This window comes from Emys orbicularis, chromosome 9, assembly GCF_028017835.1.
Source record: "Emys orbicularis isolate rEmyOrb1 chromosome 9, rEmyOrb1.hap1, whole genome shotgun sequence".
Lineage (NCBI taxonomy): Eukaryota > Metazoa > Chordata > Testudines > Emydidae > Emys > Emys orbicularis.
This window is the reverse complement of record NC_088691.1, coordinates 50,333,670-50,455,565: the sequence shown is the minus strand read 5'-3', so window position 1 is coordinate 50,455,565 and position 121,896 is coordinate 50,333,670. Positions and strand designations below refer to the sequence as shown.

Sequence of the window (121,896 nt, the reverse complement as noted above, 5' to 3'; positions counted from 1 at the left end):
CTGGTTTGCAGGTCAGTTTACTTTTCCTTAAGCCAAAGGGTGGCAGTGGCAATAGAAAGAGAGTGACCCATTTTGTTTGTGCCTCATCTGGAGGTTCAAGTCTGTGTAGCTGCTTCAGAATGATGTCAGGGCCTTGAAGCTGAGAAATATGCACAGTTCAAAGGGAGATTTTTCCTTGGCTAACTGCTTTAAGATCATGAGATCTCATCTACTCCCGGGGCTTCAGCTTCTATTTAAAAAATAACCAAAAATCTACCCCTTGACTCAATCTCTTCCCTTCCACTTCCCATTCAAATTGTCTTTATAAAACTGATCTTTCACTCTAATCCCATCCTCATCTAAAGGTTAAAGGGAGACCTTGCTATATCAGACAGGGTTAGAGGTAGAGGGTGGAGCAGGTCGTGAGAGCTGGAGAAGTGGAGAATGATGGAGTAATGCTTTGGTTGAATGATATCCAGGAATTTTTTGTTAAAGAAAACAGCAAGCCTCTGTGCAGAGAGGGATGGGGAAGGTTGTGCTGGGAAGATGATGTAGGTGGTATTTTTGAAAAGTGCCTAAGTAACTTGGGAACACAAGTCCCACTGACTTTCGGTGGGATCTTTGCTACTAAGTCATTTAAAGTGCTTTTTAAAAATCCCATTAATGAGGAGAGAGGATCAGAGGTAGAGAAGGAAAAGTAAACTTATTGAGAAAGGAAGAGAGCAGAATTGAGAAAAGAATAAAGGGAAGCAAGGCAGAGCAGTTGTAGACATTTCTTTAAAAGTCTTCATCAATATGAGAACAGGAACAGAGCTAAGCAACTTTGTTCTTCTGAAACTCTCCCCTCTAAAGGGAGGGGTCCAAGAGGAGACCCTGTGCTAATTACTGTTGCCAACACTAGATTATATTTTAAGTCTCACAGTATCTGGTGTTTTCTTTTTTAAAGCCATAGCTTGTGGGCTCCTGTGATTGTGAGAATCTCAGCTTACTTTTCATTAATTAAAATAAATAAATAAAATAAATCTGCTAACCCTTATGGTTGCAAAAGAAGGCTTGAAAATGTGACTCCTAAAAGCGCAAAAAGTTATTTTCAAGTCAGTTTCATGACTTTTGGGGTGCTTGACTCATGCTTTTTAAAAACTTGGTTGGCAGTCACATTAGCTTGCTGGATTAAACCCTGTATTGGAGCCCCCTGCCTGCACCCCGCACCCCTCCTGCACCCTGCCCTGAGTACCCTCCTGCACCCCAACCCCCTTCCCTGAGCCCCCTCATACATCCCACACCCCTCCTCTGCCCCAATCCCTTGTCCTGAGCCCCTTCCTGCACACTGCACTCCCTCCCACACCCCAACCCCCTGCCCGGCCCTGCATACAATTTTCCCATCCAGATGTGGCCCTCGGCCCAAAAAGTTTGCCCACCCCTGCCATAGCACCTGCATTCATTGATTAAATACACTTCAGAAGTCATCCTTAAATGATAGTACAGTATTCAAAATTCTGCTATCTTGAATGTCCTCTACCTTGAATGCCTTATGGGCCAAAAGGTTAATCTGAGTGTGACTCTGAATTAGTTTTATTTTCATTTGAAAACTAATTAACAAGACAAAACTATTTCAGTTTATTTTAAAAATGTGTATTTCTAGAATTGGTGCATGTACAGATTACTTAATACGAAGATCTTTCCATCTCAGGGATAACCTGGAGTTGGTTCTGTATTAAAAAAAAAAAAAAGGATCTTCATTAATGTTAAAGCATTTGTTCTCAAGGCTGTCTGTGAGCAAGATGGCCATTCAGTTCTAACTCTCCTGGTGGCCTGCTGCCAAATTGAATTAAAAGACAACTAAAAACATATAAAATACTTTCCAATTGTTACTACTCAAAGTAAACAATTACAGTAGTTGGCACAGGGCTCTTATAGGAGTGTACATGGAAAGTGAATCCTGATTCAGGATTCCAGGAGGAATTGCCTCCAGGTCTGCACTGAAGCATAGCACTCTAGGTACCTGCCTAAAGCCCTAGTTCCTGGAATCCTGAATCAGAGCAGGCTGCGCAGCGGGGACACAAGGACAGTGAAGAAATTTGGCAGCATGTGACCTCCAGAAGAAGAAAGAGGAGCGTCCATGTACCAGCAATGCAGATACAGGTGAGCAACCATTTTCATGTTCTCTCCACAGGTACTAATTTGGAGAGTGGACTAGGTGATACGTCTGAGGGAAGGGAGCAGAAGGAGACTCCACCAATTGGAAGGCATGAGATGCAATGTCCTAGGGATGGGGGTTCCGCGACCACCGCTCCCAAGAGAAGGAGGCAGGTGGTGGTGGTGGTTGGGTACTCCCTCCTCAGGGGGATTGAGTCATCTATCCGCTGTCCTGACCGGGAAAACCGAGAAGTGTGCCCCTTGCTAGGAGCTAGGACTCATGATGTGACGGAGAGACTGCCGAGACTCATCAAGCCCTCGGATCGCTACCCCTTCCAGCTTCTCCACGTGGGCACCAATGATACTGCCAAGAATGACCTTGAGCGGATCACTGCAGACTATGTGGCTCTGGGAAGAAGGATAAAGGAGTTTGAGGTGCAAGTGGTGTTCTCGTCCATCGTCCCTGTGGAAGGAAAAGGCCCGGGTAGAGACCGTCAAATCGTGGAAGTCAACGAATGGCTACACAGGTGGTGTTGGAAAGAAGGCTTTGGATTCTTTGACCATGGGATGGTGTTCCAAGAAGGAGGAATGCTAGACAGAGATGAGCTCCACCTAACGAAGAGAGAGACGAGCATCTTCGCAGGCAGGATGGTTAACCTAGTGAGGAGGGCTTTAAACTAGGCTCAGCAGGGGAAGGAGACCAAAGCCCTGAGTAAGTGGGGAAGTGGGATGCCGGGAGGAAGCATGAGCAGAAGAGCGCAAGAGGGGAGGACTCCTGTCTCATACTGAGAAAGCAGGATGATCAGCGAGTTATCTTAAGTGCCTATACACAAATGCAAGAAGCCTGGGAAAACAAGCAGGGAGAACTGGAAGTCCTGGCACAGTCAAGGAATTATGATGTGATTGGAATAACAGAGACTTGGTGAGATAACTCACATGACTGGAGTACTGTCATGGATGGATATAAACTGTTCAGGAAGGACAGGCAGGGCAGGAAAGGAGGAGTTGCATTATATGTAAGAGAGGCATATGACTGCTCAGAGCTCCAGTATGAAACTGCAGAAAAACCTGAGAGTCTCTGGATTAAGTTTAGAAGTGTGAGCAACAAGAGTGATATTGTTGTGGGAGTCTGCTATAGACCACCAGACCAGGGGGATGAGGTGGACGAGGCTTTCTTCCGGCAACTAACAGAAGTTACTAGATCACAGTCCCTGGTTCTCATGGGAGACTTTAATCACCCCAATATCTGCTGGGTGAGCAATACAGCGGTGCACAGAAAATCCAGGAAGTTTTTGTTAAGTGTAGGGGACAATTTCCTGGTGCAAGTGCTGGAGGAACCACCTAGTGGCAGAGCTCTTCTTGACCTGCTGCTCACAAACCGGGAAGAATTAGTAGGGAAGCAAAAGTGGATGGGAACCTGGGAGGCCGTGACCATGAGATGGTCGAGTTCAGGATCCTGACACAAGGAAGAAAGGAGAGCAGCAGAATACGGACCCTGGACTTCAGAAAAGCAGACTTTGACTCCCTCAGGGAACTGATGGGGCAGGATCCCCTGGGAGAATAACATGAGGGGGAAAGGAGTCCAAGAGAGTTGGCTGTATTTTAAAGAATCCTTATTGAGGTTGCAGGAACAAACCATCCGATGTGTAGAAAGAATAGTAAATATGGCAGGCAACCAGCTTGGCTTAACAGTGAAATCCTTGCTGGTCTTAAACACAAAAAAGAAGCTTACAAGAAGTGGAAGATTGGACAAATGACCAGGGAGGAGTATACAAATATTGCTCAGGCATGCAGGAGTGAAATCAGGAAGGCCAAATCACACTTGGAGTTGCAGCTAGCAAGAGATGTTAAGAGTAACAAGAAGGGTTTCTTCAGGTATATTAGCAACAAGAAGGTGGTCAAGGAAAGTGTGGGCCCCTTACTGAATGAGGGAGGCAACCTAGTGACAGAGGATGTGGAAAAAGCTAATGTACTCAATGCTTTTTTTTTTTGCCTCTGTCTTCACGAACAAGGTCAGCTCCCAGACTACTGCACTGGGCAGCACAGCATGGGGAGGAGGTGACCAGCCCTCTGTGGAGAAAGAAGTGGTTCGGGGCTATTTAGAAAAGCTGGACGAGCACAAATCCATGGGGCCGGATGCGCTGCATCCGAGGGTGCTAAAGGAGTTGACGGATGTGATTGCAGAGCCATTGGCCATTATCTTTGAAAACTCATGGCGATCGGGGGAGGTACCGGATGGCTGGAAAAAGGCTAATGTAGTGCCCATCTTTTAAAAAAGGGAAGGAGGAGGATCCAGGGAACTACAGGCCAGTCAGCCTCACCTCAGTCCCTGGAAAAATCATGGAGCAGGTCCTCAAGGAATCAATTCTGAAGCATTTAGAGGAGAGGAAAGTGATCAGGAACAGTCAGCATGGATTCACCAAGGGCAAGTCATGCCTGACTAACCTAATTGCCTTCTATGAGGAGATAACTGGCCCTGTGGATGAGGGGAAAGCAGTGGACGTGTTATTCCTTGACTTTAGCAAAGCTTTTGATATGGTCTCCCACAGTATTCTTGCCGGCAAGTTAAAGTAGTATGGGCTGGATGAATGGACTATAAGGTAGATAGAAAGCTGGCTAGATTGTCGGGCTCAACGGGTAGTGATCAATGGCTCCATGTCTAGTTGGCAACCGGTATGAAGCGGAGTGCCCCAAGGGTCAGTCCTGGGGCCGGTTTTGTTCAATATCTTCACTAATGATCTGGAGGATGGCGTGGACTGCACCCTCAGCAAGTTTGCAGATGATAGTAAACTGGGAGGAGTGGTAGATATGCTGGAGGGTAGGGATAGGATACAGGGGGACCTAGACAATTTGGAGGATTAGGCAAAAAGAAATCTGATGAGGTTCAACAAGGACAAGTGCAGTGTCTTGCACTTAGGATGGAAGAATCCCATGCACTGCTACAGACTAGGGACCAAATGGCTAGGCAGCAGTTCTGCAGAAAAAGACCTAGGGGTTACAAGTGGATGAGAAGCTGGATATGAGTTAAGTGTGCCCTTGTTGCCAAGAAGGCTAACAGCATTTTGGGCTGTATAAGTAGGGGCATTGCCAGCAGATCGAGGGACGTGATCATTCCCCTCTGTTCGACATTGGTGAGGCATCATCTGGAGTACTGTGTCCAGTTTTGGGCCCCACACTACAAGAAGGATGTGGAAAAATTGGGACGAGTCCAGCGGAGGTCATTGAAAATTATTAGGGGGCTGGAGCACATGACTTATGAGGAGAGACTGAGGGAACTGGGATTGTTTTAGTCTGCAGAAGAGAAGAATGAGGGGGGATTTGATAGCTGCTTTCAACTACCTGAAAAGGGGTTCCAAAGAGGATGGATCTAGACTGTTCTCAGTGGTACCAGATGACAGAACAAGGAGTAAAGGTCTCAAGTTGCAGTAGGGGAAGTTTAGGTTGGATATTAGGAAAAACTATTTCACTAGGAGGGTGGTGAAGCACTGGAATGGGTTACCTAGGGAGGTGGTGGAATCTCCTTCCTTAGAGATTTTTAAGGTCAGTCTTGACAAAGCTCTGGCTGGGATGATTTAGTTGGGGATTGGTCCTGCTTTGAGTAGGGGGTTGGACTAGATGACCTTCTGAGGTTCCTTCCAACCCTGATATTCTATGATTTTATGATTTAATCCGGTGATGAATCTCAAGTTTAATTTTAAAAAAAAATCATAGAATCATAGGACTGGAAGGGACCTCAGGAGGTCATTTAGTCCAGTCCCCTGCACGCACGGCAGGACTAAGTATTATCTAGACCATTCCTGACAGGTGTTTGTCTAACCTTCTCTTAAAAATCTCCAATGATGGAGATTCCATAACGTCACTAGGCAATTTATTCCAGTGCTTAACTTAATGATGGGTTTAGATTTCATGGCTGTTTAAAAAAATATTTTAAAAAACACTTCAAACCATGACCTGGACATCCCATATGCAATGATGTGTGCCTGAGTCTACCCAGGCAGCCTTGAGCAACCACTCTGAGGTGTGAACTGTTCTGAGAGTAACCAACATAAGAATGGCCATACTGGGTCAGACCAATGGTTCATAAAGCCTAGTCTGCTGTCTTCCGACTATCATAGAATCATAGAATTCGAAGGGACCTCGAGAGGTCATCTAGTCCAGTCCCCTGCATTCAAGGCAGGACTAAGTATTATGGTTGGTGTCAGATGCTTCAGAGGGAATGAACAGAACACAGCAGCTATCAAGTGATCCATTCATTGTCATCCAGTCCCAGCTTCTGTCAATCAAAGGTTTAGGGACACTCAAAGCATGGGGTTGCACCCCGACCATCTTGGCTAATAGCCATTGATGGACCTATCCTCCATTAACTTATCTAACTCTTTTTTTGAACCCAGTTATACTTTATGCCTTCACAACATAGAATCCTAGAACTGAGAGGGACCTTGAGAGGTCATCTAGTCCAGTCCCCTGCACCCAAGGCAGGACTAAGTATTATCTAGACTGGGGTGGGCAAATTTTTTGGCCCGAGGGCCACACCGAGGTTGCGCAACTGTATGGAGGGCCGGTTAGGGAAGGCTGTGCCTCCCCAAACAGCCTGGCCCCCATCCCCTATCCACCCCCTCCCACTTCCCACCCCCTGACTGCCCCCCTCAGAACCTCCAACCCATCCAACCCCCTGTGCTCCTTGTCCCCTGACCACCCCCTATCCAACCGCCTTGCTCCCCGACCCCTATCCACATCACTGCCCCCTGACAGCCCCCATGGGACTCCCACCCCCTATCCAACTGCCCTCTGCTCCTCATCCCCTGACCACCCCCTCCCGGGACCCCCTGCCTCTAACTGCCCCCGGGGATCCCACCCCCTTATCCAACCCTCCCTGTCCCCTGACTGCCCTCCGACCCCTATCCACATCCCCGCCCCCTGACAGGTCCCCTGGGACTCCCACTCCCAACCCTCCCTGTTCCCCATCCACTGACCGCCCCACCAGAATCTCCGCCCCATCCAACAGCCCCCTCCTCCCTGACTGCCCACCAGGACCTCCGCTCCCTTCCCCAACCCCCCGCTCCCTACCCCCTTACCAGCAGGAGGAGCTCGCAGCCACGACACCCGGCCAGAGCCAACTGCGCTCCCCATGCTGCCCAGTGGGAGCGGCGGGCCAAAGTGCGGCCCGTGCAGCGGCGTGACTGTGGGGGAGAGGGGACAGCGGGGGAGGGGCCGGGGACTAGGCTCCCTGTCCGGGAGCTCAGGGGCCAGGCAAGATGGTCCCGCGGGCCGTAGTTTGCCCACGTCTGATCTAGACAATCCCTGACAGGTGTTTGTCTAACCTGCTCTTAAAAATCCCCAATGATGGAGATTCCACAACCTCCCTAGGCAATTTATTCCAGTGCTTAACCACTCTTTGACAGTTAGGAAGTTTTTCCCAATGTCCAACCTAAACCCTCCCTTGCTACAATTTAAGCCCATTGTTTCTTATCCTATCCTCAGAGGTTAAGAAGAACAATTTTTCTCCCTCCTCCTTGTAACAACCTTTTATGTACTTGAAAACTGTTATGTCCCCTCTCAGTCTTCTCTTCTCCAGATTAAACAAACCCAATTTTTTTCAATCTTCCCTCATAGATCATATTTTCTAGACCTTTAATAATTTTTGTTGCTCTTCTCTGGACTTTCTCCAATTTGTCCACATCTTTCCTGAAATGTGACACCCAGAACTGGACACAATACTCCAGTTGAGGCCTAATTAGCGCGGAGTAGAGCAGAAGAATTACTTCTCGTGTCTTGCTTACAATACTCCTGCTAATACATCCCAAAATGATATTTGCTTTTTTTGCAACAGCGTTACACTGTTGACTCATATTTAGCTTGTGATCCACGATGACCCCCACATCCCTTTCCGCAATACTCCTTCCTAGGCAGTCATTTCCCATTTTGTATGTATGCAATTGATTGTTCCTTCCTAAGTGGAGTACTTTGCATTTGTCCTTATTGAATTTCATCCTATTTACTTCAGACCATTTCTCCAGTTTGTTCAGATCATTTTGAATTTTAATCCCATCTTCCAAAGCACTTGCAACCCCTCCCAGCTTGGTATCCTCCCCAAACTTTATAAGTGTACTCTCTATGCCATTATCTAAATCATTGATGAAGATATTGAACAGAACCGGACCCAGAACCGATCCCTATGGGACCCACTCGATATGCCCTTCCAGCCTGACTGTGAACCACTGATAACTACTCTTTGGGAACGATTTTCCAGCCAGTTATGCACCCACCTTATAGTAGCTCCAGCTAGGTTGCATTTCCCTAGTTTGTTTATGAGAAGGTCATATGAGACAGTATCAAAAGCCTTAGTAAAGTCAAGATATACCACATCTACTGCTTCCCCCCTATCCACAAGGCTTGTTACCCTGTCAAAGAAAGCTATCAGGTTGGTTTGACACAATTTGTTCTTGACAAATGCATGCTGACTGTTATTTATCACTGTATTATCTTCTAGGTGTTTGCAAATTGATTGCTTAATTATTTGCTCCATTATCTTTCCGGCTACAGAAGTTAAGCTGACTGGTCTGTAATTCCCTGGGTTGTCCTTATTTCCCTTTTTATAGATGGGCACTATATTTGCCCTTTTCCAATTTTCCCATCCTCCATGACTTTTCAAAGTTAAGTGCTAATGGCTCAGATATCTCCTCAGTCAGCTCCTTGAGTATTCTAGGATGCATAACATCAGGCCCTGCTGATTTGAAGACATCTAACTTGTCTAAGTAATTTTTGACTTGCTCTTCCCCTATTTTAGACTCTGATCCTACCTCATTTTCACTGGCATTCACAATGTTAGATGTCCAATTGCCACCAACCTTCTTGGTGAAAACCGAAACAAGTTATTTAGCACCTCTGCCATTTCCACATTTTCTGTTATTGTCTTTCCCCCCTCACTGAGTAATGGGCCTACTATGTCCTTGGTCTTCCTCTTGCTTCTAATGTATTTGTAGAATGTTTTCTTGTTTCCTTTTATGTCCCTAGCTAGTTTGATCTCATTTTGTGCCTTAGCTTTTCTAATTTTGTCCCTACATACTTGTGTTATTTATTTATATTCATCCTTTGTAATTTGACCGAGTTTCCACTTTTTGTAGGACTCTTTTTTGAGGTTTAGATCACTGAAGATCTCCTGGTTAAGCCACGGTGGTCTCTTGCCATACTTCCTATCTTTCCGATAGGAAAGTGGGAAGGTAGTGGGAAGATACTTCCTATCTTTCCTATGCAGGTAGGCAAGCAGAACTTCAGAGTCTCAATGCGTGGATGAGACGATGGTGTAGAGAGGAGGGGTTTAGATTTATTAGAACTGGGGAAACTTTTGGGATGGGGGAGCCTATACAGGAAGGATGGGCTCCACCTAAACCAAAGTGGATCCAGACTGCTGGCACTTAACATTAAAAAGGTTGCTGAGCAGTTTTTAAACTAAGAGATGGGTGAAAGCCGATTGCTGCAGCGGAGCACGTGGATCGGACAGAGACTTCTCTTAGAGGAGAATCTATTGATAGAGATTCTCTAGGTTTTAATCAGGAGGAGAGGATGGAAGAGGATAAAGTATGGGCCAGATCAGACAAGAAACATTCACATAAGAATCTGACACATCAGAAAAGGGCAGACAAATAAACAGTGACAAGTTTTGAAAGTGCTTGTACACAAATGCTAGAAGTCTATATAATAAGATGGGTGAACTAGAGTGCCTCGTGTTAGAGGATATTGATATAATAGACATCACAGAAACCTGGTGGAGTGGGGACAATCAATGGGACACAATCATTCCGGGGTACAAAATATATCGGAAGGACAGAACAGGTCGTGCGGGGGAGGGAGGGACAATCGAGATACAAAAGGAGCACTTAAAGACGATAGTCATTGCGGAGAAACTAAATGAATTCTTTGCTTCAGTCTTCACGGCTAAGGATGTTAGGGAGATTCCCAAACCTGAGCCGTCCTTTGTAGGTGACAAATCTGAGGAATTGTCACAGATTGAAGTGTCACTAGAGGAGGTTTTGGAATTAATTGATAAACTTAACAATAACAAGTCACCGGGACCAGATGGCATTCACCCAGGAGTTCTGAAAGAACTCAAATGTGAAATTGCGGAACTATTAACTATGGTTTGTAACCTGTCCTTTAAATCAGCTTCTGTACCCAATGACTGACTGGAAGATAGCTAATGTAATGCCAGTATTTAAAAAGGGCTCTAGAGGTGATCCCGGCAATTACAGACCGGTAAGTCTAACGTCAGTACCGGGCAAATTAGTTGAAACAATAGTAAAGAATAAAATTGTCAGACACATAGAAGAACATAAATTATTGGGCAAAAGTCAACATGGTTTCTGTAAAGGGAAATCATGTCTTACTAATCTATTAGAATTCTTTGAAGGGGTCAACAAACATGTGGACAAGGGGGAATCCAGTGGACATAGTGTACTTAGATTTCCAGAAAGCCTTTGACAAGGTCCCTCACAAAAGGCTCTTACTTAAATTAAGCTGTCTTAATTTAACAAGATAAGAGGGAAGATCCTTTTATAAATTGAGAACTGGTTAAAAGCCAGGGAACAAAGGGTAGGAATAAATGGTAAATTTTCAGAATGGAGAGGAATAACTAGTGGTGTTCCGCAAGGGTCAGTCCTAGGACCAATCCTATTCAACTTATTAATAAATGATCTGGAGAAAGGGGTAAAAAGTGAGGTGGCAAAGTTTGCAGATGATACTAAACTGCTCAAGATAGTTAAGACCAAAGCAGACGGTGAAGAACTTCAAAAAGATCTCACAAATCTAAGTGATTGGGCAACAAAATGGCAAATGAAATTTAATGTGGATAAATGTAAAGTAATGCACGTTGGAAAAAATAACCCCAACTATACATACAATATGATGGGGGCTAATTTAGCTACAACGAATCAGGAGAAAGATCTTGGAGTCATCACGGATAATTCTCTGAAGACATCATGCAGTGTGCAGAGGCGGTCAAAAAAGCAAACAGGATGTTAGGAGTCATTAAAAAGGGGATAGTGGTGTGGAGAAAGTGAATAAGGAAAAGTTATTTACTTGTTCCAATAATATAAGAACTAGGGGCCACCAAATGAAATTAATGGGCAGTGGGTTTAAAACAAAAGGAAGTCTTCACACAGCACACAGTCAACCTGTGGAACTCCTTGCCAGAGGAGGTTGTGAAGGCTAGGACTATAATAGGGTTTAAAAGAGAACTAGATAAATTCATGAAGGTTAAGTCCATTAATGGCTATTAGCCAGGATGGATAAGGAATGGTGTCCCTAGCCTCTGTTTATCAGAGGGTGGAGATGGATGGCAGGAGAGAGATCACTTGATTATTACCTGTTAGGTTCACTCCCTCTGAGACACCTGGCATTGGTCACTGTCAGTAGACAGGATACTGGGCTGGGTGGACCTTTGGTCTGACCCAGTATGGCCGTTCTTATGTGGGATAGTTTGCTCTTTTGCCCTTAATAATGTTTCTTTGAAAAACTGCCAACTGTCTTCAATTGTTTTTCCCCTTAGACTTGCTTCCCATGGGATTTTACCTACCAACTCCCTGAGTTTGCTAAAGTCTGCCTTCTTGAAATCCATTGTCTTTATTGTGCTGTTCTCTCTCCTACCATTTCTTAGAATCATGAACTCTACCATTTCATGATCACGTTCACCCAAGTTGCCTTCCACTTTCAAATTCTCAACTAGTTCTTTCCTATTTGTCAAAATCAAATCTAGAATATCCCCTGGCAATGAGTTCCACAGGTTGACTGTGCATTGTGTGAAGAAGTACTTCCTTATGTTTGTTTTAAACCTGCTGCCTATTAATTTCATAGGGTATCCTGGGGTTCTTGTGTTATGTGAAGGAATACATAACACTCCCTTATTCACTTTCTCCAACCCATTCATGATTTTATAGACCTCTATCATATCCTTCCTTAATCATTTCATTTCTAAGCTGAACAGTCCCAGTCTTTTAAATCTCTCTTCATATGAAAGCTGTTCTAGATCCCTAATCGTTTTGTTGCCCTCTGTACTTTCTCCAATTCTAATATATATATATATATATATATATATATATATATATATATATATATATATATATATATATATATATATTTTGAGATGGGGCAAGCAGAACTGTTGGTGTACCATGGATTTATATAGTGGCATTACATTTTATCTGTTTCCTAATGGTTCTTAACATTGTTAGCGTTTTTTGACTGCCGCTGCACATTTTGAGTGGATGTTTTCAGAGAGCTATCCATGATGACTCCAAGATCTTTTTCTTGAGTGTTAACAGCTAATTTTGATACCGGTATCTTGCCTGTATATTGGGATTATGTTTTCAATGTGCGTTACTTTGCATTTATCAACATTTAATTTCCTCTGCCATTTTCTTGCTTACTCACCCCATTTTGTGAGATCCCTTTGTAACTCATCGCAGTCAGCTTTGGACTTTACTATCTTGAATATTTTTGTATCATCTGCAAACTTTGCCACCCCAGTGTTTATTCCCTTTTCCTGATAATTTTTGAATATGTTGAACAGCACAGGTCCCACTACAAATCCTTGGGAAACCCCACTATTTACCCGTTCACTGTGTAAACTGACAATTTAATTCCTATCTTTTAACCAATTACTGAGTCATGAGAGGACCTTCCCTCTTATCCCATGACTGCTTACTTTGCTTAAGAGCCTTTGGTGTGGGATCATGTCAAAGGCTTTCTGAATGTCCAAGTACACTATATCAACTGAATCACCCTTGTCCACATGCTTGTTGACCCTCTCAAAGAATTCTAATAGATTGGTAAGGTATGATTTCCCTTTACAAAAACCATGTTGACTCTTCCCCATCATTGCTAGGAAAATTGTGGAATCCCCATCCTTTGAAGTTTTTAAGAACAAGTTAGACAAACACCTGTCAGGGATGGTCTAGGTAAACTTGGTCCTTCCTCATCACAGGGACATGTACGAGATGACCTCTTGAGGTCCCTTCCATCCGTCTCTATAATATTATGTTAATCTATGTGTCTGATAATTCTGTTCTTTACTATAGCTTAAACCAATTTGCCTGGTACTGAAGTAAGGCTTACTGGCCTGTCACTGCCAGGATTGCTTCTGGAGCCTTCTTTAAAAATCACTGTTACGTTAGCTATCCTTGAGTCATATGGTACAGAGGCTGATTTAAGGAATAGGTTACATACAATAGGTAGTAGTTCTGCAATTTCATTTTTGAGTTCCTTCAGAACTCTTAGGTGAATACCATGTGATCCTGCTTTTTCTCAATTTGTTACAAAACCTCCTCTATTGACACCTCAATCTAAGAGAGTGCCTCAGATTTGTCACCTAAAAAGAATGGCTTAGGTGTGGGAATCTCCCTTACATCCTCTGCAGTGAAGACTCATGCAAAGAATTCATTTAGCTTCTCTGCAACAGTCTTGTCTTCCTTGAGTGGTCCTTGAATACCTTGATCATCTAGTGGACCCAGATTGTTTGGTAGGCTTCCCACTTCTAATGTACTTGATTATTTTATTTTTTGCTGTTTGTGTCTTTTGCTATTTGCTCTTCACATTCTTTTTTGACCTGCCTAATTACACTTTTACATTTGCCAAAGTTTATGCTCCTTTCTATTTTCTGCAGCAGGATTTGACTTCCAATTTTTAAAGGATGCCTGTTTGCCTTTAACCACCTCTTTAGTCTGCTGATTAGCCAGCGTAGCAATTTTTTGGTCCTATTTTTTATTATTTTAAGTATACGTTTAGTTTGAACCTCCACTGTGGCATTTAAGTCTGTTCCATGCAGCTTGCAGGCATTTCATTTTTGTGACTGTTCCTTTTAATTTCCGTTTAACTAGCTTCCTCATTTTTGGTAAGTTCCTCTCTTTGAAGTTAAAAAATGCTACTGGCGTGGGTTTCTTTGGTATTTTTTTCCCTACCCTTTTTAATGATGCTAAAATTTAATTACAGTGTGGTCTCTGTGACATCTACTTGCATCTACAGGAAGCATCGGAGAAGTCTGAATTACCCCATTCATATGCCTGGTGTGTTGACAGAATGCTTACTGGCACTGGACTTCCCACCGTTACTGCAGGGGAGTGGTGGGGTGGTTGAAGCCCAACTACTGCCTTCCTAGCACCAGACTCAGTATGGGCGTGGCGTGGCATGAGCAGCCTGCTCACAGAACGGTGGTGATAGATCCCCTCTGGGTAGCTCTAGTATAGCTGGTCAGCTTCTAGCCATCATGCCACCACTTCTCATTAATATATAATGCGTTGCATGATACATGCTGCTTTTCATAAAGCCCCTGCTCTTGGAGTCATGGGAACAGGAGAGATCGTTTAAAAAAAAAAAAAGCATTTTCTAGCCTGCCTCGTTGCATGAAGAAAGGGTGCCTAGCTGGTGCAGTCACAAAGGGCTCAGCCCCTGCTGGCCCACTTAAAGAACCACATGTTATTTCTTTAAAAAACCCTCCTGATTTTCTAGCTAATCTTATGAGGGCAGCAGCCTGACTCCTGACTTTTTAGTGCCTGTCCCAAGGAGGGACATGGCAGCAGCAGGGGCTGTCAGTGCCTGGGCCTTGGTGGAGGGGGCAGGGCTAGGGCCCTCACTTTGGTCCTAGGCACCGCCCAGCGCTGGGGGGAGGGGACAGTAGCATCCCGCCCCTGAGGGGGCGGGGAAGTGGGTGGAGCAACCGCGGTCCCCAATAAAGCTTGACATTGAAATTGAAAGCGCCTCCCTGGTGGCGAGCGAGGGGAAGGGGCGTTCGGTCGGGCGGCTGGCTGGCTATGCGCCTGCGCACAGCAGCCGGGCAGGTGGCTGGTGTGTTGTTGTTCGGCGGCGGTGGCGGCGGCAAGATGGCGGCGCACGGGGGCTCTGTGGCCTCCTCGGCGCTCAAAGGGTTAATTCAGCAGTTCACCGCCATCACGGGTGAGACGCACGGAAGCCGGGGGTGTGGGCCACCGGGGCCCCGCGGGGGAGCTGTGCACGTCCTGTAGCCCCAGTATCGGGGGAGCGGTGCAGGGGCAGCACCGGCGGGCTGGGCCCCGCTGCTCTAGTCCAGCTCCGAGCGTAGGCGGCCTGGGCCAGCGGCGGCTTCCGGCCGGGGGGCGCGGGCTGTGCCCGGCGGATCGGCGCTGGCACGGAGGCTCCTGGCTGAGGGGATGTGGGGTTCCCCATCCTCCCGAAGGCAGGCCAGGCCAGGGGCTGCCTCGTTTCTCTGTGACCTTCGGGGGGCGGCCCCGGCCCTGCTCTCCCGGCAAAGTCCCTGCCCAAGAAAGGGCGCTCAGGCATCCCACCGGGCAGGCGAGCCGCCGCCCGGCCTGTGTCTGCGGCACAGAGCCCGGGAGCCGGGTGGGCGGGCGGACATGCGGGAGGGGACAGGCTGCCGGGGAGCTGGGGGTCTGGCAAGGAATCACTGTTTGCTGTACGGGTGACACTCCAACGCTGTCAGATGCTCTTCTTTTTCCTCCATCGCCAGGACAGGTGCTCCTTGTACTCAACAGAGACCACAAGATGCATCAGTCTTCCTCCTCCTGCTTCCCCCAGTGTAACTGAAGTTCTGTATGCTTGAGTAATTAGTGGGCAGCAGATTCTGGTGTAACATGATCTGTGGAAGTAATCTATTAGTGCATTGAAATGATGATCCGTTTTGTCGGTATATATTTCCCCACCGTTCTTACAAATGGCACTGGATTGCTCCCAATGAAAATTCTTTGTTTGGTTTATCTTGAGCACTTGATACAACTTGTGCATAGTCTGTTTCATTATAGCTTCCTCTATTTGTGTGCCTTCACACCACAACAGAGGAGGGAAGGGTTTTAAAAGATAGGAAAATATGGCTGTCAAACTATAAAATCGTCAGAGTGACTTGGTGAGTGCAATAAGTGGAACTACTAAGTTTCTTGTTATAACTAATTATTAAAAGGGATACAACCTGGAATTTAGTCAGGTATGATTGGCTCAAAATCTAGGTTAACGATATTGGAGATGTTAAGTAGCTAGTAAACTAACAGGGATACACGTTAGCCTGTACCCTGGGGAATTCTTAGTAAGTCAGTTCTTTGTAAATCGCAAATAGTTGTTTTTAATCCTCTCAGAGAGAGTACAATATCTTATGGCTCTGCTGGGCCCCACTAATGAAGAATGAGAAGAAAGTCGTTTAGTATATTTCTGCTGTAGGAAACCGAGAACTGACTTTTTTTTGTTGCTCACCAAGAAGAGTGGCTGTAAGAAATTGGAAAAAATACACACAAGAGCTACAATGAAACTAGATGACTTTTTGGTTCACATTTCAGTGTTTGCAGTGCTCATTTCAAGGCAGATGCAACATTAAATATTTTGTAAAGAAAGTAAAGCTGGTTTTAGAGCATTTATTAATTGTAGAACATTAGTGCAGACACACTGGTTCTAGACCAGAGGTTCTCAGGACAAATTTTTTGGTGGCGTCAGAGTGCGGCCACCAACCCTTACTGGTGGTCGCTCTCACACTTTTTCTTAAAATACTTAATTATCTTTAGGAAAAACAAATAAATATGCACATATACGTGTCCAAATCATTGTAATTTATTTATTGCTAGCTAGTAAGTCTGCTGTGAAAAGTGATACTTGTATGTTTGTTAATATCACTTTTCACAGCAGCCTTACTTAGCCCTCCCAAGCCTAGGGACAAATTAAGCCCTGGATGGGGGATCAGGGAGGCAGTGTGGGGCTGGAGCCTGAAGCCCCGTGGCCAGAGCCCGAAGCCCCGCATCCGGAGTCTGGGGCCTGCTGCTGCACAGCTGGAGCCTGGGGATGGAGCCTGAAGCCCCTTGGCTGGACCCTGCGGCCCCGCCACCCCAGGGCTGAAGTCCAAAGCCTGAGCCCCATCGCCCCTGGGAAGGTGGGGAACTCACCGGCTGCCTGGTCCTCCCGCATTGTGACCCAGATATCTCCAGAAGAGTCAGGACCCAACCCTGCTGGCAGCCCCAGCAGCCAACACCAAGGCGGTGCATCGAGGCGCAACAGGGAGAGGGAAGGGGCCGCTACTTTGCCTCCTCCCCCCCAATCACAGCCCAGGAGACTGTGGCTGCAAGAAAAGCCCCTGGTGGCCTCGTGCGGCTATGGTGGCCGCATTTGAGAAATGCTGTTCTAGACAACTTTTGTCTTCTACAAGCAATGATAGGTTTTGAATAGCAGAGACCTGAAAATGGCAACGTCCTTGCAGCTGCGAGTGACTGCACATAACTATATGGGAGTTGTAGGATGATGTGGTCATTTCAAAGTGTAAAAATGTTTGAGCATTGCTGATATAACGGCAATAAAATGTAATGGGCATTTTTATAACAAATTGTGATTACAGTTTAAAGAAATTAGACGTCGTTTCCATACTTTTACCTAATTATCTCTGATAACTAGTTTGCTTTTGTATTTATTCACCATTTTAATTAAGGCCTCAAAATAGAGTTGACTTCTATCAAGATTGTTGCTACTTCTCTTGGCAAATTGTCTTTGGAAAGTTGCTCTGTCAGACAAGCTGACATTGTCTGTGACTTAATGTAATAGCATAGGTCATTCAAAGTCACTTTATCCCAGTGGTTCTCAAACTTTTGTATTGGTGACCCCTTTCACATAGCAAACCTCTGAGTGTACCCCCTTTATACATTTAAAACACTTTTTAAATATATTTAACACCATTATAAATACTGGAGGCAAAGCAGGGTTTGGGGTGGAGGCTGACAGCTCGTAACCTCCTATGTAATAACTTCCTGACCCTCTGAGGGGGTCCCAAGCCCCAGTTTGAGAACCCCTGCTTTATCCAGACATTTTCCAGCCCTTGAAGTGTTTCATTTGCTGGCTGGGCTGTTCTGACTAGAGCTTCCCAGGAAATCTAGTGTTGCCAAATATAGGTTGAGTGACTAAGATAAAATGGGTTTAGGCCAAGGTGGCTTAATTTACTACAACTCTAATTTTATACAATATAATCTTCTTTTCGTTGTTGGATGGTATTTGGACACTTAAACTAATCATGAGTACAAAAGCTACCCCCAAGGCTAACTCCATTGAATTCTGCCTCTGTAACTCACTAACTGCCTTCACCTACAGTGACCTGAAGAAGAGCTCTGTGTAATCTTGAAAGCTTCTCTCTTTCACCAACAGAAGTTGGTCCAATAAAAGCTAGTACCTCACTCAATTTGTCTCTCTAATATCCTGGTACTAACATGACTATGACAACACTGTCCCTCTGTGGGATGGAGAACTCACACTTGTGCTCTGATAGGTAGACTGTTAGGGAAAATAAATTCCCCAGATGACAGTGCTCTATGGCATTACTAACTTTGGGATACTCGGCCTGGAGGGGAAAGGTCTTTTGATGTAGAGAAGGAGGTGGTACTGCGAGTCAATGTTGTTACTCGTATCCATGAACAGTAATGGATACGGTAAGACACTGAGACTGGGAACCGTTTTAATAAATGGACATGTATCAACATGTAAACAAACCTTCCTCCATTCCTTCTTTCTGCCAGTTGTTATGCTCATCTTCTCTGGACTGAGCATCTGCTAGTTCTCTTTTGCTCACTCTGTATCTTGGTCAGATGATAAATAAAGTAAGGAACATGGCCTTTCTGCTATAAATATCCATCATACACTGGCTGAAACAGTTATACCTCGGTGGATAAAAATCAATGATTTTTTTTTAAAACCAAAAAAATTGGATTTTTTTGATAAAATGCTTTTTGAGGAAAAATGTGATCTAAAGATAGATGCATTATAGCTCAAAGATATTTCATCATGGAATAGGGATTATAAATTCTAATTCTATAGTATGAGACAATAGATTCATGTAATGTTTAAGAAGTTTTGTATATGAGTTCCAATAGTTCATGGATTAGGGACCCAATCTTATGAGGTTCCAAGGGCTTCTGTATAGATTATTTAGGTTAATCTTTCTGTCTATCCAATGGGACTCAGTGCTCAGTCTAGAAGATACCATCAGAGATGCTTAGTTTTGCGGTTCTCAAACTGTGGATTTGTGTCTCCAGAGATAACATGCTTGTTTACAGCAAAAATGTTTTAAAATAAATAAACAGAGGTGAGAAATAATAGACCTCAACCCTATTGTCCCTCTGCAAATTTGTGTACACAGAGTCAATCCCTTACCTCTCTCTAAAAGTGCAAAGTTTCAAAAAGTTCAATGAATAGAAGATTGTTGGGGGCGGAATAGATCTGGACAAGGAGAAGAAGTCTGGAGATAAATGTGAGAAGGGAGGGACGGGCAGTAGAAACAAAAGTGAAACTGTTTGAGCAGCATATTCCAGAAGTCTTGAGGTCTTTCTGAGTGTAACCTTCATTGATTTGAGATCTACCATACCATTCTCTCACTAGAAGGGAAAACCTATAATGGCAGCAGGCCATAAAAGAGACCCAGTTTGGGAATATTTTAATGAAGTTCCTCTACCTGTGGGTAAGACAGGCATGCCTGCAAAATGCAAACAGTGCAACAAAGAAATGCAAGGCCTGGTTGCCCAAATGAAACAACATCACAGGAAGTGTTCCTTCTCAGGAGGTAGCTGCGTTGAAGATGATGAAAGCAACGTATCTGAACACGCAGGATCTTCAGGTTGGTCAACTTTTTTATTTCATACTTCTTTCTTAAGGATTGCCTGTCTTCCTTCTGGACTATTCTTGAATTTTCATGTTTGAGCAGAAAATATAGTTGTTACTCTGTGGTACTATCATTTTAGATACAGTTGTGATAAAAAAATAAATAGCTGAAATAGGCAGATCTTCCTTTTACAATTTCACCTTTAAAGTAGTACTGAGTGTCAGTGAATGGAATGAGTAATACTAAATGAGCAGTATGGTAATAATAATTAAATAACTTCATTGACTTATTTTGTTTAGGAGAATTCATCCTCAACATACAGGATTCTGAAGACTATCCACCTTCAAGATCACCACCATTTTCTATAGTTTCAGAGTTATATGCCAATGATAGCGTTTCAGTCACACCATGTATGTCACGTAGCCACAGTATATCACCTGTAGCAAAAAGAAAAAAAAAACTCCAATATCCAGAAACAACCATAGATAAGTTTGTGATAAGAACCAGCAGATTACAAAAAGAGGTAATTGATGAAAAAATTGCCCGGTTTGTTTATGCAACAAACTCTCCTTTCCGTATGATTGAGAACCCACACTTCATTGACATGGTTCAGTCATTAAGACCAGGATAGAGTCCACCCAACAGAACAGATGTCACAGGCAAATTGCTGGATAAAGTTTACGAAAGAGAAATTTAGCAGTGTGCAAAAGGTCTAGAGGGTGAAATTGTTAACTTGAGTCTTGATGGGTGGAGCAATGTCCACGATGATCCTGTTGTATGTGCTTGTGTGACAACAGAAGAAGGGAATGACTTCTTTACAGAAACAACTGATACATCAGGAAATGCACACACAGAAGAATATTTACAAGTAGCTGTAAAAGCTATAAGAAACTGTAGAAAAAAAATTCAAATGTCTAGTACGCAGCTTGGTCACAGACAATGCTGCAAATGTATCCAAGATTAGAAGAAGTTATTTAGAAGAGAGTGAAGAGAGTCCCAAGCTAATAACATATGGTTGCAGTGCTCATTTGATGCACCTCCTAGCCAAAGACTTCAGTGTTCCAGAAATAAAGGCTAATGTTGAAATTGCAAAATACTTCCGTAACAGCCACTTTGCAGCAGCTGCTCTGAAAAAAGTGGGAGGAACCAAGTTAACTCTCCCACAAGACACGGGATGGAACTCAGTAGTGGACTATTTTGAGCACTATATCAAGAACTGGCCTAATCTGATGACAGTTTGTGAACAAAATCATGAAAAAATAGATGGCACTGTCACAGCTAAAGTTCTCAACATTGGGCTTAAGAGAAATGTTGAACACATGCTGAGTACCCTGAAGCCTATTTCTGTAACCTTGAACAAAATGCAGGGAAATAGCTGTTCTATTGCTGATGCTGTTGACATTTGGAAGGAACTGAGTGAGATCTTAAAAAGAGAAATATGCAATGACAGAGTTAAATCACAAGCCTTAAAAAAAAAAACCTAATGGGACAAGCACTATCTCCAGCTTATTTTCTTGCAAATATTCACAACACTTGGTACCAGGGTCAAACCTTAACTGTTGAAGAAGAGGAGTTGGCTATGACATGGACATCCAGCAATCATCCCTCCGTAATGCCAACTATAATAAACTTCAGTGCTAAGGGTGAGCCATTCAAGAAATATATGTTTGATGATGTGAGCTGGTGGAAGTCACTTAAGCACTTGGATTCAGAGACTGTTGAAGTGATAATCTAACTTTTAAGAGCAGTAGCTTCTTCTGCCGGTGTAGAAAGAATATTTTCTTCCTTTTGACTAATTCATTCCAAATTGAGAAATCGTTTGGGACCTGAAAAAGCAGGAAAACTTGTTTTTCTTTTCCAGATTATGAACAAACAGGAAAATTAAGATGAAGATGACTGAGTTAGCTGCAGAATCCAATATTTTAAGTTTCTCATGTTGAGCTGGCTGTGACATAGTCGATTTTTTTTTAAATATATTTCATTTAACTATTTTAGTTAGAAACAATTTTAACAAAAACAAACCTGATTTTAAAAAACTTGAATGTTTAACTACATTCAAAAATTCATATGATTGTTTTGTTAAAAATATTATATTTGCTGTTGAAGAAAAAATCCAGAATACATAACATTGTTAAATAAAACAATTTAAATGTCTGTCTGGTGATGTTCTCCTCCTAATACAGCATGGCAAGAAAATCCTCCAAATATTAATGATTAACCTGTTGAATTGGAGATAATTCACCTCCCAATGACTTCATAAATATCTGCTTCAATTACCTTTGGTAAATGAAATAACCAAAGGGGGGGGGGGGAGGGGGATAGCTCAGTGGTTTGAGCATTGGCCTGCTTAAACCCAGGGTTGTGAGCTCAATCCTTGAGGGGGCCACTTAGGGATCTGGGGGAAATCAGTACTTGGTCCTGCTAGTGAAGGCAGGGGGCTGGACTCGATGACCTTTCAAGGTCCCTTTGAGTTCTAGGAGATAGGACATCTCCATTAATTTATAATTTATTTATAAACAATAATTCATTTTCTGATATAGCTGTAAAACTAATCTGAAAAGTTTTCAAAATAAATCACTTTAAAAATGTATAGTGTAGGTTTCATTTTTAGAAGATACACGTCTATCTCTGAGTTGTGAAGAATATGTATTAAGGTTATAACAACCAAAGAATGCACTTTTATGTAGAAATCCATGATTAAATCGAGTCCACCCTGCGTTATACTCCTTGCTGATTTAATATTGAGTTTTTCATAGGGTGATGAGAAGTTGATAGTTAATTTTGTGTATAACCCAACATCTTTCTGGATCATTGCACCTTCTTCATGTTTTGAATTTTGTGTTGGGCAAAGGTCTGAGACCTATTAAAAAAACAAAAAACATTAAATGGCTACTGCTAAACTTTTTTCTTTTTTTAAGGAAGGAGATAGGATTGAAGGAGAGCCACATTTCCATCTCCTTTTCCCCCCCCTCCCAGGCAAGATGTGTACATTAGTGTTTCTTGTAATGGTTTCTAAACTATAAATGCAAAGCAAGTGACAGGCATATAAGTTGTGCATTCTTACTAATTACTAATTCTTTGAAAGAGCAATCTTGCCTGTCAGCTATTCCCAGCACCTCTTTGATCAGGGTCTTGATACTATTTTCTGAGACCTTTTTTTGTCTTTGGTATTCTAGGTGCCAGTGAAAGTGTGGGGAAACATATGCTTGAAGCATGCAACAATAATCTAGAGATGGCTGTCACTATGTTTCTGGATGGTGGAGGCATAGCAGAGGAGCCCAGCACCAGTTCAGCAGCAGTGTCAACTGTCCGACCAGATACCGAGTATGTGCCTGTGTGAATGTATCCATATGAATGAATAACCTGTGTTGAAAAGTGGTAGGATGGAAAGGTGGGAAAGTTTTGGCATCAAGGCATTTTGCTGTTGCATTGTTCATTTCTCTCATAACCTGCTGTCACTCCCTGTTACTATGTAGTTCTTTAATTATCTTGTCCACTTTTCCACTCCTCTGGTAGGGCCATTCTAGTAAAACTTTTATCTGGTAGTAATGGTCTTGTGGCTAAAACACAGGACTGAGTTTTAAGAGACCTGGGGTTTGTTTCTCGTTTTGACTTGGGAATATTACCAGTTCTCACTGCTGGTGTTAAAATAGTGCCTAGAGGTCAGCACCTTGTTGGTGTTCTACAAACATATAGCAAAGAGATGGTCCCCTGGCCTGAAAATTGTACTATGACTCAATTTCCTCATCTGTAAGTTTTGGATAACATTTGCATACCTAACAGGGATATTGGTTACAAGTCATGCTAGCTAAATGCTGCTTTCAGGGGACACAGAAGCTGGGTCTTGCACGATAGATATGTACGTGGTGGTAATGACAGTTACTTTCACCTCCACGTCACTGCTTTGAACTTGGTCTAAATTGGATTAGTTGTGACTAAAAGGTAATTAGGTTTTTGGTCTTCAAGAAATGAGTTAGTGGTCTCTGTCCGGTTTCTAGGGGGCTTGTGTCCTACCATAAAATCCACAGCAGCATTTGGCATTAATTGGTGCCTGTGTTGTGCATGAAAGGCCAGGGTGTGAATAATTATGAAGAGTATATTACACGCTCATATGTAGAGTTGGTCACTGAAAGGCATGAGTGAGATGCATTTGGGCATTGTAGGAAAGTTTGCAGTGCTGCTTCCTTTGCTCTACCTGTTCTGTGGATAAATAGATAACTTTGACCCTGGAAACAATCTTACTAAACTTTCTGTCTAAATTCAGGTTAATTATAAAGGTGAAAGTGCCAGAAAAGGGTGTACTTGAGGTTAAAACAGCTGGAGTGGTGCCAACAGTCCTAGCTGATGCTAAATTCTGTACCTTTCTGCCATTTGCCTTTGATGGGTACTGAAGCTAAAAGTCTATATTTGTCAGTATGGAGGCCTTGTTTCTATGCAGATTCTTTGTGAATCAGTGACTTTTATACCACTATAAGTTAAAACCTATAAGTGCTTTTATTGGAATAAATTTGATACCTTGGCTCCATTCAGGAGCCAGCCAGTCCATCTCCTAAACTTCAAACACAGTGCCTAGAAGACTGTGAAGAGATTGGTAAAACAAATAAAACATTTCTCTCTGCGTTATGTAGGGTTGTAGGCTCTAGTCTGTGACACCTTCTATGCCACCCTTTATGCATGGAACCTCTTATGTGTCAAAGAACCTCTCTCAATTCAGGCTTTTTAAACATTCATGTCCTCTGTGGAGCCTTTGAGCCACCTGAAATGATAAAATAATTAAAAATTTGTACAACATCCTTACTTCACCTAGGTATCATGCGTCTGTACTTTTGTCTGTATCATTTAAGCTGCAAGATCCTTGGGCAGGAACTGGTGTTCTTTGTTTATACAGTGCCCAGCACATCCCTCAGTAAATAACAAGTTATTTTTTTTCTACTCTGGTAGGGATGAAGTACGAGCACCAATTCCACAAAAGCAGGAAATTTTGGTAGAGCCGGAGCCCTTGTTTGGAGGTAAGATTTGTTTGTGTTTTTGTTTATGTTGCTTCTGGCCTGGGTGAGTGACAAAAGAAAAATCATAACTGACTGAGGGGTTGTCTACACATACCTACAGTGGTGCACCACTCTAGGTACTCCACCTGCTTGAGAGGCAGTGGCTATGTTGATGTGAGAAGCTCTCCCCCCACCCCCAGTCAGCGCAGCGCTGTCTATACCAGGAGTTCGTTCAGTATAAATGCATTGCTCAGAGGATGTGGATTTTCCATACCCCTGAGCGGTGTAGTTATACCAACATAAGTCTGGAGTTTAAACCAAGCCTGAGAAATTGAATCCCATCACTGCTTCTTGCTGCTGGTTTCTACAATAAATCTATAGCCGTAGGATGTGATTGCACACTTTGAAATACCTCTGTGCAGTTGGAAGTACGGTTTCTCAAAGGAGACATAGGTAGTAAATCATGCATCACTGGGAGTGCAGTTTGCTTCATGTGCCATTTAAAGTGGGTGCTGCCTCATAAGTTATGCTAAAATACTCCTGTTTATTGGCTGAGTACAGTCATCCAGAAACAGAACTGGAAGATACTTCTCCCACATTAGAGATGCTCAAAGTGGTAGTATTGAAGGACAGAATGATTGGTGAAGATTCAAGAGGGCTAGAGCTACAAAGGAGATAGGAGGATTAGAAATGAAGTCAGAAGTATATGAAGGGTAAAGACAAACTATTAATGAAATGTTAAAGAAAAATATTTGATTATTTTAGTTCTGCTTTGTTTTGAATTTCTTGAATGATCTGAACCTACCTACCTGCTGAAGAAATATTATTGGGGAGGCTTAGAAAGTAGGAGGTTTCTGAGAACGGGGGTGGTTCCTGGGCGTTCTACAGGCAATATGCAGTGGGCATTGTTGTGTAATGCACCAAGGCCCTAGTAATTGGACACTTGGCACAGTGCAAAGTAAGGATACCGTGTGAATTTGTTTTAGATGGTAATAGTAGCTTTTCCCATTTGTTACTGCTATCCGTATTTTACTCTCATTTTCTCCTTTGGAGAATAAACTGAAGTTTTGAAATGCACCTTGTAGTTTTTATTTTCTGTTTGCTTTAAGTATAAGATTGCTTTATTATCTTTTGCTTTTGAAATGTTGCCTTCCTCCCCTCCCCTTATTTAAAGTGAAGGGCTAATGAGAAGATCACTTTCCTGCTAGTTAAAATATTGATCTTCTAAGAAGAGGTGGCTATTTATGATAATCCCTGGGAACCCCAATAAAGGTTCAGACTCCCATTGCGCTAGGCACTGTACAGACATGTAAGGAAGGACCGTCTTTGTCCTAGAGAACTCAGTCTAGGGGGGAGGGATAGCTCAGTGGTTTGAGCGTTGGCCTGCTAAACCCAGGGTTGTGAGTTCAATCCTTGAGGGGGCCACTTAGGGATCTGGGGCAAAATCAGTACTTGGTCCTGCTAGTGAAGGCAGGGGGCTGGACTCGATGACCTTTCAAGGTCCCTTCCAGTTCTAGGAGATAGGATATCTCCATTAATTATTAATTATTATACGGATATTTGGATTTGAATGTTGTCTGGTTGTTTTTTGCATGGAACTCTCTTGAGAATGAGATACTTAAATAATTGTCTGAAACAGACGATAACACCAATCCATAGCCAACTATTAAATTACATTCCAAAGAAACACAAAAATATAGGACAGTGTTTTCAGACTGGCATGCCTAATCTCAGGTTCCTAAAGCCATACATAAATACCTAACTACAGGCGGGTGATTTTCACAACTGCTGAGCACTTGTAGCACCTATTGATTTGTGTGAGATTTATGGGTGCTCAGTACTTAACTCCTGAAGTTCATATTGAAGCACCCAAGTCTGAAAATTTTTGATTATAATGTACAAAGCAGATCACTTGGAGTCAAAAATATAATACCTTTTTTCATAGTTATTAGAGATGAAAATTACTCCTGGGGGAATTGTGCGCTACTGCGTGTGTGCAGAATTCATGTCCCCCGCAGATTTCTTTGCTTCCCCGCAGAAAATGACGGGGAAGCAAAGGGAAGCCACAAGAGCTGTCATGCGCCCCTCCCCAGCAGTGCGGGCACATCGTTTCGGGCGCCCGGAGCAGCCGGCAGAGAGGTAAATCACTGTAGAGGAGACTCCACAGCCAGTGGCTCCTACCCTGCGCCTGTCTTAGCTGCTCGTCCCTGGTGGGTGGGGGGGGTGGGGGAGGAGAAGGACGATGGGACCTCCTTTCCCTGCATGGAGTGGCCTGGTCCAGATCAGACCCACCCCTAGAAACCTCCCAGGCTCTAGGGAGCTCTGCACTCCCCCAGGCCCACCCTGCTTCCTGCCCCCATTGCTCCTCAGCCACAGGGCGAGGGGGTCACTGTATGGGGAACTGCTCCTCCCCACTTTGCCCAACCCCTGTGCATCCAGATCTCCACCAAGCCCTTCCCCCCTGCATCCAGTTCCCCACTCCTGCACCCAGACCACCCTCCACACCTGAACCCCCACCCAACCATGCCTTATCCAGAGCCCCCTGCACCTGGACCCTCACCAAGAACTTCCCCCTGCATCCAGACCCCCACTCCTGCACTCAGACTAACCTCTACTGAGGCCCCCTGCACTTGAGCCCCACCCCCCTTGCACCTGGACCACCCCAGGAAGCCCCTGCACCTAGACCTCCACTCCACTGAGCCCCAGCCAGCTGCACCTGGACCTCCACCTCATCAAGCCCCCAGCACCTAGCCCCCCCGCCAAGCCCCATTTCCCCCCACATCCAGACCCCCTTGTGCCCCAGTCACCTGCACCTGAACCCCTTGCAGAGTCCCATTCCCCTGCATCTGGAACCCCCCAATGAGCCCCTGAGCATTCAGATTCTCCCCCTCCCCCCCACAAGACACCTGCACCCAGATTGCCCCACACAGAACCCTCTCACCCAACATCTGGATCCCCCCACACTAAGCACCTCCATTCTTGGATCCTGCTGGGCTGAGCCTGCTTGTCCCACACCTAGACTTGGGGCTAGGGCTGGGTGTGTGAGACTCTGTCCCTCTCGCTTACTGTCTTGGTGCACTGGCATGGAAGGGTAGGGCCCCGGGGTGTTTCTGGGGCAGGCCTGGCCCTCATGCTGTGTCAGGGTCAGGTGCAGCTTCACCACCGAGTTCTTGTCCTGGGGTGTCGGGGGGGCCTTCAGTGTGATCTCGCACCTCCATGCAGCCAGTGGCCTGTGCTCCCCACTGCCATGCTGTAACCTTCAAGTTTATTTATTGACAAAATATGCAGAATTTTGCAGAATTTTAATTTTTTGGTGCAGAATTCCCTCAGGAGTAGGCAGTGCCCATTAGTTCAACCAGTCTCCCTGCAAATGGATTTTTTTTAAAACAGGCTTTATGTTTAATTTGTATGGTGGCCTCTTTCCATTTACTTTGTGTTTGAACATCTCCTGTAACTGAATTACTTTGAAAATACTGTCTTAATTGTTAAAAATGACCATTCCTAGGCAGACAAAAATTTGTAATAAATCGCTCTATGGTGTCTTGTCTTATGGCCCCATCAGGAGTACTTTGGAGCAGCAGCTATAGATAGTAATGCCAGGTGACTTCAGCCCAGCCCTTTATCCTGGTATTAGACGTCTGTGTGAGTTAATTGCCCAGACAGAGAATTGGAACAGTATCTCTCCCCCCTCCTTTTGTGCCCAGAGGCAACTGCATAGAGCTCCTTGAGGGGGGTTTACTTGGGGATAGGGTACTAGCAAGATTCCTCCTTTAGAATCCAGGTATTGCCCACCCCACCCAACAGCCAAGAAGATGATGTGAGTGAGAGGCCTGACAGAACTAAATTGGAGAACTCTGGGAGTAGCTGCCTTCCTAGAGGATTTTCCATTATTACTTCTCCAGGACATATAGTTATTTTCTAAAGTGGGTCCCTGTTTTATGTTTTGGGTTCAGTGTGGTAAGAATTATTTAATTTAAATACTATATTGGGCAGCATGGCAGAAAAGCAATGAGGATGGGTATGTACAAGCATATCAGAAATGGGAGGCCCAGCATTTTACCTGCTTTCATCAGCAACCTGGATTTGCTTTGAGGAAAGACTTACTCTTGGGGGCATATCCTAAAGTAAAATGTGGTGATACTTAGATCTGTTGTTTTGGTTTCCCCCAACCCTTCCCCAGTGACCTTACTCCTCCTTATATGTATGCTTTGGGTCTTCAAGCTTTTTGCATCACAAATTTGTGGTATGCCATCATTCAAAAGTAATTCTTTGACAATCTAGCTTTTAAATTACATCTGAGATATATTTTTATTTTTATTTTTTTTAAAGCTCCTAAACGACGCAGACCTGCCCGTTCAATATTTGATGGTTTTCGGGATTTTCAAACAGAAACCAGTAAGTATCTGTGGTTCATTATGGTAGGGTTTCTAGTTTGTTGTGTAACTTTGTGGTGTGGAATGAACAGAGTTATCTGCTATTGGCCATGATCATTGGTTGCAGTCATCAAACAATTTTTAATTTTAAATGAGATTGGAATTTCCTATGCAGTAGGCAATATTCTATTCTAAAACTACTTTATTAATCTTTAATTGTAGTGGTGCCATTACTACTTTTATAATTAAAGATATGTCTATTTATTAACTACAGCTGTCTCCCCACAGATACTAGTGTCACAGTGAGGACTGCTTTTATAATCATTGCAATTTTAAATAGTTGTGAGGTGATTATGTTGAAAATGCCAAGTCATGGAAATATGAATCTTGTCAGATACTATTGGATCTTGTTGTGACCCTGATGCATACTTCCAATCTTCTAAATAAAAATAAAACAAAAAAACCTGTGTGTGCTCTGTGGCAGTACTGGACAGATGAGTAAAGTACTTGCCATACCAGAACGGACTTTGATAACCCAATTTTAATTCTTCAAAAGCATTTTTTCCCCCTTGGTGGTGGGGGATGGAAAGGTGGGGAGAGAACTCAAGAATCTTAGGGGAATTAAAGCTCTGATTCACTAATCTGGTCTTTTGTGTGGCCACTGTTGCTGTGTGCGCGCTCTTATTAATCTTCAGATTAGTCCTGGGTTTTGCTTGGCAGCACAGAAAGTTCTCAGTGAATTTGTTTAGCCATTTACCATTGCATCCGCCCACCCATGTGCAAAATCTCCAAATGACAAAAGTAATAGAGAAACTCTTCTAAATCATAAAATTTCAAAAAATGACTCCTTTGGCAGCTGTGACAAATGCAGCCTTAATAACTTTTATTGTTATTAATCATTTGTATTACCGTAGTGCCTAAGAGCCCTAGTCATGGACCAGGACCCCTTTGTGCAAGGCACTGTACAAACACTGAACAAAAAGCTGACTATCTTCTACTGGCATCACTCAAAGAGTCTGAGTCAGACTCTTCAGTAATAATCAACCTATTTAAAGGTAGTGTCATTGGCTTCTCTGTGAATAACCTATACCTACTGCACAACCACATTTTTTGACTCCGACGCATGGTCTCAGACAGTGTGCTTTAAATTATTTGAACAAAAGACATACTGACTGAGGAGTATGTCAGTATGTTAAAGTTTAGTAATGTACTGGGAAGTGGTAGATTTAAACAATACAGTAGAATTTAAGGTTTAATTACTCTGTTTCCACAAAGAAAGACGTTCCAAAATGTTTTTGACACATCCTTACAGTAATCCAAAGTGGAATGGCCCACATTGGTGCATAAAAAGTGGAGTCTACAGCTCCGTGATCACCAGCATGGGTCAGATAGGTGGAACACGTGACCTTTTGTCTGTTATTATGGTGTGTGTTACTAAAAGTGATTAATATTGCAGCCAGTGTTTAATTCTTTCATATCACTATACTAAATGTCTGAGAATCTGGAAGCATTCCACCATGTCAACTGTAGCTCTTGAAGAAGGGTATATGATCCAGTTACACATTCATCTCTTATCTAACTTTATAAAATTCAATAAAAATACACCAAAAGCTTTTTCACCTAAATGAAAGCTGGAAACTTAATAGTTAAAGTCTGACACTAATCTAGCCTTTAATGTTTGCAGACATGTTTCCAGGGGTTGCAAAATAGTGATATTTACAGGTACAGGAGGCTTCTATACTCTGGTCCACTGCACACTTGCTTGTGTCCAGTGGAGAGTTGGCTGACCACATGGCCCTGGCTCCCCATTTCCAACTGCTAAACTGCATAAAATACTCTGTGCATTTGCTTTTTTAGGTAAGCAATTGCTGTAATTCCCCCAAAGATTTCATATGATCACAGATGGGCATGCAAGGTGGCCTCATAATCATGAATGGGAGAGGTGGTATCCACAGGACACTGTTTTTCAAGGTGTGGTATAGACTATAGAAAGAGTTTGAGAACCTCTGACCTATAAGAGGTTGCAATAACTAAGTCTATCAGTGAAAGGATTTAATGTTAAATGTGAGTTTCAAAGAATATTCTATTTATGTGAAGAAATATCTGATTCTGTCAAAGGGGTCCTTTGATGTTTGTGAAGGTGAGGGAACAGGTGAAAGATCAAACTAGAAATATTTTTGGATGTAGGTCAATATTTGAAAAACAGGAGCCTAAATTTAGACTACTAAATCCATATTTGGGCACCAGAATAAGTTGCCTGATTTTTCACAATCAGATCCTACTAATGTGTACATTTTACAAATCAAAATATATTTAAATAAATGAGAGTTCAGCGTTCAGCACTTCAGAAAATCAGAGCACTTAGTTGCCTTGTTATGGATTTAGAACCTCGACTTTAGGATCCTGTCTTCAAATTAAATCATGGCCTGTGCACTTTGTAACCTTGTAAAATTATTTCAACCAGGTGAATTTGTATGTAGGGAATAGGGATGAAGGCAGCGTAATGCACTGTTGTGAGTATTTTGTCTAATTCAACTCCTGTTCCTCCCGGGGCTGTATAGTTCGACAAGAGCAGGAGCTGCGGAATGGAGGTGCAATAGATAAGAAACTCACTACCCTTGCAGACCTCTTCAGGCCTCCCATCGATCTGATGCACAAAGGCAGCTTTGAAACGGTAGGTTTCTGTCTTTCAATAAGACTACCTATGTGTTAATTGGGCATAGCTTGTAAGCCCTACATCAGCATGCATGTCCAAATTGATTTATAGCATAGTCGTACAATAAATTACAAGAAAACAAATAGTCTGCTTCTAAATATTGGCAGCTAGCACTTGCATGTGATAGTAATTTTATGAGTTATATAGTACTGATCTTAGCAAGTAGTGACTGATTTCTAAAAAGGGTGGGCTTGTTATCCACTGTTCTCTTCCCTGGCCCACTCTTTCTTTTTTTTTTTTTTTTTTTCCCTTTTAAATGTGAAGTTGAGCAGATGTCACTGATGAAAGATTTCAGTGCGTGAGTGAAGCTGACTAGGATGGAAGAATCCTAGTTATTTAAATTCAGGAAAGGTGCTGTGGCTAAAGGTTTTCTGTACAGGTACTCTGGGTACAGGATTTCTGTGCAGAAGCATGGTGGTGAGGGAAATACTATTCCACAGATCAAGTAGTATGATGATGATCATCATCAATATTGTCCTCGCTCTTCCCTTTCTAAGGAATTCCAGAGCATTGTAATTGCCTGGTTCTCCTGTCTCTCAGATCACTATTTCATCACCAATGTTCCTCAGTGCTCTTCTCTTCTCCCTGGATGCACTGAACCCTTTAGAGGGGATGAGATAGCACAAGGACAGGTCTCTAACTGCTTCCAAGTCTACACCTCCACTCACTTGTGACCTCTGCCTCTTTGTTCAGTTTTACAATTGTGACTGCATCTGGCATCTCACCCTGATGTCCCAACAACTCAATTGTAATGTGGCAAAGACTAGATGGTAAGCTTATTGGGGCAGGGACCATCTATTTTGTTCTGTTTGTACAGCTGATCCATGACTAGGGGTACTAGAGGAAGTTATTTTTCCACCATCCCCAAAACACTTTCCTGTCCATCAGTTAACCGCTATCCTCACTTCCATGTTCTTTGTCATCTTTGCTCTTTTATGCTACTCCTATGCCTGGGACAGCCTCCTTCCTCTTGTATACCTGGTAACGACACAGTTTTCTAGACCCTCCTCAAAACTCACTTCTAGCTAACTACAACTCAGGCACAACTAGCTAACCCCCCCTCCATGTACCTAACTAGATGATACATTTATGAAATCTAGTAAACCTAATGTGACAGTTCTAATGGTCATAAGCTAAAGTTTTTGCCTCCAGAAATATCTAAGATTAAATGTTTCAGACTACTTACACCCTCGGATCTTGGTATTATCTTATTTAAATAAATATTTAGATCATTTGTTCCTGTATTAGATTCTAAATTCCTCAGGGGAGGGGCCATAGCTTATTTTATAGATAGGGCTACTCACATCTGTGACATTTACACAAAAGATAGCAGGAGTGGCAGTATCCACTCTAGTTAAGGTTGCATGAGCATTTCTATTCGATCCCTTATTTTCAATCATTCAGATTTTTGTAGCTCATTTCTTTGGGCTGAAATTTTCTAGTTTTCATCTGCAACTTAAGTCAACTTACGCACTTCTTAATGTTTTTTGAGGTTTTCTGTCATGACGAGTTGTCATTTTTGTGTGTGTGGGGCGGGGTGGGGGGGGAGTAAGCTTTTCCAACTATTTAAAATAAATAAATAAATACAATTTAAAAAATTGCAACTTTTTGCACCAGCCATTCCCCCACCCCCGGTCTAAACTGTTATGGGTAGAAAATTCAATTTTGGCATTGGAAGTAGCTTTTGTTGAGGGAAAAATGCCTTTGAATGTTCCAGTGAGTATTGATTTGTCTTCGATCAAGTTATGACCCATTCTTCCTGTGATCAGTACACTTTACGTAGGGTTTATTGCTATCTGCATGTGGCTAACTTGGCTGTATTGTGAAGGTGTACATAGCTTGAGGCAAGGATTCTGTTAGAGCCCTGATTTAGTCCTGTAGGCCAATGGTTCTCAACCAGTGGTATGCATACCTCTGGGGGTATGCAGAGGTCTTTCAGGGGGTAATCAACTCATCTAGATTTTTGCTTAGTTTTACCACAGCCTACATAAAAAGCACTAGTGAAGTTAGTGCAAACTAAAATTTCATACAGACAATGACTTGTTCATACTGCTCTGTATACTATACACTGAAATGTAAGTATAATATTTATATTCCAATTGATTTATTTTATAATTATATAAAAATGAGAAGGTAAACAATTTTTCAGTAATAGTGTTCTGTGACACTTTTGTATTTTTGTCTGCTTTTGTAAGGAAGTCATTTTTAAGTGAGGTGAAATTTGAAGTATGCAAGACAAATCAGACTCCTGAAAAGGGGTATAGTAGTCTGGAAAGGTTGAGAACCATTGTTGTAGACTTTTTAAAGTAATAGGGGGAGTTGCTGTACACTAACACCTAAAGGTTTGCAGGAGAGGGCTCTCTGCAACTCCTCATGTTTGTGGAAAAGAGCTCCTCAGTAAACAGGAGGGGGATTCATTCTTGCAGATCTCCAGAGGTCCATGGCACAGAAGGTATTACTAACAACAATATGTTACAGTCTTAAACAGCTTGAAACCACCCCCACCTTTCTTTTTAAATAACTAGGAAATTCCACACACACCATAAGCCTGTGTTGAAAGCATTAAGATTGCATGTTTAAAAACTGAAGTGTCACTGAAACTGTAGAAAGTGTGTTGTGTTTTGAGAAACAGTATGTGAGCAATTAGTCTGTCATTGCATGCCATATGCACAAGGAGGCAGAATTGAGATTGCTCATACATTCTCTACCATATTCAGTCTTGCAACTAATCTTTTTCCTTAATGTAGACTTCAGTATGGAACAAAAAATTAAAATGGAGTTGAGCCCATGTACTAAACCACTGCGACACTAAATATTGTCTTTGTACATGGATCCGATTAGCGTAATGAAATAGAGGAGAGGTGAAATGAGGCACTTTATGATAGGAGTTACTGTAGAGTACTTGAAGACGAGGGAAATATGCATGAAGAGTGTGAAGATGGGAATTGGGAGGCGATTCAGGGACAGATCAGTGGGTTGGAAATGATAAGTGGAGAGCTTAGTCATGGTTAAAAGGAGCGTTGAGTTCTTGCTGGATAGCTCTTGAGAAGATCGTAAGTGAACACTTGGTTTCATCCTACTCCCAAAAGAACACTTTTGTATGTCACAGGCCTGTCCTCTTCACCACACCCACAAGCATTGTAGGTGTAATTAGCAGCATCTACTCAGGATACACATGAAGCTGGCATAGCTAGGAATCTGGTGGTCAGGATTCAGGTGCATTCTTAGATGTTTGTAAGCAACTAGCCATGTGGCACCTGGTTCTAAACTTTTAATGAGTAAAACGTTTATTTGAACATTAAAAGTGTTCTGCTTCTTTGAAAAGCGTAATAAAAATTATGTTGTAGAGATCAGTGTTGTTTCTGTGTCCATACTGTTAGTTTTCAGGTTAAAAAGATGTCTTCCAACTATCAGTTTTGCTCTAAATCAAGTTTGGGTTTGTTTATCCTCACATGTAATAAAGGTTCTGACGGCCAAATTAGGCTATCCTTTAATCTTGTACAATCCCCATTAGTCAGTGAGTTTGTATTGGTGTAACTTAATTAGTAAAATACTTATGAATTTCTGTTTCTAACAACAAAAAATACACAGCTATAGGGCTGTGTGGTATAAATGGAACACCAAATATGACCAGCTGTTTGTACCAACCAGTTCAGACTCCTCCTGTTTTACTCTACCACATACGCGCAAGTGAACTCTGAGAAGATGCTGTCTTTTAAAATGTGCAAAAAAAATGTTTTTTGGTCACATTCTCATATATATTGGACAGGCAGCATGGTCCAGTAGATAGGTCCCCAGACAGGGATCAGGAGACTGGGGATTCTATTTCTGGCTCTACCACTGACTTGCTGTGACCTTGGACAAGTCTGTGCCTCTATTTCCTTTCCCTTGTGTGTCTAAACTGCAAGCTCTTTGAAACGGACAGTCTGTGTGTTTGTATAGCACCTGGCACAGTGGGGTTCCAATAAATAAATAAACTTGATATTAGTTCTAGTTAGTTCAGTAATACAGAAGGAGTCATTCAGAAATATTCATCACATTATCAAAGTAAATTGTGACTGCTATTGAACCAAGTCAAGTTTTTGTAGAAAATTCAGGTACTGCAAGTCATTTCTGGGAGTCCAGTGCTTGTCTAATGCTGTAAACTCAATTTTTATTATAAATAAAGGTAGTGGCAAGAGTCTTACTACTTGAAAGGTCACGGTATGAAATCTGATCAGTTTTAAAAATAAGTTTAAAGTAATTCTGGCATTACACCTGCCCTGAAGCACTCCCCCTCTTTTTCCCTCTCCTCCCTTCCCCCCCCACCCTCCCCATCAATCTCTATAGACTTGTTTTTGTCAATATATTGTATGGGTTTTTCTTGTTCACAAACTTTTAAAGGGGAAAGTGACTATTTTTGGGTGGGAGGGGAGTGAAACTGACTACACAAAACGCTGGCAAATACACATAAAAGTAAAAAAATTAGACTTTTTCCCACTGTGTCTTTTTTCTTTTTTTTAATAGTAATTTAGGCATATGTAACGAGTAGGAGAGAAACTGTGCAGACAGAATGGAATTCTTAGTCAGTGTCCCTGTAATCCAGTAGAGTTGAGGGTCAGAGCACAGGACTGGGACCAGGGCTCTTGGGTCTAAATATACATTCTGATATGGATTTCCTCCTGAGCCTTGGGCAAGTCATTATTCCAAAAATTAGACATCCAAATCTATACTTAAGTATTTAAATAAAAGGCTTGTCTCCTTTGGAGCTGGTGAGCATATTGAAAAATCAGGCCACTTACTTAGATTCCCCTTCTGTTAAATAGGTGCCCAAGGAGTGTTGTAAGGATTAACTAATGAATGAGAAGCATTTTAAAGATAAGTTGCATATTCACATAATAAGCACTTTAGTAGAGTACTGGCATATCCTATGTGCACCTAATTCCTGTATGATGTCCTTTCAAGTGAATGGAAAATTAGGCCACAATTGGTCTGTCAACTGGCCATGCAGAAATCTTATTACCTAGGTGTTTAATGTGAGGTCCTGTGTACAGTAAGTAAACTTGAACCAGCTTTCCTTAACATATACAGGTCCTAACTGAATTGTCAATTAAATGAAGTATTAGCATTGGAATGGTAATATTGAGGTTTTAAATTTACAATTCACTGACACGAGTGGGTAGACAAGACAAGAAACTTCATTCTAAAAGTTAAAGCTTAGGTTCTGAAGAAAACAGTAAAATCTGGTGAAATACCCTAAACCTTTTAATTTGCCCCCTCCCCCCCATGAGTAATGCAGTTAGTGCAAACTCATGTAAGTAAATCCTCTTTCTTTCTTTTCTTTTCTTTTTTTTTTTTTTTTTTAAGGAAAGTTCATCACTATTTCCAATCTATCCTGGAGATGTGAGCATTCCTACTTTTGATAAAGCCCTCTTTTTTTCAACAGGTTTGACAATTCAGCGATCAGAATTACATTCTTGATCAAACTCCTACCATTAACTTGCAACCAACCAATCAGACAATGCCAGCTTTGTGACTCAAACCAGTAAGATCTCTTCCTGCGACTTCAAACCCTCCCATTCCTCCCCCACCCCCCGCCACTTGCAGTCTGAATGAGCATCAGAAAATGACTCCTGATTTGGCAGTCACACCAAAATTAAGTTTAACAACATAAAATCTAGAAAAAATGAATAGTGGGGAAAAAGGGGCTGTTGTATAAATACAAGTCCCCAGTCAGTAGCTTTAGCCTATTTACACAGAAAAAGGGTCCACAAATTTTCCTTTTGAGTAACCAGGTCTTTCCTCTGCTATCAGATGTGACTCACTTCACTCTGTTTTCTCTGAACAAATGGTTAATTCAGATTTTTTTCCATTTTCAGTCTTTTGCTTCTCAAGTTGCTTCCTCTCCCTATCCTCCTGGGCTTGGCTTGTTGAACTCAGTTAACCAAAGTGCGATTTTTTTATTTTTAATTTTTTTTATTTTTATATTTTTTAAATACATTTAGGCAACTTGAACTGCAGTTAAGCAGGTCTTCTAGCCCTGCCCTCTGTTTGTCAGGTGTTTGAGGATGACTTTTGCTAGTTCTGATCATCCTTTCTACTGTAAAGGGGTTTTGGTGAAGCCTGGTGCACAAATCGAACCCATCATTGCTGGCGTCGTTTCTGTCTAGCCTTTTGTTTTTAAATAATGTATTCTTTCTGTCTGCTTGAAGGCCAAAGAGTGTGGTCAGATGCAGAATAAATGGCTCATGATTAACATCCAGAATGTGCAGGACTTTGCATGTCAGTGTCTCAACCGTGACGTCTGGAGCAATGAGGCTGTGAAGAACATTATTCGGGAGCATTTCATTTTTTGGCAGGTGAGAGGCTAATAGAGATACGTTGACGGTAGAAATTGATGGGAGTGAGGCAACAAAAACAAGCCTCTTGTAGTTATAAACAAAACAAAACCCAGTGCTCTCTAAGAACTGCCAAGAAAGATTGAATTGTGGATTTAATCTCACATTACCGAAATGAGTGTATATTAAAACAATTTTAAAAAACAGGTGTTCAGAACTAGCCTTTTTGGGTCTATGACCTTTCTACGCTAACAAAATCCACTTACTAATGTTTGGACAAGTTAATGGGAATTGTGTACATACAAAGTGTAGAGTATATGGTAAAATAAAGACACATTTTGTTCAGTTTTGAGGCATTAACTTTTTTCAAATTTGGTGTTCTGTAGGTATACCATGACAGTGAGGAAGGACAGAGATACATACAGTTTTATAAACTGGCAGATTTCCCTTATGTCTCCATTCTGGACCCCAGGACAGGTAAGATTAAGGACAGTACATATGATCTTCAGACAGACTGCTGAGTGTAACCTGGAATGTTTAGTTCTGCTTGTTTTTGGCAGTGCTAGTTAATATGGATTAAAACATGTAAATTATTTTGTAACATTCTAAATGTCTGTATACAAACAGCAATATTTTCTGAGAGGCACTGAAGCCGTTAAAGATTATGTGGACTAAGAATCTAACAAAAGAACTAAATGAATAAAAATCCGAGTTCTGCACAAATTTTGCGTAGTGATACTTGATTTCAGTTTAGCTTGCTAGCTTCATCTGTCCATTTGGAAAACAAAATTGGTAACACTTTTTGGCCAAATCATGAACTGGCTTTGAAGTGCCCTTTAAAGGGCCAATTTAAACCATGTTATAAACAAACATTTCTTTACTTGTGGTATTAAAAACACCTTAGACCGTTAAAGGTGAAATAATTTTAAAAATCTGTTCACTCACTAGTGGTGCTCTTTGTTTACTATTTTCATTTCTCTCTGCTTGAATAATGCAAATCTGAAGTCAGTTATTTACTTTAGGGTCTTAGTCTGCAAACTGACCTGAAGAAGAGCTCTGTATTGCTCGAAAGCTTGCCAATTTCACCAACAGAAGTTGGTCCAATAAAAAATACTCTCACCCACCTTGTCTCTTTAATATCCTGGGACCAGCACTGCTACAACAACACTGCAAATCAAAAGTTAATGTCATAGTAGCATGTTAGGCACTACCAGGAGGCTCAGAAACGATTATTTTAGTCACATCTTAATTTTAAATATCAGTGCAATATTTGGCTTTGACCCTTTTTTGGAATGCTGGACAAAATGAATCTACTGTGGTGTGGTTTTTTTAAGGTCCCCAAGGAATCTTCTGATTCTCTTCCCCTCCCCCCAAACCATTACTGGTCCTCAATTTCCTCATACTGAATTATTGGTTTCTGTAATGACTGCTGACCTGAGATTTCTTACTGCTAGATAACCATAAAAGAATCTGCATTACTGAAACTCAGGCTCGGATAATCCTCCTGATTTTTATGTATGAAGGTTATACATATAACTAAGGTTCTAACAGTAACTTTTCTCTAGTGCTCCTTCCAAAGGGATTGAATTGCAGTTTACTTAGGAGTCTTTATTCCTGGTGGGCTGCAGCCCTTTGAGAATTCCAAACCTCGCTATTCTGTTTAGAACTAGTCACTTAGTATGTGGCTATAGGAAAACCAGGTTCTGATATCTACTCCCTTCCTTCACTGGCCTTTTCATTGCAAGCTTAAGAAAGACCTTGCAGTTGTATTAGGGTTGTTCCATTTAACCTTTTGTTATATAAAATTAAGCCTTAGTTACTTTTGCTTCTCCAGCCTTGTAATCTTCCCCATTTATTCTTTTTTTAAGGTAGACAACAAATAAACGTATATTGTAATGAGTTAAGTTTATGGAAAGAAACCTCACAGATTGGGATGTCAGATCCATCCAGGCAAAAGATTGAGTTAGTCACGTTGAAGAAATCTTAACTATGAATTTATTGTCTAAAAACTTGAATTTTAACATTCCATTCATTGTGTGTTGGTATGCATACATTCTTGCATATAGGAAAGAAGCCATTACTTCTGTTCTGATGAGCACTTTAAACGGAGACAGGCTTGTACCTCTAGCTTGGTGGGGCCATGAATGAGGGTCTTTAGAAGATGTGAAAGCTCTGGAGAAAAGAACACTGCTTACCTTTAGTATAAAAAAGGTGTAGGGGCCTCCATAAATCCACCCTTGCTTCCTCACCGCTTCATCAGTTTTGCAGAACAAAAATGGACCTTTATAAAAACTAATAAGTATTATGTGCTTTAAGATAAATTTGTTTTATGCTCCTAGTTGCTAAGCAAAAATCTCTTGAGGGTCCCCTCAGTGAAATGAGGTCCAATGTTCCTGTGTGTTCCGTAGGCCAGAAATTAGTGGAGTGGCACCAACTGGATGTAACTTCTTTCTTGGACCAAGTGACTGGTTTCCTGGGTGAGCATGGGCAACTGGATGGACATTCTACCAGCCCTCCCCAAAAATGTTCCCGCTCTGTAAGTATAAGGCCTTGTGGGTAGGGGGAGGGAAAGAGAAAAACAGCACATTTGTGTCTGGTCCAGTAGAACCTCTCATCCCACTGCATGGGAAATGCAAATAGACTTGTGTGAACTAACAAGTGAGTAAAAGCACAAAACATGCAGATAATGCATCAGAGAAAGTACTTTCTCTCCTTTTTGATCAGTAGTTTTGTTTTGTTCGCTACTACATAATCTGTAGTATTTGTTACAAATGTAATGGCCATAGTAATATGAGCTTTGCTATTAAAATTGCTGGGTAGAAATGAGAGGTTTGTTGGATGTGAATTATGAGGTGTAAATATTAGAAAGGGTGCACTATAATTTAAATGTTGTTTATTTGATTGATGTTATGGGGGTGGGGAATTCTTCTCTGTAGTTGGGTTTTCAACCATCTGTGGTATCTCTAACCTCTCGACCCCACACCTCCAAATAAAATAAGAACTAAGTGGTAGGGTTGGTGTCTTGGAAGGACGGACTGAAAGTAAAGGTGAGAGGAAAGTACAGGTACTTGGCACTAGTGCTTGTTCTCCTGCCACCTGGTTCACTTGTACAGGTTTCTAGAATACAATAATCCTAAAAGGAAGCTTTTTAAAAATACTCATTGTGATTTTAATGTCATGCAAAATGACTTTCAGTAAACTACTACAAATTTCAGTACTGGAGTTAATCCATGAAAAGTGTAGAATGCATAATTTCCTATTTAGATTAGTTAATCTCAATAGAATTGCCTCTTTCAAAATGATGACGCTTCTGTCGCTCTTTACACAATTGTTTTTCCTGCTAATTGTACCCCAGACCTGGATTCTTACAGTTTCCAGAGGTTTTTTTGTGAGCAAATAAACTAAAACCCAAGCACCTTGCTGTAACTTGTGCAATAGTGAGTGATTCTTCAATATAAACTAAGCCCTGGTGAAATTTGCAAAAAACAAATTGAAGGGGTTGCAAGCAGAGGACAGAACCAAATTACTGAGTGATCTGGAAAGGCTAGGTCATCAACTAAAGAAAATTTGGGACTAGAACTGTCACCTCCTGAGCCCTGGGAGAGGGAGAGATTCATCCAGCAGCTGCACAGATCACATTAAAAGAGTGGTCCCCACAATGTGGGGCACAGCTCCTTAAGGGGGTGCAGAGGAATGTTCGTGGGAGGGGGCGCGTTAGGCCAGCCCCCACAGGGGCTGGGGAGGGAGCAATACCTACCTCCTTTCTACCCCCTGGCTGCAGCCCTGTGTGCGGCTGCAGCCCTGTGTGCAACTGCAGACCCACCCTGGGCCACCAGCTAGTACCTGCCGGCCCGGCTGCAGCTCTGGCCCCATCCTCAGCCCCCTTACCTCCGCACCTCTCCCTCCCCCAAGAACCCTGGCCGCGGCTCCCGACTGTGCCTCCTGGGGGGTGGGAGGCAGCAGGGATAAGGGAGAGTGCTACATGAAAAGTTTGGAACCACCACATTAAAGGGAGCTTATTACGACTTGCCTCTTTATTATAGACCTTTTAGTACTTTTCCATGCAGACAAATACTGTAGCTGCCATATGGAAATCAAGACTGGACAGTTGAAAGAGCGCAGGTGATCCACCAAATTATAAAGGTTTGGGAATGATTGAAATAGACAGTACTCCATGATCAGCATTGCTTCAGAGAATATAGTGGAGTTGGGGAAGGGGAGATGTCAATTGTGGAGAATTTACGTATTTCTCAAAAAGGAGAAATACTTACGGGCTTTAAAATTGTAGAACAGCTGGCTGCCACACCATTTAATCATTACACACCTATCAGGTGTCACCTGAGAACCCTTTGTTAAAGTCCTCTAATTCCTGTTTAAAACATTTTGCTTAGTTGTTTGTTTGTTTTTTTCATTTCTGTGTTATGGCTATATCAAACAGGAGAGCCTCATTGATGCTAGTGAGGATAGTCAGATGGAAGCTGCCATCAGGGCCTCCCTGCAGGAGACGCATTTTGATTCCTCCCAGGTCAAACAGGACAGCCGATCAGATGAGGAGTCTGAATCTGAGCTTTTCTCTGGAAGTGAGGAATTTATTTCTGTTTGTGGCTCTGATGATGATGATGATGAGTCCGAGAATCCTGCCAAGTCTAGGAAGTCTCCACACAAGGACTTAGGGTGTAGGAAAGAGGAGAGCCGGAGGCCTCTGCCTGAGCCCCCCACAAGGACTGAACCTGGAACAACATCAAACCATCGAGTAGTGTCCTGCATTGATGCTGGGATACTAGAGGAATCAGCTGACAAGCCTGACAGTGCAGTGGAGGGATTGGATGTGAATGGTGAGCTTTTCCCCTTTAATCGTAACTTAATTTTTTTTAAAAAAGCTTTGCAACAGCCTTTTTATATCATCAAGCATGTTTAAGTCCTAATTTTAAGAACACTTTTTCTGTCTTTATCCTTATTTAAAGTTTGCCATTTGGATACATCCCTCTGCTTTCAGCAGCATGAAATGACGTCACAAATCCCAAGAACCTGTTAATCACTGAACTGTAATCTGAGTTTCTGTTGTTCTGAGGGCCCATCTATATTAGAGAAATTGGCATTCGTGTAATGTAGATGTGTGTAGTGAGGCTCGCACCAGTGAGGTATGCTGCACAAATGTAAGTCCATTTTGCACTTATGCAGCAAATCTGCACTCGTGTGGTTGTATCGGTGCACATTTTCCTAGTGTAGATAGACCTCAAAAGTTCCTTTCCCTCCTCCCCCCCTGCTTTCTCTGCTGGTTGGCAGTAGGAGTACAGCAGTTTTCCACGAGACAGTGCAGCAGTGTACAAGTAGAGAGTGCACTAAAGAGAGGGGAATGGTATTCACATCAGTTTGGCATGCAAATAGTTATGATGTCAGCAGAGGGCTGCACCTTAATTCCCTTTGCTGTGGTTTCCCTGTGGAGATGGGGGGGGGGGGCGGGGGGGGGGGCGGTATCAGTCACTGGTTTTAACTTAATCAAAATCCCTGTTTTCTTTATTTTTTTTATTTTTAAAAATACATATAACAGAAGTTCATCTTCATGGACCAAGCTTTGCAGCTCACCTTTAAGACTTTTTTTGTTAATTTCCACACTAATCCTCTTTTCCCATAGAGTGAAGTACACCATTTAAATGTACAATAAAGCTCAATTCAGATGCCCTGTTGTTAACCTGTAGCAACTTACTTTACACTAGGACCGAAGGCACAGCTGATGCTAAGGTATCCAGATGGAAAGAGGGAACAAATTTCACTTCCTGAACAAGCTAAACTTCTGGTAAGTGAAGCTAATCGGAGATCCTTGTTTGAATGGAAGAGAGCTGAAACTAGATAATACTTTTTTGTGATGGCACTATGAAATTAGATTTAACCAAATATGAAAGTGATTGCTATACATATGGAGGGGCTTGTTCTGTCAGACTATGAGGCTTTTTCCTTGCTATATAACTATCTTCCCACATTACTCCTGAGGGCATTCTGTGCCAAAAAAATAAAAATTCTGTACCAAAAAAATTATGCGCACAATATTTTAAAATTCTGCAAAAAATTTTTGTCAAATAAATGTGGTTGCTCCAGCATGGCATTGGGGAGCACAGGGCACTGGCTGTACAGAGGTGAGAGATCACTGTGCAGCTCCCCCTGGGACACAGACTCAGCAGTGAGGCTGCACCCAATCCTGACACAGTGTAAAGACCGGGCCTGCCCCAGATACACCCCAGAGTCCTGCCCCTCTATGACAGGTTCACCAGGTGTGGGCAGGCAGGCTCAGCAAGGCAGGATCCAAGTATGGAGGGGCTTAGTGGGGGGCGGGGATCCAGGTGTGGGTTGAGAGGGTTCTGTGTGAGGCAATCTGAGTGCGGGCAGCTCAGTGGGGGATCTGGGTGCAGGGGGGATCTGGATGCACAGGGGCTTGTTGAGGGATTCTGGATGCAACGGTAATGGGACTCTGCAGGGATGTCCAGGTGAAGGTGGTTGGGGCTCAGCGGGGGGGGGATAGAGCTCAGCAGGGGGGTCTGGGTGTTGGGGGGCTCAGTGGGAGGTCCAGATGCAGCTGGTTGGGGCTTGGTGGGGTGGGGATCTAGGTGTGGATGGCTTGTCAGGGTTGTTCAGGTGCAGGGGGAATGGGGCTCATTGGGGGTGGGGGGGTTCTGAGTGGATGGGGGGGTGAGGTTTGGCTGGAGGGTCTGCATATGAGGGCAACTGGATGCACAGGGGTTGCGGGAGCAGCTCCCTGTACAGGGATCCCTGCAGCTGAGGAGCAATGGTTGCAGGAAGAAAGGGGGCGGGGGAGTGTGCAGAGCTTCCTTCAACTGGGGGATAAATCCGGGGGTGGGTCTGACCTGTCCCCAGATGCCATGCAAGGGATGAGGAAGTCCTGCCCTCCCCAGCCCAGCCGGAGCTAGCAGTTGAGCCCGGCGCAGGGTAGGAGCCACCAGCCGGGACTTCCACCTTCCGCCTCTTGCCTCACAGTGACTTACCTCTCTGGCGGCTGCCCTGGGCCCCTTGAAACATACTGCTGGGGAGGGTCGCAGGACAACTGTTGTGGCTTCCATGTCAGAAAGTCATTTTTCTGCGGGGAAGCAAAGAAATCTGCAGGGGACATAAATTTTGTGCATGCACAGTAGTGCAGAATCCCCCCCAGAAGTACCACATGCAGACACTGCTGGTGGTTCTTTGTTCTCACTGCCACTTCCAGTCCCTATACAGGCTCCCCAGAGTCTTCCCTGGTCCTAATGCTGCTTGCTTCTTTCATACGGTAACCCTTTCTAATTAAATACCTTTTCATCTTAGCAATTTAACGCATTTTACAAACGTTGTCTCATCTTACTCCAGCATTTTAGGTATTCTTTATTTTATAGTGAGCGAAACTGAGAGAAGTTGAGAGAAATTAAGTGACTTGCCCTTTGTGATAGACAGGAATAGAATACAAAACTTCTGATGCTTGGGTCCTCTTCTCTAATTTTGACTCCATATTTCCACAGCTCCCCTCTGGACATAGATAATAGAACTTTCCCCATAGTGGGATCCCCCTAACATGGGAATTTTTTGTCAACACAGTTCCTGGTGCTTTTCTGCACTGTTCCTCAGAACTGTTTACTATAGTAGAAAGGTGGTCATCTGGTAGCAATAGCATAACTCTCCCAAGTTTGAAGGCTTACTATGTTAAAAGCACTATTATACTACTAGCAACCAGGCTTGCTCATAAAGAGGGGTATGACCAGCAGTGACCCTGCAAACTGAGTAGACATAAAAGCCCTTTCTGGAATTCTCTGATGTCCTTTTGTAATAGTACAAAACTTCAGAGAGCGTTTGCTCAACTCTAGGAAGAATTGGAGGAAGATTGCTATTTATCATGCATCATTTAGCTGATACACTCTTTTAGTATGGGAGCAAGGCATGGACCTTATACTCTTATCAGGAAAAGAGGCTCAACAGCTTTCATGTGTGTTGCCTTCGTCGAATTTTTGGAATTTCCTGGAGGGACAGAGTCACCAACATTGAATTGCTCAAGTGGGCCAGTATACCCAGCCTGCAAACACTCCTCAAACAGAGACACCTTTGCTGGCTTGGGCATATGTGCTGAATGAATGATGGGCGCATCCCAAAGGATATTCTCTATGGCAAACTGGCAGCTGGAAAAAGACCCAAAGGATGCCCAAAATTGCGTTTCAAGGATGTGTACAAGCGAAACCTCAAAGAAATGGACATGGCTGTGGATAACTGCGAAGATCACACTCATAACTGCAGCCTTTGGAAACGAGCTTAACAAAGGTCTCCAGAGTTATGAGAAAAAGCAGTTCAGCTTAGCAGAGGAGAAAAGAGCTCACAGAAAGCAGAGCCCAAAGGGTTGAAACACCACCTTTAAATGTGTCAGATGCAGCAAAGATTCTCTCTTGATTGGGTCTCTTCAGCCACAGTCACGGCTGCCATAAAAATCATTACCGAGGACAGTGGTGTTGGCACAGACTGTTTCCACACTGGCGACTTATCAGGCAGCAGTGGATTTGCTGTGCCTTTCTGTTCCTGACTCTCCCCTTACTCAGGAACAGTCAACTATGGTAGCTTCCTTTTTCGGTGTCTTCATCATCACCCAGACTGGTTGCAGACTTCTCATTATTGTCTGCATCATTGTCCATACCACATCATATCCCAAGGGCAGAGTTTGTCTGCTTCCTTCTCAGTACAGAGAGGTTAACCGGCACCCATACTATCTTTGGTACTGACAACGATTGCAGTGCTGTCTATATCTGGAGGTCCGGTACCAGCTTCAACTTCAGTACCAACATCTGTTTATGCACTGCGTACGAGTGCAATCACCCATCACTACTTGAAGTGCCAGCTCATGTGCTGCTGTTGGTTCCAGTGATGCCTATATATTGGGCTTTGGATGTGACTGGCTCCGCCTAGAATTGCTCCTCCATTACCTTCAGACTACTTGGAAAGTTCTTCAAGATCAAGTTTGGAGACCTCTCCCACTCCTTCACCTTTGTATTACTGCTCTCAAAGCTTGTTGAGACATCCTGGGGTATCGCTCCTGCACTATGGATAAAGACTTTTGGCCTAGTTCCTAATGGCCACCAATGCCATACCCCAATCCACAGTGGCCTCCTTGGAACCCCTGGGAGGTTCCTCAGTTTGTGAGGTCCTGATCCACAGCTCAGTCCAGGACAGGGTCGCCTGTCCCCTGGTAATCTCCCTGCCTGAGCTGTTTGTGAAGCAGTCACAGACTGAGGGGCTCTCTGAGTTGGTTCAGCTTGAGCCCTTGTTACAGACACGTGTTGCCACAGAGATTTCACTGGTTCTGCTAGTGTCCTCTTGCTTGTTATCAGATGACATTGCAGTGCCAGATTCTTCATCTCCGGTGCCTGAGGATTTAAAATCCTATCAAGATCTATTGAGACAAATGGTTTTGACGGGTATTCAGACTGAGTTTAAGGAGAAAATGCATAAGTCAGTGGATATTCATTCCTCAGCTCCAGGAAGAATGTTTCATTTATAGGGAGAGTCAGTCTTGGAACTACAAAGTCTCTGTGGACTACCTCAGCATCCTTAAAACCTACTGTGAAGTGTACTGATAAAAGGCGGTATGTCCCCCCAGGTAGGGTTTTGAGTGTTTTTTTCCCCCTCACATCTAGCCCATAATTCCATTGTTGTGATGGTGGCAAATGAAAGACTGTGTCAGAGGAGGTATAAATCCACACCAAAAGACGACAGTCTAAAAGGTTAGATTTGATGGGGAGAAAAATTTATTCAACCTCTTCATTACAAGATATGACTTAGAAAATTGCAACACTATGTCCAAGTTTACAGATGAGTTGCCAGAATCCTCCAAGGAAGAATTGAAGGCATTCATTGCCCAAGGCTGTTTGGTGGCAAAGACTTTCTTGCAGTCGGCACTGAATGTAGCAGACCCTTTGTCCAGACTGTCCTCAGCTGTAATGATACCTCATGGCTGCAAAATTATGGCATAGCTCCTGACGTCCAACGCAGCATAGAGGCCCATTTTCTAAGAAAACTGGTGAGACTTTACATTCATTTAAGGATTCTCATGCTACTTTGCAGTCATTGGGAGATTTGTACCCTGGCCACAAAGAGGTGTCATTCTGGAGGTCACCAGCAATATCATTCATAGCAGTGCTTCCAACAGTCATCCTACCCTGCTAGGCAGCAAGAGTTCCCCAAAAAGGAACGTAAATCACAGAGGAGTCCAATTTTAATCAGTCAGCCCACTCTCTGCTAGTTTCAGGCAGGGAGCCTAATTGACTTGCATATCGAGAGTGGCATTCCAGTTATGACATTCTCACCATATCCCTTGAATTCAGGGACAGGCTGTCTCACTTCTGCAGTCCTTGGGAAACCACTACTGAGTCCTACGCACTGGGGGATCAGGTTATGCCATCCAACTTATGTTCATTTCCCATTCCTACCTCCCTACCCCATCCCTTTTCAGGGACATCTCTCACAAGTCCAGACTCTGTGCGCTTTGGGAGCTATAGAGGAAGTTCCTCCTTCAGCATTGGCAAGAGGAATTCTATTTCCTGATCTTCAAATCTAAGGGAGGGCTGAGATCTATTCTCAATCTTCTAAGTCTCAACAAACTAATGAGATTCTGCATGGTAACCCTAGCTACAATCCCTTCCTACATTGAGAGCAATATACCAAGTAATTGTGATCCACTCTTCAGGCTGCCTACTTCCATGTGGCAATTTTCCCAGCCCACAGGAAGTTTGAGATTTGTACTGGCAGGTCGTCATCATCAATTCACAGTGCTCCCTTTGAGGCTGAAGATAGGCCAAAACATGACTCCTCTACCACGTCCAGTTCACCCGTCATCTTTTTGATCAGCTAGGTCTGATTTTGAACAAAGGGAAGTCAACATTAATGCCAGCACAAACAATAGAGTTTATTGGGGCCTTGCTTGACTGTACGAATTTGAAGGCTTTCCTGATGATTGAGAGACTTCAGGTAATTTGTCATCCATCTATGCCTCCAGGCTCACCCTTCAACTAGAATCCGCATATGCTTGAGATTGCTAGGGTATATGGCAGTGTGCACTTTCATCGTTCAGCACATGAAATTGCATCGTCATCCTTTTCAAGCCTGGTTGAAATTAGTCTATCTCCGAATTGTCAGTTGATGGACAGCTTCATAAGGATGCTACCAAAGATCCTGGACTCCCTAGAGTTGTGGAGAAATCAGATCAATGTTTGCCAGGGTGTTCCCTTTGCCCACCCTTCTCCAACCAGGACTACAGTCACTGATGCATCCACAATGGGCTGGGGAGCCCATCTAGGGACATTAAAAGTTTAGGGGGTGGGGACCGAACAGGAAGCTTCTCTTCATATCAACGTTTCGGAATTTTGAGCCATTTAAAGTGAATGCCAGTCCTTTCAGACTGAGATCACGTGCACAGCTGTTCACATACTTACCAGTAATACTACCACAATGTATTATGTGAACAAGCAGGGGGAACTCACTTCAACCAGCTTTGCCAGGAAGGGAATTCTTTTTGGCACTCTTGCATCAAGGAGGGAAAACTGAGAGGTCTGCTGCTTGCCAGGAGCTAGGATTCACGATGTGACAGAGAGACTGCCGAGACTCATCAAGCCCTCGGAGCGCTACCCCTTCCAGCTTCTCCACGTGGGCACCAATGATACTGCCAAGAATGACCTTGAGCGGATCACTGCAGACTATGTGGCTTTGGGAAGAAGGATAAAGGAGTTTGAGGCGCAAGTGGTGTTCTCGTCCATCCTCCCTGTGCAAGGCCTGGGTAGAGACTGTCGAATCGTGGAAGTCAACGAATGGCTAGGCAGGTGGTGTCGGAGAGAAGGCTTTGGATTCTTTGACCATGGGATGGTGTTCAAGAAAGAGGAATGCTAGACAGAGATGAGCGCCACCTAACGAAGAGAGAGACGAGCATCTTCGCAGGCAGGATGGTTAACCTAGTGAGGAGGGCTTTAAACTAGGTTCACCGGGAGAAGGAGACCAAAGCCCTGAGATAAGTGGGGAAATGGGATACCGGGAGGAAGCACGAGCAGAAGAGTGCAAGAGGGGAGGACTCCTGTCTCATACTGAGAAAGCGGGATGATCAGTGAGTTATATTAAGTGGCTATACACAAATGCAAGAAGCCTGGGAAACAAGCAGGGAGAACTGGAAGTCCTGGCACAGTCAAGGAACTATGATGTGATTGGAATAACAGAGACTTGGTGGGATAACTCACATGACTGGAGTACTGTCATGGATGGATATAAACTGTTCAGGAAGGACAGGCAAGGCCGAAAAGGTGGGGGAGTTGCATTGTATGTAAGAGAGCAGTATGACTGCTCAGAGCTCCGGTATGAAACTGTAGAAAAACCTGAGAGCCTCTGGATTAAGTTTAGAAGTGTGAGCAACAAGGGTGATGTCGTGGTGGGAGTCTGCTATGGGCCACCAGACCAGGGGGATGAGGTGGACGAGGCTTTCTTCCGGCAACTAACAAAAGTTACTAGATCACAGGCCCTGGTTCTCATGGGAGACTTTAATCACCCCAATATCTGCTGGGAGAGCAATATAGTGGGGCACAGACAATCCAGGAAGTTTTTGTTAAGTGTAGGGGACAATTTCCTGGTGCAAGTGCTGGAGGAACTAACTAGTGGCAGAGCTCTTCTTGACCTGCTGCTCACAAACCGAGAAGAATTAGTAGGGGAAGCAAAAGTGGATGGGAACCTGGGAGGCAGTGACCATGAGATGGTCGAGTTCAGGATCCTGACACAAGGAAGAAAGGAGAGCAGCAGAATACGGACCCTGGACTTCAGAAAAGCAGACTTTGACTCCCTCAGGGAACTGATGGGCAGGATCCCCTGGGAGAACAACATGAGGGGGAAAGGAGTCCAGGAGAGCTGGCTGTATTTTAAAGAATCCTTATTGAGGTTGCAGGAACAAACCATCCTGATGTGTAGAAAGAATAGTAAATATGGCAGGCGACCAGCTTGGCTTAATAGTGAAATCCTTGCTGATCTTAAACATAAAAAAGATGCTTACAAGAAGTGGAAGACTGGACAAATGACCAGGGAGGAGTATAAAAATATTGCTCAGGCATGCAGGAGTGAAATCAGGAAGGCCAAATCACACTTGGAGTTGCAGCTAGCAAGAGATGTTAAAAGTAACAAGAAGGGTTTCTTCAGGTTTGTTAGCAACAAGAAGAAAGTCAAGGAAAGTGTGGGCCCCTTACTGAACGAGGGAGGCAACCTATTGACAGAAGATGTGGAAAAAGCTAATGTACTCAATGCTTTTTTTTTTTGCCTCTGTCTTCACGAACAAGGTCAGCTCCCAGACTGCTGCACTGGGCAGTACAGCATGGGGAGGAGGTGACCAGCCCTCTGTGGAGAAAGAAGTGGTTCGGGACTATTTAGAAAAGCTGGACGAGCACAAATCCATTGGGCCGAATGCGCTGTATTGGAGGGTGCTAAAGGAGTTGGCAGATGTGATCGCAGAGCCGTTGGCCATTATCTTTGAAAACTCATGGCGATCCGGGGAGGTCCCGGATGACTGGAAAAAGGCTAATGTAGTGCCCATCTTTAAAAAAGGGGAGGAGGAGGATCCGGGGAACTACAGGCCAGTCAACCTCTCCTCAGTCCCTGGAAAAATCATGGAGCAGATCCTCAAGGAATCAATTCTGAAGCACTTAGAGGAGAGGAAAGTGATCTGGATCAGTCAGCATGGATTCACCAAGGGCAAGTTATGCCTGACTAACCTAATTGCCTTCTATGAGGAGATAACTGGCTCTGTGGATGAGGGGAGAGCAGTGGATGTGTTATTCCTTGACTTTAGCAAAGCTTTTGATACGGTCTCCCCCAGTATTCTTGCCGGCAAGTTAAAGTAGTATGGGCTGGATGAATGGACTATAAGGTGGATAGAAAGCTGGCTAGATCGTCGGACTCACCGAGTAGTGATCAATGGCTCCATGTCTAGTTGGTAGCCTGTATCAAGCGGAGTGCCCCAAGGGTCAGTCCTGGGGCCGGTTTTGTTCAATATCTTCACTAATGATCTGGAGGATGATGTGGACTGCAGTCTCAGCAAGTTTGCAGATGACACTAAACTGGGAGGAGTGGTAGATATTCTGGAGGGTAGGGATAGGATATAGAGAGACCTAGACAAATTAGAGGATTGGGCCAAAAGAAACCTGATGAGATTCAACAAGGACAAGTGCAGAGTCCTGCATTTAGTACGGAAGAATCCCATGCACTGCTACAGACTAAGGACCGAATGGCTAGGCAGCAGTTCTGTAGAAAGGGACCTAGGGGTTACAGTGGACGAGAAGCTGGATATGAGTCGACAGTATGCCCTTGTTGCCAAAAAGGCTAACAGCGTTTTGGGCTGTATAAGTAGGGGCATTGCCAGCAGATCGAGGGAAGTGATCATTCCCCTCTATTCGACATTGGTGAGGCATCATCTGGAGTACTGTGTCCAGTTTTGGGCCCCACACTACAAGAAGGATGTGGAAAAATTGGAGAGAGTCCAGCGGAGGGCAACAAAAATGATTAGGAGGCTGGAACACATGACTTATGAGGAGAGGCTGAGGGAACTGGGATTGTTTAGTCTACAGAAGAGAAGAATGAGGGGGGATTTGATAGCTGCTTTCAACTACCTGAAAAGGGGTTCCAAAGAGGATGCTTCTAGACTGTTCCCAGTGGTTCCAGATGACAGAACAAGGAGTAATGGTCTCAAGTTGCAGTGGGGGAGGTTTAGGTTGGATATTATGAAAAACTTTTTCACTGGGAGGGTGGTGAAGCACTGGAATGGGTTACCTAGGGAGGTGGTGGAATCTCCTTCCTTAGAGGTTTTTAAGGTCAGGCTTGACAAAGCCCTGGCTGGGATGATTTAGTTGGGGATTGATCCTGCTTTGAGCAGGGGGTTGGACTATATGACCTCCCGAGGTCCCTTCCAACCCTGATATTCTATGATTAGCCTCACAGTGGCACACTTACCCCATGCTCAGAATCAGTTAGCCAACCACCTCAGCAAAGTTTTCTTCCAGAATCATGAATGGTCCCTGAAGAACAAGGTGTTCAGAGATTGTGGTATTCAGCAATTGACCTGTTTTGCAACAAAGGACGAAAAGAAATGCAGTCAGTTTTGGTTTGGAGCAGGGCTCAGTCTGAGCTCTTTAACCAATGCCTTCCATGTGGGCTGGGGACGGGAGATGATGTATGCTTTCCCCCTGTTCCTGCTAATTCCTCAATTTATCCTCAAACTGAAGTTGGATCATGTCACATTGATACTGTCTTAGCCAAACTGGTGTGATGAGTGTTGGTTCTTGGACCTTTTTCTGTTCAACCTTCCAGACCTTTTCACCTTCTCCCAAACCTTCTGACACAATATCACAGTCAGTCAGATTTGGCATCCAGCGCTGATCAGTCTACATCTCTTGGCAAGATCTCTTCCCAGATCTTGAACCAAGACGACTGCTGCATCCTGGCCTCCACCCAATGTCTGTCAAAACCTGGTGGTCCAAGAAGCTAGTAGTACTATAGCCTCAGCCTAGACACTACCCACGAGAACCCTAATTGGAAGATCACCCAGCTCCACCAATTGGTCCAACCACACTATTTCAGGCCAAAGGAGGCACAGGAAGTCTGTCTGAGCAATAAGGTGATTTCCTGTTATGGCTGCATTGGACCCTGCTTGTGCCTGTCTCTTTCACCTAACCCTGTTCCTGATTCCTGCTCTGCTCCTGGCTCCTGCCTTACCTCTCTCTTCACATCTGTTCCCACCATACTCCTGTTCTGTGCTTGATCCTTGTGTCTCCTCCAGTTCCTGCCTCACCTCCAATCAGTTACCAGTCCTGGCTCCAACCCCAGCCTCTGACTTGTGACCTTGACTCTGGCTTGCCCCTTGGCTCTGGTGATTGGAAGTTGACTCTGGTGCTGACCCTTGGCTTCATTCCCCACCCTGGACATCTGCTCTGCCCACTAGCCATGTCTCCTGCTATGACTACTAGGCTGGACCACCTACATCCCATTCCATAACACATAGATGAGGAGGAAGAATAATGCTCAGAAGCAGTGCAGTAGAAAGCTCTCTGCAACGAGTACATATTTGGCCAAGTAGAAGTGTTTTTCAGTTTGGTCTCTAGCTCGAGGAATCTGGCCAAGGCCAGCACTCATTCATGACTCCTTGGATTATCTGTTGCATTTTAAGTCCTCAGGTCTGTCTCTAAGTTCGTTCAGGGGTCCACTTAGTGGCTATCTCGGTGTTCCACCTGCCAAGACAAAATTGACTTCCTTTGGATAACTGCCCTGTGGCTAGATTTTTTTTTTTTTTTTTTAAAGGTGGTGGTGGTGATCTCTTCCTTCCTGATAAATAGCACTATTGTGAGACCATAATTCAGTGCTGGCTGCCCTCACAGGACATCCATCTGAGCCCTTGACAACCTGTTCTCTGTCCATTCTTTCACAAAAGACAGGTTTTCTCATGGCAGGACCTCTGTACATACAGTTTTTCAAGAATAAGTTGGCCCTAAGGACACGTAAGAAATGTTTGTCTAAAGTGATTTCAGTTTCACCTTAACAAACTATGTACTCGCCTGTAGTTTTTCCTAAACAGCCCTTGAATACAGAGGAACAGCACCTTTAAAGATTGGATGTGAGATTGTTTGGCATTCTATTTGGAAAGGACTAAACCATTGTTCACCTTGGCTCTTTGTGTCTTATGCGGATTGGGTGAAGGGTCAGGTGGTTTCTGTGCAGACGATCTGCAGATGGATTACTTCTTACATTACGGCAGCATATGGAGTAGCTCAGTCTATCCCTCCACAAAAACTGGTAGCTCATTTGACAAGGGCCCAAGCGGCTTCAGTTGCATTCCTCAGCGTTTCTACGTTGGACATGTGCAGAGCAGCTACCTGGTCTTCAGTGCAGCTATTGCGACTGCATCTAGATCAGATGCAAACTTTGGAAAGGCAGTCCTGTGGTCATTCTTTAGGTAGATGCTGAGCCCCACCTCCTTCAGTTACTGCTTGTAAATCACCTGAGTGGAATACACGTTTGCAACCACTCAAAGAAATAAAAACAGCTACTTACCTGTTCTATAACTGTTGTTCTTTGAGATGTGAGTAGAGATGTGTATTCCACGACCTACCCTCCATCCCCTCTGCATCAGAGTCTTTAGCCTTGGGATTCCAGTGGGAGAGATCTGATGAGGGTGAGGTTGGTGCTGCCCTTATATAGGCATAGGAAGGTGACTGGGCCAAAGGGCATGGAATATATGTCTGCATCCACATCTCGAAGAACAACAGTTACAGTACAGGTAAGGAACCTTCTTTTGCATGTACAGCCTTAAATATACCCTTTGTGCATATGAATTCTGGTAGTCTGTGATTAATAACTCTTCCCCTGATTACAATAAAATATATAGTTAAAAAACAAATTCTACCACCTTGGCTAAGGTCCTTTGAACCTTCTGAAGGCTATTGTCACTTACACCTGTGGCGAGTTCCCTCTGGGGTGCCACCTGCAACTGAGGTACCACTGAGCCCCCCTGACCCACCAGCCTGGGCTCCCTATCACACTGTGCTGCTGTGATAAGTTGCCAAGCTCTCCAAGCTTGCTCTTTCACCAGCATACACATAGGTAGGGACATACCGAGCTGCAGTACTTACAGGCTGCTGTGATCAGCTCTGCATGGGGAGGTTACAGCTAAGGAACTGCCCAGCTGCTCAAAAGCACACCACCCTTTGGAGTGTAAACCCAAAATTATACTGCCTTGCACTGGCCAGAGATCTGTACAGCGTAAGCTCATGAAATTCGCCCCCTCCCTCAATGTGGAGAGGAAATATGCAACAGCTTTCTGCTCCAAGTTATAACTCCCACACACTGTTTTTGCTTTATCACAAACCACATTTATTAACTACAGAAAGAAAGATTTTAAGTGATTATAAGGGATAGCAAATAGATCAAAGCAGATTACCTAGCAAATAAACAAAAACGCAGTGTACTAAAGAAGTAGCGAATTCTCACCCTAAATTATTATTTAAGCCAGCTGCAGGCTCTTAAGGGGCAAGCTGCACTTGCTTGAAGCTTAAAACCCCGGGTACTGCGTTCATAGGTTAGAAATCCCTCTAGCCTGGGTCCTGCACTTCCCCCACCCCCAGTTCAGTACATTTTACTATACAGTTGGCTGTGCAGATGTGCAGCCTTACTTAGTGGCACACTTAATGTGTACTGCAAAATGTGCTGATCCTTATGCAGTTGTCGAGCACTTTCAGTCAAATCAGAGCCAGGTTCCAAAGACCGTTCTCCATGATGGCTATTTCCATGCTGAATTGTTTTTTACCCTCCATGGTTTGTTAGTGTTGTCCAAAACAGTCATAAGAATTGTTTATAATGACGAAAAATTGCATTTTGAAGTTAAAATAGAGACGGTAATTAATGGCAGTTGCCATTACACTAACATTGAATGTGTTGAAAACTCAGACTATTCAGCCTTTAATTTTTACCAGTCTGGATGTTGCTTCATTGCACACCATTGTTCACAGAATATGCTTGCACTCTCAATACTGCCCTATTATATATTCCCTAGATAGATGGGGGCGGGGGGAAACCAGAAGCATATGTTGTGTTGGCTCCACTTAAAGGATTGACTCATACTTATCTTCCCGTTTTCCATGTCTTTTTCCTTCTTTCACTCTTTCGGGTTCAAACAGGCAAAGAAAACAGTGTTAATGTTCTTTCATAGTAGCATTTCCTGTGAATGCCTGCTTTGAGGGCAGTAATGTACAATAAATAGCTCAGTTTCACACTCTGCAGGTAACATTGTTCTATGCAGGAACACAGCACTGCTTTTCATCTATGGCTGTCAGATTTTGTTGTCTAGAAAATGTCTATTGCCTACCAAGTGGCTTGAGGTGTACGGACAGGGCTGGCCTTAAAATGTTCAGGGAGGTGTGAACAGCAAACTTAACTGATTGATTTTTAAATAAAAGCGGATGTAGAAGAATTTCCTTTTTCTCTCCTGTTCTTGAAAAGTGGCATTTGCTTTCCTATTATCCTTTCCCCCCTGCCCCGTTTCTGTTTGCTATGTTGTTGCTTCCTTCTTGCACCCCTTTTAACTATCTCCTGTATTCCTTTCTCTCCACAGTCCACTTTTCCACACACGGTGGTTCTACACATGGTTTTTCCTTTCCCCTCCTCTCCTGACATGGGCATTCATCCACCCTTCCTGACACATTGCTGCTGTTTGACTGGTTGAGCTGGATATCTCTTCTTCCTCACACATTTTTTCCCCTCTTTTCCTCCTCAAAAAAACCGCAATGTTGCCATTCTAGGGAGAGAAGCAAAGGAGCTAATGAGGGCAGTTTACAAAGAAATATATATTTTGAGAAAAAGAAAAAGATTAAATTGTAGGTAAAATATGATGAACTCAATATGGTCCTGTTCAAGTAACATAGAAGAGTCACTTGTTTCACAGAGGATCATTTAACTCTTTCTAGTGGCGACTACTAATAAACAACCAAGGGGCTTCTACCTTTGGATATTTTAGGATTCTCTTGCAGGTGCCATTTTGTCTTAATGTGTAGTCCAATATCCAGCTTGCTTGCATTAATATGCTAATATCTATTTCTCTTCTGTTAAAGTATTCATTAGCTAGGAACCATTTGGTTTAATAGTGTCCAGTATTGCAGTCATGGGAGCTATAGGAATGTGTACATAATACAACTCCTTTATTACCTAACTTCTCACTCAATGCCCTTTTATCCATGATCGCAAACGTGAATATTTCAAAGAAAAAGTTGTCTCTGTACTTGATTCTGATGCAAATCAATACTTTTCTGCCTTTTTCTTCAGGCTCTCGTGAAGCATGTCCAGTCAAAAGGATACCCTAATGAACGTTTTGAACTTCTCACCAACTTCCCTCGAAGGAAGCTTTCTCACCTGGACTATGACATCACATTGCAGGAGGCTGGCCTGTGCCCTCAAGAGACTGTCTTTGTGCAGGAAAGGAATTAGCACCATGGCCTGAGCTCTCCCAGCCTCCCTCCCCTCCTCCTCTTTGCCTGTGATACCAACGCACTAAATATGCAGCTGGGCTCATGGGATCACCGAGCTGAAATCAGGCAGGCAGGCATTTGCCACATCTCCCTCTTCCTCCTTTCTCCTAGTCTTGTGACCAAATGAAAATGCTAAAATATGAGCTTTCCCAGTTTTGGGCTTGGAAAAATCATGCTCTAATTGTGGAGGAACATGCCTCCTACAACTGCACATCCCTTTCTCAGAATAAAAGGGTAGTCTGTGCATCCAACATGCTGGGGTTAGGGATGGCCATAACAAACAGATATTTCTCACCGCTACCCCTAAAAAAAAAAAATCTATTTTGTTAATATATTTTATTTTTATTGAGAAATACCATGTGGCTAGGCACTGAGTTGTCTCCCTACACAGAGAAATTGTAATTTGCAGTAGAGTTTTTCTTGGTTTTGGTTTTCTACACAAAAGGTCTCCATTAACCTTACAGCCATGTGAGGATCCCTTTTCATGTCCTTTGCAGAATACTGATTTGCTGGAAGGATGTGGTGTGAGCTATGTTTAACAATTCAGGCTGGGCTTGGTAGATTACACATGCATATTTTCCCCTCTTTTCCTGCTGATGAGCTGACATCTTGTTTTAAGTGAGGGTTGACCTGCCAGGGGATTTGGCAAATATTTAGCATGCCTGATACGGGAATTGGATGCTTGGTCTGGAGCTGAAACCTCCTGTTTTCATAGTTAGAACTTACCTCCAGAATCTATTCTCTTATTCCAAAATGTGGCCTCTTTGTTGTCAGGACTTTATTGGTGGTGGGATATTGTAAGAATATCAAACTTTCCGTAAAACTTTTGCCATCGTACAACTTAAAAACTAATTTGATTCTTTGTTTCCTAGGTAATTCACTTTCTTGGGGCAATAGGGCTTTCACAAAGCAGTCTGGCTATAAGATAAGAAAAGTAGGTTCTAGTGCTGAGGTTCCTTTTATTATAAATTATATATATTAAAAAAAAAAAAACCACCTGTCATTGATGGACATCCCACTAATTTAGAATGGTCATTTTATTGGCTCACATCATCAGGGTGACTTGAACTCTCTGGGCTATTTGAGAGCCTGTTATCCCACTTCCCAATTAGAACTGCAGTGAAATATATAGAATTGTATCTGTAACAAAAGTTTTATGAGTTGTGTAAAGTAACAGTAACTAACTTGTGTCAGTATGATTTGGGCTTTATATCTCTCAAAGCTATAAAAACTGTCAGTGTAAGCCATACATACATTATGACTAAGGAATCAGTTAACCAAACATACAATGCAACGTACAGTGCAGCCAAGTAGCTTTTTGCACCATGTACTCTCCTTTGTCCCCAGATACTTTACCCTGAGTCTGAGCCCAACCGTGTTCAAGGATTTACAGAAGACTGCAGTGAGACAAAACCATTTCATTGCTAACTCATCCTTTTACAGACACTAGTACTGATGCAGGGTGTTCTTTTGTAACTGATAGTTTGTGTTAGCATATTCTGCATTTGTGGAGGAAAACAAGCTGCTTCACGTTGGACATAAAAATATAGGGTTAAATTGAGAATCAGACAAAACTGGCAGTTTGTATAGTGTGAAAGATTAGCCCCGCCCCCCAATGCCAATGGGCTTCATTGTGTTTGTCAGGAAATCTTATTTCCTGGCATCAGTGTCAAAGAAAAGAATTAATGCTGGCAATAACTATTTCCAAGCCAGAAAAGAACCCTCTTAGTGGATGGCTAGGAATATAATGTGGGATAAAACTTTTCAAGATACTTTGCCTTTAATTTCACTCCAGGCTGCATTCCTACATTAAAGGATGTTACATGGGAAATCATGGCAATGACCCAGTTTATTCCTTATGGGTCTTTGCAAGCTAACACTCCTTTGCCCTTAAAACTGAGAGTTCTTATATATAATTATACAATTGTATAAATATTTATACAAGTATATTTATATAATGCTTTATGAATGGATGATTTGACTAAAAGCACTCACATTGCTACCACTTTTTGAGTTCTGCTCCAGGATACAAAAGCCAGTTCTGATCTCCATTCCCTGTCCAGTAGTTGAGTCACATCAGAGGTGACTTGTTGAGACTCTAAAGTGCTAACTGATCATTGCCACATTGTTCTCAAAGGGGATTATTCCTCCACTATACTGACCTGAGAAAGAGAACTGCAACAATCAAAGAGAAAGGGAGTGCACTGGTGGTTGTGGGTGAAGGGAAAATGGTGCTTCTTAAATGGAGGATCCTCTGAACCACAAAATACACAATTCAGACTTGGCTGTGTAGGGAGAGGTGTAGCGGTAGTCTGTATCATTTAGTTCTAAATGCTTTCCTGGGCTTCCAAGGGCTAATTGAAATGATTAACTCTGACACTTGTGTGCATGAATCTGTTTGCACCTTCCCAACTGGTGAATGTCTGAAGAATCTGAGGTTTAAGAACACCAAGACTTAGTATCTAGCATTTCTCCATGGGCTATTCCTTGTCCACTAAATTGATTACGCCTGCAAGTTTCTGTGGCTCTCCCTCATGTCCCTTTATGTACATGGGAGTGAGGGCCTTAGCAGTCCCACTAACTCTTGTGCTAAATTATTTTTGTTTGGTTTGGGGGGGGGAGGGGATGCTGATTGTTCAAAGTAATTTTCTGATTGGGTAGTTGGTCCTTTTTGACGACATACACTCTGTTATGATTTCCCTGAATAATTCTGTACACACTTTACATTGAATGGATGGAGGGGAACTTCTCTTCCCAAACCCCATTCTTAATTAAATGGTGACTTGAGCTGCAAGGCAGCCAAAAGCCATAAAAGCGCCTTTTTATTTTCTCTCCCTGCTCAGTTGCAAGGAGCTGGACTCTCTTATACTGGCCATCTTGCATTACAAATCTGAATTTGGAGTCCTGAACCAGCTTTTAATTCAGCTTTAAGTTATGTTAAAAGCTGCCCACCCACCTCTCAAGCAGTCTGGTCTGGCAGGGAAGCAACAATTATACTTTGAAAAGAAGCCACTCATGCTTTTTAGTGGTGGAGGTATGAAAAGAAAATCTGCCTCTTATCCAGTCTGGCAGTGGTGCTCAGCCCTAGATTTTTAGCATAATGTAAGCTGAATTGGGAGCCTGCAGCTTGCTCCCAGTTTGTTTTTAGGCAAATGACAATTTTAAAAAGAGTCCAGATGTTGGACAGGGAGGGAGGTGAGGGATTTCACTTGTCAACTGCCTTTTCCTTCTACTCCATCCCCTGGCCCAACTGTACTTTAACTACTGCGTGATGAATTTCTATACACTTTCATATTCCTCCAGTGATCACTAAACTGCCATTTAATCTCCCAAACTTATTTTCATGATTTTAAGCAAGTTGAAAGTAGCCATTGGCCAGAAACTGATGAAGAAAGGCAGCTCAGCTCACTGAGTTGGAGATCTGAAGAGACAAGATGTCAAAACTCCAGGGAACCTTAAAGGGAGGAAAATATAACAATAAATATATCCATAACATACTACTTTCTCTTGTGCTGTGAACAATAGTAGAAAGGTATTTGGTGGATTAAACCCCATTCCCCAAAGAAACTGGCTTCTAATGTTTTTTGGTTTGGGTTTTTTTGAGGACGCTCACAGTGGCATGGGTCCTCCATTTTAAGTATCAGTAGCCGAGGTGGTGATCACTTATTGTACCAGTGCACACCCATTGAGAATTTTTCCTCTTAGAAAAGCGAGCTAGCTGCCTGACTTAAATACACAGAAGGTTCAAATATATGAAATACTTCCTGCACTATGGCTATTTCCAGTTACTTCATTTAACACTGAGTAGGTCCTGGCAATTGTGGGCTGAATAGCTGACTGGTCATGGACTAAAACATGATCTTTGTGCCAGGCCCTCGTAGCTTGTCTCTTCCCAAGAAGCGGTTAGTGCTTGTTCTGGTTGGGTCCTTTATCTTTCAGTTCTCTGCATCTCTTCCAAAGTCCCAAGTTCCCCCATATACACATCTGTCTTTTTAAGACCCCCATTGCAAACATCAACTACATAGTATGGCTAAAGCATTGTAGTTCGGACTCTCAAGAGTCAGTCATAACTGTAATTGGCCAGAGAGGCTCCTGTTAAGAGAAATCTTCTCTCCTCAGTCTGAACCTTAATGCATTGCCTCTGACAGTCCTAGTCTTTGAAGGCTAGAGGAGTGAGACTGGGAATCTAACCTGGGATCTACATAGAACAGAGCATTGACTGGCAGGAATGTAAGCTAGCCTGGTCAGAGGTTTTTTTTGTATTGCTACAGAAGGTGCCGTGTAAACAAAAACTTTGTCAAATTGTTTCATGACACTGAGGCTGAGATGCACATTACTTTGGAGTGGGCTGGGGAAAGGTCTCATGTTAGTTGCAAGGGAAGGTGGTGATCTAAGGGGCTAGCAAAACAAATGTTTGGAAGTGGACTTGATGTGTAGCTTCATGCAGGACCCTTAACCTAAATGACTGGGTTGTTTGGTCTCACTAATGAGTGCTACTTTGTTGGGTTGGTCATGAGGAGTACTAGGGAATAGAAGTGTGTTTATAGAATGGGAGTCCGTATCTTTGGCAGATATGGGAGGGAATAGCCATCTCCATCCTCTCAGATTAATAATATTTCAAACTCTTATGTTTTGAGTTGTAGTTCCTTTTTTTTTAAAAGGAGCAATTTGTCCCACATGTTCCATTTGTTTTGTTTTGCTCTCCAACTCTGTTAATGCCTTGAAAATTAATCATGAGTATTGCAGTTAATCATGACTAGGAGTTGACGTGTACAGTAGCTTCATAAACATCAGTTCAAGAGAACATTGATTTAAAGGATGATGATATTGGTTCATCCCTACTGAGGAGGAATTTGAGATGCGTGACTCCCAGGATACTGGGAGCCTTGGCCCTCTTATAGTCGTCTCCTCCACTCCTGTGTAGAGCGAGCGATCACCACTGTGCTAGGTTTCCAAACACAGCATATAATAAAGCAAGCTGACCGAAAGCTTCAACCTTGCAACACACTCTGCCCAGAGGCAGTGAGGGCCTGAGCATAAGCCACTGGGAGTTTTTCCACTGACTTCAGTGAGCTTTGAATTAGGACCTAAAAGATTGGTATTGTACACTCACATCCTAAGCTTTGTGTCTGGAAGCACATTGCACTCCCTGGTAAATCACCAAACGTGCTCGTACTCTTTCTTTTTGAAATTGTCTAATAGCCTTGTAATTACAGGCTTTTACAGTCTTATTTTTAAAGTGTTATTAAATTATAGTGACACAATATAGTGTTACAAAGGGTGTCAGAGTTATCAGGAGTTGTTTAAACAGCATTTCCTTAGCTGTGCTACATCAAAGCTTTTCAAAAAGAACCAAATCTGCTAGTCTGTTAGTACAGTAGAGTGAAAAACTTTAGGGAGTGGGGGATGGAATCCATTGCTAACCAGTGTGGATAGTTGAATAGAAATTTAGGTGCCTGTAATTTGTTAGTATTAGTATTGTAAATACACTCAATTGCATATAATTCTGCCTTTTTCATCTGAGATACAGTAATGCATACAAACCTCTACTTCTGCTATCATGGTTTATGCAGTTGCTAGAAACCATTTGATGAAATACAGCTTTGCCTCAGACACTGGTGCACAATTTTAAAAACTAGCAGATGTAACGAAACCCTCACTGTCTTTCTGTTTCAGTAGACTTACCCACATAGTCGTGCAGACTGCAGTTAAAATGGGATTTATAGACTGAAAGGAACAGCTCATCTCAATGTTCCATATTCTCCTTGTTACTTCCCCATAATATTTATGCATTTTACAGAAGTTTGAATGAGCTACATAACTGACAGCACTAAGTACTCAGTCTGCTCAGAATACAGCTTTGTTTTAAGAGTATAATTGACATCCTGAAATCTTTTTTTTTTTTTTTTTTTTTTTTTTTTTTAAACCCAGCTTGCCCTTCAATAGCAATATTGGCCTTGCATGTCCGACAATACTCATTTTTGTTATCAAACCAAACAGATTAAATATACCAACAGTTGGGTGCTAGTACAGTATAACTACCTTTCACCTTTTCTGTTCTGAGTGTTTGATCTGTAGAGCTCAAACAGAACTGCATATGTAGCTATGTGGTACAGCCCAGTGGATTCCCAGTTGAGTGGTATATGACCTTCACAATCAGTACTGTACATGACTAATTAGTGACAGTGATGATTAGAATGTAACTTTTGGGGTAAGAAGTCTGTTTCTCCATTTGTTGTGTTTGCTCTTCCCAACTGGAGTGCTGGGTCCACTAGCACTGAAGGACCATAAAGATTCGATCTACAAATCATCATTTTTCTAGGAGGAAAATAAGGCACCACGTGAGAGAACTCATTGGTCTTCTATCCTTATTCCAAATGCCAAACAGTGTAAAGATGAATACAAATCGACAAATGATTAATGCTATTCATGTATTGAGGTTAGCTGAAAATTTGTTACAGAGACTTTTCTGGGTGAAACTGGATGTATCCTTTGAGACGTCCCTTTAGCAGTTATCCTTGTAGTGGCTTTGTGGACTAGCTACTAGCTGTTTTCCCCCCCACACACACACACTCTTCTTGCCTAATTCAGCAGTTCTGCTTGAATCAGTTTACAGTCATTTTAGGGTTTTTTTTTTCCCACCCTTTCTTTTACCAAGCTAATAGTTAACACAGTGATGCAGTCCAGGGCATGGAGATGTATGGACATGCTTTGGCTATATTAAGTATAAATACTGACAGCTTTCAGTCGCGTGAAGGATAGGTAGGCATGCCTTTGTCATGCTGTGTTAACATTTCTGATTATGCTATTTTTTAAAAAGCAATCTTCCCCTATTATGTAAAGGCTAGAATGTTCTTTTTAATCAAATAACTCAAAATTGGGTAAAGTATTGACCCATATAAATGTGCCAGACACCTACCTGAGTTGGAATTTTCATTAATTTCCAGCTTCTAACTAGTTCCTCTGCAAATTAATCAGAACAGGTTTTGACAACTGCTGTTGAAATCTGTGTACATTACTGCCACAGGCATTCTAAAAGAATTATTTTACAAGGATTTTCCCTTGTATGCCAGAAAAGTGGTCGATTTTATTCCAGCTCAGTTATGATCTGCTGTTTGCTTTTTGAACCTGTGAGGTTAATAGACGCAGCCTTGTGTCATACAGGAGAATTTTATTTGAATCTCTTAATAGTTAGCTGTGAGATCATTTACAATGTCTATCCAGTCCCAATAAAAATGGCCGTACTGGCATTTTATTGAAGAATGCAGCACTTAGTGTCACTGCCTTATGCCTTAAATTGCCTCCGTTTTGTCATCTACCATTATGCAAAAATACATTACTAATAATTAGTAATTCTGGACTCGGTCACTGTCAGTTGTCGTCATTTCCACCAGTACACCTTCAGTACAGAAGAGAGTAATAATCCTGTATCTTATAATTGTTTAAAGGTATAGTATAAACCTAGATGAAGGAGGGGGATGAGGTGCTATTTTATAGAACAGCTTTAATTGACAAAAATCTGAGTCAAACTCAACTGAGTCTGAGAAGTGTGGTGTCTAACCAGGCACATTGTGCACTCTGATACAATATGTTGTTTGTTTATGGGGTTGGCTCCTCCAGTTGATAAACGTAGCTTTTAACTGTGCAAAATTGTGACTTTGCCTGTCATTTTGTACAGCAGCAATTTTCTTTAATTATGATGCAACTAAGTGGGAGGAGGAGAAGTCTTTTGGAAGATTTCAGCTCACTGTGCTGGGAGGGACCAAACTCAAGGAAACCCCTCTAATCTATATAAACAACTGCTGCATTTTTTTATAAATATATGTAAATGTCCTATTGTAATATTTGATCCTGGAAATAAAACAAACTGTTTTCAGTAGCTTCATCTTTTGTTTTTTAGTGGGAACGGTCATGACCCTAGGCCATGTGTGGAGCTCCTGCATTTTCATCAGTTGACAGATGCCTACCTGGCCACTGCTCTTTCAGCCACTCTTTTCCTAAGTGCACTCAGAAGGCTAGGAATGCCCTCCTAAAGTTATTTTGTCTGGAGCACAGAAGGAAGACCTCATCCCACATGGGGAGGGATGATATAGCTCAGGCTGCTTCTTCGAGTGATGTCCCTGTCGGTGCTCCACTTCAGGTGTTGGTGCATCCCTGCACCTTTGATCAGAGAATTTCAGCAGCAGTGCCTGTCCGGATTGTGTATGCATGGTCCCATTTTGCAGCGCCGTTGGCGCCTCATCTAGCGCATGCACGACCTAACCCCCTCAGTTCCTTCTCAACCATTCTCTGCCTGAGATGGAGCTCCCAGCAGTGTCACAAAATTAGCTCATTTAGCATTAAAATAGTTTTAGCTTAGTAGTTCAGTTACTTACCTCCTTTTCCTGTTTTTCTTAATTTAAAAAAAAAAAAATTATTTCAATAGACTAGTTAAGCTCACCCCTGGAGTGAACAGACATCTTTCTAGTTACGCCTGGTTCACCGGGCTTTAAGTGATGTCTTTCATGCCAGGACGCCATGCTGTTGTCGGACGGACAGACAGACACACTGAGTCAGCTGCTTGAGTGAGTCGCACATCCCTCAAAAATGCGCTCACTACAGCTACCTAAAGGCTTGAGCTAGGAGGTACAGGGATCTGTGCCTCAAGCTTATTTTAATGGAGAAGTCTCTGCAACCGGCTTCAGACCCCAGCCAGCAGACTCCCGCTGGACAAAGATCCCTGGAGACCTCACCTTCCCAGAGGAAGACTCATTCCTCTAAAAAATCAACAAGGAAATAAGCAGCAACTTCTCCTCAGAGAGACCTGACCAAAAAGAAACTATCTCCGGCTCAGTCTCTCTCCTCAGTAATGATCGCACCATGGCTGAGTACCTATGAGGCACCAGGATCCTCCGGTACCGCCTGCACAATGGCCTCTGCCAATCCCCAGCCCTCCGGTGCTGACTCGAGGCAAAGGCAAGCCTACCTCCTCTGCCATGACACCATTGACACTGCTTAAGGCAGTGGCATTGAGATCTCCAACACAGGCTACGGCATCACCGCCGGCTCCGCCAGCCTCGTTGACGCCATCGGCACCAAAAACTTTATGGACAAAGTCATCGGCACTGTCCACTGCGATGCCACAACTATTGGCACCGAAGAAGTCCGTGCCGAAACCACTGCGCCACTTCCTTCATCATTAGTATCGTTAACGCTGGACTCATCACCTTTCGGCACCGACATCTCTCCAGTGCACACGGTACCAGAACAACCCATATCACCACTACCCCTTCCAATTTCCAGCGAGGAGGAAGAGGATCAAAAAGAGGATGTCTTTTCTTCACACCATTCCTCTCCTGTCCAACCGGCACCAACATCTGGATCTCTACGATCAAGGTCATACAGGACATACAGCTGTGGTATGGTCACCCATGCCGTTCCCCACACAATGGCCCTATTGGGATCCTTGGGCTGCCTAGAGAAGGCATTACAGCAGGCTGCCCAACCCCAATAGGGAGGGGATTAGATCACCACCACCACCATCAGTGCTTGCAGTGTCAGAGTCCCCTGAGGAGACAGTTGAAGAGAGGGAGGAGATCCTAAAACAAGACACCACACCACCTAAATTCCCTCTAAAATGTGCAGCGGCACAGCAGGCTATCAAGGGCCATGCAGGTGAGTAGAGGTGCCTCTCCCCTGGTCCTGGACTGCTGCGGTGTGAGAGGGCTGGGGGGAGTTGGTTCTCTCTCTCCCTCCTCCCCTGCCGGAGCATTGGGCAGCCTGCAACCCAAATCCCTCATCCCCGGCCCCACCCCACAGCCCACACCCCCACCTCAGAGCCCTCACCCCCCTGCACCCCAACCCCCTTCCACACTCTGAACCCCTTGGCCTCACCACTGCCACACATCACCTCCATATTGGTGCACATTACAAAATTCATTCTGCACATGGATGTAAAATATTAGAGGGAATATTGCTGCTGATGACTTGACGCAATTTAAAGAACTCATTAAGTGTGTGGCGGAAGGCCTAGAGATCCTTCTTGAGGAGGTACCAGAATCCCAATACAGACTATTGGACATCCTGCAAACCTCCTCGGCCACGAAAATAGTGCTTCCAATCAATGACGTACTAATGGAACCAGCCAAGAACATTTGGCAGACCCTGGCAACAATACCACCCAACTGCAAGAGGGCTGATTTAAAAAAAAAAAGTGCCCTCCAAAGGCATGGACTTCCTACTTTCCCATCCTACACAAGACTCCCTTGTTGTGGAGGCCATCAATCAATGTGGTAGGCACTCAGTACAGATCCACTCCCCATGATAAAGAGTGGAGGCGATTGGACTTTTTTGGACGCAAGGTCTACTCAGCAATGCTGCAATTTTTGGGTGACCAAATATGCGGCATTACTAGCTAAATACAACCACGGCAACTTCTCCAAGCTTATGGACTTTATTAACGACATCCCAGAAGACGAGATCAATTTAAATCTATTGTGACTGAAGGTCAGCTTGTAGCTCTGCAAACGTCTTAGACAGTGGTGAGATCTACAGCCACCACGGTTGTCATGCACCGCACATCTTGGCTCCACTCTTCAGGTTTTTCCAGGGAGATGCAATCCATGGTGGAGGAAGCATAGAAACATAGAATATCAGGGTTGGAAGGGACCTCAGGAGGTCATCTAGTCCAACCCCCTGCTAAAAGCAGGACCAATCCCCAACTAAATCATCCCAGCCAGGGCTTTGTCAAGCCTGACCTTAAAAACCTCTAAGGAAGGAGATTCTACCACCTCCCTAGATAACCCATTCCAGTTCTTCACCACCCTCCTAGTGAAAAAGATTTTCCTAATATCCAACCTAAACCTCCCCCACTGCAATTAGAGACCATTACTCCTTGTTCTGTCATCTGGTACCACTGAGAACAGTCTAGATCCATCCTCTTTGGAACCCCCTTTCAGGTAGTTGAAAGCAGCTATCAAATCCCCCCTCATTCTTCTCTTCTGTAGACTAAATAATCCCAGTTCCCTCAGCCTCTCCTCATAAATCATGTGCTCCAACCCCCTAATCATTTTTGTTGTCCTCTGGTGGACTCTTTCCAATTTTTCCACATCCTTCTTGTAGTGTGGGGCCCAAAACTGAACACAGTACTCCAGATGAGGCCTCACCAAAGCCGAATAGAGGGGAATGATCACATCCCTCGATCTGCTGGCAATGCTCCTACTTATACTGCCCAAAATGCCATTAGACTTCTTGGCAACAAGGGCACACTGTTGACTCATATCCAGCTTCTCGTCCACTGTAACCCCTAGGTCCTTTTCTGCAGAACTGCTGCCTAGCCCCTCGGTCCCTAGTCTGTAGCAGTGCATGGGATTCTTCTGTCCTAAGTGAAGGACTCTGCACTTGTCCTTGTTGAACCTCATCAGATTTCTTTTGGCCCAATCCTCTAATTTGTCTAGCTCCCTCTGTATCCTATCCCTATCCTCCAGCAGTAAACCATCTTCTACACCTCAGTGCCATGGAACAAGTCCCTCTACAACACAGGGGGAAGGGTTTCTTCTCCCATTATTTCTTAACCCAAAAGAAAAAGGAGTATGGATATCCATACTAGATCTCAGAAACCTCAACAAATTTGTGAGGGTCCAACGGTTCAGGATGGTCAGACTAGTAATGATAATACCATTCCTGGAAAAAGGGGACTGGTTTTCAACCCTCGACCTTCAAGATGTCTATTTTCACATAACAATACATCACGCTCTCAGGAGGTTCTTCCTGTTTACTCTGGGAACTGATCATTACCAATGCAAGTCCTGCCTTTCAGCCTTAATTCAACACCGTGAGTTTTCTCCAAATTTCTCGCAGTAGTAGTGGTATACCTGCGCAGTAAGGGGTAATAATATTCCCCTATCTGGACGACTGTTTATTAAAAGCTCCCACTCAGACAGATGCCATCTGTTACTCACAGGACGTTTGCCCTTTTCCAGAGTCTGGGATTACAGATAAATGCACAAAAATCAACTCTAAATCCTGTACAGTAGTTGGACTTCATCGGGACCCATCTCAACTCCCTGGAAGCCAAAGCATCTTTACCAACAAAAAGGTTTTACTATGACCAAGCTCATCTCTTCAGTAATGAACAGTCCACACCTATCGGCAGTTACCTGTCTCCAAATTTTAGGACACATGGCTGCTACCACATTCATGGTACGACATGTGTGTCTCGACATGCATTGCCTTCAACCTCATACACACGTACCTCACAAACACAGCCTAAACAGATGCCTTACGATGCCAATCAAAGTCAGACTCTCTACATTGGTGGATAGAACCCAACAATGTGTGCAAGGGGAGAGGGTTCCTTTCACTCAGGACCCACCCTCAATGATACAACCGATGCATCCTTGATTTGTCTGGGGAGCCCATCTGTAACATCACACAATTCAGGACAAGTGGTCTCCTCCATAGTTACACATAAATCTATTAGAACTCTGTGCAGTCCACAACACGTGCCTCCACTTCCTACCATTGATAAAGAATGAGACAATATGAGTGATGACAGATAACTTTGCTTGCATGTTTTATGTAAATTGACAGGGAGGAGCCTGATCCCACTCCCTATGCACCAAAGCCATGAAACTGTGGAATTGGTGTATTCAACACAATATCAACATCTCAGCCTCCTGCCTTCCAGGCTGCCAGAACACTACAACGGACACACTGAGTAGGGAATTTTCTCATGATCATGAATGGCAACTGAATGACGTGATCCTGCAAAACATATTTTAACAATGGGGACACCCATCGTATCAACCTCTTTGCGACATCACAAAGCTACAAATGCCGACAGTTCTGCTTGAAAGCAGGTCTTGGACCCCTTTGCAAATGGTAAGCGTCACTTCTATATGCATTCCCACTAGGGCTGTCAGTTAATCACAGTTAACTCACGCGATTTAACTAAAAAAAATTAATTGTTCTTAAAAAAATTAATTGCATTTAATCACAGTTTTAATCGCACTGTTAAGCAATAGAATACCAATTGAAATTTATAAAATATTTTTGGATGTTTTTCTACATTTTCAAATAAATTAATTTCAGTTACAACACAGAAAACAGTGTGCAGTGCTCACTTTATATTTTTTATTACAAATATTTACACTGTAAAAATTATAAACAAAGAAACAGTATTTTTCAGTGCATCTCATACAAGTACTGTAGTGCAAACTCTTGCAACTTACAGATGTAGATTATTTGTTTGTTTTGTTTTTGAGTGCAGTTATATAACTATGTGAAACTTTAGAGCCTACAAGTACACTCAGTCCTACTTCTTGTTCAGCCAAACAAATTTGTTTACATTTGCAGGAGATAATGCTTCTTGTTTACAGTGTCACCTGAAAGTGAGAACAGGTGTTCATGTGGCACTATTGTAGCCAGCGTAGCATGATATTTACATGCCAGAAGTGCTAAAGAGTCATACGTCCTTTCATGCTTCAGCCACCCTTCCAGAGGGCGTGTCCATGCTGATGGGTGGGTTCTGCTTGATAACGATCCAAAGCAGTGCGGACTGATGCATGTTCATTTTCATCATCTGAGTCAGATGCCACCAGCAGAAAATTGATTTTCTTTTTTGGTGCTTCAGGTTCTGTAGTTTTCACATTGGAGTGTTGCTCTTTTGAGACTTCTGAAAGCATGCTCCACACCTCATCCGTCTCAAATTTTGGAAGGCACTTCAGATTCTTAAACCTTGGGTCGAGTGCTGTAGCTATCTTTAGAAATCTCACATTGGTACCTTCTTTGTGTTTTGTCAGATCTGCAGTGAAAGTGTTCTTAAAATGAACAACAGATACTGGGTCATCATCCGAGACGGCTATAACATGAAATATATGGCAGAATGCAGGTAAAACAGAGCAGGAGAGACACAATTCTTTCCCAAGGAGTTCAGTCACATATTTAATTAACGCATTATTTTTTTAATAAGAGTCATCAGCATGGAAGCATGTCCTCTGGAATGGTGGGTGATGCATGAAGGGGCATACAAATGTTTAGCATATGTGGAACATAAATACTTTGCAACGCCAGCGACAAAAGTGCCATGAAAACACCTGTTCTCACTTTCAGGTGACATTGTAAATAAGAAGTGGGCAGCATTATCTCCTACAAATGTAAACAAACTTATTTGGCCGAACAAGAAGTAGGACTGAGTGGATTTGTAGGCTCTAAAGTTTTACATTGTTTTATTTTTGAGTGCTGTTATTTTTTGTGCATAATTCTACATAATAATAATAAATAATAAATCTGCACTTGTATTAGGTGAATTGAAAAATACTATTTTGTTTTTTACAGTGCAAATATTTGTAATTAAAAATAAATATACAAGGAGTACTGTACACTTTGTATTGTGTTGTAATTGAAATCCATACATTTGAAAATGTAGAAAACATCCAAAATATTTAAATAAATGGTATTCTATTGTTTAACAGCGTGATTTTAATTGCAATTCATTTTTTTAATTTCTTGATAGCCTTAGTTCCCACCGATACCATTATTGAGGATAATTCACAAAATATGTATTGCCAAACCGAAAGACATACTGATAGCCCCAATATGGCCCAGAGAGATTTTGTATTCTTACCTCATGCACATGGCGCTATGTGCACCACGCACTCTTCTACTTCAACCAGACTTTCTAGCTCAGAACAATGGACAGGTTCACTACCCCAACTTGGAAAGACTCCACCTGAAAGCGTGACTCTTACATAGTTCCATCATCATGAGCTAGCCTGTGCAGAACAAGTTAAACACATATCACTGAACAGCAGAAGGTCAACCATTCGTAATACCTACCTACAGAAATGGAAGAGGTTCTACTTATGATGCCAAAACAGCCACATTCCTGCAGTTTTGGCACCTTTGCCCTTGATATTGGATTACATCTTGGAACTAAGAGAGTTCAAATTATCCATTAGTTCTCTCAAAGTACATCTAGCGGCTATTACCATCTTCCACTATAAGATTGACAGCGCATCAATATTCGTGCACCCAATTAACAAACACTTTCTTACGAGCATTCAGAATGTTTATCCCAAAATATATGCACGTATGCAACCATGGGACTTGAACCTGCTATTGCAGTGCCTCACACAAGCCCCATTTGAAGCCTGAGTAACATGCTTCCTGGTACACCTTTCAATGATGGTAGCATTCTCAATGGCCATTATGTTGGCCCTCCACATGGGTGAGTTAAGGGCCCTCATGGCACACCTACCTTATACCATTTTTTTTCAAAGACAAGGTCATGTTAAGACAGTGGTCCCCAAACTTTGCACGGTGGAGCCCTCACACACACTCCGGAGCCAGGAGTGGGGCTATGGCTCCCATGGGGGTGGGGGAAACATGGAAAGGGGTAAGGAGGCTGAGGCTGGGCGCCGGTCTGGGACCGGAAACAGAGCTGTGGCCAGGTGCGGAGCCGAGGCTGGGGATGCGGCCTGCCACGGGGCCATGGCTGGGTTTGTGGCCAGAGCAGAGCTGGGAGCAGAGTGGGGCTGGCCTGGGCCTCACCATGTCCCCTAGGGGGCCGTGCCCTACAGTTTAGGGACCTCTGCCTTAAGTCCACATCCAGAATTTATACGCAAGATAGCCTCTTTCTTCCTTCCACATAAATCAGCCAATCCATCTCCCTGCATTCTTTCTCAAACCGCACAGGAGCACACAGGCCTCCATACTACATACTCTGAACATCCGACGTGCCCTAGCATTCTACCTCAACAGAATTAAGCCATTCAGAAGATCTGCGAGACTCTTAGTCTCTACTACATAACATTCTAAAGGATCTGCTTATCTCAACACAGAGACTTATCAAAATGGATCTCGTGGTGCATTCACCTCTGTTACCAACAAAAGAACCTGCAACCCCCATCGGGCATCAGAACTCATTCTACCAGATATATAGCAACTTCAGGAGCATTTCTGAACAATGTACCACTTATAGACATATGTAGAGCTGCCACCTGGTCTCTGAACATACATTCACAAAACACTATGCAATAGCCCAGAGCTCTGGTTCAGATTCACTGCTAGGTCTAGTAGTGTTATCTTCACTTGCTCATGAAACACTGAAGCCCCTTCCCTCCAAAGTGGGGCAGTGATCTACAGTCACCTGAAGCGGAGCACCCATAGGGACAGCACTCGAAGAAGAAGAGAAGGTTACTCCCTGTGCAATAACTGAAGTTCTTTGAGAGGTGTGTCCTTGTGGGTGCTCCACTACTCCCTCTCCTCCCCTCTACGTCGGAGTTCAATTTCTGGACTCTACGATAGAGAAGGAACTGAGGGGATTGGGTCGTGTGTGCGCTAGATGAGGCGCCAACGGTGCCATGAGACAAGGACCAGGCATGGGCAACCTGGACGGGCACTGCTGCTGAAATTTTCCAATCAAAAGCGCAGGGACACACCAACACCTGAAGTGGAGCACCCGCAGGGACACACATCTTGAAGAACCTCAGGTACTTCACAGGCTGAGTAAACTTATCTCAGTCCTCTCTCCATTCTGTGTCAGCTAGGGCCCCAGCCAGCCATATTTCTGCACCGAACTCCACAGCTCCAGAGTTGTCAACTTTGATCCACTTGTTGACCTCTTCCAGAAGAAATAGGCAGGAGCGTCGCTCCAGAGAAGAGACATGGATCCCCTCTCCAGAACCCTCAGACCTGAGCTACATGAGGCCACACGTGTCTCAAGCTCTGCAGCCAATAGCCTAAGATGGGCCCTCGGCACCTCAGTGCCAGTTATGAAAAGACTGCCTGCAGTACCAGCTCAGCCCACTTTTTCTCCAGCACTCTGCCTCAGTACCTAGCACGTCTCTGATGTCTCTTTTGGTGCCTAGAGCCCATATGGCACCAAGTGCCCTAGGTGTGGGCCTGATACAACAGTGCTAACCCGTGTGAATAAAAATTTGACTTTTGTGAAGAAAAAAATGGAACTTACAATTTAAATTTAAATATATATTTTTTTAAATAAAACTTTAAAATTAAATCTGAATTTAATACAAAATGTTAAGGCCTAAATTTATAATCTCTTACAACATTTAAGTTAAAAAATGTCTGCTCTACTCAGGAGCTTCTCTCAGAAACTTTTGAGTTTAAAGACTGCTTTTCTATATAAAGAAAGAATCAGGGGAAAAACATCTACCTTTCAAGGTCAAACTTTATCAGCATCCTACAATAGGTCATGTGCTATATTAAGGGCTTGTATTGTTTAATAAAAAAGAAATTGTATATGTGATTTTGCATGTTTAATTAAATTCCTCTTATTATCCTAATGCAGCTTGACACAAAGCATGAGCAAAAAGTCAATAGAAAATAGGCAGCATATTCACCATTTTCTAACATATTAGAAATGTAGAATTAATCTGAAAAGATTGAGCTATGTAATTGCCTAAACAAATGTACACTCCAACTATATACCTTCCTAAGTAGCAAAAAGATATACCAAATCTAGTGTAAATGCTCTATTTAGTTGTAAATCAACATGCTTTAATGGTTATATCAACCAATGAGAGTGCACCTGCCTTTAGAAAACAATTAAAATCTCTGATTTAAATTGAGGCTTTCCATGTGATTTTAAATAATTTAAATCGCTGATTTAAATCATCCACCGTAGTGCTAACTATAACTTTGGTCACCAAAAGCATGGTACCCCTCATACAGTGGTAGCGATGTTAGTACTGGTGACTTCCCCAACCCATGTAGAAGGGGAGCAGGCACGCCTTAGCACACAGGAAAGGGTAGCCCAGAGGCCATTCTTTGGGCAGGAGAAGGCATGGGTCTTGCAGGGATCAGGCCCCCTCATCTCCTTATGCTGATCAGTTATGGCCCCAGTGGGCACCCTGGGGTATGCAGTCATATGCCCACCAGCCAACATCCTTTTGCTCCCCTTCCCCTCCACCCCGCCTTCTAGAGTTAGATTCCCTTCCCCTAAGAGGTAGAATACAGGTCAGTTAATGCAATCACAAATCAAAGAGCGACAGAAGGAGCATGAGGAGAGGTGCAATGGGCAGAAACAATTGATCCTGGTGGCAATTTTGTCATCCTCTCCTGATCAGGCAGTCAATCCCTGTCTCATCCAACAGATAACTTTAAGATGTTCCAAGACCTGATGAAATGTGTGGCCAAAGCCCTTGACCTCCTGCTGGAAGCACTGGAAGAGAAGTCACCCCAGCTGCTAGACATGTTGTGCATCCTTCCATGCCTAGTAGACTCACTATGTCCACTGACAAGGATTGTTAGAGCCTGTAAAGGACTTGTGGCCGACTCCAGCATCTATATGTACCACTTCTAAAAGGGCAGATAGTACAAAGTTTTTCCCAATGGCTTCTAGTACTTTCATTTGCGTCTGGTTCCAGGCTCATTCATTGTAGCAGTTGTTCAGGAAAGATCCAAGCAGCAAGGGCCCCTTAACACAACGTTAAGGGAAAAGGACTATAAGAGGCTGGATCTGTTTGGCAGAAAAATGTATTCCTGTGCCAGTGTCCAAATATGCATTTGTGGAAAACCTGGACTGGGATCACCATATGCTAGTGGGTCTGACAGAGTGTCAGCAAAAGATATTGCATGCAATTCCAGTCCTATCTCCACCACAACCACCTTCCCTAGCCCTCTTCAGGGACCCCTCTTACAAGATATGATTGAAGCCAGAAGTGGACTTGCTCTGAGATGCAAGAGAAGTGGAGCAGATGCCCTTAGAGTTCAGGGGCAGTGGAGTTATACCATTATCTTCTGATCTCAAAGAAGGAAGTGGGTTGGTGTCCCATTCTGGACCTTCAGTGTCTCAACAGATGTATCCATTGTTTCAAGTTCAGAATAGTGACTCTAGCCTCCATTATTCCCTCATTAGATCCGTAAGACTAGTTTGTGGCTCTTGACCTTCAAGATGCCTATTTTCAGGCATCTATTCATCCAGCCTGTAGGAAATACTTCACATTCCTAGCAGAAAAATCTCACTGCCAATACAGGGCTCTGGCCTTCGGCCTTCCCACAGCACTGAGGGTGTTCACCAAGTGCTTGGCAGTCGTGGTAGCTCATCTAAAGAAACAAGGAATTCAGGTGTACCCATGCTGATAACCGGCTGACTTAACGAAGATCACACCAATAGGTGACAGAGTAGCAGCCGTGTTAGTCTGTATCCGCAAAAAGAACAGGAGTACTTGTGGCACCTTAGAGACTAACAAATTTATTAGAGCATAAGCTTTTGTGGGCTACAGCCCACTTCTTCGGTATGCATCCGAAGAAGTGGGCTGTAGCCCACGAAAGCTTATGCTCTAATAAATTTGTTAGTCTCTAAGGTGCCACAAGTACTCCTGTTCTTTTTACCAATAGGTGAGTAACCTTAGTGCTCTTTGCCTCACCAGGCCTCAAAATCATCAGAGAAAAATTCACCTTACTCTGATTCAAAGCAGAGTTAATAGGAACAGGCTTGCATTCCAGGTCAGCAAGACCTTACCTTCCTCAAGAAATTCCAAACTGAACCTCGTCAACTAACTCCAAGCGCACCCAAATATATCAGTAAGCATATGCTTCAGACTTCTGGGATACATGGCTTCATGCACCGGTGTCATGCAGTTTTCCAGACTTTGTATCTAGCCAGCAGTCACCACATGCACACGTTGCTCATGGTCCCGCAAGAAGTCCTCTGCTGGTTAAACTGGTGGGAAAGCCACAGTTCATGTGTGCAAGGAAGTACTCGTCTCTGCACTACTGCCTACCAAGACTCTTGTGACAGATGTCTTCATTCAGGGAAGGGGGGGTTCCTCTAGATCACCTTCAAACTCAGGGCCTATGGTCTCCTCAAGAAGCTCAAAGAACGAGGAGTACTTGTGACACCTTAGAGACTAACAAATTTATTTGGGCATAAGCTTTCGTGGGCTAAAACCCACTTCATCGGATGCATGCAGTGGAAAATACAGTAGGAAGATATATATACACAGAGAACATGAAAAAATGGATGTTGCCATACCAGCTATAAGGAGACTAATCAATTAAGGTGGGCTATTATCAGCAGGAGAAAAAAAACTCTTGTAGTGATAATCAGGATGGCCCATTTCCAACAGTTGACAAGAAGGTGTGAGTAACAGTAGGGGGGAAAATTAGCATGGGGCAATAGTTTTACTTTGTGTAATGACCCATCCACTCCCAGTCTTTATTCAAGCCTAATTTAATGGTGTCCAGTTTGCAAATTAATTCCAATTCAGCAGTTTCTCGTTGGAGTCTGTTTTTGAAGGTTTTTTTTGTTGGAGTATTGTGACTTTTAGGTCTGTAATTGAGTGACCAGGGAGGTTGAAGTGTTCTCCGACTGGTTTTTGAATGTTATAATTCTTGATGTCTGATTTGTGTCCATTTATTCTTTTGCATAGAGACTGTCTGGTTTGGCCAATGTACATGGCAGAGGGGCATTGCTGGCACGTGATGGCATATATCACATTAGTAGATGTGCAGGTGAATGAGTCCCTGATGGTGTGGCTGATGTGGTTGGGTCCTCTGATGGTGTCGCTAGAGTGGATTTGGGGACAGAGTAGGCAACGAGATCTGTTATAGGGATTGGTTCCTGGGTTAGTGTTTTTGTTGTGTGGTGTGTGGTTGCTGGTGATTGCTGCTTTGTCTCCAGGGATCCACAATCCAAGTGCTGCTGGACAACACCAGAACTGTGTCTTAACCTGCCTCTTCCTTGTCTGCATATCTCCCTGCTTTCAGGAGGCCATTTGCCTCTGGACTTGGCATCCATCACCCAGGTCACGCTGCTGGCCCTCCATCTTCCAGGCATTTAGAACTCACTAGCAGCTCATCTCAGCAGGCAGTTCTCAGACAACCACAAGTGGTCAATTAAGGATCTAGTGTTGCAGGGCATCTTTTGCAAGGGATTTATCCATCCATAGACCTATTTGCCACAGACCAGAATAACAAATACCAAGTGTTCTGTTCCAGAGGGGTTCCAGTCCAGACTCCCTGTTGAAGGCTTTCTCATCCCCTGGGCATCAGGACTGATGTATGCCTTCCCCATAATAGAGGGTCCTGAGAAAACTGAGGCAAGATACATTAATAGATCCTGCAACAGCCCTTGCATGGGGTAGACAGTTCTGGTATTCAGATCTGGTGAACCTCTTAGTGCAGCTCCCCCAGTACCTTACCGGCTGTCTAACAGCCTCACAGTACAATGGTCAAATATACAACCAGGCTCAGCATAATTACAGTTGACAGCCTTGGATGCTGGTTGGATGATATCCACCAGAAGAAGCTGGTCATCTGAAGTTCAGAACATTTTGCTCCAAATCAGGAAAGACTCAGCTAGAATATAAAGCAAAGTGATCATTTGGGCAAGCAATCCCATCATGCTGAGCATGTAGGCAGGGTGGATGTGCCCATGCAAACAAGATCAGTTCCTGAAGTCCTCTTCCACAGCTCATCACTAGATGTCAGGGGAGAGCTCATTCAGACTCTGCTTGCACTTACTTACATTCCCTCAATAAACAGGGACAAATATATTCATCATTGTAGTTGATTGACTTGTACATTAAAGGCAGTGTTAAAAAAATCTCAGCTACTTCCACCAGCTTTTTGTTCTGTTGAGTGTTGACAGGCCATGGAGTTGACTACCTGTCAGGCAACAACTCTGCTATGCTGTCCTTAGAGCATCATTTAGCTGGGTGTCAGTAATACAATGTGTCAGCATAGAATCAGGGAAAGTGACAAATAGCATCCGCACCAGGCCTGGCCCAACCAAAGCAAAAGCTTGTCTTGGAGGGTTCCCCTGTTTTGCACTAGTATTTCACTATAGAAGCCATAGAGATTTGCCAAAGGAGCCTCAGAGGCAACTTCTGCTGTCTCCAAGGCTTAATTCCTACTACTATCTTAAAATCAGCATTCCCTTGCCCACCCAGTGTCCTATAACTTCACCACATAGATCAGTCTTCTAGCTACACCAAAACAATACTAAAGACAATCCATCTCAGAAATTGGAATGTTCATCTCCACCTTTCCGAGCTGGAAAACAGCATGAATCTGCAATATTTCCTGTCTAGCTTTCCTGTCTCAGTCTCAAGTACTGACTGAGTAAAAATACCTCTTGGTTGATGGTGGGGTTTTTTTTTTTTCTTCCTCCCAGTATCTAGGTCAAAAAAAAAAAAAAAGTACAGAGTCATGTGAGGACCTCTTTAGAAATTACAAAATGTTTTCGAAGGTGGGTTGTTGTTTTGTGTGTGCTCATCTAACCTGACTCCCTTAGCCTTAAAATTAGGTTAAAGTTCACTGTTCTCGATTAGCTAAATTTGAGTATGAAAACTTAAGTAAGGTTAGTACTTTGTGAAAGATACCATGTTGAGAGCTCTTGAAAACAAAATCCTACCTGTGTCTCCAGTGGAGCTATTGCCTATGCAGTTTTCTCCATGCAGCCCCATCCGTGTCCCTCTGCCTGGCAGGACCAGCTATCATGGGATCACATATTTGTCTTTATGATCTTTCTGCTGAGCCTGTTAATAAGGGTGACAGTTATGATGATGCTGTTGTTTTTTAAAGGGGATATGTCTCCTCCAGGAAGTGGACACAAACCTCTAAATCACTTCACTTTGAACTAATGATTTAGGGCTGACCCAGGCTGAAGTTGAACTGGTGACCTAGTAATGAAAGACTCCATGGTGTGTTACCAATCCTTTAGCTGTCCATCCACTCCCTTCCTAAATTCTAACTCGCCATGCAACTTCATCAAAACCCAGTGTGTTTGGGAAAGCCAACCCCAGCAGGAGAGGTGAGAGAAACCTAAAAGCACTGGTTATAATTAGAGCTGACTGGAGGATGACAGTTCCATTTCGCAGCAACTTCTGAGGTTTTGAAATTTGTTTTTGTGTGAGTGTCTGTCATGTGTTCTATAGATTGGTGGGTAGGGTGCTGGCCTCCCTGCTGTGCCTGATTCAGTGCAGAGCTTTTCATCACAGATCACTCCAAATTGAGCAGAGCAGGACTCGAACCTAGATTTTTCACATCCTATAGCATGTCTATATCAGACCCAAACACCTATGTGACAAAAGCTTTGTGGAACCCAGGACACCTCCATGAAACGTTTTGGCTCTGGTTCAAAACTGCATTCCTCACCAAACTCATTTCAGTGACAGTGTTCTCATCAGGTCTCGCTATAACAGGCCCATGGAAAATTCTGTCTCCTGCCAAAGATGGACAAAGGGTTTCTGAAGGCCACAAGGGATTATTATGATCATCTAGCTTGCCCTGCATAGCACAAGCCATGGCACGCCCACACCTAGAACACAGTGAGCAGAGCTGGTTGCCCCATCTCAAAAAAAAAAAACTAGAAATGAAAAAGGTACAGAAAAGGGCAACAAAAATTAAGGGGCTGGAACAACTTTCATATGAGGGGAGATTAAAAAGACAGGGACTGTTCATCTTAGAAAAGAGATGAGGGGGAGGGATATAATAGAGGTCTATAAAATCATGAATGGAGTGGAGCAGTGAATAATAAAGTGTTATTTACCCCTTCTCATAACACAAGAACCCCAGGACTCCCAGGGGTGAAAGTAAGTTAAAGGACTTAACGGTACACTGGAGTCCTGAGCAGGGGCGTGGCCTCAACCAGAAGAGGCGGGGCCTTTAAATCAAGATCACCCCCAATCTATCAGCTGCAGAGGCGGCTGGGAGCCCCAGGGCTCTGGCCACCACTGCCGCAGAGGAGCTCCGGGCCCGTTAAATCGCCACCCGAGCCCTGCTGCTGGATCCCCAGCTTCCCGAGACTGGTGATTTAAAAGACCTGGGGCTCCCCGCAGCAGCTGGAGTCCCGGGCCCTTTAAATCACTGCCGGAGCCCTGCCGCCGCTACCCCAGGGCTCCAGCAGCGGGGCTTGGGAGGCAATTTAAAGGGCCCTGGGCTCCGGCCGCTGCAGGGAGCCCTGGGCCCTTTAAATCGCCAGCCTGGGGAAGCCGGTCCGGTACGGTGTACCAGCTCTTGCCGTACTGGCTTACTTTCACCTCTGAGGACACCCTATCAAATTAATAGGCAGCAGGTTTAAAATAAACAAAAGGAAGTATTTCTTCACACAACACACAGTCAACCTGTGGAATTTGTTGCCAGGGGATGTTGTGATGGCCAAAACTATAACTGGGTTAAAAAAAGAGTTAGATATGGACATATCCTCCAGCAACTTTAATGGCTACTAGCCAAGATGGTCAGGGACACAATCCCATGCTCTGGGTGTCCCTAAGCCTCTGACTACGAGAAGCTAGGACTGTACGACATGGAATGGATCACTCAATTGCCCTGTTTTGTTCATGTCTTCTGAAGTGCCTGGCACTGACCACTGTCAGAAGACCGGATACTGGGCTAGATGGACCATTGATCTGACCTAGTCTGGCTGTTAGGTTCCCTTACAGCAGATTAAGCCCATTACTGTTTGTCCTACCTTCAAAGGACATGGAGAGCAGTTGATCACTGTCCTCTCTATTTAAAAGAATAAATAGACACAAATCAGACATCAGGAATGGTAACATACAAAAGCCGGTAGGAGAACACTTCAATCTCCTTGGACATTCTATAATAGATTTAAAAGTAGCCATCCTTCAACAACAAAATTTCAAAAACAGACTTCAAAGAGAAACTGCGGAGCTACAATTCATTTGCAAATTTAACACCATTAATTTGGGCTTGAATCAGGGACTGGGAGTGACTGGCACACTACAAAAGCAATTTTCCCTCTCTTGGTATTGACACCTCCTCATCAGTTATTGGGAGTGGACCACATCCACCCTGATTGAATTCGCCCTGTCAACACTGGTTCTCCACTTGTAAGGTGACTCTCTTCTCTTCATTTGTCAGTATATTTATGCCTGCATCTGTAATTTTCATTCCATGCATCTGAAGAAGTGGGTTTTTTTCTCATGAAAGCTTATACCCAAATAAATCTGTTAGTCTTTAAGGTGCCACCGGACTCCTAATTGTTTTTGTGGATACTGACTAACATGGCTACCCCTCGGATACTTGTCTTCTTTATAATGGCCCTTAACACATTTTAAGACTGTTATCAGGTCCCTCCTAAGTCTTCTTTTCTCAAGACTGAACCTGCCCAGTTTTTTTAACCTTTCCTCACAGGTCAGGTTTTCGAAACCTTTGATCATTTTTGTTGCTCTCCTCGACTCTCTCCAGTTTATTTACATTTCCTAAAGTATGGTGCCCAGAATTGGACATAGCACTCTAGCTAAGGCCTCATCAGTGCCACATAGAGCAGGACAATTAGTGACAATTACACCTCTGTTAATACACCCCAGGATGATGTATTTTTTTGCAACTGCATCACATTTTGACTTGTATTCAATTTATAATCCACCATAACCCCAGAGCCTTTTCAGCAGTGCTGTTGCCTAGCCAATTATTCACCATTTTGTAGTTGTACATTTTGATTTTTCCTTCCTAAGTGAAGTACTTCATACTTGTCTTTATTGAATTTCATTTTGTTGATTTCAGACCAGTTCTCCAATGTGTCAAGCTCATTTTAAATTCTTATCCTGTCCTTCAAAGTGCTTATAACCCCTCCCAACTTGGTGTCATCTGCAGACTTTATAAGCATACTGTCCCCTTCATTATCCATGTCATTAATGAGAATATTGAATCATACCAGACCCTGGTGTGATCCCACTAGAGCCAGCCTCCCAGTTTGAAAGCAAACCATTATTTTTCAACCAGTTGTGCACCCAGCTTATAGTAATTTAATCTAGATCACTTTCCCCTGATTTGCATACGAGAATGTCACGTGGGACTGTGTTAAAAACCTTATTAAAATCAAAATATATCATGGCTGCAGATTCCACCCATCCATCATGGTAGTAACTCTGTCAAAGAAGGAAATTTGGTTGGTTTGACATGCTTTGTTCTTGACAAATCCATGTTGGTTATTCCTTGTAACCTTTTACCCACTAGGTGCTTACAAATTAATAATTTATTCCAGTATCTTTCCATGTATCAAAATTAGGTTGTTGGTCTCCAGTTCCCTTCCTCCCACCCCTTTTAAAAGGCTGGTTCTGTGTTTGCCCTTATCCAGTCCTCTGGGACCCCCTCACCTATTCTTCATGAGTTCTTGAAGATAATCACTAATGGTTCCAAGATAGCTTCAGCTAGTTCCTTGAGTACCCTAGGGTGAATTTCATCAGGCCATACCAACTTGAATCCATCTAATTATTCTTTAACCTATTCTTTCCCTATTTTGGCTTGTGTTCCTTCTCTCTTGTTTTGACTATTAATTGTATTAAGTATTTGGCCACACAACCTTTTTTGTGAAGACTGAAGCAAAATAATCATTAAATGCCACAGTCTTCTTGGTGTCATCCGTTATTACCTCTCCTTCCTCACTAAGTAGAGGACCTACGCTTTCTTTTGGCTTTCTCTTGCTCCTAAAGTATTATAGAACGTCTTTCTGTTGACCTATGTCCCTTGCTAGGTGTAAATCATTTCAACTCTGTGGAGCACAGCATTTAGATTGTGCTGTGACAAAGCTACACTGAAGTGTCTTGATACAAATAGGTGGTCATGGCATCTGACTTCTGTCCCCATGCTGGTGATATATTAACCTCTGCCGAAAGGTATGCAGATTTCCTAGATTAAGTGACCACCAGCTTTTCAGCAGCTATTATACAACACTCAAGCTATGTTAACAGTGGAGAGAAAAAATGAATGAAAACATCTTGCCAGATCTGAGTCATTTGTACAGGGTCATTGTTATGATCCTCACCACTAGTAATTGTATATTGAGCTATTCATCCAGACTGATTATATTGGTGCTTTCACAACTGGAATTGATGTGAAACGTGAACGTTTCACCTCTTATTCAGAAAGATGTTGCCCTCCCATATAGTTTTAAAAATACTTTGCTGTATCCCTAAATGAGGGAGGGTAAGAATACTACAGACTTGTGAAGAAAAACTATTTCTGATGTTTCATACTGTGTGGTTTGCTTTGAGCCACAGCTGATCAGACCATTGGTGTAGCAATGCAGGCTGCTCACGCTGGTTTGACGTATCAAGGACACAAGATGAAGTTGCAACACTTTTCCAGTGGAAAAAAAACACTTCCTCTTCCTTCTGTAAAAAGAAACTCCTCGTGTTACTCTCCTTTGTCAGCTGTTTCAATACCATGAATTTCTTAAGGGAATGTTTCTTTGGTGCTGTCACCTGCCTTCTCAAGGTTAAGCTAATCACTAGGTTGAGCTGAGTAAGTCCTGCTATCCGAGAATAAACGGATATTTCCATGTTAACTCCAGCTAAAGGGGCATCAAAGTCCTGCCTCAGCTGACCAGGAGCACGAAGGTGGGTGCAGGTGCTGAACAGGCTCAGGACCCCAGTTTTGCATGGGGCGGGGGCATAGCTTGGGATCCTTCTTTGCCTGGCTGAAGGGAAAAAGAGTAGAGGCTCGGTTCTCTCAGGTCACCTCTCTGTGTTGCCCAAGGCAGAGAAATGCAGCACTCTCTGTCTGTTTCAGCACTGAGGGGGGAGAAGTGTCGGTGATACTTCAGCATCTGCTCCCTCTGCTCTGGCACTGACCTCCCCTGATGTTCCCTCAGATGCTGGGAAGAGTGGGGGGAAAGTACCTCTTGTCCCAGAGAGCCCTGCATGAGGGGGGCAGGGCAACTGGGCCCAGGGACACTACTTTCCGGAGATTGAGCTACTGTCCAGGGTGCAATCATCCCTGGGTGCGATCGTCTTTCTAAGAACAGCTATGATGGCAAATAATGGGTTTGATTCAGAAACCCGATTTTCCTCTTGATTGACTCTAGTCCTTGGATCTCAGCATTCCTTCTCATGCCACCAGAGAGCCTCATCTTTGAGGGAAGAGGAAAATCATCTCCTTTTGCTCATTACTCCTGGAGACATTCTGCGCCAAAAATTTCAAAATTCTGCGCACAATATTTCAAAATTCTGCAAATTTTATTTGTCAAAATAACACTACATAATCATGCCAGTTTCAATTATTTTGGTAATTTATTTCAAAATACCTGTCAGCAGGTATATCTGTAACAATACAGACACAGACAAAAATTCCGCCGGGAGTAGAGAGTTAAAGAAACTCCTATGACAACCCAATTCTTGTTTCTTGCCCTCTTCCCCCCTCCCCCCAGAAGGCAGCCAGGGGTCCAGATACACACAACCCCTCCCCCCCAGAGCCCACCTGCAGGGCCCCCCCAGCCAATACACCCAAACCCTCTACTCCCCAGAGTCCAACCATGCCCCCCCCCGCCCAGACATCCGCCCCTCTTCTCCCGACAGCCCAGGGATCCAGAGGGAGAAACAGCCTGATGCTTAGTCCCAGGTTTGCACAGAGTTTTCTGTGCGCTGCCCTCTCCTCCCCTCAGGGCATGCTGGGAACGGCAGCTGCCAGGAACCCTCTAGCTCAGGGGTGGACAGACATTTTAATCTGGCTCTCAAGCTTCCGCGAGGGAGCAGGGTCCAGGGCTTGTCCCGCTCCGGGGCTCCAGCCAGAGAGGGGGGTTGGGGACTTGCCCCCACTCCGCATGTGCCGTGGCTCCGTGCAGCTCCTGGAAGCAGCAGCATGTCCCTCTCCAGTTCCTATGCACAGGGGCAGCCAGGGGGCTCCGCATGCTGCCCCCACCCCAAGTGCCTCCCCTGCAGCTGCCATTGGCCAGGAACCATGGTCAATGGGAGCTGCAGGGGTGGCGCCTGCGGATGGGGCAGTGCACAGAGCCACCTGGCCTCACCTCCACATAGGAGATGAAGGGGGACATGCTGTTGCTTCCAGGAGCTGCTTGAGGTAAGCGCCACCTGGAGCCTGCAACCCTGGCCCCCTCCTGCGCCCCTACCCCAGCCTATATCCCCCTCCTGCCCTCCAAGCCCCTCGGTCTCAGCCTGGAGCACCCTCCTGCACCCTCATCATCCCCACCTCAAAGCCTGCACACACACACACACACACACACAGAGAGAGAGAGAGCCCGGAGCCCCTTCCCGCACCCTGAACTCCTCATTTCTGGCCCCACCCCAGAGCTCGCACTCCCAGCTGGGGCCCTCACTCCTTCCAGCCCCCAGTTTCGTGATTATTCATGGCCCCCCCATACAATTTCGATACCCAGATGTGTCCCTCGGGCCAAAAAGTTTGCCCACCCCTGCTCTAGCTCCCTCTCCCTCCCCCCCCAGCAGTGTCTTCTATGTGTGAGCTGGGCTCCACTGAGTCCCGTGGCCCCTAGTGGTGGCTAGCAGCACTGCAGCCCATTTCGAGCGGAGGGGGGAAGGAAATTTTTCATACACAATGTTAATTTCTGCAAAATTCTGCATTGCACAGTGGTGCAGAATTCCCGCAGGAGTAACTCATTCAATCCCGGGCTTTTCTGACAGGTTAACGCTGTCACTTCCATTGGCCAGCATTGCTCCACAGCTGCATGTGTTTAAACCCAGAAAGGAGCATTCTCTCTAACCTTGTCGGCACTGCAATTACATGCTCTCCTACAACTCATGGGGCTGTCCTGGTTCAGACACTCGCTTCTGGGACAGAGAGAATACCTCTTGCTGTCTCACCTTTTTACCACCAGCCTTATTAGGCAGGACAGTAGGTGAATTTCTGGGGTTTGTTTCTGATACTTCAAGGGCCATCAGGGTAGTTCTTCTTCCAGTATTTTCCCTATGGGTCCTGTGCATCAGGTGTGCATGCACTGCTTGAGCCCTTGATTGGAGCGTTCTAGTTAGCAGTGCCCATTCAGCGCACATATGTGCACTGTGCCTCCTCATGGCAGACACTGAGGTCTATAAAGAGGTGTGCAGGTGAACCACCCTCAGTTCCTTATCTACTGCCTTGGCCCGAGACGGAACACTAGCGTGTCTGCCTAGAGCATACTCAGCTCTCTTTCACTCTTTTTTCTATCAAAGTGAGTTAGAGTTGTTGTTAGTGTTACGTCTAGTTAGTTAGTTTTAGGTGATAGGACCATTTCCCTCTTTTTTTTCCTGGGACACTTGTGTTTTCCTAGCAGAAGCCTGGTTCACTGGGCTTCAAATGCTGCTTCTCTTGCCAGGAGGCTATTACCAGTGAGTGACAGAGTGTGTCCATTGCCACATCTCCCAGAAGTGCTGCTTTTTGTTTAGCCCTTAAGTCCAGGGCTAGGAAGTACGGGGAGATAAAGCTCAGATTGCTGGCAGTGGAATGGTCCCTACAACTACTCTCTGAGCCAGGTCGGGAGACATCCCCCTCCGTACATCTGTGCTCGAATAGATCCAGCATCCTGGATCCAGCCTCAGGGCGTACTTCCCCTAAGAAAGAGAAGCCTTTGGAGCATGCTGGGAAGACTCCCAAAAAGAGGAGCCCATACCTAAGGAGCCAGCTCCAAAAAAACCCAGGTCCCTGTTGAGGTCCCTGGTCTCCGAGGGTACCGTTGAGGCCAAGGACTCATGCTCTGATCCCAGCAGGCCCGTGAAGCCCTGAAGCTCCAAGGAGAGGCTCCGGTATCCTTCACTAGGAAGGAGACTGGGCACAGGGTACCATAGAGCTCAGCCCCTTCGTCAGCATTGAACATCCTGCTCAGTGTTGGTGCCATCACGCACCTTAGCCCAGCCATCGGTACCAATGCGCTTAGCTCAGCTGGGGGTACCTGTACAAGCCATACCCACAGTGCTGAGCCAGCATCGGTGTCTGACATCTACAAAGCCTGCAGTACACAGATCATCATTGGTACCTTTGGCTCCAGCCATGGCGACTTCGGCTATGATATCGGTATCCGGGTCCTTTCTGGTACCACAGGAGTTCTGATACTCGAGGGACCTCTCAGTGTCAGATGAATCAGAGTCCCTGTTGCTGTTGGGGTTCTGCTACAACCCCTTTGAACCCATCCTTGTACAGAGAGGGCCTTGCAGCTCATCAAGGATGGTGCAACCAACACTGTACACACCCCACTCCCTTATGGACCTCCGGAATGGCCACACTGGGCCCTGGACTGCCTATCAGCAGCAATTCAATAGACCACAGGTATTGTGCCTTAGGTAAACTGGGATTTCACACCCTCCCTCTACCCTGCCAAGGCAGGAGGAGACGTGTGAGGAGTTGGAGGCTAGTCACCCCTGAGACTCTCATTTTGTTGTCATTGCCAGATGAACCACTCATGCCTCCCCTTCCATTGCCAACGATTTCAGACAGTTCCATGACCTCATTAGAAGGGTAGGGTTTTTTTTTTCAGACTCAGTAATAAAAAAAATGTAGAGTGGTCTCTATTCTTTACTGGATCTAAACAGAATAGAAACACAAATAAGGTGCTTTGCATGTTCTTGTCTTTTTGTAGTTGTTTCTTTTGCTTTTTTGATTGCTTTTTAAAAAAAACTTGCTACATAGTAAGTCTGCTGCTGTGAAAAGTGATATTTGTATGTTTGTTAATATCACTTTTCACAGCATACTTACTCAGCCCCAGCAAGTCTGGGGACAAATTAATCCCTGAATAGGGAAGTGGGCAGGGAAGCCGTGGGGCCCAGGAACAATGGCATGGGTGGTGAGCCTGGGACCAGAGCCTACTACCGTGTGGATGAAGCCCAAAGCCCTGCAGCTGAAGCCTGTCCCCCCGTCCCTGGAAAAGTGAGGAATTCACCACCATGCCTCAATGACTGGCTTCTCAAAGGCCGCTCTTTCAAAGCAATGTTGTCATCCACCCAAAAGTCCCTTGCTCTGTTCCGGGAGTTGGACCTACAGTTGAATGCAAAGAAATTCATGTTAGTACCAGTGCAAAGGATACAGTTTATAGGGGGCCTACTTGGACTCCGTGACAGCCAGAGCATACCTCCCTTTAGATAGATTCATGACTCTGTTAAGACTGATAGGGATGATTCAGGGAAGCCATTGGACATCTAGAAGGAATTGTCTCCAACTCCTTGGTCATATGGCAGCATGCATCTTTGTAACCAATCATGCAAGGCTGAGCCTCCGCTGCTTCTAAGCTTAGTTGAGAACTGCCTATTCTCTGACCAGAGATGCCTTGGACAGCAGGTGGTGGTCCCCTTGCACATAAAGAACTCCCTAAACTGCTGGAAGGAGCAACTCCATGTTTGTGCGGGCATTCCTTTCTGCTACCCAACCCCATCAGTGACTCTAACAACCAGTGCATCCCTGTTTGGATGGGGAGCCCAACTTGGCACACTCATGGTTTAGGGCAAATAGAGGGTCCACAAAACCAGTCTCCACATCAACCTGTTGGAGCTCAGGGGAGTCAGGAAAGCCCTGCCATTTATCAGGTGCAAAATAATCAGTCTTGATGAACAACATGTCCTGTATATTTTACATCAACAAGCAGGAGGAGCAAGATCCCGCCTTTTTGAGCGCCAAAGCTATAAAAGCTCTGGAACTGGTGCATAACCAACCACATCCAGATTTCAGCAGCCTACCTTCCAGGCCTCTCCGGATCCCCTCAGCAGACACTTCTGCCACGACCACAAAATGGGAGCTGGACACTCAGGTCCCCCAAGACATATTCCAGAGATGGGGATGGCCAGAGATCAATCTTTTTGCCACCTCCAAGAAAAGGAAGTGCCCTCTCTTCTGTTCAGGGGGTCTGTGTCCCCACTCCCTAGGGGATGCCTTCCTTCTACTGTGGAAGAGGAGTCTGTTCTATGTCTTTCCCCCAACACCCCCAATTCTAAGGATGATAAACAAGCTCAGGCCGGATAAGTTATCCTCATAGTACCTACCTGGCTGAGGCAAGCTTTGTACCCTTACCTACTTCAGCTGTGTCCAACTGCCAGTCAAGCTCCCGACAGTCCCTCATCTCCTGTCTCAGGATCTGGGTCACACCTCACCCCAACCTGGCAGTTCTACACCCCAGAGTCTGGCTCCTGGATGGTTCTCAGGATTAAAGGTTTCCTGCTCTATAGAAGTGCAGCTGGTGTTATTAAACAGTAGGAAAATGTCAACCCACACTACATACCTGCGGAAATGGAAGAGATTCATCCATTGATACAGTTGTCACTACTGCCTCAGACCTGAATTAGTTTCCCTTTCCCTCATCCTAGATTGGTTGCTGGATCCGGAGACATCTGGGTTATCCATCAGTTACGTCAAGGTACAGCCTTCCATCCCCCAGTCAAAGGATTCTCCATTTTTGCTCACCGGGTGTCTTCCAAACTTATTAAGGGTCTGGGTAATCTCTTACCCCTACACTAGACATCCCACCCCATCTTGGGACCCCAACCTGATTCTCAATCACCTCACAAGACCTCCGTTTGAACCTGTTCCCTACTTCATTTATCTATGAAGACAGCCTTCCTAGTTGCCATCATGTCGGCCCGTAGGGTCAGGGAGATTGGAGCCTTGATGGCAGATCCCCCCTTTACCATGTCCTTTTGTGATAAGGTCTCCTTACATCCACATCCTAGGTTCCTAATCAAGGTTACATCGGATTTTCATCTTAACCAATCTATCCATCTACCAGAATTTTTTCCAAAGCCTCACAATTTGGGAATCTTCTTTCCAGACTCTGAACTTTAGAAGGCCCTTGGCCTTCTACCTTGATAGGACTAAGCGGTTTAGGAGATTACCTAGACTCTTCGTAGCCTTTGCAGACAGATCTGAGAGGGCTTCCATTTCTGCACAAAGACTTTCAAAATGGATAATTTGTAGTATCTACACCTGTTATGACGTTGCAGGTCGTCAGCACCTCCAGGTCTGAGAGCGCATTCAACCAGCTCGCAAGCAACAACTACTGCATTTTTGAAGAATGTCCCAGTATCTAAGCTATGTAGAGCAACTACCTGGTCTCCAATCTATATGTTTTCGAAGTGTTCCACCCTGCTCCATGCCCTTAGATCCGATGCAGTGTTTGGCTCTACAGTACAGTCTTCAGTTCTGGATTCTGTTCTGAAGCTCCTGCCCCCTTCATTGGATACTGCTCTGAAATGGGGCACACATAGGGATGGGATACGACTCGAAGAAGAAGGAAATGTTACTCATCCTGAGCAGTAACTGGAGTTCTTCGAGATATGTATCCCTATGGGTGCTCCACTACCTGCTGTCCTTCCCCTCTGCTTTGGTTGTTTCTTAGGGAATGACTGAGTAGAGGAGGAACTGAGGGCGGGTTGCCAGAGTACCCCTATGTATCCTCGGTGTCTGCCACCAGGAGGCATAGGGAACATGCGTGGGCTGAATGGACACTGCTAGCTAGAAATCTCCAATCAAGGGCTCGAGAGGTGCAGGTGGCCCTGAAGTGGAGCACGCATAGGGACACATCTCACAGAACTACAGTTACGGCCCAGGGTGAGTAACGTTTTCTTAGCCATCAGTCTAATATTGGTTCATAAACTGTTAGTACAACGATTACCACTTAGTTTGTTCAACATACTCCCTTATCAACAGTGGCCAATTGAAAGTTGGCTAGGAAATCTAGTTTGTCACTGGTCCACACCCACCTATCCTCCTTAATAAAATTAAACATACAGGTAGGAAACCTAGAGCTGTTGGATAGCTGTTACATTCAATCAGACGGCATGAGTGAACATGCAGGAAAGTAATACTGCTCTGCATTTGAATGCATCACAAATTCATGCAAAGGAACTTTTAAAATCATGAATATCTATTTACAGTAAAAAAAAAAGTGGCATAAACAGACACTACTTATTGGTTTCATTTTAGATTTTTCTAGTTTCAAAAGGGTTGGTTTTTTTGCTGTTTTTTTTTTTGTTTTGTTTTTTAAGTAGCATCAGGGTTGCCAGCTTTCCCAATACTGGATGTTTTTCTCAAAGCCCCAGTGCCTGGAGTCATATGAAGATCTCAGCTTTCATTGAAAAACAAAGTTTCTAGTCCTCATGGTTGTGGAGGAAAAATGGAAAATATGAAGCCCAATGGCTCAAAAACCAGAATGCAGACAAAAAGAATCCAAAACTTATTTCAAAATGTCATGCTTTTTGAATGCTTGGGGTTGGTAATGCTGTAGCATTTTGGGAGGGGTTGGGGAAACACTGATGGAAGGAAGGGCCTATACATAATTTGGGATAGTAGTTAGGAAACTAAAGTTGCAGTGATGAGCTATCATAGCTGAGGGTAGCTTCACAAATATTTAAAGTGTGAGTATACATATTGTAATGCAAATCTGCAGAATTTCAACAAATGTTAGTTTTCCAGCATGTTTTTAGAGGTACCCCCACTATCTCTACTTCTGAATGGTGGTGTCCTTTAATGGATGCCGCATGTCAGGCATTCCAGGCTGCAGATGTAGTTTGAGACATGCAAATACAGCATTTGAATGCCAGAAGAATTTCCTATTAAGGTATTTACTTGTCAATCCAAGAAAAAAAATCCTAAAACACCAGGATGTGCCTCAATAGATTTAAAAGTCTGGTCTCCATTAACAGTACATTTACAAATAGCTTATAACGGGTTAGTACACAATGACTGTTTTTGACAAACAGTTTATAACAATTGATAAGAATTAAGGCCAACGGGACAATGTGTTGCTTGTAATCATGGCCTATAAACTTCTAACAGTCTCTACTGATGTGCTTATAACCTACTACAATACATGCCATTAATGTCTGTAACATGCTTCTAACATCTAATAATCATTTATTAACCCATATGTGGAATCTTGCTACCAAGTGTGACTGAAAGTTTTTTCCATTTAGTGAAATACTGACTTGAAACAGCTCTGTTTAAAAAAATTGTCATTATCTTATGAGGAATAGATTTCTCCTTAAGATGTCCATGGAGCTTTCTCAAGAATTTTGGATGTTATATCCCTTTCTCCTGCCCTTTGGATGTGTTGGCTATTTGGAGTGTAAGCTCTTTGGGGCAAAGCCTGTCTCTTAATGTGTGTATATACAGCACCTAGCGCAATGGGGCCCTGCTCTCAGTGGATCACCAGGTATTACTGGAATAAACATAACTTGATTAATGCATTTTTCTTTAGTGACAAGTACTTGATAAATGTTGATGTGATACTTGTAAGGTTTAATATTCTTATCTTGACATTTTGTCATTACAGTAACTTGGGACATTCTTAAATGCAATGGACCTCTCGCACACTGGTTTTTGCATTTGATGACGTGTTGATAGAAGTGTGTGTGTATCCGTGGTCTCTGTAGTACAGTCTTTCTGTGCTTCCTTAAGTGTTAGCAAGATTGGAACCTATCATGCACATAAGTATGCATCTGAGTGCTTCAATTTATTTCAGTGGCACTGCATGTGAGTAGGGTTACACACCTGCCTAAGTGCATAACCCATTCTGATAGTGTGGCTATCTGTCCACTTCCAGAGTCTGGAGCATAGCATAGATGTCAGATCTGCTACTGTCTCTGATGTAATGCCACTGCTTCTTTAGCTCTAGCAGTAAGAGAGTCATGGCTTTAGCTCCAGCAGTCCCAGATCCAGTCCCCACAGATGGCCTCAGCAGGGCATCATTGGAAGTGTTTGCAGGATCAGGGCCTTGGGTGTCCAATCCATTCACATTTGCTTGATTAATTCACATGCCAGGGGCACAGAGGGAAGCTCCTTGCATAGACAATCAGCTTCAGCCTCTCTGCCTGGCTCTTGGCTGCCCACATCATTCCATGCAAATGTGCACACACTCTGCCCCACCCAGGAAGCAGCTTTCTTGTTTAGTAACAATTCTCATTTCCTTCCATGAGTGCGAGAATGGGTCATCACCACTTCAGAGCTGTCAGTCATGTGGAAGAGATGAGGCATATGACTGGTGTGTGGGAGACGGATGAACAGAACTTCAGACCATCTATGGGAAAAACTGGAGACAGCCTGATACAGTCAAAACACTTATAAATATCCAATATCCATGACTCTTCAGGGATCTTCGCCTTTCCTTGGGATGATAACAAGCCTCATTAGATCCTCTCCAGTAACCTAGATACTGTCCATTGGGGGAGACAGAGGTGAGACTGCCCTTGTACTGGGAGACAACTCATTGCTTTTGCATCACATCACTTCATTTCTCTCAGGTAAGTGGAGAAGGAAAGCATTCACTGGGATTTGATATGACTGTGGGCTACTTGAGAAGGATGATTTAGGAACCAAATGCATCTGCTCTGAGTGATGACGATGATGATGATTTATTTGTATTACTGTAGCACCTAGGTCTAACATCAATGGAAGGTTACAGGGAGTGGAGAGTTTCTCTGGGGTTCCCAATGTGGGACTGATTCAGCCTTTGTTGCCAAGCCTTGGGCATCTGTGCTTGTTGGTTTGTGATTGTTGGTGTAGAACAGGGGTAGGCAACCTATGGCATGCGTGCCGAAGGCGGCACACGAGTTGATTTTCAGTGGCACTCACACTGCTCGGGTCCTGGCCACCGGTCCGGGAGGCTCTGCATTTTAATTTGATTTTAAATGAAGCTTCTTAAACATTTAAAAAACCTTACTTACTTTACATACAACAATAGTTTAGTTATATATTATAGACTTATAGAAAGAGACCTTCTAAAAACGTTTAAATGTATTACTGGCACGCAAAACCTTAAATCTGAGTGAATAAATGAAGCCTCAGCACACCACTTCTGAAAGGTTGCCGACCCCTGGTGTAGAATCTTTCTCCCTTCTGGATTTCATCTCCTCTAGTGACTCACCAGTGGCCTGTCGTGTATGAGATCAGCTGACAGAGAACCTGTTTGCAGCTTGAGGGGAAAGGTTAATCAAAGCCGTTAAACTTCTGCTGGGAAAGAGATTGATGCCATTTCCAAAGCATCCCAAGGGATGTCCTTTTGTACAAGAAACGGGGAGGTTGTGGTTGTCGTTGCCTTCCGTCATGTGTGGCTGCCAGTGTGCAATGAGCCTGTGGGCTCAATCCAATTCCTAGCAGGTGGTGCCCACATCACACTTGGCCCTGAAGAGCAGCTTCTTTGGAAGGCTAAGCAACGAATGGTTGTTTATCACTTGTACTGTGGTAGTGCCTAGAAACTCCAACTGAGATCTGGACCCCATTGTGCTAGGTGCTGTTCAAACACATAGTGTCTGCCCCAAAGAGTGGGGGAGGGATAGCTCAGTGGTTTGAGCATTTGGCCTGCTAAACCAGGGTTGTGAGTTCAATCCTTGAGGGGGCCATTTAGGGATCTGGGGCAAAAATCTGTTTGGGGGGATTGGTCCTGCTTTGAGCAGGGGGTTGGACTAGATGACCTCCTGAGGTCCCTTCCAACCCTGATATTCTATGATAATCAAAATAGACAAAACAACAGGTGGTGGGGAAACAGAGGCACACAAGGGGACATGAATTCCTGAAGAGGGTATAGCAGATCAGCGTCAGAGGCAAGAATCACACTGGACCTCCCAACTCTCAGTCTAGCACTCTCTCCAAGTCCATCAATGTCAGTGAATTTACATTAGCAAAGGTTTGAGAGCAGAGCATCCCAAGCAATAGTGCACAAATCTTGTAATGTGCAAATTATATTGTTACTCGCTCTAGAGTCTTCCTGGCACCTGATTAGTTTATCACTAGTCAGTTGCACTGGCTGGCTAGCTTCAGCACTGCATGGGCTTCAAGTATTAAGCTTCCTTAGAATGTGAAATAGCTGGGCTAAGAGAATTCTCAGTCCGCTTCCTTCTGGTTTAGTTCTGGCAGGATGAATTGTTCTACCCACTTCCGCTCTTGCAAAATTGATGCGTCTCGCCCCGATGCTGAGGTTTTGCAGGACATCAGAGGTGTACAAGGGGTTGTTGGGTAATTATTTTGACTTTCACTTCTGAAATTTCACTTCACCAGTTCCAGTTCGGTCTATTTTTTTGAAGCAAAATCATTTTAAATGATTGCCTTACTGTGATTGCACAATAAATGCCATAGAATCCAGATGCATCAAATAAATTAGTTAAATAGTAACTTCACTGTTCAGGCACGATACTATAAAAAGCACTGGAAATCTGTTTAATCCAAATGGGCATATGCTGATGTGAGTTAATTGAATGTCTCAGCAAGACTGAATTTCATTTGCTGCAGCTGTTGTCTGCAAAACTACTAGCCATAGTTAAAAATCACTGCATGTTGTAAGTATGCTGCCACTTTATTTGCACCAGTAAATGCTCAGAAATTAACTTTATCTGACTACAGTACCCCCCAAAATGGGGTGTTGCATTGACCCTTTATAATTTGTAGTTCCTTGTTATACAAAGTAAAGTGAAGCTAGATTGATATTACCCAATTTCAAATTAATACTGCGCTACTCTTACTAAACGATGACTAACTGTTTACTAATCAAAGCGTTCACAAAGAAGATGCTAAATGCTTGGGAAAAGGTTATTTGAGATACTGATCTACCCATACAACTATTGCCGATATACAGGAACCCTCATTTTCTACTGATGTAGGGCCAAGTTTTGGTCTTGGTTCTATCAGTTTAAACATGGGCGGCGCATGAAATGCCAGCTGGGGTTGGCTAGCCCCGCCCCTTCCACCTGAGGCCCTGCCCTTTCCGTGCCTTCCCCTGAGCCGGGGCCACCGCACAGGGATGGAGCCACGCAGAGTGGGAAGCAGGAGAGGGAGGGCCTGAGGGCAGAGACTGGGAAGGGCCATGCCTGGCTGTTTTGGAAGGCACAACTTCCCACAGCCTACGATACCCTCCACCCTTGAGTTTAAACAGGAGTAACTCTATTGAAATGAATAATTATTACAAATGTATTCTGGTGTAACTGAGTGGAATTTGGCCTGAGGACTTTGGGAAGATGTGGCTAAGAGAGGAATTTGTGTAAAATGATGTATCTGAAACATAAACACTAAATATCCCGTGCACAGAATAGAAAGAGATATAAACTGGAAACCCCACCACTTTGCCAAAAGCTCCAGTTTAGACTGTATATGCTGGTGTGAAAACTTGTCCCTTAGACTAAATCTGGTCAGTGAGCTTCAAAACTCTCAGTAAAGTCACTGTATCATGTTCTAATCTGCCACACCAATGTAAATCCATGGTAACTCAGTTGACTTCAGTAGCATGACTGGATTCATACTAGTGTAAATGAGATTAAAATAGTCCGAATGTTACCAAATGATGTTCACTGCTACTTTGTAAATATAGTCAAAGTAAAATTTTGAAGAGACAATGCAAAGTGTAATTAAGTGGAGCTGGTCAAAGTATTCAGTACAAACAGCTTGGTTAGATTTGCCCCTTCTCTTTTCGTATTGAACATGAACAGATCATGATTTTTTTCTTATTTATAACTGTTTTTGTACAAACACCTATGGGTTGCTATGAACAGTTTCATAACAAGTTCCTTTGAGTATTCAATCACAATTTGCTGTTTGAGTTGTGTGGGTTGCTCGCAAAGTGGCATGGTTTAGTTTCTGGTCTTTGACAGGAGACCCTAATCATTATAAGCAAGGGCGGGGGAGTGGGGCAAGTGTAAAGAGATTGATAAATTGGTAGAAACTGCTCTGGAGAAGATCTCTTGGTTGGACCAACACAGGGATAATAAATCCCTCTAGGATTTATCTCATAGACTTTAAGACCAGAAGGGACCATCATGATCATCTAGTCTGACCTCCTGCACATTGCAGGCCACAGAGCCTTACCCACCCACTCCTGTAATAGAACCCTAACCTCTAGCTGAGTTTCTGAAGTCCTCACATAATGGTTTAAAGACTTCAAGTTACAGAGAATTCACCATTTACATTAGTTTAAACCTGCAACTGACTGGTACCCCATGCTGCAGAGGAAGGCCAAAAAAAACCAGGGTAGTGACTACAGCCCCCAACTGAGATCAAAGCCTCAGCATGCTAAGCACTTTACAAACACATGGTAAGAGACAGTCCCTGCCCTGGAAATCTTAATATTAACAGTGAGTTCCTTTTCTGGCCCTCTCTCATCTGTTGTTCTCAAACTGTAAGACATTTGGGGAGACAAACAAAATTTTGACCACAAGGCTGTGGAGATCATGTTTTAAGTTCCTATTTAAGGCGTTTCTCACTCCAGCAAAGCTTGTTGATTTTATTAGAGATACTTACCTTTCTCTGCCTGGGATGTGAGTTTCAAGAGGGAATTATTTAAATATATTCTTGCTTTTTCATAAGCTATGTGGGGTTTTTGTCAAGAAATGGTCTCTCTGATCTGGGACATTACTAAAGTTGCAATCCCACTGCAATATATTGACTTTATGAGATCCGTGCAATAGCCCCTGATAGATACAAAGATTTGTTCAGCTGTCTTTATAGATGGCAAAATGTACCATTTATTTGGTTTGGAAATCCAGGAATCTACCCAGGAGCCAACTTTGGTGCAGATCAATATCTTTCAGTCTTAGCCCCTATGTGAAAGTTACTAGTGACCCCCCTTAATCCGAGCAGTCGTTATGTCAGCCAGCGGCCATTAGGGGGAAGCAGACACCTTAAGTACACAGTAGCCTGAACTTTTCAACTGTTTTCCCTTCAAGGCCTTAAGGTAGTTGGAGCTGGTCCCAAGCCGATTTTCACTGACCAGATAGCAAAAGCACGGGTCTGACCACCACCAATCAAGTGTTAACACTGCAAGGACCTTTGTCTGAATGTGTATAAAGGATCTGTAAAATGTGTGTAAGACAGAGTCTTTGTACCAAGGTGCAAAGCTCTCCTTTCTTCTGCAGAATAAAGCAACTCTTCCTTATCCCTGTCTGGCTGTTGTTGGCTCTCAGCTAGGTGGACCCGATATTTCGGTGACAGTTTCTGGCGACTCCGCCGGGACTCTTCTAGCTCGGACATTGGACTCCGGACGGCTGCGGCGAACTGGGAACGGCGCCAACGGGGTGTTTTGCCCCTTTTCTCTGCTTCACCGCAGTCCCTGGGGTTCGTGCTCCGATAAGGTGAGTCCTAATAGGATAAGGAGACACTATCTGGTTCTGGTTCTGGTTTGGTTTTGGTTAACCGGTTAATGAATTTCTGTCTTATACATTGGGGCGTTAGGTGTGTGGACGGAACTGAGCCTCTCATTCGTAATTCCTCAGAGTGGAAGCCATCGCGTGCGATGAAGCTCTGAGGTCGAATTGGGATCCTTCTGTCCCGTCCCCTGTAGCGGTCAGTATTAGTAGAAATTCCTGTAATAGGATCCTATTAGGCCATAATTCCCTTTGTTCTCTGTGTAATTCTCTGTTAGAGTGTCAGCAGGCAGATGGGTGGGTCTCTGGTAAAACCCTCAAAGGATAGTCCTTTGGATTCAAATGGCCCTTACCCGGTGTTCAAAAAGGGATGTCAAGGAAGCGTTTTTTACAACTTTGCACCCAGGATTGGCCAGCCCTGGGGACTGCATGGCCCGAGTATGGCTCCTTTGATATTCCTACCCATTTAACCCCCTTAGGCCTGACATTGGAAAACCAAGCGCCGGGGCAAATGGACTATTGGTTTTTGTGGGACGATGAGGCTCATCGTCGCATGAAGAAGGTACAGATTCAGGCCCCTCTATTCCCGAAAGCTTCTGCCCCTCACGAGGCTGATTATTTGGAGGATATCCCCCCCATGTATTGCTCTAAACCACGCCCACTCCCAGCGGCAGCATTACCAATTGCGGTGGACCCGGTACCCTCCTCAACGGAGCCCAGGACAGCAGGTCTACCGAGACAGATATTACCAACAAAGATTGAGGATGCCACAATGCAGATCCCAAGGCCACGGACACAGTCCACGGTCAGTCTTATTTTTATTTCCCAGTCAGCCCCGGACATCAAGAAGCGGTTGCAGCAGCTCGAGGGCGCTGAAGGAAAATCCCTGGAGGAATTGGTAAGCGTGGCCACCCGAGTATATCATACAAGGGAAAAAGTTCAAGAGACCAAACAGACCCCCAGGTTCGCCTAACATTGGGAGGAACTGCCTATTCTTGTCTTTTGGATTCAGGGGCTGCACTTTCTACTGTTACTGCCAAGCCGGAGAGAGGAAGCCTCACAGATAAGAGCATTCCGGTAATGGGTATAGGCAGAAAGCCATTTGACTGTTCTGTATTACAGGAGGCTGCTGTAGAAATCTCTGGTGTCTCCGCCTCCCATGCCTTTCTGCTAGCCCCGGATTCCCCAGTTAACCTCTTAGTCAGAAATCTGTTGTGTAAACTACGTGCTCAGATTTTCTTTTCAGATGACAAAATCATTCTTCGGTTGCCTCAAACCCAACTTCCCCAGCTGTGTGCTGTTCTAACCCAAGTTTCAAAGGACCCGATCCTGCCTGCGGACCCAATTTTACCCGAGCGACTCAGACAGGAGGTAAACATCTCCCTGTGGGGCACTTCAAGGGCAGACTTGGGTACTCTCCAGACAGAGCCAGTGCGTATAACCCTGAAGCCAGGCATTGAAATTCCTCAGATTCGTCAGTATCCCATCCCCCAAGAAGCTCTGCTTGGCCTCCGGAGTCTTATCACCACATTCCTGCGGTTGGGAGTGCTGGTTCACACCAAGTCTCCTTTCAATACTCCCATTCTGCCAGTCAAAAAAACCTGACATGGACTCAGAGGGAAAACCGGTATACCGATTTGTCCAGGACTTATGTGCAGTAAATAAGGTTGTTCAAGCTAGACACAATGTGGTGCCAAACCCTCACACAATCCTGACTGCCATTCCAGCAGGTACTGCTTGTTATTCAGTAATAGACTTGTGTAATGCTTTTTTTAGTATTCCTTTAGATAAGGACAGCTGGGGCCACGCTTACCAATTCAATTTCAGTCCCTACTCGCTAATGTTCCTGCCCACCGAATCGCTCCAGGAGACTGGGTCTATGTGAAAGAGTGGAAACACGAGCCTCTCCAACCCCGGTGGGCGGGCCCTTTCCAAGTCCTTCTTACCTCTCACACTGCTATTCGAGTGAAAGAGCGAGACACTTTGATACACCACACCTGAGTCAAGCTAGCCCCTAGGACGGGGCCAGAAGCAGACGACTTCGGACCTCAAGGGAGCACCGCCAGCTCTTCCCACCGCAACCCGGAAGAGCCAGAAGCAGACGATACCTGGAAAGCTGAACCTCTTGAGGGACTAAAGTTTCTGTTCCGGCGGACAAAATCCTAAGACTTTATAACTATGGGTTCTCAGACGGTGCTGCGGTGGCTATTGCTTTTGGGTCTGCCCCTTGTACAAGCTAACCCACACCCAGCCACTAAACCTCTTCAGTGAATAGCCACGTTGGGACACTTATCTGATTGTTGGCTGTGTAACAAAACCCGCTCTGAGGAAGGAATAGGGTTGTGGGCTGTACCTGCAAATCTCTCTGAAGTACTCTCCTTACAGGTAGAACGGAAAACTGAATGGGCATGGGTTGGGAAATATCAATATGACAAATATGGGAGAAGGTCTGAAGTTTGGCATTATTACTGGGCAGCTAAGGGGGTCCCTCTTTTTTAAGTTCTTGGGATCGGGTATAACATGCCCCTTTGTTTGGAAAATGCTGTAGGAAGTGGGAGGGAAGTGGGCTACCTTCCCCTGGAGGCCTGTAATCAAACCCTTCGGTTTGAGGTCAGAAATGGAACCCTTTACCCTTTAAAATACCCCTGAGAACGCCCAAAAACCCCCTTGTCTCCTGCACATGGCCATTACTGTGAGACCAACAGGCATTCGTTATCAAGGGCAGTGGTTTCCCTCATTCCTCCCGTTAGGCCCCATAAATAAGACACATATGTATTATATGGATATTTACTCTGGCATTCTGTTGCCCCACACATCCCTTGAAAGGATGTCTGGATGCCCGGAGTCCATGGGATCACTTGCAAGTTTCACAGCTAACATATTTGGGGTTACGTATTGTGGGGTCATTTTAAACAATACCCATGCCCTAGGAGACTTAAATGTTTCCCATTGGAGGTGCCAGGACCGCCTAGTGAGTAACTCCTGGCGCTGGGATAGATGGGTGACCTGGCGCCATCGAGTTGCGGGTAATACCCTTACCCTCTATTTAGAGACCCCTGGCTTGTATTTTATCTGTGGCCACAGTGTCTACAAAGCTCTCCCTCCAGGTTGGCAAGGTCGGTGTGGTGTGGCCCGGGTGTTACCAGATGTCCAAGTAAACGACACATTGGATTCCAGCCAGATCCTCAACCTGGGCAGCTATGCCCATAAGTTTTTCACCCCCCCCCCCTTTATAAGGACTCGAGCGAAACGCGCCAACAATCCCCTAGTAGTCAGGCAAACGGGGTTTCACTCCTTTGTTCGTGCGCTCATTCCTGGGTTGGGGGTAGCCGAACTAGAAAAAGCAGTAGTAAATATTTTTGCAGAACTAGAAAAAAATAGCCAATGCATCAATAGACGCTTTCCAAAAGTTGAAACAGGAGATTGATGAGGTGGCAGAAATAGCCTTGCAAAATAGACGTGTGTTAGATGCTATGAATGCTGAATTAGGGGGGGCTTGTGCTCGCATCGGGGAAAAATGTTGTTTCTATGTTAATCATTCTGGCTTAACTGAGCAGGATTTACAAGCCATTAAGAATGCTGCTGTTGTTTTCCATGCTATATCTCTTGATCACACCTTTAGTTTTGAGGACCTCCTTCCAGACCTTGGGTCATGGTTTACGGGGCTCTTTCGAACAATTGTTAAATGGATTTTTTTCTTTCTTTTTTTTCTGTGTGTTATTTGGACAATGATACAATGTGCCAAATGCCTATGTAATGCTATGATCAAAAGCTCTGCTGTCCATAAGAAAACCCAGTATCTGTCCCTCCAGCTTGATCGCAAATTGCGTAACGGGCCTGACAATTTTTGAATTTGTCAGGCCCGAAGGGGGGACTGTGAAAGTTACTAATGACCCCCCTTAATCCGAGCAGTCGTTATGTCAGCCAGCGGCCATTAGGGGGAAGCAGACACCTTAAGTACACAGTAGCCTGAACTTTTCAACTGTTTTCCCTTCAAGGCCTTAAGGTAGTTGGAGCTGGTCCCAAGCCGGTTTTCACTGACCAGATAGCAAAAGCACGGGTCTGACCACCACCAATCAAGTGTTAACACTGCAAGGACCTTTGTCTGAATGTGTATAAAGGATCTATAAAATGTGTGTAAGACAGAGTCTTTGTACCAAGGTTCAAAGCTCTCCTTTCTTCTGCAGAATAAAGCAACTCTTCCTTATCCCTGTCTGGCTGTTGTTGGCTCTCAGCTAGGTGGACCCGATATTTCGGTGACACCTACTTGAAAGAAAGCCTCCAACTATTCCCAGTGCTGGCCAGTAGAATTTGGCCATGCTGGGCTCCTTTCTTAGCTTGCTGTAATAGCAGAAGCTGCTTAAACCCAGTGACTAGAACAGGGACTGATATCCTGGTGATCTAGGTATTATTCCCAACTTTGAATGGCCTTTGGCAATCACTGCACCTTTCTGTGCCTCTATTTCCTCCTCTGTGAAATGGGATGATGGTACTCACCTCCTTTGTGAAGTGCACTGGGCACTCTGGCTGCAAAGTGCGAGGGAAGAACTAGGTGTTGATTAGTAGCAATCTGGTAGTGTTGACTTATTGCTGTTCTTGGGCAGATATTTTCATATTTTCATATCCTTTAAAAAGCTATCTAAATGAGACCTGTCAGTATTGCACCAGAAGGTTGCCCTCTCATCCTAGGGCTGGGTTTTTTAGATTAGTTATGAATTACGTCTCTTTATCCATGGTATCTTTGGCCTGGTCTACACTGGGGGGGGGGGGGGGGAGATCTATCTAAGTTACGCAACTTCAGCTACATGAATAACGTAGCTGAAGTCGACATACTTAGATTGATTTACTGTGGTGTCTTCACCGCGGTGAGTTGACTGCTGTCACTCCCCTGTCGACTCTGCCTGTGCCTCTCGCCGAGCTGGAATACAGGAGTCAACGGGAGAGCGCTCGGGGGGTCGATTTATCGCATCTAGATTAGACGCGATAAATCGATCCCCGCTGATCTGGCCAGTAGTGAAGACATACCCTTTGTGTCATGAAAGATGAAGAGGTTTTGCTTTCATGACCAAATATTTTCTCTACTATATTTGGTATGCCTGGTCATAGCTGATAGATTTCAGGAAAGGGCACACTCAATCTAACAGCTTAAATCTCTTGGCGGTTAATTTTTCTCATGACATGCAGAAAAAGGGCTATTCCTATCCTTGTTAGAGAAGTTTTTCAGATGGAAGCTATACACTAGGCTCCAGATTTTTCAAGTGCTCAGAACTCAAGGGCACCAGAACAGGGGGGATCAGGGGACCATGGCCCCATCACTTTTTAAAGTACGAGGGCTATCCCCTCCCACTTTGTACTGGCCGGGAGGGAGGGAGCAAAGAGGAGGAGGAAGGGGGTGGGATCTTGGGGGAAGAGGCAGCGCAGGAGTGGGGCTTCGGGGGAAGAGGCAGTGCAAGGGTGGGGCCTTGGGGGAAGGGGCAGCGCAAGGGTGGGGCCTCATTTCAGGCACCGGTGGCCCCCCCACTTTTAGGGAGCTTCCATTGCCCCTGTCAGAACTCACCATTGGGTTGGATTTTGAGAGCTCACCAAAATAAAGAGGTCAGGTTTTCGAAAGCATTCAACATCTCCCTTGTTCTCCCTTGTGCTAGCCAGCAGTAGGCCTGAGGATGGAGAGTGGGAACAAAGCGGAAATACGTTGAGTATATACAGCTCTTTATTGTCGATGCTTTACCATAGTTATGGCAATGCTCTTACCCGGGTACACGCAGCTAGAGTGAAAACATCCAGCCCTAGTGAGAAGGCAGACATGACTTTAATAGCAAGCAAAGAGGCAAGTGCCCATGGCTTAAGTACCTGAGTAAGTCTTAGAAATGGCATTTAGATGTCATACAAACCCAGAAGGGGAGTCCTATCCTCAGCGAAGCTCTGCAGAAGTCAGTGATGCTATGCTTCCTTCTACCAGATGAGTATCTGGCCCAGAGCGTGTGAAATCCAATCATTCCTTTTCCCCCTCCCTTCTGTGCAGGGCTCACTGGCTTGACGACAATGTGCGTAGGGAAGTGCACTCGGATTCTGGGCCCATGCCTCATTGCCTTGGGTGTGCTTTCCATTGCTGCCAACGTGCTCCTCCTCTTCCCCAGCTGGACGTGGAGCTATGTGAAGGAGGGCCGCATCACCAAACAGGCTATGCAAGTGCCAGGAGTCTGGGGAGGAGGCATAATTGTAAGTGGTGTGACTCCTTTGCCCTCCTTTCCCTTTCCTGCAGCATGTGTGCACTGTCTTGGACAGAACATTCACCAAGGGAGTCACAGGACCAAGGCCTGGACACAGTGTGTCCAGTGGGTAGGGCATGATACCACTGGCCTGCTGGGTGACCTTGGGCAAGCCCATTCCCCGCTCTGTGCCTCAGTTTCCCCACCTGAGAAATGGGGATGTTGGTAAGCTGGGGAAGTGTTAGGCTCCATGCTAGAACCCCTGGCTGACATTCTATGGGCTGTGTTAGACAGCAGGGCAGACTGGATGATCAGGGTGACCCCTTACAGCCTTATGAAAGCCTTCTGGATGTCAGTACGTCCCCTTTTTCCTCAGGGCTTTGTGTGCTGGGGGCTGACACTAACATACTTCTCATACCTACATACTGTGTAGGACCTGACCTGAAGTCAGCTGAAAGACTCACATCGGCTTTAACAGGCTTTGGATCAAGTCCTAAGGGTAACAGAAAAGAAAATCCAGATAGAAAATCACATATTTACAAACCTCTTGGAACAGTTAACAGATTAAAATAATTAGTCCTTTCCCCCATAATGTCCTTAGTTGGTATAATGACCATTAGCAAGAATCACTTCCATATCGCATGGGCGGCGCATGAACCGCCGGCTGTAGGAGGCTAGCCCTCAGCCCTGTCCCTTCTGCCCCAGACACCACCCCTTCCACCCCTTCTGCCGGAGCCCAGAGCCCCACAGCCACGCACCCGGGGAGGGCAGACAGCGCCACCGCAGCTCTCCCTCCCAAGCCCTGGAGCGACAGGAGGGTGGGTGGCGCGGCCCCAGCCCCTGGAGCCGGGCTGCAGAGCAGAAGCAGAGGACCTGGGGGCAGAGCATGGGCGAGGACACGCCTGGCTGTTTGGGGAGGCACAGCCTCCCTCAGCCTATGGTACCCGCAGCCCATGCTGTGTCGCCATTTTGCCCATCTACTTGGTGCTAGTAATTTCTGTATTTGCTAATCCAAACTTCTCCATGCTGCTTTCCAGTGAGGCCATTTTGGGGCCTAGCCAGGTTCATGGTGACACATCAGGCCACTGAGTGAAATGATCATTATCTTCCAAGAAAGCTGCTCCAGAATGGCCACGCTTTGCTCTGAACCTCGGCAGTGCAATCAGGCGCCCTGGCAAGGGCTGGGATGGAGCTGGTCCTTCTGACATTTCTAACTTTCTATATGCAGCAAAACATTTGCTCTAAAAGCAAAGCACACGTGCATAACCAGCCACCTAGAAGTTGCAGATAGATATTAGATAAACGTGGTACCGCCTATTGCCAGGGTTCTAACTTTAGCCCTAATCCCACAAGGAGCACAGCACCCGCCAGAACCTCCATGAATGACTTCGGTGGTGCTCTGCATAGGCATGAGGATCTGTCCACAGGTCTCGTTGCAGGATTTGGGGTCTTTACGACTGGGATGAAGGGTAGTTCATAAATGTTCCATGCTGAATAAGGGAAGGAACTCACTGCCAGCTCTTGGTGCCAGCAGACTGGATTGTACCATTCATCCTGAATCATTTCCTGCTCTCTCAGGTTCTTCTGGCCGCAACTGAGATCATGGCTGTTGGGTGGCGCTGTGGCCGTTCCTCCGACTATGGAACTTGCCGGAATGTAAGACAGATTCCTTTGACTTGTGGAAAATGTTCTTATTTTAGCTGCAGAACCAGACGCCAGACCCACAGTTCCGGAGTTAACAAGCCTTACCTCTCTGTCACCAGGCCGCCAGATTTAATGGTGCTGTATTAGTGTAGCCCCAGAAGGGAACGAGACGTTTTGCAAACAAGTAGAAAAAAAAATTCCTTGGCTTATGTTCCAAACAGACCACTGTTTAGATGGGGAGTGAGACAGCTCAACGAGCAGCAATTATGTGACAAAGAGAGGAAGGGTGATCCAGTGATTAGAGCTCTAGCCTGGAACTCGGGAGACCTGGATTCATCTGCTTGCTCCACCCTGGACTTCCTGTAGGGTTGCCAGGTGTCCGGTTTTTGACTGGAACGCCTGGTCGAAACGGGACCCTGGCGGCTCCGGTCAGCACCACCGACCAGCCTGTTAAAAGTCCAGTCGGCAGTGCAGCGGGGCTAAGGCAGGATCCCTGCCTGCCGTGGCTCTACGCTGCTTCCGGAAGCAGCATCATGTCCCCCCTCCAGCTCTTATGCATAGGGGCAGCCAGGGGGCTCCGCACGCTGCACCCACCCCAAGCGCCAGCCTTGCAGCTCCCATTGGCCAGGAACCACGGCCAATGGGAACTGCAGGGGTGGCGCCTGCGGACGAGGCAGCACGCAGAGCCGCCTGGTTGCGCCTCTGCCTAGGAGCTGGAGGGGGGACATGACTCTGCTTCCAGGAGCTGCTTGAGGTAAGCGCCGCCCAGAGCCTGCACCGCTGACCCCCTGCCATGCCCGAACCCCCTGCCCCAGCCCTGATCCCCCTCCCGCCATCCTAACCCCTCGATCCGAGCCCAGAGCACCCTCCTACACCCCAAACCCCTCATCTCCGGCCCCACACCAGAGCCCCTACCCCTAGCTGGAGTCCACACACACACCCCGCACCCCAACCCCATGCCCCAGCCTGGAGCCCCCTCCCATACCCTGAACCCCTCAATTCTGGCCCCACCCTGGAACCCACACCCCCAGCACAGAGCCTGTACCCCCTCCCACACACCAACCCCCTGCCTCAACCTGGAGCCCCCTCCCATACTGTGAACCCCTCGGCTCCACCCCACAGCCCAGAGCCCCCTCCTGAACCCCAAACCCCTCATCCCTGGCTGAACCCCAGAGCCCTCACCCCCTCCCGCACCCCAACCCCCTGAGTCAACCCAGTGAAAATGAGTGAGTGAGTGAGGATGGGGAGAGTGAGCAACAGGGGGGGGGGGGGGATGGAGTAAGCAGGGGGCGGGGCCTCGGAGAAGGGGTGGGGCAGGGGCGGGGCAAGGGTTTCAGTTTTGTGCGAGTAGAAAGTTGGCAACCCTAATTCCCTGTCAGGCCCATCAAGGGAAATTTGGGGCCCCGTACACCATGTTTTCTGGGGCCCCACCCCCTCCCATTTCACATCAGTTACAGGCATTTTTAGTGGTCCCCTTTGCCCCGCTCTTGTCAGCCCTGCTTCTTGTGTGAGCTTGGGTAAATCACTGAATGCCTCTGGGCCTCCATTTCTCCTCTGTGAACTGGGGATCACCCCTGCCCCACAGGGGTGTTGAGGCTAAAAACATTACAGCTTGTGGGGGGCTCAGCTACTCCAGTAATGGGGGCCAGATTGGTACTATATCTGGCTGGTCCCATGGCTTTTTTGCCCTCCCTTCGTGCATCGGGGTGTGAATTGCACAGCAACAGAGACTTGCAGTCAGTGTTTGTGTGGGGTAGGGACCACATGCCACCAACCCAGCAATTCACGTTCTGCCTCTATATTTTACTAACAGCCCCGAGCATAGAAGGTTTTGGATGAGAATGATGATGCGCTGCTTGGTAAGCTAAGTCCCTGTTTTGCAAGTCCCCTTTTATCTGCATCTCTGCACCCACCCGGCAGGTTTAGGGTGCTGGGACTCTAATGGCAAAAACGACACAGCCTTTTCTCCAATGCAGATCTGAATGTTATTTTCACAAGAGCTTGTGCGATAACAGGACCCTAGTTATCGCTCACTGCTCTGTCCCCACCGGCTGTTCTGTTAGGCAGGACAAAAAAAAAATCCCATGCAGGAGCTTGCGGTTTGCCTCTAGCCTGCAGAAGCAAGGAACCTGCCTTTTTCGGCATTGCAATCCTGATGGGAGTTTCTGATCCTTAGGCTTTTTAAAGGGCCATGCCTGACAATGGCAGGGAAATAGCCAGTGTGCCTGCCCTAATGGAGCTGGAAGGGTAATGCCCCCTAGCCCTTTCCTAGGGTATCTCATGCAAATCCAGCTTTCCGGGAGAGCATAAAGCAGGCTGCCCAGGGCAGCATATGCTCCCATCACAGTAATCTTGCACACTAAGGCCAGGCTTTCAAAAGGAGCCACTGAATTTGGGTGCCACCTGGGCCTGATGTTCAGCGGTGCTGAGGGCCTGCAGGTCTCATGACCTCTAGCTGGAGTCATGGGTGCTCAGCACCTCTGCAAGTCAGGCCCACTCAATCAACTGCCACTTTTGCAAATGGCCTCGGTGCCTCGTGGCTGAGTGTGGATGAGCAAGTTGAAGCGGAGGAGGAGAACCACAATGGCAGCCTTGGCTCCTGCCAGCGCTTTGTGTTGGATCAAGCCATGGGACTGATGTGATTATTTTCTGAGTGACTTCCTGTGCACATGTGCCTAATAATGTGTTGGAAGGGGGTTAAGTGCACAGGGTCTTCTGCCTTGTGTAATCTCTTCCAGCATGCAGCAAGCTGCCGATCTGATCTGTCCATGTTTTGCAGCCACGGCACGCAGCTGTAACCGGTGGCGCAAGGTGCAGGGCAGTGGGGGATCAGGATTCATGTTGCAGTTGTAAAGAAGCTCTGGCTACGAGCCAAGACACAGCTCTCATCTGCAGTGACTCCTTTGGTTAAAGTCATACAGTAGCTGCAAGGGTTTTCCAGCTTCTTCCAGCAGTTGTAACTGCAGTACCTGAGGCCATTAGAGTTCATTTTGCCCCCTTGGCGGTTTCTTGTTGCTCCAGTCTCTGCCAAGGGTAGGCCCAGCCATACGGGACTCCTGACATTTGAGGAGAGAAGCATGATCACCTGGAATTACAAGTTCGTTTCTGTGTCTTTTACCCACAGATGTTCCTTTCCATTGTATTGTCGGGGCTGGCGTTGCTGGGATCTACTGCTTGCTTTATCCTTTCGGGTGTGGGCTTGACAAATGGACCCCTCTGTCTATACAATCAGACTGAAGTCCCGAAGTGGGATTACCCTTTCGTAAACATGGAAAACCAGGCCTTCCACACCAGGTAGAAGGAGCTTGTGTGACGTCCAGGCAGCAGTAGCGCTAAAATACCCACAAAACTTCATCTCTTCCCTTAATCTAACAATCTCAGAGAGAACGTTAATGATTCAGCATTCAACAGACTTGGTAACACTGAAAAAGAAGTTCTCCTCCTGATGGTAAAACCAGCATTACAGCAAGCTGGCTTGCTGTGAAACAGGGAGTGGAGCAATCCAGGCTGAATGGCCACTAAAGATGACCTGAAAATGGGGGGATGGGTGGGGGAGGATTTATTCATAATACATAAAGACAGGTCTGAAAGGTGATTTTAAGGGTGGGGTTTTTTACCTGCTTGTTTTTTCCATTAGAAATTCAGGTCCTGTCTAGCTGGGATGGCTCTGTGGTGCCTGGAGAAACAGTGAAAGTATTACATTAACAAGAGCCATGAGCTCAAGCTGATTGGATGTCAGTGTATGGCATCTTTAGCGTTTCCTGCTTTTGCTATTTAACTTCAAAGGCTACTGAACATTTTGGAGGAAGGAAGTATTTGTTGATGTTTTATAATTCAGACCTGATAGATCACAATACACACATCTGAGACCCCCTATGAGGTCCTTCAGAAAAGTCAAGGAAGATCTGATCAGATTCATGTAATTTTTAAAATTACAAAAGTAGCAGGCTGCCTTTATCCATCATAGTGAAGTGAAAAGGGAACACACGCACCCCCCCCCCACACACACACTTTTTACACAGTCAACTGCATGTCACCCCTTCAGATGTCTTTGTCCTATCACTGTCTCATCAGAGTCTTTCTTTAAGGGCTCAGAATTATTTATATGACCCATCGCTCTGGAATTCAGTCTGCATCGAGCCCCCAAACGTTGTAGCCTGGAACATCTACTTCTTCTCCATTCTGCTGGTCATCAGCGTGGTCGAAATGGTCCTGGCTTCTCTTCAGATCATCAATGGCTTCTTTGGATGCCTCTGTGGCTTATGTGAAGGCAAATAGGTAACTTCAATTCCTAATAATTCTCTGTGACTGCTTTTCCTCATCTTCCCTCCCTGTGCGAATGGTGCCACCAAAGATTTCAGGCAAAAACTCCTGCAGGCTTTCCCGCATGACCTGAATGCATCATCCTATTGCTGAGATTTCGCCCAGATGTGATGCACAATAAGGACTTGATCCTGTACAGAGTGGGAATGGAGTTATGTATCTGTGCAAGGTAAAATGTGGTGGACAGGGCTGGAAGTGGAGGACAGTATGAGAGCATGGCTGGCTGACCCCCAAGTTACTGCCTTCTACTGGATTGGAGTAAAGGGTTAGGAGTCTATCTAGACCAGCTGTGTGAGAGGCAGCCGTGGGTTGAAATGTAGTGTTCAAAGCTGATGATGGGTCGTGTCTGGACCGAGATACACCCTGCAGTGCTCCATGCTACACTGGATCAACGGATATTCTCACTGCAGGCCCACAGTGGTGGTGCAGTGTAATGGGGCTCTGGAATGCTCAGATGTAGCCAGTGCTCAGACAGGGCTGAGACATGCTCCCCTGGCCGCCCTTTCTTCCCACATGGTTAGGTCAATCCCAGCATTAGGAACCCGGTAGCGGAAAAAGAAATCTCCCTGAATATTCCTTCCAGGCAGGGCTTATTTCAGCCAGTGGCATATGCTAGTAGAGATAGGCAAGAATGTGATGATGGATTCAGCCAGTAGAATGAGTCAAGCCTTGTCTCGATGAGAATTTAAAGGGGTGATCTATTTTAGGTAGGCTTGGAAGGATTCCGTTTTTATCGGTAAATGTCGATTTCACTGTACACACACACCCCGCACATGCACATGCACACACACACACATGCACGCACATACATGCGCACACCGCCTGTGATTGCACACACAGAGCAATGAAAAAAACATTCCTATCGATCATAATTGAAATTTACAGACAAGCAAAATAAGAAAAATACTGCTTGAAAACATAATAGTTTGATTTAAGGATATTTACTTTGTATATTTTGATGTGATAGAGACAGTTTGTTTTAACAGTTTTGAATTTCACCGTTTACTGTCATTAAATAATTATGATCTGATAATTTCCCCCATAATTTCCCACAACTATGAACATTTAAATAAATAAAAATTGGGGAAAAAATTTAAACTGTCCATAATTTTGCATAACTGTGAAAGTTAAAATAGATACAAATCAGAAAAAATGCTTTAAAATAAACATTATCATCCATCAAAATTATTTTAAAAAATTACTAATTCTGCTGAACTGATCAAGCTAAAACTGGAGGGGAATCTACACTATCATTTGACTTGCTAGAAGTGTTAACTGTGGCTACATTGAAAAAAACCTACTTAACACCAATTGAGTGAAGCTAACTCTGCAAACCCGCCATGTTTCCCAGTCGTGCCCAGGCCTTACCAGGCAAGAGAGGGAAAGCTGAACAAAAATCCAGATGTTGTTGTAAAACCTTGTCTAAACTGAGGATTTTCAAGCAATTAATCTTCTAATATTGCCCTGGGGCTGCTCCACTGATGCTAATGCTGGTGGGAGGGCTAGTATGTACTGGCTGCTGCCATTTCCACTGCTGTGCCATTGAGAGCTGCTCTGAGCACATCTGGGAAGCTACCAGATGTTTAGGTCTAGGAAACAGATCATTTAGAGATGGACTATCCTTGCTCTCCTCCCGCTACAGGTGAGGCTAAAGTGCTATAATCTAAGCTGATTTGCTGTTTGATTTTGTTGTAGGTTCAGTGCATATCAGATTCCTGAGTTGCCTGGATTTTGCTATGCTGAGTAGAGGTGGCATTTACAAAGGGGTGATCATCCCAGATCTTTGAACCTCCTGCATCAGCTACACCTGTGCAAATATTAAACCGATCATGGTCTCCTGGGTAGCCATATTAGCTCATCACTACAAGGATATTTAATACACATTAGAATCACTGCCACCATTTTATTCCTGGGTGGCAGCTAGAGCTGGATATCAGACTTACGCTTTTGTGTTATGGAGCTACAATGTAGTTTCTGTATGAACACATTGTACTGAATTGATGGGGCCATTATATGAATACCCTCTGATTTCTACAGGCGCAAACCCAAGAGGAAGCGGAAATAATCCATGCTAGCTGTTTACCTTTGTCTGGGAAGGGTGTGATGTTCCTCAGCACCAGATTCAGGAAATGCACAGACCCTTTGTCAAGGGAAGAACACTGTGCAAGCCTGGGGCACTAGACACGACAAATTCTGCACGTGCAAGGGATCGCTTTGAAGAACAAATGAATCCTGAGTCATCTGATCTGTTTTTTCCCACCCTGCAGTTTCGTCTGTGCTGAGGCAATACCTCTGGATAGTGGCTTGAAACTGGCCTGTCTGAGGGCTGCTGATTAACAGAGAGAGTATGGATGGACCATGTGACCCTTGAGCTGACATTTTTGCTAAGGACAGAGAGAGGGAAGGGGGCATCAGTTGGGACCAATAACCTTTCTGACCTTTATTCATCATAACAAAGCAAAATAGCCACAAGCCCCATTTTTTCTGTTTGCACAACCCATATGACTGTAGCCCATGTAGCGATATTTATAGTGACATTCGTCCAAAATGTGGTTTATTTTTTCACTGTCTTTTAATTTATTAATTTATCTAATACATCTGCATTTAGACAAACTGAGTTGGAGCCTTCTGGATGCTTCCATTGGGTTTGATCGTTGTTTGGCATCTCTGAAGAGTGAGAAACCAATTCCTGGGCTCTGGGTCAGGACCAATGTTCCCTCTAATTTTTTCCATCCATGTGCGGAATAAATTTTGTTATGTGCACCAAGGTAATGTGCGGATGTGCGCCACCAGTAGAAACAAAACACCTTAGATATAATTTTTTTTTAAAGTTACCATAGGGATAATTACTCTAGCCAGGACAGGTTAAGCATTTTAGAACTCACTACTCAAAGAATTAAAATTAAGTGTAACAGAAATAAAAATTATGAAATGTATAGACCAGCCAAAAAAAAAATAACAACACACTTTGAAAGACTAAAATTACAGAGAATATATGTGCATTGCAGGAAGTACCAAGAAGTAACAACAAAAATACAAGTATGTGTTGGGAGCTGGGAGTGTGAAAGACTGTGTGTGTGTGACACAGAGATAGTGTGTGTGAGAGATACAGAGTGTGTGTGTGTGTGTGTGTGTGAGACACAGAGACAGTGTGTGTGCTGGCTGCTGAGGAAGTTTCTCAGAGATGCTGTGTGCTGTCTCTTTAAGGCACTCACTGAAAGCTCTCCTGCTCCTGAGCCCTGTCCCCCCTTCCCCACTCTGTGGAGATGGGGTACATGGGCAGGAGGGAGGGGGAGAGAGTGTGTGTGTGTGTGTGTGTGTGTGTGTGTGTGTGTGAGAGAGAGAGAGAGAGAGAGAGAGAGAGATTGTGAGAGCTGGCTGTTAGGGAAGTCTCTGAGAGACCGTGCGCTGTCTCTTTAAGGCACTCACTCGCTCACTCACCCGGAAGGCTGGTTCAAACCTCAGACCACAGCAGCCCTCTCCCACTCAGAGTCCTGAGCCAGGCTGTCCCCTCTCCCCTGCTCTGTGGAGATGGGGTACAAGGGTGGGGGAAGGGGGACACCCTGACATCAGCACCCCACTCTCCCGCCCCTTCTGCACAGCCAGCAGGAGGGTCCTGGGAGCAGCCGCAGGAGCAACATGGCTGCAAAGTAGCGGGGGGAGGGGCACCTGAACACACGCTGCCAGATGCGCACTTGATTAGCAGAGCTGTGCACGGCACTTGAATCACTCCTGGGTGGCCGCCCGACCACACAGCTTAGAGGGCACCCAGGTCAGGACTGAGGTATGCTTTCTCCAAGGGCAGAGTGAATGAAGTCATCCCGTCCCCATTCCCAAAGCTTGTCTGCTTACAAAGACTAGAATGATGTAGTTTACGACTTATAAATGTAGTTTACGACTTGTAAACCCAGTGCCCATTGAAGACAATCAGGTACATCCATGGATACTTAATAGGTACTGGAACAGATCCATGCTGAACTGCTGGACAGAACTGATACAGCCACACTGTTTACATGTGTATCAATGCTGGATATGTTTTATTGGACGCTTTTTGTCAAAAGAGGACACAATTTTTAATCATGAGGTAATGCCTATCCAAGAAGGAGGTGACTTTAAAATCAGGCCCTGTCCTTCAACATTAAGGCAGTCTGGGGCCATTCATTTCTCTCATCGTTGAGGCTAAGATTTTGTCATGGTTATTTTTAGCAAAGGTCAGCGACAGCTCATGGCAATAAACAAAAATTCACGGAAACCCGTGACCTGATCCTGACTTTTACTAAAAATACCCTGGGAAAAGGGGGGACAAACAGAGCACTGCCGGGGCTCGCAGCTGCTCCAGCCCCTCTGCTGCTCCTGTGACAAGGGCTGACAGCTGCTGCTCCAGCCCCAGGGGAGCTGACCCAACCCCAGCTGCTGCTCTGGCAGCCCCAGGGCTGACAGCCGCTCCAGCCCTGCCCCAGAAGAAGTCACAGAGGTCCTGGAAAGTCACGGAATCTATGACAGAATCATAGCCTTACTCACTATGAATTCAGAACTCTCCTAGGCACCACTGGAGGGAGCTAAAACCACAGCAACTGCTAAGCTTTGCTGTGGCTGCTTTTCTCCATCCCTAGAAGGCAAAAGAAAACTAATTCTATTGCAACTTTCTTCTCCTGAGCTGTTTGTAAAGGAGCTTGCAACACCGCACATGGCAGTTTTAGGGGGGCGGAGGAGCGGGTGGTTAAAGGGTTAGAGGGATTGCTCTGGCCCAGGAGTGGTGTCTTCACCTCTAGCCAGAATGTGATATAGAGTCCAGGGGCAGGCTGCCCACATATGTAGAGTTTTCTAACTCAGACTCCTGTTTGCTAGCAGGCAGATAGTCTTTGTCTATTACTTTTGATGACATCTTCAACTCTACCTAAAAGATTAGTCTCTCTCTCATATCTCTGCCTGCTTTCCCGCCCCTTAGGCAGCTAGTAATCTCCTCCCCCCACTGATAAGGTCAGAAATGTGGTGCCTAGATCTAAGAGGTGGCAGCACTTGGGATGGGTCAGTTTAGTGGTCACAGCCTAGCCCCAGTGGAGGTTTATCATGATCAGTAGCAATAAATAACCATTATCAATTTACTTCCATGCTGCTGTCCTGCCATTCAGTCAGCTTCATGCACCCCCAGCCCCTCCCCTCCAACCCTTGCCAGAAAACTGCAGGCAAAATAATCAAGGCTCCAGCCACACTTCCTGCATGATGCTCCTCCTACCCAACCTCCGTTAGCTATATAGCTTTACCTCTGCTCCCCTCCCCCAACCTATTCTCTGCCCTCGTCTCTCAGCTACCCACCCCCTTTGCCTCTCTTGTGACAGATTTCTGTTACCAATCTGCCTGAAGCATCAGGTGATCAGGCTGAGGTCACAGGATCTTTAGGGGAGGAGATGACGAAACACACCAAGTGTCTAAATTTTAAAGCTTTATTAATAAAATAATAAAATAACGTCGGAGAGTGATGGGTGCTCCCCACATCACTCAGAGGAAGGAAGAAAGTGTTAGTGCCCCAAGCCCTAACCCACTTTCATACTCACACATGCTCTACCCAAGGCTAGCCAAGGCTGGGTGTAATGTAAGAAGAAGAGGGGAAGGGTGGAGTTTTTTTTTTAAATGGTTGAGATCATAGAATATCAGGGTTGGAAGGGACCTCAGGAGATCATCTAGTCCAACCCCCTGCTCAAAGCAGGACCAATCCCCAATTAAATCATCCAACAGATTTTTGCCCCATATCCCTAAATGGCCCCCTCAAGGATTGAACTCACAACGCTGGGTTTAGCAGGCCAATGCTCAAACCACTGAGCTATCCCTCCCCCCAGTTCTGTCCTGGGCCCAGGTCGTCTGGGGTCTGCTGTAATCTCCGACTTGCTTTGGCTCTCGGGAGGGTTTTAAGTCCTGGGTTTCTTTGGGGGTGTTTTCATCCAGTGCCCTCTGTTCCTGGTGCTCTTTGTACCAGTCCAAACTGGCTCGCTGTGGCCTCCTCGGCTTCCCAAAACACCCCGGCTCCACAGACTTGTTTTCCCCCCGTTGGCCTTTGCCGTCTCATTCGCTCTCACTGCTATCTCTGCAGCCCTGCTCAACTTCATTCTCCTCTTCTTATGGCTAGATAGCTGCAGATTTCTTGTCATGCCCGTGACCTTGGACTGGGACCAGCATCTTAACTTCACACGGAGCTAGCTAAAGTGTCGAGTTAACCCATTCTCTGCTCTCTTCCTTCTTCCCCGTCTTGGCCTCTCGCTCCCTGCAAGGGAATTTCCATTCCACACTCATTCATTCCTTTGACCTTTCCCAAAATGCCCTACAATGCTTGCAACCGCATTAGCAAAATACAATGCTGATCTGCCTTCCCCAGGGGACCCCTTGAGGGAGGGGGGCATTAGTGTGTGACATTCTCACACACGTCCACTCTGACCCCTAAGTTTGGAACAGCCTTCCCCTCCCTCCGTGCCCATCACCCTCCTTTTCCAGAGGGCTGGCGGAAAGCTCAGCTTGTGCCAATAGTTCCAAAGGATAAAAGGAATAACCCAGGTAATTACAGGCCTGTCGGGCTGACATCAATCCCAGGAAAGATAATGAAGCAGCTGATATGGGACTTGATTAACAGAGAATAAAAGAAGGGTAATGTAATTAATGCCAAGCAACATGGGTTTATGGACAATAGATCCTGTCTAACTAACTTGGTATCTTTTTTTTATGAAATTACAAATTTGGTTGATTAAAAGTAATAGCGTTGACATAATGGACTTTTGTAGGGCATTGGACTTTGTACCACATGACATTTTGATTAAAAAACTGTGAAGAGATAAATATTAACATGCCCACATTAAATGGATTAAAAGCCACCTAACTGTTAGATCTCAAAATGTAATTGTAAACAGGGAATCCTCATCAACCGCGTGCGTTTCTAGTTGGGTACTACAGGGATGGGTTCTTGGTCTTACGCTGTTAACAATTTTATTAAATGACCTGGAAGAAAACATAAAATCATGACTGATAAAGTTTGCAGACCACATACACATGGGGGAGTGGTAAATAATGAAGAGGACAAGTCATTGATACAGAGCAATCTAGATCGTTTTGTAAGCTGGGCAAAAGCAAATGTACAATATACATTTTAATATGGCTAAATGTCTACATCTGGGAACAGAGAATGTAGGCCATTCTTGCAGGACAGGGGACTCTAGCCTGGGAGGCAGTGACTGTGAAAAAGATTTGGGAGTTGTGGCGAATGTGACCAAAAAAGCTACTATGATTCTAGGATGCATAAAAGGGGGATCATGACTAGGAGTAGAGATGCTATTTTACCTCTGTATTTGGCATTGGTGTGACCACTGGTGGAATACTGGGTCCAGTTATGGTGCCCGCAGTTCAAGAATGATATTAGTAAATTGGAGGAGAGGGTTGAAAGAAGAGCCTCAAGAATCTTCTTCTTTCATACAGCTTGGGTAGATAGCAATGATTACAAATTTATATCTAGCTTTGATAGTCACACATTGCTGCAGCAGTGAGCTGGTGAATGTCCTTTAGTCCCTGGTGAAAGAACAAAGGGGACACTCAGATATGATGTACTCCATTGTTTTTGCCTGGTGACCACAGTTGCATACAGATGTTTGCCTCATTTTCCATTTAAAGAGGGGTTGTCCACATCTCCCTTGAGATGTCCTGATATGATTCAATCTGCACCAGCCTGTCTGACAAATCAAAACCCAGTGATTCGTCAGCAGGATCAGTGATACCAGTCAGCTCTGTGTTCTTGGGGAACCAGGGCGCAATATCTAGCCTGTCTGACTCATGAAAGACACACCACCATCACCACCAGTCTCTGCTTGAACCAAAACCGATCAGAGAAAAGGCTTGCAGAGAGCAGTGAAGGGCATTGGGAGACACACCTAGACCTCTCCTGACAAGGGTGACAAGATTAAGACATCTCCATTAGCATATGGAATGGAGAACAGAGAACTGCACTGAACTCTGGGACCAGAAAAGCAGGGAAGCACTGTGTCATGGGGGATCTCTGCTCCAGATGTTAATGAACCCACGCCTGCACACACCCAGCTCAGCAGTTATCAGACCAATTCTAGTAATGAATCATTGATTGATATCCAAAATACTGAAGCAGCCTAATTGCATTGTGAGCTCCCTGGAAGAAAACACCGCCCATAGCCAAGAGTGATCAGCTCCTATTGTCTAGCCTAAAGAAAACCCTTGCGTCATCAGTTTACCCATAAACAAATCTAGTGTTCTCCCTTGAACCATTGTTGTTTCTCTACAAAAACCGCTACCTATGCCCAAGTAAGTGTTCTGATGCCTTAGGTTAGGCCTAAGCTTCCAGTGTTGGAAATAATCAGCCACTGTGATAAGAACTTGGGTTAGGTGCAGCTGATGGTATGGAGGCTTGTGTGCTGAGCAGCTAGGGCAATGTCATCTGTATACATGAATTTCCTCAACTCTGTCGCTGGTATATCCGCGGTATATAGATTAAAAAGTATCTGGGCCAGGACAGAGCCCTGAGGGATGCCCAAGTTAAGAGTTCTTGGTCTACTGATCTAGCCATTAAGTGGCGGTTCCCAGTCATCGCCACCAAGAGGCGGATCGTTTGCTGGCAGTGAATAACACGGGAGATCTTGAGGATGAGGCCCTGTCTCCAGATGGTGTTACATGCCAATGACAAATCAACAAGCGTGATCCCTGGCTTCAACTTACATTGGAATCCTGCCTCAATGTGACTGGTAAGTGAAGCTACTTGGTCACAGCAGTTCCTCTTCGGGCAAAATCCTGCCTGCCCCCCTGGGAGGATGTCTTCAATAATATCAGACAGACGGTGGAGCAGCGCCCATTCCATGAGCTTGCTGGTCGTTGAGAGGAGAGAGATGGGGCGGTAGCTGGCTGTGCCCTCTGGGAGTTTCCCAGGCTTCAATAGGGCTACCACTGTTGCCTGTCACCAGCTTGTTGGCACTTCTCCAGTTCTATGCACGGCGGTAAAAAACACCACCAGCCATTCCTGTCCCCGTCTCCCCAGGTTCTTGAGAAACTCCAGAGGAATGCCATCAACCCCTGCAGCTTTCCAGCTTTTGGGTTCCGAAAAGAATGATTAAAGGATTAGAAAACATGTCTTATAGAATCATAGAATATCAGGGTTGGAAGGGACCTCAGGAGGTCATCTAGTCCAACCCCCTGCTCAAAGCAGGACCAATCCCCAACTAAATCATCCCAGCCAGGGCTTTGTCAAGTCGGACCTTAAAAACCTCTAAGGAAGAAGATTCCACCATCTCCCTAGGTAACCCATTCCAGTGCTTCACCACCCTCCTAGTGAAAAAGTTTTTCCTAATATCCAACCTAAACCTCCCCCACTGCAACTTGAGACTATTACTCCTTGTTCTGTCATCTGGTACCATTGAGAACAGTCTAGATCCATCCTCTTTGGAACCCCCTTTCAGGTAATTGAAAGCAGCTATCAAATCCCCCCTCATTCTTCTCTTCTGTAGACTAAACAATCCCAGTTCCCTCAGCCTCTCCTCATAAGTCATGTGCTCCAGCCCCCTAATCATTTTTGTTGCCCTCTGCTGGACTCTTTCCAATTTTCCCACATCCTTCTTGTAGTGTGGGGCCCAAAACTGGACACAGTACTCCAGATGAGGCCTCACCAATGTCGAATAGAGGGGAATGATCACGTCCCTCAATCTGCTGGCAATACCCCTACTTATACAGCCCAAAATGCCGTTAGCCTTCTCAGCAACAAGGGCACACTGTCAACTCATATCCAGCTTCTTGTCCACTATAACCCCTAGGTCCTTTTCTGCAGAAC

General features: G+C 44.6%; 2 protein-coding genes across 2 annotated transcripts; both read left to right on the top strand.

Moving 5' to 3' along the window:
* Positions 1–14,936: 14,936 nt before the first annotated feature.
* UBXN7 (UBX domain protein 7) lies at positions 14,937–59,092 on the top strand. Its single transcript, XM_065411134.1, has 11 exons — positions 14,937–15,057; positions 22,888–23,035; positions 24,653–24,720; positions 29,029–29,094; positions 31,634–31,746; positions 37,980–38,126; positions 38,492–38,582; positions 40,514–40,641; positions 42,544–42,940; positions 43,823–43,902; positions 57,951–59,092. The coding sequence occupies exons 1-11, from the start codon at positions 14,985–14,987 to the stop codon at positions 58,110–58,112; spliced, it is 1,473 nt and encodes a 490-aa protein (XP_065267206.1). The 5' UTR covers positions 14,937–14,984; the 3' UTR covers positions 58,113–59,092.
* Positions 59,093–105,939: 46,847 nt separating this feature from the next.
* TM4SF19 (transmembrane 4 L six family member 19) lies at positions 105,940–113,813 on the top strand. The gene is made up of 5 exons (XM_065411336.1): positions 105,940–106,116; positions 107,685–107,762; positions 110,875–111,044; positions 111,839–112,028; positions 113,769–113,813. The coding sequence occupies exons 1-4, from the start codon at positions 105,940–105,942 to the stop codon at positions 112,026–112,028; spliced, it is 615 nt and encodes a 204-aa protein (XP_065267408.1). The 3' UTR covers positions 113,769–113,813.
* The last annotated feature ends 8,083 nt before the right edge of the window (positions 113,814–121,896 follow it).

Bases quoted from the DNA above. Each gene is read 5' to 3' on its own strand.
- UBXN7 (XM_065411134.1), top strand. From the start codon at position 14,985: ATGGCGGCGCACGGGGGCTCTGTGGCCTCCTCGGCGCTCAAAGGGTTA. The intron at 24,721-29,028 runs GTAAGATTTGTT...TTTTTTTTAAAG, and splicing joins GCCGGAGCCCTTGTTTGGAG to CTCCTAAACGACGCAGACCT. The intron at 31,747-37,979 runs GTAGGTTTCTGT...GTCTGCTTGAAG, and splicing joins ACAAAGGCAGCTTTGAAACG to GCCAAAGAGTGTGGTCAGAT.
- TM4SF19 (XM_065411336.1), top strand. From the start codon at position 105,940: ATGTGCGTAGGGAAGTGCACTCGGATTCTGGGCCCATGCCTCATTGCC. The intron at 106,117-107,684 runs GTAAGTGGTGTG...CTGCTCTCTCAG, and splicing joins TCTGGGGAGGAGGCATAATT to GTTCTTCTGGCCGCAACTGA. The intron at 111,045-111,838 runs GTAGAAGGAGCT...TCTTTCTTTAAG, and splicing joins AACCAGGCCTTCCACACCAG to GGCTCAGAATTATTTATATG.